Source organism: Notolepis coatsorum (genome assembly GCF_963971535.1).
Source record: "Notolepis coatsorum genome assembly, chromosome: 16".
NCBI lineage: Eukaryota > Metazoa > Chordata > Actinopteri > Aulopiformes > Paralepididae > Notolepis > Notolepis coatsorum.
In genome coordinates, this window is record NC_140180.1 from 24087684 (window position 1) to 24231862 (window position 144179).

Consider the following 144179-nt stretch of genomic DNA (forward strand, 5'->3'; position numbering starts at 1 on the left):
CAGTTTGCGGAGACGCTCTCTGATTGGCCACTGACGTTTCTGGTCATGTGACATGTGCGCCCAATCACGTGACGAGCTGTCCCCAACACTTCCGGTATTTTGAGCTTGTGGGAGGGAGGGAGGCGTGATTTTGGAGGGAGTGGTGTGGGGGGGGGGGGGGGGGGCGTGAATGAATGTTGATTAGAGCCTTGATGTAAGTGACGTTGTAGCCGTAGCTACAACCACTTACGTCAAGGCTCTAATCAACATTAATTGTATCCTCCCCGCGCTCCCCCCCCCTCACAAGCTCCATGTAACGCGGAAGTGCAGTGGTAATAGTCCACACATTTGTCGAAGGTATACACTTGACAAGATCGCACAGCCCGGACGCCTGAATACTTTTACTAACGGATTTCCAGTTCCGCGTTCGCGTTCTGCGCTCTGATTGGCCACTGACGTTTCTGGTCGCGCCAATCGTGTGACGGCAAGTTCTGCCACCGGTTAAGCTTAGGCACTCTTTCGAAGTTGGTTAAGGTTAGAGTTTGTCTTAGAGCAGGGCGATAGAAGCTCAAATGAAGATGTTCATGCTGCTGCGGTCAGGCAAACGCCTGCGAACACCAGCAACAGGACAGAGAGACTTCGGCTCAGCTTCTTCCCCCAGGCCATCAGAGCCTTGAACACTGAACTCTCCACACACAAGCACACATGAGCACACACACAACACACACACTGTACACGCTCACACACTAGCAGCCACTTTAACATGAGCACACACACACTCATGCTGCAGTGCACACGCTCACACTTATGGTCACTTTACAAAAGGAAAGGTCACCTTAAGAATAGTATAGTATAACTTGAGATTGTATAATATAGCATTGTATAACAGTGTACATAAAGACCCAGTGCCTCATCCGTAGCAAACAGTGTATTGCACTTCCACAGGGCCTAGCATGACCTACCATGCTCTGTAAATAACTCATGTACATATACCGATATGCCCTGAAATGAATGAATGAATGAATGAATGAATGAATGAATGAATGAATGAATGAATGAATGAATGAATGAATGAATGAAAACTTTATTTAACAGATTGCAGAATGGGTACAATACAGTACGGCTCAATACATACAATTGTTAAGGGGATGCAGACCTGAGAAAGACGTTTGTCTTGTTTCCATCAGGGTCCCCCATTTTCAATTCATATAGACATTTATGACATACACAACATACATGACATTTATGGCATAGGGACATATAGGTATTTAGTACTGATACATTTGTAGCAGTCTGGAAAATATGGTATATTATTCAGAACTGCTGACTGTGTTTATATCCCTTTTTGTACACAAAGACATTCTAACTAGTGTCATTGATTCACACGAACAATGACACAAACGTCCCCGTCCCAAGAGCATGTGAATACGGATCATAAATGACAGTATTGATTCATATTTTACAGTGCGTCTCCCCGTGTGACTGGCAGGCGGGACCAGCAGGGGGCAGTAGCAGGCAGAGAGTGGCGGAGAGAGCTGAGAGATGATAAAGGGAGAAGTGCCGCGGAAGTCGTTCTCTTCGGCTGTGAACTTGAACACGAGAGGACACAGCTAACGGGAGCTCTAGACAGCCCCGTTGCTGACGTTTATGCCGGAGTGCCCCGGGAAAGGACAACGGGTGATAGGAAGTACTGGCTAGTGGAGACGATCTCCTAGCAGTACCAGTGTTATGATATTATGAACATTAAGTGCAGAGTCGGGCACTAAGAGTCGAGTTATACCTAGTTACAGTGAGCGGTATAAGTAGCGTGCGGCTAAGGATCACAGTAGCATTGCTCGTGTTATACCTAGTTACAGTGACGGTATAGTCTGCGTGCCAGAGACGTACGGGACATCCAAGCAGTCTGCCCGGGCGTCAACAGCTGTCTGCACCGGAGAACAGCAGCACACCTGCTCCAGGCTGCCTGCAGGACACGGGGAGTTCTTTACCACCAGCAGAGTTCGCCCAGCACCAGCTCAGCCAGCACTGCCTCTCTGCTATAGCTCCGCCTGCTAGCACCTGCGGCGCGAGTGTTCGACGCCATCTTGCCACCAGGACGGTGGTGGAGCGGAGTAAACATTAGGGCTTCGGCGCCCAGGATCCTATCGTACATTACACAGTGTGTCGCAGCCTACGGGCGAAGCTGGTGTTTGCTAACCACAGTGCATAGGGGTACCCCATAAACATTACATGCCGGCATTAGCATAGGGCTTTTGTTTTGGTAATTGTGGGCCCACACTTTGGTTTTATTTCCTTTTCTTTGAGCGTGATACCATGTGTGTGTAATATTACTTTCCCATCTATTTAACCCTTCCCCTCTTGGGGGTAAACGTAACGCTGCCATATAAGTAAAGCCTAAGAAGAGGTATTATTATTGGTACTAGCCCAGACGTGGGTAAGGAGTCAAGTATATTGAAGTCTACAATATCTGGGTCTATTAACTTTGGGTCTGCAATACCTGAGTCTATGCTGTGTGGGTGTACAATATAAGTGTTTGCAAGGTATTGAATTACAACTTGAGTAATAGTAGAACTACCTTCCGTGGACCCATTGCTATTAAATATTTGTAGATGACCAGTCTTTAAATAACAGTAAAGGATGTAGATGGGAGTCTTGTGTGTGTGTCTTTCATTATTTCTAACCCTAACCCTAACCCTTTGCTACGGGTAATATATGTAATCGTAACCCCTTGCTATTCTACCTTTTCCATTTCCATTGTAAGGGTTCTGGTCGTCTCACATAAGGGAGGGTACTGCTTGCGGGGGGGAACCCAGTTATTTCTCTACCATCCGGTCAGTAGGTGTGGGAGGGAAAAGGGGCAACTGTGGAGGGTGAGGGTGTGTTGGGGAGTACTGCGGACTACTCCAGAGAGAGGGAGGAAGACCAGAGTACCGGACCAGGTTTGTAAACCCTGGGCCTCATTCAACCCCACTACCAGCCTCCAGTTGACGCTCCGGACCCCAAAGACGGAGGTGCAGCTGGCCAGGGTGCTACTGTGTCTCGCTACCTATTGACCGCACCCCACAGTTCCCACGAAGCAGGGATAATCCACCCTGCTACATTTGGCGTCACGAACAGGATCAACATCCTACTCCACTCCCTTGTAAGTGACGACCCAGAGACCTGAGATGTCGGACAACGACACCCCGAAGCCCGATGCCAAAGCCGGGCCGTCCCGGGTGACGCAAGGAGGTGACTCGCCGCCCCCGCTCAAAGAGGAAGAGGGGGGAGCCGAGACGGTGCAGACCTTGACCGCCGAAGTGGAGTTCCTAAAGGGTCAACTCCAAGACCAGGCGGAAGCCCTAGACCACCAACACGAACAACTGGAGCAGGCCAGGCACCGAGGGTCGCTTGCCTTGGCCCAGGCCATGATCCAACAGCTTCCCCCAGCGCCCCCCCCGGTGGTGTACGTCCAACGAGAGCGGAAGTGCAGCGAATTTGGAGGTGAACAGGAGAGGGGGGAACTGCCTGTAGAGGACTGGATCCAGGCAATGAGGGCCCATCTCCGTGCCAGTCGAGTGCCCGAGGAGGAACAAGCGGAGGTCGTACAGCTCCACCTCAAAGGCGAGGCGAAGCAGACGGTACGCTTCCTGACGGAGGGAACCGCCCCCGACACGGAAGCCTTGTTCAAGATACTCGAAGAAACCTATGGGGACAAGGTCCCGGTCAGCGTCCGCCTGGGGGAGTTCTTCGACCGAAAACAGGCCGCCGGAGAGACCGTACGCCAGTTCGCCTACGACCTGCAGGAGAGGATCCGTCGCCTACGACGTCGGGCGCCCGCGCTGGTCGCCGACGCCACCGCCCTGCTGCAGGAGCGGTTTGTGGTGGGCCTCAGGGACGATGCCCTGAGGAGAGAAATGCGGAAGTACATGAGGGAGGACGGGACGCGGCCATTTCCCCAGGTACTGCAGGCGGCGATCGATTGGACGGAGGACGAGCTGGTCCACCCCGCCGACAAGGGTCCCCCCCGGGGTTTAGTCCACGCCGCGGCTGGAGAGGGACGGGAGACCCCGCCGAGCGTTGACTCACTGCGGGAGACTATTCGGCAGATCCAGGCGGGAATGGAGCAACTAGGCGTGCGCCAGGAACAACTGGCTCAGACCTTCTCACGGGAGCGGGACGCGCCCCGGAGAGGCGCCACCGGACGGCGACGCCGAGACGACGCGACACGAGAACCCCGCCGAGACGAAGACGGCCGGCTGATCTGCTATGCCTGCAATCAGCCGGGCCACATCAGCAGAGAATGCCCCCGCTCGGCCGGCGAGCCACGCCCCGCCTCTACTCCCAACCCCGAAGCTCCGGGCTCGTCAGGGCACCGACCAGGAGCACGAAGGACAGTCGACGCCGTCATAACCGGAGTCGCCGGCGCGGCCACGGAGGGCACCGAGACGCAAGACGCGCAAGGGGAATGCCTCACTCTAGACGTCCAGATCGACGGGGTCGAGACCCGCTGCCTCTTCGACACCGGCGCCGAAGTCACCACCATGTACGAGAGCCACTTTCAAAGACACTTCCCGAAGTCGAAGTTGACCCCCGCCAACTGGATCACTCTCATCGCCGCCAACGGGTTGGAGATCCCAGTGGTGGGGTGTCTCTACGCCGAAGTGAAGTGCCTAGATATGACATTCACGGGGAAATGCATATTCATACTAAAAGACGACCCAGGCCGAGGGGACCTAGGAGACGCTGTCCAGGGACTGCTGGGCATGAACGTGCTCGGCGGAGTAGATGGCCTGTTCGCAGGGATCAAGGGGATGCGGCCGGTGACCCGAAGACGTGTCGAAGCTAGAAGCATCGCCATCCGCCGTGTGGTCGCCGTCCTGGCCCAAGAAGGCCGAGAGTGTACCGCCCCGGGAAAGATGGGGTACGTCAAGGTGGCCGGCAGAGAGTCTGTGGTCATTCCCCCGCACAGCGAAATGGTCGTCTCAGGCCGTTGCGCGACGACAGCAGGGATGCGGCGTCCCGTGATGCTGGAGAACACGCCGAGTGCCAACCTGCCTCCCGGACTATTGGTGGCGAACGTGGTGACCTACGCCCAACAGGGGACAGTGCCTGTGCGGGTGTTGAACCCGACCGACGTCGAGATTGTGCTCCGACCCCGGTCCAGACTGGCAGAGATTCACTGTCCCCGTCAGGTACGGCCCCAGGAGAGGGTGACCGTAGAGGAAGTAGACGGAGGCGTCCGAGTGACGGCGATTGAGACTCGAGCCAGCCCGCCAGAGGCAGAGCCGGACGGGAAGACCCACAGGCTCGCCGTGGACGTACAGGCGAACCTGCAGGATCTCACACCAGCCCAAGTGAGCCGGCTGAATCAAGTATTGGAGAAACACAAGGCGGTGTTCTCCGTTGACGACGGGGACTATGGTTACACAACCACGGTCACACACTACGTCCCCACTGGTGACGCACACCCGGTCAAGCAACGGCACCGCCGAATACCGCCCCACGTGTTCCAAGAAGTAAAGAGACACGTGCAAGATCTGGTGAACCTGGGTGTCCTGGTAGAGAGCTGCAGTCCGTGGGCGTCACCAGCCGTGATCGTCATAAAGAAAGACGGCTCCGTGCGGTTCTGCTGCGATTACCGCCGCCTAAATAACGTGACACACCGGGATGCCTACCCCCTACCTCGTATCGAGGAGTCCCTAGACGCCTTGGGGCAAGCCAAGATCTTCTCCTCGCTCGATCTCACCGCCGGCTACTTCCAGGTGGCGGTGAAAGAGGAAGACCAAGAGAAGACGGCTGTCACGACGCCCTTCGGCCTCTACCAGTGGACTCGTATGCCCTTCGGACTGTGTAACGCACCAGCGACGTTCCAGCGGTTGATGACCGCCGTGCTGGGGGACCTGGCCTTCGACGTCCTACTCGTCTACCTAGACGACGTCTTGGTGTTCGCCAACGACTTCGAGAGCCACTGTCAGAAGCTGGATCTGGTGTTTGGACGGCTTCGGGAGCATGGACTCAAGCTCAAGCCCCGGAAGTGCTTCCTTCTGAAGACCGAAGTCAAGTTCCTGGGACACGTGGTCTCCGCGGCCGGCATACAGGTCGACACCGACAAAGTGAAGGCGTTGGAGGACTGGCCGGCGCCGCGCTCGGCGAAGGAAGTGAGGCAGGTGATCGGGTTCCTGTCCTATTATCGGCGGTTCGTGCCCCACTTCGCCCAGGTGGCCCAGCCACTGCACGCCCTGATGGGGAAAGAAAAAAAGGGGTTCGCCAAGGGCCGGCCCGAGGCCTTCAAGTGGACGCCGCAGTGTCAGACGGCCTTCGACCATCTGCGGCAGTGCCTCTTGACACCCCCGGTGCTGGCCTACCCCGACCTCCAGCTCCCCTTCATAGTGACCACCGACGGGAGTTACTTGGGACTGGGAGCGGTACTCAGTCAGAAACAGGAGGGCGTAGAGCGAGTCATCGCCTTTGCGAGCCGAGGCCTGCGTGGGTCCGAAAGGAATGACCAAAATTATAGTGCGTTCAAGCTGGAACTCCTCGCCCTGAAGTGGGCGGTCACCGAGAAGTTCAGAGACCTCTTGATGTACGCCCAGTTCACCGTGATCACCGACCACAACCCGTTGAGACACCTCGGCACGGCCAACCTGGGAGCAGTGGAGCAGCGGTGGAACGCTCAGCTCGCGGAGTATGACTTCGTGGTGCACTACAAACCTGGTCGACTCAACCAGAACGCAGACGCTCTGTCTCGCATGCCGATGCGATCAGAACCTGAAGTGGAAGACACTGAGAAAGACTTCCTAATGATAGCCGCGGCTGGCACCCACACCCGTCAGGGTCTCCAGGAACGGGCCGCTCCATTGTCCGTCCCCGCCCTAGTCGCCCGCGAGGGCTACGTCGTGGTCCCAGCGGAGGAAGTGCGGGCCCTGCTGTGCCCTGGGAGACCGACAGAGACGCGGGAGGTCTCGAGTGTCGGCGCACGACGGATAGCGGCACAGAAGGGGAACAGCGGATATGACTGGGCGGAAATGCGGCAGCTCCAGGCGGACGATCCCGAGTTGGGTCCGGTGTGGCGGGCGGTGACACAGGGGGTCCCCCCCACTAAGGTACAGCTGAAGGAAGGAGACCCGAAACTCCGCAAGTTATACGGGCAGTGGGAACGACTCCGTCTGCATCAGCAAGTGCTGTTTCGGCGCGTAAGCGATCCCCGGGATGGAGAGGAGGTTCTCCAGCTGGTGGTGCCCACAGCCCTGCGAAGGAGGATCTACGAGACCCAGCACGAAGACGCGGGACACTACGGGGGACAGGGGACGGTGGTCCTGATGAGGCGAGGTTACTACTGGATCGGAATGGCAGAAGAGGTGAAGCAATGGGTGAAGCGATGCAAGCGATGTGCATTAGCCCGCGACGTGTTCCCTAAAGCCCAGGCCCAGATGACCTGCACTAACGTGACGGCCCCCATGGAGGTCCTGGCCATGGACTTCACCGTGTTGGAGAGGTCGGTGGGTGGCTACGAGAACGTACTGGTGCTGACCGATATGTTTACCAGATTCACTATTGCCGTACCGACCAAAGACCAGACTGCGAAGACCACCGCCGCTGCCATCATCAAGTACTGGTTCGTGTACTACGGTTGCCCTGCCCGACTCCATGCCGATCAAGGGCGAAATTTCGAGTCGAGCGTCATCAAGGAGCTCTGCCGACTGTATGGGATTTCAAAGAGCCGCACCACGCCCTACCATCCCCAGGGGAATGGGCAGTGCGAGAGATTCAATCGGACAATGCACGACATGCTGCGTAGTCTGCCCGCAGAGAAGAAGCGGGACTGGAAGGAGCACCTACCCGAGTTGGTACTTACATACAATTGCCACGAGCACTCCTCCACTGGATACTCTCCCTTCTACCTGCTCTTCGGGAGGGACGCTAGGATGCCCCGAGATGTCCTAGGGGGCAGAGACGTCATTGAGGAGGGGGCGGCAGACCTAGATGAGTGGGTGCAGAGTCACCACGAGCGACTAAAGGCCGCCGCGGAGGCCGCTGAGGCCACGGCGAAGCAGGCATCCCATCGACGCAAGAGAATTTACGACAGGAAGAGCAGAGGTGCACTCCTGCGGGCCGGAGACCGGGTCCTGATACGCGACCACCGAATCCGGGGCCGTAATAAGATACAAGACAAGTGGGAGCCTACGTCATATGTGGTGGTTAAGCAGAGCCACGAAGGGACGCCCGTGTTCACGGTCAGGCCCGAAGCAGGGGGTCCAGAAAGGACCGTGCATCGAGACCAGCTCAAGACCTGTCCCTTCCCGGCTTCTGACCCGGAAGTGCGGGGGAGGGCCCCTCGACAGATCCCGGTGGCACCGCGGAGCTCGTCCGAATCAGACATCGGAGGTGCTTTCGGGCACCGGCGGGAACCGCATCCTAGGGCGTGTAACCACCCCGGTCCCCTGCGGGACGCCCCTGAGGAGGCCGTAAGCGCCGAGTCAGAGGTGGAGTCGACCCCTTCAGGAGAGGAGGGGGAAGGCGGCGGAGACGGAGTCGAAGAGGAGGCCGCGGGCGGTCCATCGATGGCCCCGGAGGGTGAGGCCGTGGTCCAGGACCCGCCGACAGACACTGAGGAATCCGACACGGAATCGGAGGCGGGGGAGGTGGAACCCCCCAGAGTGGAGGCCGCTCGGCCCCAGAGGAGCACCAGAGGTCGGCTACCCGCTCGGTATCGCCAGGACTACGTGCTCAAGAGCGTGTTCGCGGAACAGTGTGTCCAACTCCTGAGGGAGTGTGTAAAACTGTTGGCATAATGTGTAATTGTCAACCGATGTGTGAAACTGTTGGTCTCAGGACCGTTTTCATGCATGCGTTTGTTTTTGTTGTTTTGTTGTTAACTTGCAGAGGACTTAGCAAGTTCAAAGTGGGGGGAAATGTAGCAGTCTGGAAAATATGGTATATTATTCAGAACTGCTGACTGTGTTTATATCCCTTTTTGTACACAAAGACATTCTAACTAGTGTCATTGATTCACACGAACAATGACACAAACGTCCCCGTCCCAAGAGCATGTGAATACGGATCATAAATGACAGTATTGATTCATATTTTACAGTGCGTCTCCCCGTGTGACTGGCAGGCGGGACCAGCAGGGGGCAGTAGCAGGCAGAGAGTGGCGGAGAGAGCTGAGAGATGATAAAGGGAGAAGTGCCGCGGAAGTCGTTCTCTTCGGCTGTGAACTTGAACACGAGAGGACACAGCTAACGGGAGCTCTAGACAGCCCCGTTGCTGACGTTTATGCCGGAGTGCCCCGGGAAAGGACAACGGGTGATAGGAAGTACTGGCTAGTGGAGACGATCTCCTAGCAGTACCAGTGTTATGATATTATGAACATTAAGTGCAGAGTCGGGCACTAAGAGTCGAGTTATACCTAGTTACAGTGAGCGGTATAAGTAGCGTGCGGCTAAGGATCACAGTAGCATTGCTCGTGTTATACCTAGTTACAGTGACGGTATAGTCTGCGTGCCAGAGACATACGGGACATCCAAGCAGTCTGCCCGGGCGTCAACAGCTGTCTGCACCGGAGAACAGCAGCACACCTGCTCCAGGCTGCCTGCAGGACACGGGGAGTTCTTTACCACCAGCAGAGTTCGCCCAGCACCAGCTCAGCCAGCACTGCCTCTCTGCTATAGCTCCGCCTGCTAGCACCTGCGGCGCGAGTGTTCGACGCCATCTTGCCACCAGGACGGTGGTGGAGCGGCGCGGCCGCCATTTTGGTAGAGTAAACATTAGGGCTTCGGCGCCCAGGATCCTATCGTACATTACACAGTGTGTCGCAGCCTACGGGCGAAGCTGGTGTTTGCTAACCACAGTGCATAGGGGTACCCCATAAACATTACATGCCGGCATTAGCATAGGGCTTTTGTTTTGGTAATTGTGGGCCCACACTTTGGTTTTATTTCCTTTTCTTTGAGCGTGATACCATGTGTGTGTAATATTACTTTCCCATCTATTTAACCCTTCCCCTCTTGGGGGTAAACGTAACGCTGCCATATAAGTAAAGCCTAAGAAGAGGTATTATTATTGGTACTAGCCCAGACGTGGGTAAGGAGTCAAGTATATTGAAGTCTACAATATCTGGGTCTATTAACTTTGGGTCTGCAATACCTGAGTCTATGCTGTGTGGGTGTACAATATAAGTGTTTGCAAGGTATTGAATTACAACTTGAGTAATAGTAGAACTACCTTCCGTGGACCCATTGCTATTAAATATTTGTAGATGACCAGTCTTTAAATAACAGTAAAGGATGTAGATGGGAGTCTTGTGTGTGTGTCTTTCATTATTTCTAACCCTAACCCTAACCCTTTGCTACGGGTAATATATGTAATCGTAACCCCTTGCTATTCTACCTTTTCCATTTCCATTGTAAGGGTTCTGGTCGTCTCACATAAGGGAGGGTACTGCTTGCGGGGGGGAACCCAGTTATTTCTCTACCATCCGGTCAGTAGGTGTGGGAGGGAAAAGGGGCAACTGTGGAGGGTGAGGGTGTGTTGGGGAGTACTGCGGACTACTCCAGAGAGAGGGAGGAAGACCAGAGTACCGGACCAGGTTTGTAAACCCTGGGCCTCATTCAACCCCACTACCAGCCTCCAGTTGACGCTCCGGACCCCAAAGACGGAGGTGCAGCTGGCCAGGGTGCTACTGTGTCTCGCTACCTATTGACCGCACCCCACAGTTCCCACGAAGCAGGGATAATCCACCCTGCTACACATTTGTGACATAAACGGTATTCAAATATACAGTACTGTTACCCCTAGATCCTGACAGAGTATATACATATGATGGGGATGGGACTGTACATTAGGAGGGGGTGGGTGGGTGGGAGAGAAATATACATACGGCGGGGAGGGAATATATACATGCGGTGGGGAGGAGACTGTCTATTAGGAGGTGGTGGGGGTTTTGGGCATTTACGGTGGCCAGTTTCGAATTGCAGCCTCCCGTAGGTGCTCTTTAAGAGCGGTTTTGAATGTGGGCAGGGATTCACATTCCTTTACAGCTTTGGGTAGGGCGTTCCACATTGTTGTGGCATAATTGCGAAACGTTTTTAGTCCCTTGTTTGAGCCGAATCTGGGTTTAACATGATTTGTTGAGCTTCCTCTGGTGTAGTGGTTGTGGTATTCACTGACCTTTGGGAAGTATTTTGACATGTACATGGGCACCCCGGTCGTATAGTGTATCTTGTAGACCAGGCCCATTGCATATATGACATACATGACATACAGATAGACAGTACCTTGTGTTGTTTCCTGTAAAACCCGGACGTAGTCAGTTTGTGCTGTTTATTTTGGGAGCATGTCTATGTTCCCCGGGTCCTATATGTTCCCCGGTAGCGATAGATAGTCAGACCACCAGCCCTGATTCCAAACTCTAACCTTAACCAACTTCGAAAGAGGGCCTAAGCTTAACCAGTTCGAAACAAGGCGGACATTAATAATTAATAAAATAATAAAAATTAATAAAATGTTCAATCAATCAATCAATCAATCAATCTGGGAACATAGGACCCGGGGAACATAGGACCCGGGGAACATAGGGATCCCGGATGACCCCTTTATTTTTAACCCTAACCCTAACTTTAACCCTAACCCTAACTTGATTTGATTTGTGTTATTATTCTAATTTGTGACCTGTCCTGTCTAAATGTTTAAATGTTGAGCGATTTGCAGTGTCAAATTTCCCACGGGATAATAAAAGTATTTCTATTCTATTCTATTCTAACCCAGTGATGCGTTCTTCATGGGACGGGGTTGCACGCAGTGCAGCCAAAGTTTTGTGAGCAGAAGCGCGTGCACGCACACGGATGTGCACAGCACGCGCGTGCACACAGGAATGCGCTGCACTCGCCAACTCGCTATAAGTACCCACCTGGGCTACTTTGCATATCAATCCTCAGGTCGTCAGGTTTGTTAAAGACGTTCTCAGATACATTCACACAGAACTTGTGAATGAAATGTGTTACATTCCTGCTTGTAAAAATAAACAGCACAAACTGACTACTGCACACTCAAACAGAGTACAAGCCCGAATGCACAGTCAAACAGAGTACAAGCCCCGAAGACCCGCCTCAAACAGAGTACAAGCCCCGAAGCCCCGCCCAGACGTTGGGCTTGCGGCTCTGCAGATATACCCTATTGAAGCAGCCCGCTTTGCAGCACGACTGCGCATGCTGACGATCCGGTCTGGTCTAGACGCGTCTCTACAAATCGTAGCCGCATTTCTGCAGACCCCTCTCTGATTGGTTGAACTCCATTTCTGCAGACCCCTCTCTGATTGGTTGAGCGAAGCCCCTTTATGATTGGTTGAGCGTCATGTGAGCGAAGCCCCTCTCTGATTGGTTTAGCTCGTCACGCGGTAAAAGGCGGATGTAATGTTATATCAAGATTAAGAAGATAAGCAGAAATGTAGGCCTACTACCAGATTCGCGTATAACGTTATTTATTTCCCATGACTTCGCGGTTTATTCATAACGTTATGCACATTTCACAACACAGCCAGCTGTTAGAAACTGTACATTGTAACATTATATAACATAGCGTTATGTTATTTCGCGGTTTATTCACATAACGTTATATTGTTTACACTGTCTTTCTTCTATTATAACCCTCCCAAATCATATTCAGAAAGTATCACAGAGACTTCTATTGACCAAGGAATTAGTTATTATTTCGCGGTTTATTCACATAACGTTAATATTGTTTACACTGTCTTTCTTCTATTATAACCCTCCCAAATCATATTCAGAAAGTATCACAGAGACTTCTATTGACCAAGGACCCACCTAGAACCCACCTCACCCCTGCCCACTTTGACAACCTAGGATGGCTTAGAGTAGACGACAGAGTACAGCAACTTGCAATGGGCCTGGTCTACAAGATACACTACACGACCAAGGTACCCATGTACATGTCAAAATACTTCCCAAAGGTCAGTGAATACCACGATCACAACACCAGAGGGAGCTCCACAAATCATGTTAAACCCAGATTCGGCTCAAACAAGGGACTAAACACGTTTCGCAATTATGCCACATCAATGTGGAACGCCCTACCCAAAGCTGTAAAGGAATGTGAATCACTACCCACTTTCAAAAACACTCTCAAAAAACACCTAAGGGAGACTGCAACTCGAAACTGGCCCCTGTAAATGTCCGAACACAACCCCCTCCAATGTACAGTAAATTACCAAGTATGGTCTTGTCAATATTCCAATGTACAGTTTTGTTTGTACAGTTGTACAGTGTCACCCACCCCTCCTACCCAACCTCCCCCCCACTCCTACCCAACCCCCCCCCCCCCCCCCCCCACCCACCCAACCACCTCCAATGTACAGTCCCCCCCCACCCCCACCCACCCAATCCAATGTACAGTTTCTACGTCAAATGTATATACTCTTTTTTCTGGACTCTTTTTGTATCACAAACAGTACTGTATTTGCAAATCTGGTATGTCATAAATGTATAGATGTAGCAGTACTCTCTATCTGTATGTCATGTATGTCATATATGTTACGATGAATTGAAAATGGGGGACCCTGATGTAAACAAGACGAAAGTCTTTCTCTGGTCTGCATCCCCTTAACAATTGTATGTATTGAGCTGTACTGTACTGTATACCCATTCTGCAATCTGTTAATAAAGTTTTCAATCAATCAATCAATCAAGGAATTAGTTATTATTTCGCGGTTTATTCACATAACGTTATATTGTTTACACTGTCTTTCTTCTATTATAACCCTCCCAAATCATATTCAGAAAGTATCACAGAGACTTCTATTGACCAAGGAATTAGTTATTATTTCGCAGTTTATTCACATAACGTTATATTGTTTACACTGTCCTTCTTCTATTATAACCCTCCCAAATCATATTCAGAAAGGCACACACAACATATTCCAGTTAACGGTATATTTTTTTTAATGATTCGTTATGGCGTAATCAATACTTCCATGCGTATAAATTGCGTTCGCGACCTCCATGTTTTGGGGGTAGTCATCAGAAACCTCGGATCCGGGATTCGCTCCCATCCGTCGGGCAAGAACTGTGGGTTTTCAGCCTCTCTCTCTGGAGCTTAACGGAGTTTCCTCCGGAGTTTCTGGAGGAGCTTGTCGCGGCTCATGCGCACGCTCAACCAATCAGAGAGGGGCTTCGCTCAACCAATCAGAGAGGGGTCTGCTGAAATGGAGTTCAACCAATCAGAGAGGGGTCTGCAGAAATGCGGCTACGAAATGTAGAGACGCGGTCTGGACGCGTTATTTTTTTTCGTAGCCGCAGTTTGCGGAGACGCTCTCTGATTGGCCACTGACGTTTCTGGTCATGTGACATGTGCGCCCAATCACGTGACGAGCTGTCCCCAACACTTCCGGTATTTTGAGCTTGTGGGAGGGAGGGAGGCGTGATTTTGGAGGGAGTGGTGTGGGGGGGGGGGGGGGGGGCGTGAATGAATGTTGATTAGAGCCTTGATGTAAGTGACGTTGTAGCCGTAGCTACAACCACTTACGTCAAGGCTCTAATCAACATTAATTGTATCCTCCCCGCGCTCCCCCCCCCTCACAAGCTCCATGTAACGCGGAAGTGCAGTGGTAATAGTCCACACATTTGTCGAAGGTATACACTTGACAAGATCGCACAGCCCGGACGCCTGAATACTTTTACTAACGGATTTCCACTTCCGCGTTCGCGTTCTGCGCTCTGATTGGCCACTGACGTTTCTGGTCGCGCCAATCGTGTGACGGCAAGTTCTGCCACCGGTTAAGCTTAGGCACTCTTTCGAAGTTGGTTAAGGTTAGAGTTTGTCTTAGAGCAGGGCGATAGAAGCTCAAATGAAGATGTTCATGCTGCTGCGGTCAGGCAAACGCCTGCGAACACCAGCAACAGGACAGAGAGACTTCGGCTCAGCTTCTTCCCCCAGGCCATCAGAGCCTTGAACACTGAACTCTCCACACACAAGCACACATGAGCACACACACAACACACACACTGTACACGCTCACACACTAGCAGCCACTTTAACATGAGCACACACACACTCATGCTGCAGTGCACACGCTCACACTTATGGTCACTTTACAAAAGGAAAGGTCACCTTAAGAATAGTATAGTATAACTTGAGATTGTATAATATAGCATTGTATAACAGTGTACATAAAGACCCAGTGCCTCATCCGTAGCAAACAGTGTATTGCACTTCCACAGGGCCTAGCATGACCTACCATGCTCTGTAAATAACTCATGTACATATACCGATATGCCCTGAAATGAATGAATGAATGAATGAATGAATGAATGAATGAATGAATGAATGAATGAATGAATGAAAACTTTATTTAACAGATTGCAGAATGGGTACAATACAGTACGGCTCAATACATACAATTGTTAAGGGGATGCAGACCTGAGAAAGACGTTTGTCTTGTTTCCATCAGGGTCCCCCATTTTCAATTCATATAGACATTTATGACATACACAACATACATGACATTTATGGCATAGGGACATATAGGTATTTAGTACTGATACATTTGTGACATAAACGGTATTCAAATATACAGTACTGTTACCCCTAGATCCTGACAGAGTATATACATATGATGGGGATGGGACTGTACATTAGGAGGGGGTGGGTGGGTGGGAGAGAAATATACATACGGCGGGGAGGGAATATATACATGCGGTGGGGAGGAGACTGTCTATTAGGAGGTGGTGGGGGTTTTGGGCATTTACGGTGGCCAGTTTCGAATTGCAGCCTCCCGTAGGTGCTCTTTAAGAGCGGTTTTGAATGTGGGCAGGGATTCACATTCCTTTACAGCTTTGGGTAGGGCGTTCCACATTGTTGTGGCATAATTGCGAAACGTTTTTAGTCCCTTGTTTGAGCCGAATCTGGGTTTAACATGATTTGTTGAGCTTCCTCTGGTGTAGTGGTTGTGGTATTCACTGACCTTTGGGAAGTATTTTGACATGTACATGGGCACCCCGGTCGTATAGTGTATCTTGTAGACCAGGCCCATTGCAAGTTGCTGTACTCTGTCGTCTACTCTAAGCCATCCTAGGTTGTCAAAGTGGGCAGGGGTGAGGTGGGTTCTGGGGTTCAGGTCAAATAGTAGTCTGACCAGTTTGTTTTGTGATGTTTGTAATTTTGTTTTAAGCGCCTTTGAGGTGCTTTGGTACCACGAGGTGCATGCATAGTCATAGTACCCTTGAATGAGTGCTCCTGCCAGAGTCTTCAGGGTATTCTTGTTTACCAGAGAGGAGATCCGGTACAACCCCTACTTTGTTTACTTGTTTATTGCACAATGTCGTTCTATTGGATTCTTATTATATATTACTATTGTATTATGCACATCGTTGCGGGCAAGACCCCCCGCATTTCATTGTATACTTGTATGCCATGACAAATAAAACTCTTGACCCTTGACTTGACTTGACTAGAACACCAGCCCTGATTCCAAACTCTAACCTTAACCAACTTCGAAAGAGTCGCCTAAGCTTAACCAGTGATAAACTAGGCGTTAGGTAGTATGCTGCTGTTTGAGGCGGAAATGGGCGCGTCATGCAATTGGGCACACATGTCACATGACCAGAAACGTCAGTGGCCAATCAGATCGCACCAGAAACGTCAGTGGCCAATCAGATCGCAGAACGCGGAACTGGAAATCCGTTGGTAAAAGAATAGACGCGGCCCGGACTATGTTTACATTTTAGGTAGTGGGGTGGTTACAATTAGGGATAGCTTTATAAACAACGTTTAAGGTTAATTTTATGACGACTTGCGACTTTGCAACTTGGCCAAAAACACAGATAGGTCCGATCTACCAATAACCATTGTGAAACTGTTTGGTCTAGTAGTGACCGTCTAGCCAAGAGCTGGACACAGTTCAGGGTTCCCACGGTACCTGGAAAACATGGAATGAATTTTTTCATTTTCCAGATATGGAAAAGTCATGGAAACTTAGCAAAAGTGAACACTTACATGGAAATAGAAACAGTTGTCCTGGAAAATTGTATTGGATGATGTGTAGAATAGTAATAAAATGAAACTATTGAGCACAAAATTAAGATGAGTTTATAAAAACCCTTTACATGTGAACAGATTTGACTGTAGAGCATGCTCTTGGCATCCTATATGGTATATTGGATGTTGGAATTTGATGCAGGCAACTTGGTGATATGGACTTTAAAAGCTTACACCATACATAACGCTTATATTGAAACACGTTGATATTAGGGCCGTTCTTTCAACCTAAAAGTGCACTTTCTTCAACCTCGAACCTAAATTCCTTAGCAACCCGTGTTACCAAGTAAACAAATCACAGAACGATAGCCAGTTAGCCAGCACCAGCCAGGTACCAACGTTAGCTCACGGAACGATAGCCAGTTAGCAAGCACCAGCCAGGTACCAACATTAGCTCACGGAACGATAGCCAGTTAGCCAGCACCAGCCAGGTACCAACGTTAGCTCACGGAACGATAGCCAGTTAGCCAGCACCAGCCAGGTACCAACGTTAGCTCACGGAACGATAGCCAGTTAGCCAGCACCAGCCTGCAGGTACCAACGTTAGCTCACGGAACGATAGCCAGTTAGCCAGCACCAGCCAGGTACCAACGTTAGCTCACGGAACGATAGCCAGTTAGCCAGCGCCAGCCAGGTACCAACGTTAGCTCACGGAACGATAGCCAGTTAGCCAGCACCAGCCAGGTACCAACGTTAGTTCACGGATCGATAGCCAGTTAGCCAGCACCAGCCAGGTACCAACGTTAGCTCACGGAACGATAGCCAGTTAGCCAGCACCAGCCAGGTAGGCCTACTAACGCTAACTCACAGAATGATAGCCAAGTAACCCTCTGCTGGTGCATGCTGTGCACTACAATCAACTCTGTGTCAGTGTAATAACAGTCTGTGACGTCACGGTATTGAGAATCATACCGGCGGGATTTCGAAATATCCTGGTATACCGTAATACCGTCATACCGCCCAAGCCTACTGTAGCTGTGTTTTAACTGTGTGGTAAACCTGGGTTTATCAACGTTAGTTATAAGCAGTGCAATCTTGCTAACTAGCTAGCAACTTGAGTTTGAGTTTGTTTTGAATTTGGATTTTGTTAGGGGAGAATGGGGTAAGTAGTGCCAAGGGGCAAGTAGTGCCACCCCTGTTATCTAGAAAACCATAGAAGAAGTTGGTCATGTGACAACATATTTTTGAAGAGGCATCCATTTCACTCAACCTGCAAAGAAGGGAGACACATTTAAGCACATTTAAGCACATTTAAGTACATTAAGTTAAAAAAAAACATGGTTTTGCCCTCCAAAGTAAAAATTGTATGATTAAGGTTTTTTTATTGCTGTGTTTGAACAGCACCAGCCAGGTACCAACGTTAGCTCACGGAACGATAGCCAGTTAGCCAGCACCAGCCAGGTACCAACGTTAGCTCACGGAACGGCATGATGCTAGCTCAAAACAGCTGGGGGATGCATTTTTTTCAAAATGGTAGGCTTGGGGTGATTTGTGCCAAAGGGCCTGGGTTAAGTTGTGCCAGATATTCTCTTTGTTAAGTTGCCCCAACTTATAATTATTAACTATATATATATATTACTTTATTGTTTTTTATTGTTATTGTACATTGCATTCTTACATTTGATCACAAAAACGATGTGATATTCTTAATTTTAGACCAAAATCCATCATGCCTCGCAGATACAAACAGAAGACAGACAGGGTTTCAACTCCTCTTGAGAAGTTGGAAAGAGCAGTGAAAGAGGTGCAGGGGAAGACTATACGTCAGGTTGGAAAGGAGATGAAGATCTGCAGGATGCTTTTACCGCTTTTGAGATTAAAATTATCTGTTTTACTTAAAATTATCAATGGCACAATTTATCCCAGTGTATTCTCTCTAATGGCACAACTTACCCCGCACCGGGCGCAAGTTGTGCCACAAAACCACTTTTTTTTCTAAAGCTATATTTCTGAAACAGTTTATTTAAGATCCAAAGTTATTGTCCCCAGGGATGCACAACATCCTAAACTATATGTACATATTTTAGTTGGGGGCATTACTGTAATCACCTTACTTTAAAGGCACTATAAGTAAAAATGGGCACTTCTCACCCCACTCTCCCCTAATGAAGCAAGCACATAAAGCAAGCACACAAACACTCAGCAAGACCGACGGCTTCTCAGTTACAGTGGGTGACAATATTGTCACAAGGAAAGACGAAATTACCTACCTGGGTTCCATCCTAGAGGCAAATCTTTCCTGTGACAAAATGGCATCCAATGTAATAAAAAAAAGTCAACCAACGAACTAGATTCTTGTACCGGATCTCCTCTCTGGTAAACAAGAATACCCTGAAGACTCTGGCAGGAGCACCCATTCAAGGGTACTACGACTATGCGTGCACCTCATGGTACCAAAGCACCTCAAAGGCGCTTAAAACAAAATTACAAACATCACAAAACAAACTGGTCAGACTACTACTTGACCTGAACCCCAGAACCCACCTCACCCCTGCCCACTTTGACAACCTAGGATGGCTTAGAGTAGACGACAGAGTACAGCAACTTGCAATGGGCCTGGTCTACAAGATACACTATACGACCAGGGTACCCATGTACATGTCAAAATACTTCCCAAAGGTCAGTGAATACCACGACCACTACACCAGAGGAAGCTCAACAAATCATGTAAAACCCAGATTCGGCTCAAACAAGGGACTAAACACGTTTCGCTCTGTTCCCTCTGCCCTGCCTCTGAAAGCCCACAACTAGGAGGGACAGCCTTTCAGGTCCAACACATGACTGCACCACACTGCTTACAATATGTAAGGTACATTTTATTTGTTTCCTTATTGTACTTTAACCCTCACCTCAATCTTTCTAGGGAAATAGGATGCGCTGCCCCTCTTCTTGCTTGCCTGTTCTGGTGTGAAGGAAACGCACACGAACAGATACTATAGAAATGTGACCATTAATTCGCTACTGTCTGTTTTAGTAAACTTTAGAGCATATTGCTTTTGACACTGGTGGTGTTCTGCTTATCACCTGTTGAAATGCACGTGTGGCTGCTGGCTGTAAGGATGATTTTCATGCTGCCATAGTGAAGCGTCTCTGTTACAAAGGGTCAGATTAAACCGAATATATGTATTTATTGATTGATATATATTGCATAATATTTGTATATCGTTTGATATCCCTTGTGTATTCTTTGTACATATACACGGAATATCCCTTTAACCTACTACAGACCATAATATTTCGTTCTCTTATTGGATGGCGTGCCACCAGCGCCAGTGTTTTACCCCCAGAGTCGAGTTCAAAGCTACCGTCAAGGCTTGTCTCAACATGCCCGGTTCTGCCCAGGACTACGAGACAGAGAGGAGGCTGGCACTAGATTATTCCCCGTACATATAAATATGGCGCAGGTGGATGCCCAGCGCAACGCCGCCAACGCACAGCGCGACGCCGCCCAGGCCAGCGCCAATGCGCAGCACGACGCCGCCAATGCCCAGCGCGAAGCAGCGCGCGACGCAGCCCATGCCCAGCGCGAGGCAGAGCGCGACCAACTGCAGGCGGAGCTGATAGACAAACTGGTTGCCATGGCGACACCCCCTCACTCCGCACGGAGCTCTCGGAGATCGTCAAGACAAGGGTCTAGGACACATTCCCCTACCCGACCAAGCGACCCGGGACCCCGCCAACAGGAGGATCCTGTCCACGTCTCCGAACCCCCTCCCCGGCCGGTCCATACGAGACCCAGCAACCGGGAAGAACCGGACCACACCGAGAGACTGAACAGAAGACTCCAGGTCCTAGCAGAGGAAGATGAAGAGGAAGAGGAGGAATGTCAAGCCGACCAGCAGCAACGTGCTCTGGACCAGGAGGCCCAGTACAGCCCCGACCAGCAGCAACGTACTCTGGACCAGGAGGTCCAGTACAGCCCAGAAGTCAGCCCCGAGGCACTGCGCTACAAACCCCCGACTCAACTCACGGGTGAGTTTGACGCACCGCCAGCCCAGAGGAACAGCACCTGGGTACCCGGCCCTTGGTACCCACCAAGTACCAGCCCAAGACGACACGTAAGAGGAGACTCGCCTAGGAGGCCTCTCCCCCAACGCTCACCGATGTGCCAGTCATCCATGGCATCGTACCTTGGCACACCGACGTTCCCGGACTTCACACACGAGAACAGAGCACAGTACACAGAGCTACGAATGTGCTTAGAGACAATGATGTCCGATGTAGTTGATGAACCGTACAAATATGCTATCCTACTGAAGCACCTCAAGGTGCCCCGAGCGCACAATATAGCGCTGGCCTATGCCACCTCTACTACCCCATACACCGCGGCTCTAGCAGCACTCTACCAAAGATATGGACGCATATGGGACTACGTAATACAAGAGATAAGGCATATTGACCGCCTACCCCCAGCCACAGACAATCGCTCACTAGATGACCTGTCTATCAAGGTACAATCCCTGGTAGGGATGCTGGGGGCGCAAAGAGAAAAGGGTATGCACGAACTGTACGCGAACTCTAATGTCGAGAGGATTTTAGAGAAGCTTCCGCCCGCCCGACAAGAGCGCTTCAGGCGGCAAAGAGACCACCGTGATCCTAACGGTCCCGAGCCATCCCTCCTAGACCTAGCCGACTTCCTGGCGAGAGAAGTCAACAGCCTACGGTTGGATACGTTCATGCGGAGCACACCAAGCTCCAGAGAGGGACCTAGGAGAGCAAACGATGGCCGCAGATTGGTGACCGTCATGCACCAATCAGAATCAGTACCGAGCAGCAAGAACCACAACACCCCCTCGACGAAAGAGGACCAGTGGAAGATTGAGTGCCAGTACTGTGAGGGAGAACATCGGCTGTACCAATGCGACACTTTCGGGAAGCTGACCACGGACGAGGTGAGTCAGTGGATCAAGGACCACCGCCGCTGCTTCCGCTGCGCGCGCAGCCACCTAGCAGCTGAGTGCCGCTTGAAGAAGAAGTGCAGCAGGTGCGGTGGCACCCACTTGGAGGTCCTGCATGACATCAACAGGCGTCAGCCAGGACAACAGAGTGGGCCCGTCGCGGTAATGTACCATGCCGAGGCGGTGGCACCAGTACCGAAGAGCCACCAGACCGCTCCCTGGTGTCCCGACTGCTACAGCAGACACTGGGAGTCACGGTGCGACTCGCACCATATAGATTCTGTGTCACCACAGACAGGTGACAACCCCCCGGCAAAGGAGGTATGGAAGATCGACTGTACGTACTGCCGAGGAGGACACTGGCTGGACCAGTGCAACGTGTTCCCGGAACTGACCATCACCGAAATGGAGCAGTGGATTGCGTCTGACCCCCCACAAGCCGGTCACCGCCGATTCTTGTGCGAGGATAACATGATAAGAATAGCCCGACGAGGCAACCGACCAACAGGAGTGCTCCACATAGACCCCAAGCAGAGCGGGACCCCCCGAGTGCTCCTCAAAGTGGTCAGAGTGCTCCTGAGCTACGAGGACAAGGTCCTGGACACTTACGCCGTCCTGGACGATGGGTCTGAAAAGACTCTCCTCCTCGCTTCCGCAGCAGCCCAGTTGGGCCTGCGGGGTGTCAAAGATACCATGACCATACGCACCATCAGAAGGGACCAGAAGACCATAAAAGGTGAAAAGGTCTCCTTCAAGATAGCAGCGGTGGACCAGCCCGAGAAGCAGTATAGTATAACCAACGTCTTCACCAGCCACGACATAGGCTTGTCTCAGTACACCTACCCCATCCCACAGCTGATGGCCAAGTATGTGCACCTACGTCAACTACCTATACCGCTTATCGACGGCGCCACACCGACCCTGCTCATCGGCTCCGACCACGCGGACCTCATTCTCCCAATTGAGGCGGCCCACATCGGACCCAAAGGATGCCCAGTCGCGGTTCAGACCCGACTGGGATGGACGCTCCAGGGCCCCCTCTACGGACTTGACAGTCAACCCACGTCTACACGCTGCCTACACACAAAGGCGAGCGACACCGGCCACTCCCTCGTACAGCAGAGGCTATTGACATTAAGCGAGAGGCCCGTGAGAGAACCGTGGGCACCAGAGGGAGTTCGGAACTCCACCCCCCTCAGCTGCGCTCCAGACGTAGCTGACCTCGAACCCAGCACCCCAAGCGACTCCTTGACGGGGCGGCCGGGACCGGCCCCTCCTCAGACGGGGTACAGAGCAAACAAGAGAAACAGACGGAGGAGGAGGAGGCACAGCCAAGCACAGATCAAAGCAGTCTCAGGCCCGCTTCCTCCTAAGCCCCCCTTCATCCCGTCCAGTCGTCATGACCATAGACCAGTCACTACCCCGAGCTGCGTGGCCGGCCGGCCGCGTAAGCAAAGTGACCACTGGTGCCGACGGAACGGTCAGAGTGGCAGAATTGCTCGTCCAAGGGCGGACCTACAACCGACCCGTGGCGAGGCTGATAGAGCCGCCAAGGCTCCCCGACTCGCTTAATGACGACCATGACCCCCTGACTTTGTGAACTGCCTACCCTCACAACAGACATTGAGTAGTGGACAGTGCGGTTAATCTGTCTCTGCTTAGCTAATTAGGTGGGACTAATTAGGGGGCGGCTGTTACAAAGGGTCAGATTAAACCGAATATATGTATTTATTGATTGATATATATTGCATAATATTTGTATATCGTTTGATATCCCTTGTGTATTCTTTGTACATATACACGGAATATCCCTTTAACCTACTACAGACCATAATATTTCGTTCTCTTATTGGATGGCGTGCCACCAGCGCCAGTGTTTTACCCCCAGAGTCGAGTTCAAAGCTACCGTCAAGGCTTGTCTCAACATGCCCGGTTCTGCCCAGGACTACGAGACAGAGAGGAGGCTGGCACTAGATTATTCCCCGTACATATAAATATGGCGCAGGTGGATACAGAAGTAGTTCAGTTCAGTCCGCAGTCCGTTCAGTTCGAGTTCGAGTTACCCAAGTGAAGCCTCACCCACTATGCAACGTGCGGTGAAGTGGGCCCGTATTGCCCCAAAATAGTCTTGTTTTACCCTAATACGTTTGTTCAACGTATCGTTCGCTCCTTACTAGTACGCCTTCATTACGAGTCAAAGACCAAGTGAAGTGAGCAATTGTGTGTCTAAATAGAGCACTTATAGCCGCGTGCGAATAGGATAGTGGAGTATCATAGCTTGGTTGAGTAACGTCAAGTTCAACATAGTTAATGTGAAGTACCGCGCACCGGAGGATCTACACCGGCGCCAGCAGAGCCCCTTTCCGGCTGGATTATTATTATTCTTATTGCTTTGGACCAGGCTGTTTGGAGCGGAGAATAATCGTCTACACCCACTGCTGTGGGACCTGCCCGTGAGGACCATCATTCGAGCCCGTCTCTATTGGAGAGGCTGACCGGCTTTCACCTGTGCGACGCGCATACTGGGATTACAGCGGCTGCCTTTCGTCCGCTGATACAGGGAGTAATACCGCCTCCAGGAGCCTATATTGAGTACCCGCTGACCAGACTTTGCATTCGAACATTTGCTCCCCCTGCTGGCTTACAACCGGTGGAACCCCCCTACCAGTACAATAGATATAATTCCTAATATTCAATGTATATTATGTATCTTTTGCTGTAATAAATACTTAAAGACAACTTTGTGTGGAAACCGTATCATTGTGGAGGTGTTCTCATCAGATATACTCGTGTACGGTATGGCCAGTATAATGTACATAAGACGGTAGTGGTTTAATGATACCATACTTGATTAATACAGTCAGGGAATTGTACCCCTCAGTTACAGTCTCTATATATTAGTTTATAAACCAAATATACATTGAAAAACTCTCTGATTCCCCCCCCTATGATTCTAATAACCCCAGAATCATAAATCATTATTTGGTTTCTCAATTAATTATACCCAAAAATAGGCCCCCTCCTGGTTGTCAAGCGACGCGCTGTCATGACAAACGCGTTTAACCTTTACACACATTTCACTGTCAAAACCTCCATCGCGCCCTGCCTCTGTTGTGTTTTCAATCGGAATTCAAAACAAACACCTTCGCCGGCAGTGTGCTATCCTATCGTCTTCTAAACCAAGCCATGCACATTACGCTCTCTCTGACCCGGCACCGTTTTAGCTGTGGTCATCTCCCCCCAATCTATACATCACATACAGTGAACTGTGGTGTTCCACAAGGAAGCATACTAGGACCACTACTGTTCCTAATTTATGCAAATGACATGTCGTCAGCTTGTGACTGCAACTTGTTCCTGTTTGCGGACGACTCAGCCCTGCTGGTCTCTGACAAGAACAAGTTACAGGTTGAAAAAACCCTCAGCTCGGAACTAGGCAAAATCTGCATATGGCTCGCCGACAACAAACTATCATTACACATGGGCAAAACAGAGTCCATTCTCTTCGGTTCAAATAACAAACTCAGCGAAACAGACGGCTTCTCAGTTACAGTGGGTGACAATATTGTCACAAGGAAAGATGAAATTACCTACCTGGGTTCCATCCTAGAGGCTAATCTTTCTTGTGACAAAATGGCATCCAATGTAATAAAAAAAAGTCAATCAACGAACTCGATTCTTGTACCGGATCTCCTCCCTGGTAAACAAGAATACCCTGAAGACTCTGGCAGGAGCACTCATTCAAGGGTACTACGACTATGCTTGCACCTCATGGTACCAAAGCACCTCAAAGGCACTAAAAACCAAATTACAAACATCTCAAAACAAACTAGTCAGACTACTGCTTGACCTGACTCCTAGAACCCACCTCACCCCTGCACACTTTGCCAACCTAGGATGGCTTAGAGTAGATGACAGAGTACAGCAACTTGCAATGGGCCTGGTCTACAAGATACACTACACGACCAAGGTACCCATGTACATGTCAAAATACTTCCCAAAGGTCAGTGAATACCACGATCACAACACCAGAGGGAGCTCCACAAATCATGTAAAACCCAGATTCGGCTCAAACAAGGGACTAAACACGTTTCGCAATTATGCCACAACAATGTGGAACGCCCTACCCAAAGCTGTAAAGGAATGTAAATCACTACCCACCTTCAAAAACACTCTCAAAGAACACCTACGGGAGACTGCAATTCAAAACTGGCCCCTACAAATGTCCTAACCCAGTTGTACAATAAAGACCAAGCATGGATTCTGGATTTTTTTAGTATCACAAACAGTACTGTATTTGAAAATCTGGTATGTCATAAATGTATAGATGTAGCAGTACCGTCTATCTGTATGTCATGTGTGTCATATGATGAATTGAAAATGGGGGACCCTGATGGAAACAAGACGAAAGTCTTTCTCAGGTCTGCATCCTCTTAACAATTGTATGTATTGAGCTATACTGTACTGTACCCATTCTGCAATCTGTTAATAAACTTTTCAATCAATCAATCAATCAATGAATTGAATAAACCCCGTTTTCTCTTGATGTGTTAATGTCTAATTTACAACAGTAATTAATACATACATCTTATTTCTCTATTTTATTTTATTTATGTTTCCCTGTAGTCCTACTATAACCACTGTGCATATGTCAGTGACAGAGGAGAGTAATAGAGCTTTTAAACAATAAACAACAACAATAAACAATATGACTTGCTGCAAAAATGAATCCTTGGCCCATGATTGAATGAGTTTGAGACCCCTGGTCTATCCCTTTAAAAAAAAATTACTTTTACTTTTCAGTACTTAAGTACTCTCAAAAGTAGGATTTTTTTACTCTTACTCATAAGTGTGTTTTTTTCCCCAGCTACATTGTTAATTTGATTGTTTACTATAAAACAAACTGAAACTGGACACAAGCCCTCTGTCTGGCTTTTTGTGTCATCCTTTTAACATGAACATGTATTATTAATGTACCTTGCGCCGCAGTACCAAGTACAAAATGTTAATAAAGTGTGAGGAAACAAACTGGAGACTTCAGCACAGGATAAACTAGGGATGGGCAAAAATAATCCAGATCGACCGATCACATGCTATGTACTCGAGTACTCGCGGAGGAAAACGCTGTGTTTTAGACTTTTATTTTGAAGCCCACCGCTCCGTCCGGTGTTCTAGACTTTTATTTTGAAGCCCACTGACCGGACCGGAAGTATTGTTGTGTGATTATCCTAGCAAAACCTATGCGCGGACCACTTGTCTCCTGTCTCGCCCGGTTCTGTGTTTTTGAGCTAATGATAAAACAAATGTTGAGATTGTTGGTGAACAACTAACTTTAGGTTAGTTTTAACGTTAGCTACTAACGTTAGATGCAGCTACTACAGGCAATCAACGATGAGGAGGAAGCGTCAAATCCGTATATCCTAGAATAGTAGCCCTGTGGTGTGTAGGCACGACCCGAAAACTACCCGTTATAATAAATTGATTCATGTTTAACTTGTCCCTGTGTCCAGTCCTTTGACCAGCCCCACCCGTTTATTGTAAACAATGATGCATGTAATTGTATTAAACAAACGTTACTCTGTGTTGTAGCTATGCTATACTTTGTATTTAGTTTGTCAGCTATTTAGCTAATGTTGTTAGCATCGAATGATCATAGATCTTTAATCTTTATTTAGCAGTCCAGTTTCTCCGGCAGTAGCGAGTAACTACTTGGGTCTAAAAAACAACAAACGTTACACTACCCATAACGCTACTCGGTTAAAAGGAACAACACTATTGAGAAATGTAGTTAAGCTATATGTGGCTGGCGTTGCTATAGGCGAGCTCAAAATCATTGCATTCATTTTAATCATCGCGGCAATTAATCGATTTATTTATTGTATGATAGCGCACATAATTCCAGTGGGTCCTTTTAGACCTAGTGTCGTCTCTCTACGTGATACGTGCTCGTATCTCTGACCATATGCCTGTTTTATTTTCTACTGCCCTCCTATTCACCATTGCATGCTAACATGTATTCCCCCTGTACTGTATCTGTGCTGTACACAAACAACACATTCGACCCTAATATCACAGACATGTAGGATAGTTCTATGTATTGATCACAGATAGGTCACAGATGTATTGATCACAGATAGGTCACAGACATGTAAATATTGATGAGTATTTTGGTGGCTGGTACAATGTGATGATGAGCAAAAACAGTCCAGATAAAATAGCGGCACCCCTCCTCCCCCTCTCCTGTATTGGGGAGAGGTGATAACAAAACCCTGCGCTTATAAAAATAATGCCACCTAGCCGGTCTCGACTAGGATCATGCATTGCAAACTACTTTCAGTTATCAGATCATTGATTAAGAAAGATTTGTTGCTCAATGATCTAACATTCAGAAGGGCCATTGTCAGTGATTTGTTTACATGGCCGGTCTTAGTAGATTTCTGTACCTGTATTTCTATCGATCAGCACTTTGCTGTGTGCAGACCTCAATGTACACTGTGCTCTTCTATGACACTACAGGCAGTGGATCAAGCCTGTTATAAATCTGATAGGGTTTTTCAGTGGAAATATCTAATGAAAAATTGCATTTCAACTAGAATTGTTTTCTTCCCTTTTCATAAATATCTAATGAAAAATTGCATTTCAACTAGAATTGTCTTCTTCCCTTTTCATAAATATCTAATGAAAAATTGCATTTCAACTAGAATTGTTTTCTTCCCTTTTCATAAATATCTAATGAAAAATTGCATTTCAACTAGAATTGTCTTCTTCCCTTTTCATAAATATCTAATGAAAAATTGCATTTCAACTAGAATTGTCTTCTTCCCTTTTCATAAATATCGAATGAAAAATTGCATTTCAACTAGAATTGTTTTCTTCCCTTTTCATAGCGTGCGTGCATGTAAGCATGTGTGTGCGCTATACTCTGCCTGCCACGCCATGTCCTCAGGTCGATGCCTTCCAGCCGTGCCCCCCAGCCAATGCGCTGCCGGCCTCCCTCCCGCCTCGCAACTCTGTTTTCTTCCGTCTCGGGATGCTCTGCCCCACGGAAGCTGTGAGAAAAGTCCTCACCAGGCGGGAGGGCCGGTAACGCACCCGGGAACCTGCAGACGGGAAAGCACCGCCGTGGGAGAAGAGAAAGAGAACAAAGTGTTAGCTTCTTCCCTCACACCCCCACAGGCTGCTCCCTGCTCCTCTAAATTGTCCACATCCTCCATTCTTTAACACGCTTCTTTTTTCTTAACAGACAAAAACAAAACAAAACAAAAACAAAATATGTGGCCCCCAAAAAATGTGTTTCCTCTAAGCACTCGGGGAATAAAAAGCTCTGTGAAACAGCGTATTTAACAACGCCCTATCCTATTTATTTTCAGAAAAACTGCAGCTTGACCAGATAGGTGATAGAAACTAATCATACAACATAGCACCTGTCTCTCCCTTGGTATTCCTCACGCACGGACTCACTTCCCGCCTCCTTGTGAAAAAAAACCCCCAAAAAAAACACAATCAGTGCCTAAAAGATAACCCACGCTGTAGCTTTAGTGATTTTAGATCACAGGGACTCGAACCCATACTTTAGTGATTTTAGATCACAGGGACTCGAACCCATACGCTAAATAGTGGGACCTATTGCATGAACTCCTGTAATTCCCAACATACTCACAGTACATTTTGCACACGCCTACCTTATCGGATACAAATGTAATTCTCGCTAATTACCAGAACGTACCCTTTAAATCCAAGTGATCAGAGGAAAACAAGAGGGTTACACACAAAAAGAAAAACTATGTTCTAATATTGGACACCCTCTAGACCCAGAACCCCAAAAATAACTTCAAACTCCCACTCGCATCCCCATAGGTTTACCTGTCAGAGTTGACAAGACAGTCGTAGACAGGCGTCCCCCTTCTCCTTGTTTTTTTTCCCCCCGGAGGTTTTGAGGCAAGAGATATTATTTCTCCCCTGGACTGCTCGTCGGCAATCACCACTCTGTGTCATTCGCTGTCTGGTCAACCTAGACGCCCTAATCTAATCGTAACCTAAACAAACCCGCTTAAACAGAATGCCAACAGCTCACCGAATGTTCCCCATGCGTTCCCAAGGTTCAAGCCGGAGGTGACAGCCAAACGGACGGTGCAGCTGGTTCTCTCCCCCCCCCAATGCGCGGAGGAGTTTGAGACAGGACAGCGCTTCCCTGGAAACCCAAGATTCACCCTGTCTGCAGAGCCCGTTCCGCGGCCACCTCGACTCCCATCGCTTTAAAATCTAATAAACTAGTTAAAAAAAATATCCCATAATTTCACTCGTCGCCATCTGTAATGGGAAATATTAAAGGACTAAACGATGAGCCGTTTACAAATCATTCTGAGTCATTATTAATAATAATAGGAAAGTTTATTAACAATAAGAAGAAAGTTTATTTCACCATGGCCACGTATGAAAGGACAGTCTACAGTCAGAGACAATATGTTAACCCACTAGCGTCTGGCCATAGACTGACCCAGAACGCTGTTTCAGACATATGTTAAATACACAGTTGTCAGACATAACATAATATATCAGATATGATGACGAAGGTAAACAAAAATGGTTCTCAGTCAGTGGGAACAACAACAAAGAAGTTATGGCTGGCGAGATGTCAGTCCCTTGGAGTATTTTTTTTTTTTTATATTATCAGTGATCAGGCGGCCTCTTATGAAGCCAGTTTGGTCCGGATGAACTAAAGACGTCATATGCTTTTGTAATCTGATGGCTAATACCTTAGAGTACAGTTTGATATCGGTTCCGAGGAGGCTTAAGGGTTTGTAACTACCGCACTCGGTGGGGTCTTTGTCTTTTTTGAGAAGGACTGTTATGAGTGCAATATTGTCGTTTTTATGGAAGTTCCCCTCCTTGACTGAGTATAAGATCATATTTAGTAATAAGGGTCCAATTATGTCCCAACAAGAAAGGTACATTTCTGGTGGGATACCGTCTCTTCCAGGAGCCCTACCACTTTTCATTTCGGATATGGCCTTCTTGAGTTCCTCTAGTGCAGGGCTATTCAACTAAATTGTTCAGGGGGCCACATTGTCAGAAACCCAAGGGGCCAGGGGCCGGACTGCCACGGCGCCTCCCCGTGCTATGAATATATGTACACTTGACACAACATGCAACCACATTTTCACAACTTTTATTTAACTACATTGCAAAAGTAGTATACTTTTCAAAAGAAAGTGCTTCATTTATGTGCCACATCTGCAACATCTCCTGCAGAAAGTGCTTAATTTATGACTGTGCAACAACTGCAACATCTCCTCTTCAACATTTCAATATAAAAATAAAATAAAAAACAAACAAGTGCATGATGTGCATCTGAACATTCTAACATCAACACTTGAACAAAAAACACATTTATAGTGCAGCTGAGCTTATGAAAAAGTGCTTCATGTCTGTGCAACAACAGATCAAATCACAGCATCTTATTAGCACTTATTGTCCACTCTTAACTCTCAAACATCAGGGGGGTGGGGGGCAGACAGGCCTAGCCTACATACACACATCTAATGAGAGCGATTGCACTTCTTTGACTGGGCAATGGCAGAGAAAGAGGGTTCATAGGAAGTGAGGGCTACCCACAAACAGTGATGCAAATGCTCATTTGTCAAGGAGGCACGGTTGCTTGTTTTAATGGCATTCATGTGAGAGAAACTGGATTCACAGGTGTATGTTGAGCCAAACATTGTTAGCACAGATATTGCGAGCGTTTTTATTTTGGGGAATGTCTTGACATGAATACACTTTATCCAAAATGTTGTGGTGGATTCATTCTCAAGTGCCTGCTTCAGAGCAGATGATGCTTGCATGTCAATTATTTCAAGTTGCAGGAGACCTTCATCAATGTGAAGTGATGCAAGGAACTCTTGTCCTTTTGTGGAAATAGCAGCTACATTGGCAAATGGGTTGCTCACAAAATGCATCAATTCTCTGGACATGTCAAATTCATCAAATCGACTTGCAAAGTTTTCCCTCAATTTATCAATGAAATCTGTCATTAATTGAGTGACTTTTGGCTCAATTGTGCGTGTTAACGTTGACATGAAAAGAAAAAAGTAAAAAAATAAATAAATATATATATTTTTTTTTAAGTAAAAAAAAAAATTATTATCATGTAATCTTTGGCGGGCCGGTCAGAATCATCCCACGGGCCGGATCTGGCCCGCGGGCCGCCAGTTGAATAGCCCTGCTCTAGTGTGATCGGTGTTTCTAACTGTTTAGAGTCATCCTCTGAAAGTTTAGGGAGAATAATTTGATTAAGATATGTGTCCATTTTGCATTGATCGAAGGTCGTTTCTGATTTATATAAGTCGGAGTAGAATTCTTTGAATGTATCGTTTATTTTTTCAGGGACTGTTTCAAGTACTTGTTGTGCTCTAATGGTAGTTATATCTGCAAATTTTGCATTAATTCTTAATCGCATGGCTAATAGGTGACTAGGTTTAGAACCTTGGGAGTACTTCTGTTGTCTTGTGCTGCGTATTTGTATTTCCGATTGTTGTCTGTATATGGCATTGATCTCTATTTTTAGTACGTTAACTTGATTTTCTAGTCGAGTTGAGTTGTTGTATTTTAGAGAATTAAATAACGTTGAGTAAAGCGTTTCCAGTTCAGACAGTTTTTTGCATTGATTCTTACGCATTTTGTAGGAAAAGCTATCAGTGAAATCCTTGATCATTCCCTTTACTGACATCCATATTATTCTGGGGTCTTGCACCGAGTTTGCATTCTCCCGTAGGAATACTATATGAGCTTCTTTGAGTTGTGTAATGAATTCCTTGTTATTAAGCAGCATCGATTTAAATCGCCATCTTGGGGCTCGGGAAGATAGTATGCCAAATGTTCCCTTTAGGAGTAAATAACAGTGATCTGATAGTGCATTGGGTATCATTTCCACTTCATATTTATCAAATAGTCTCGGGATGCAAAGACATAATCTATTCTGGATAATGTGTTATGTCTCGCAGATCGACAAGAGTACTTTCGGGTTGTGGGATTAAGTGATCGCCATAAGTCATTTACACCTGTAATCTTTGACCAATCCTTTAATGCTTTAGATGAATTCTTTTGTTCGCTGGAAAAGGCGAGGTAAGATTTGTCGATCCTTGGATTCCAAATGGCATTAAAATCTGCACCTATTATAAATGAGTAATCGGGAAGGTCTAACATTGCATTGGTTAGTGTAGAGAAGAAACCCTCTTCGTACAAATTTGGGGCATATACCGCTGTCAACGCTATTTTCCTGTTATTGTGTACAATCCTAGCTATAGTTATACGCCCTTCTGCATCCGACCATACTCCCTTTAATTCAATATTTAACTTACGTCTAACGACTATGGCTACACCTCGAGTTCTCGTACCAAAAGAAGAGTGACTAATATTATGATATGTGTAGTCCGCTAACGTATCTATGTCTTCCTCTAAAATGTGCGTTTCGCTTAGTAGAGCCACGTCCACATGTTCCTTTTTCATCAGTGTGAGCACGCTTTTGCGTTTGTGTTGTTTATTTATCCCACCAGTGTTCCATATCAATATATTCAAACTAGCCATAATCTATACATGTTGTAGTGTAGTTTTTGGTAATGCTTCTGGAGTGCGAAGCTACAATAGATGTACATCCAATTATTGAGGTCCCGTTGAGAGCCGAGCTTAAAAACATATATATATACAAATAAAAATCCCCTTTTTCCCCCTCTCCCAGAGAGTCGTACAGGCCTGTGTTCCATTGACACCGGATTGCCCAACCTGAGCTTTGTAATCCTACTCGTCCTATGCTAATTGCCATAGGATCTAACATTTTCATTCTAATTCAATAGAATGTCGCTTTTGGTCTTGCGCCTTCCCTTAATGTAGTAAAATATTATGAAAAATGAAAAAAAATAATACATTCATTGATATATTCATTTGAACCTTCTACTAACTTATGTAGGAAACATCAGAAAAAGATTGTAGACAAACACTAACACCTTAAAATGAAGAAAAATAGAAAAGAACAATGTAAGATAAAAAAAGGGAGTGAGAGCTAAAATAAAACTCAACGTGGAGAAACCACTGGAATAAAATTGAATACATAGATAAAAGAGAAAAACAGAGACTTTTAGAGCTACATTGTGCCAATCTCTAAATCAGTGGAGTGATTATTTAAATTATTAGAATAACCTTGTTGTGCTCATACATTTAGATGTGGCTGATTTTTTTTAAAGCCTTATCAAGGCCTGAATAAACTTCAGTCAATTGATCATGATCAATTGACTGAAGTTTATTCAGGCCTTGATAAGGCTTTAAAAAAAATTAGCCAAACAATTAGCCAAACAATATTATGCTTATACACACCGGATGTTAATGTTAAAGTTGCAGGCCTTCGCTGTAATGGTGCATTATATTCTAGAAGGTTGTAGAATACCCTAGTATATACAAACAGACTGCTGTTATGTTCCAGAATGATCTTCCTACCCAGGGTTCTTGACTACTTGTATTTTCGGGATATTCCTTAGTGTCCCAGAGCAGTCGAGCGATGAGCCCAGAATATTCCAGATTGTTCACAGTGTCATTGATATATTCTTGTCTCCACGGAGACCAGAAGTCTGTAAATATAATGCATTACAAACCATATTATAAGCCTTGTGCCTTGGTGTTGCCGGCATGCATATCATCTGCTACTTTTGTTGAGTCGTGGTAAAGTCATTCTAATACTGAAATACAAAGAGAAAGAGAGAGATGAGTGGGCTTATCTGGTGCGAGACAGTGTTGCGTTCTGCCCTGGGGGACCTGCTCCATGTCGATTCAAGTATTCCTCTGCGTCTTTAGGCGTGCGTAATCCTTCCCTCCGGCCGTCGTCTGTGCAATTGACTGATTCATCAAGTCCCACAATGCGGATATTATTTCGCCTGTAGTAACATTGGGTCTCGAGCAGCCTCTCCATCGCTTCATCTCTGACTTCTTGTATTTTTATCCGACATGCTTCTTCCACCTTTTTTATCTCCTTCGTTAACTCTGTCAATCCCTCGTTGACGTTCTTCTCGTTCTCTTTGACTACCAGTGTAATTTCTGTCACCGTATTCTCCACTGTCGTGATTCGCACGGACTGTACAGCGACCGCTTTCATAACTTCTTCTAATTTAGCATCGATGTGTTTGAATTTAGTATCGATGTGTGCGACGTGTAATTTGAAAGCGACCATCTGTTCTTTCATCAGGATAGTCAGAGAGTTGAAGTCGGGTTGAGTAATTGCACTGCCTGTGTCAGTTGTTATTGTAGGTGCAGTGATGGGAGCGATGGATTTGTTGGCTATTATCTTCTCAATATCCTCTGCTTTGTCCCTCACGGTACTTTTTCCTGTCGTTCCCGTTATGTTGTCCTCTATTGTCTCCCTCTCGGAGCCAGTCGTCGATGGTCCAGGTATATTCTCATCGGGGGTTGTCAACAACGGATCTGCCGCCGCGTCGCCTGTTGTTTTTCTTGAACGCGTCTCAATCGTCGCCGTTGGATTTGCTGCTTCGTGTTTCTTTCCAACCTTTTTCTTATCCTTACCATCCATGTTGAGTCTTTATGTCTTTTGATATAGTTAGTAGAAGTTCCTATTAATACATACGATGTGGTTTAATCTCATTGGTATTTGTTAAAATAATGTTTTTGAACGAAATTAACGTTGACGGGAGCGGAGCTGTTACCAAACGCGTGCGCTACATATTGTAGCTAAACCGGAGTCTTCTTAAAGAGACATACACACATTAACCAGTCAACCTGGTCATACTGAGAGTCAAGCTGTATAACATGATATCTCAACACAGATCTATAAGAACATGATAATATATTTCCACAACAATATAATTAACGTTAGCTCAGCATGTAGCTATTTGTCTAGGTTAACGTAGCTAACGTTAGCTGCCAGCCACTTTTTCCTCCGTGATGGTATAAAACTTGCGATTTGGATTTCTGTTTTTGTCATTAGTACAACGCGTAACACAGCAGCTCTTTGGCATTGTGAAGGACTGAAGAAAATTCAGCTTGATTGTCTTTAATTTGCCGCTTTAACGATCCGTTTCTCCACTAAATGAAGCGTACACAATGTACCAGGCGGGACAGTTTCCCCCCACGCTGCAGTTGCGTAGCAACAACAGACAGGAAGTTGACTTCGAGAATCTAATGAACACACTAGACTAGACAAATATCAAGATGTATCCATCAGTGGATCAATTGCATGCTTTTGCAGAGGACAAGAAGCCTTCAGTCGACTCCTTCAGACATTAAGCACCCCCACAGTAGTCCAAATGGAATGATAAAAAAAATATTATACTTTTTTTTTCTCCAAATTTTTTTATAAAATCTTAGTAGACTAATAGTCGACTATCGGCAAATGTCGGCCAATCATAGTCGACTATCCAAATCCTTAGTCGGGGACAGCCCTACACTCAGTTGAGCTTGTTCTTTGAGAAAATCGCCCTCTTCCTTGTAAGGGCAAGTTTTCTTTTCTCGGCCGGTTTCTCTTCCTAGTCCCCACCGGGAGGGAAACATGCAGGAGGGGACACGGACACCGCAACACCGCCACGACTACTGGGTCGCACGACCATAGATGGTACGCGTGACGCATGCGCAGTGGGGATTTCTCTCTGGTTGTAGGCGTGGATAAAACATGTCACTGCGCATGTGTAGTACACTCTCTATGACGATGGTCTCCTCCTGCATTTTTATTGTTGTGCGTTCCTTGACACAGTTGTAAACTCTCCTTTAAATTCGAGGCAGCCGCTGTGGAGTTTATATGGTGCAATCCTCCTCCGCTCAAAAAGCGACAAAGTGAAAGAGCAGAATAAGCAGGGTACCCTTTTTTTTTTAGAGAGAACGCGTAAACAAGAAGAAACACAGGAGGAGTCAGTTTTACAAAAGGTAAGATTGCATTGATCTCTCCATCGGATTTCTGTTCCATTTCTTTCGAGGATTCCCTAATGACAGCGTTGGCTATCGATCGTTAGCTGATCAGGTTTGTTTACCGTAGTGTATCACACAGAACAACACTTGTTTGGTCAAGTCCACGGCGTGATGGCAGACGTTTGGGAAATATAGTATGAGAACCAAATGCTATATCATGCCTGGAATGTCTCCATGCATTTGCTTGACGCCACATAATCATCTGGTTAGAGTTTTACAATAGCTAAACCAAAGATAGTCGACTTGAATCATATCTTATCGTTTCAGAAAAAACGTCGGGATCTGCCACGCCCACGCCGAGGGGTCTCCTGCTGTGTGGAGCGGCGCTTTGATCTGCCCCTGCTTCCAAAGGGTCCTTTTGAGCAGATCGGGGGGCAGGGGGGGGGGCAGCACCGTGCAGTGCGATGTCTCTGTTGACCCTGCACCGGGCTCCATCCATCTCCAACGCTCCAGTGAGTCTCGCATACACCCTGCCTATTTAGTACACAAAAGCCAGACAATTGACACTATCTGCAGACCATTTTGTCTGTGTGTCTGCACATAGCATAACTGCAGTGCACATCACATGACACGCTGAGTTACACCAAGACAAGTGATTTTTGATACACCGACTATGCCTGTATAATGGTCTATTCACACAACCCTCATTAGTTCTGGCTGAAGAACAATCCTTGCCCCAGGCTACTGTAACTGGGTGATCCTTTTGTTGATGCAATAATCACTGAATTGTGGCTCTATGATAATGAAGAGCTCCTTTGGTCAACCATCCATGAGGACCAAAGGAGCTCTTCATTACCATAGAGCCACAATCCAGTGATTGCACCAACAAAAGGATCACAATAGCAGACATCTTGGCGAATAGCAGTCAATTGACTATCGTGGCCAATGTGCTGTAGCATTGCACCTTATTGAATTGCAAAACGAGTGCCGGTAATGAAAACACTATGAATAGATGATGAGTTCTGGTGAAATAGGCCTGCTGATGACTAATGCATAGCCTAAAGTTACCTAAGTGATTCAATCTACTCCTGTCTTCACCCAGCCACAAGTGTGTATCTGTAGACTACACACACACGCATACATTTACATTGGATAAATGATTCAAAGTGACACACATAGTACACATGTAATCTAATCCACTTTTGTCTGTGACTTTTATCTCAGCTCCCATTCTGTCCCTCTTTGCCTTTCAACAAATATAGTTAGGATTACATTTATTTTAAGTGGTATGAAATACTTGCCAGTAATCTAGCCTAATTGATCCACAGCCATTCGCTGACATACGGAGTCAAGTGGTCAAATGTCTGTCTGTCTTCTGAGCGAGCCGGGCAGCTCCAGGCAGGCAGCACACATGATCCGGTAACAGTTTTAAGCCACACCGCACAACATGGAAACAAACATACAGCAGTCCTTTTTTATTTACAATGCTCGATTCTTCTCTCGGACCAACACAAACAATTTTGTTTCTTGGAAGAACGCCAGTGTATTGCAGTGTATTACTATGCACTGGGAATATTTAGCTAGCTATAGTTCCAAGATATTGTGTCAGTCAGCTAACATCAGTGCATCGTTAGCTCTACTGCCAAGTATTTTACACCACTTTATGTCAAATTAAAGGAAAAATCAGAACGAACCCCTTTGCCTATATTTATGTCTTTCTACTATTACCCTGCCCATACATGTATACCCCCCCTCCCCTCCCCTATGCTGCTATGACACTCAAATTTCCCCAAGGGGATCAATAAAGGAATATCTTATCTTTGATAATGATTTGCCTTTTTTTTCTTCTTTTTGGTTCCTTTTTACACCAGGGGACATTGTCCCAATTCTGTCCCCTACATAACTCGGTGGTTCTCAATATGGAATCTAAAAAAAAGACTTGGAATAATTGAATGATTTCACTATTATTTCCATTGACAAGATGTTGGTCCAATGAGAGACTGTATAAGACTGACTTCTGATCAGTGGTTGCTCTCTCTCCCCTGCTATTTCCCCACAGTACTAAAGACAGTTGTGGAATTCTGACAAATCACATGGAGAAACTAACTATTTGTCCAACGCGTCTACTGCCTAATGTGTATCAATTTGGGAGTCCTTGACATGAAAAAAGTCAAGAACCACAACCCAACGAACAGGGTCCAAATCCCCACCATTTGCATATTTTTGTTACTGAATCTTAATACTACTACTGTTAACTCACTATTTCTCTCCTTCTCTTATCTCCTCATCTCCAAACCTCTCCTGTCCTCCACCCATCTCTCCTGCCCCCCCCTCTCTCATTCCCCCATGTCTCTTGTTTGGACATGTCAGTTGCATAACAGGTAATGCTACTGTCTCCAGTTTCATTCTGTTAAACCCTACTGCAGCTCTCTCTCTCTCTGTCACTAGCCCCTTTTTAAAACAGAGATCCCGCAATATTTCCGCAAAGAAGACCCCTTATTTTTTCTTTTTGCCGGCTTTGTTTTTTAAAATGTTACACTGAAACAAACAAAGACGCCAAAATTCCGCCTCCGTGTGTGATTTTTAGACAGCATGCCGGTAACAAACTCCATTCCGGAATCACTCGTGTCGCGTGCAGGCCAGTTAAGATCAAGACTCGCAACTGGATGCAACTTGCAAAAGAATTCCTAGACGTCTGATTTGTAAACGTTCTAAGAGCGTTTTTCTTCTCAAACCCTAATTCGTCTGGTGGCAAAATAAACGCCGCTTTTCTCTCCACTCCTTGTTGTGGGATTATTTGAACTCCCCTTTTTGTGTTTTAAATAATTTGTTATAAATAAATAATGAAATGCAAAGTTTTATTTGGTGACCCGTATCTCCAAAATGACAGACGCACGCACGACGATGTGGGGGACGCGCCTAGAAAGGATGCACAGCTATTTCCATCAGGAAATTATAAGCTGTTGTTCTAATGACAGGAGGGAAAGGTTCATTATGAAGATTTGATTTGATTTTTATTTAGTACATACAATTTTATACAATAGTATTAAAAACAAGGGGTACAAGGATAACATGTGAAAGTCTGTCGACTTGTTTCCAACATGGTCCCAAGAAGAATACAATAAATCACAAAGAAAGAGTTATGAAGATAAAATAGATACAACAAGTAGATAAAATAGACAACACAATTTTCTGAAAGAGCCTCATTACAGCATGTCATGTTCCTGTTCTTCAAGAGTGGCACAACACCACTATGCCAATGCGCCAGCACCACCATGTATTAAAAATAAATTAATATATACGGTAATGTATATATATATTATTATCCATTTAAAAAAAATTGTAGTGAAAGCTTGGGACTAGCGTATACCTTTTTCTTATACATTTTTTAAATTTTCAACAACAATACAACATAAACACTAATAATAACAATAATAATAATGACAAGACAATAATAAATAATAAATACTTACAAATCAAAACTTAACTAATAAATACAAATTGACAAAATACCAAATATACTAAGTAAAAATACAAAAACACCACAAACAACACCACAGGCTAGCTTATACCTTATACACTGTACTTAAATAACTTATTTGGAACCATTTGTTAGCTATTGAAATAATGTTTTTTTAAGTGGCTGTAAATTACAAGCAAATGGATTTCTCTATTGCCAATTATTTTGCCTCCCGGGCGGGGGGCACAGACCCCCTCCAGTCCGGACCACCCCCTAGTTGAGCCCCTAGTTTGAAAATCCTGGGCAAAGCCCTGTCTCTGTAGGCTACTAATGGCATGTATAGGCTCCATCTTAACAGTTATTAAATGTTATGTCACATAGCCTACGTTTCCATGTCCAAAAAGATGGCTTCATCCTGAAGTAGATGACGCTGTTTTGTCTGGAGGCTGGTGTACGAGTCGGGTCAGTCACCGGTCTGTGCGTCCTGGGAAGCCGGTGGATTGTGTATACCGTGAGCTTTTTACCAAAACTCGCTAAGGTAAAACTTGCGTCTTCTCATGTTGCATATTCTTTTAATTAGATAGCCTATTGTGATTATTATATCGCATGGTCAGCCTTTGTTCTATACCACCTGTCATGCGACAAGTGATAACTGGAGCGGGGATAGTGCTGTGTGTAGGGCAGCTCTCCACTTATGAAGATAGTTGTTATGATATGACTTACAAGCTACAGAAAGGCCTATAACCACCACGGAACTAACCACATCATCAAAACGTCACACCCCTCTCCCAGCGCGCTGGGGCGACCACATCCTGACACCGCTGGTGGCTTAATGCCGGAACACCAATGCCCTCCCATTTCGTGTTTGGATGTTTTATACAGAGCAATGAGGCAGAATAACGGCGCGCCATTCCCAACTTGAACAGGCTGTGTAAAAGGGGTCTCTTTCTCTCTCTCTTTAAGTCTACCCCTCTCTCTCTCTGTCTAGGTCTATCTCTCTCTTTAGGTCTACCCCCCCTCTCTCTCTCTAGGTCTAGGTCTACCTCTCTCTATCTAGGTCTCTCTCTCTCTTTAGGTCTAGGTCTACCTCTCTCTGTCTAGGTCTCTCTCTCTCTAGGTCTATCTTTCTCTGTCTAGGTCTACCTCTCTCTTTCTCAATCTCCCTCTCGCTCCTTCATTGTTTTTTCTTTCTTCCATCGTTGTTCTCACACTCGCTTTTATTCTTCCTTGTTCCTGTTCTGTCTCCATTTCCTTTCTCCCTCTCTCTCCCTCCCCCCTCTCCTAGGCTGTCTTCCTCTGTGCCTTATCTTTGTCACACCACATTTCACCCCAGGGGTTATTGCAAATTTCTTTGCGTGCAAGCCATATGCTATGCGCCTGAGCTTGCATATTCACCTGTCACACACGCACATATAACACACATATTGCGTGTGACACAGGTTAATATGCAAGGCATAGGCTATGTGCCTGGGCTTACATATTCACCTGTGTCACACTCACACACACAAAGAGTCATTGGTTTTCTATAACATATCACAGTGTCTTATTTGATGTTTTGATTTCCTTGGCAGGATGAAAGCATCTCAAGAAGAGGGAGAATACAGAAGAGGTAAATGCTTACTGTGCTGTTTTGATATTTACAGTTTTTGTTTGTTTTGGGTCTGGAAGGATTTCCTTGTGGAAATGTAGCAAAGACGCTCCAATAAAGAAATGACTCGGCAGAAGCTGTGCCATTGAGATAAACGGAACACTTCGGGCGGCTAGGTGGCGCAGTGGAAAGGCGCTCGCCACCAACGCAGGAGATGCTGGGTTCGAGCCCAGCTCTCGGCGTTGCTACCAGCTTGGCTGGTCGTTCATACTAATACAATTGGCAGTATTAGGGGGTGGGAAGCTGGTGGGTGGGGATCGGACGTTGTGGACAGCGACTCCTACAGGTCGGTTGGTGCGCCTGCGCAGTAGAATCAGGAAGCGACGAGGGCGGCGTGTCCCTCCCACGCAGACCCTCGCCGCTGAGAGATCGCGCTGTGCAGGTGAAAAGATGCGACGGCTGCCTCCTCGAGTACCGGAGGGGACACGTGATGCAAGGCTTCGTCCACATTGCAGCCGGCTTGTGGGAGGCATGGCCTAACAACGTTCGAGACAGGGGAGGGTAGAATTGGACAATGCGAAATTGGGGACGGGAGAAAAAATAGAAAAACGGGGAGAAAAAGTAGATAAAAAAAAGAAAACGGAACACTTCCTGTCTCCTAAGACCTAAGTAGTGGTCGACCGATAATGGGGTTGCCAATGGCCGATGCCCATATTTGGAGAGCAGGGCATCCGATGGCAATATTGATATAATGATAAATGTTTGCATCTGATCAAATACAACAATTTAATATCTTTTTTTTATACTTAAATTAACATTTATCTAGCTTCTAGCACAATAAGATATTATTATTCACTCGAAACACAGAAATAATAGAAAAGAAAAAAATAACTAGCATTGTCTTTTCTTTAGTAGATCTGTACTCGATTAAATAAATTGATTTACATTTAGTCATTTAGCTGACGCTTTTATCCAAAGCGACTTACAAGTTCTGAACGACAAGTCATCAGGAAGAGCACAACTCTATCAGCTGAGTAACAATGTGTTGAGTGCTACAGTAGGTTAGTATACAGTACATAGATTTGAAAATAAAAGTCTATAATCATTTTTGTTAATTGGGTGTGGCCAATTATCTCAAAATGCCAGATATCCCATTAATCAGTCGTATCACTCAAGTGGGTGGGACTTTTACAGAAGTGCTATCGTTAAGACTGTTAACTGCATTAAAAAAAACTAGTCAACTAACGACATCGGGGAAAAAATTATATAATAATAAAGAAAAACAGCCCTCATGGAGATCCACTATTCTCAGTGATGGTAAAGCAGTTGCATTTACTGTATTTCATGTGAAATTAATATACTATATTTCATGTGAAATTAGGATGTACTGTATTTCATGTGAAATTAGGATATACTGTATTTCATGTGAAATGAATATACTGTATTTCATGTGAAATTAACATACCGTATTTCATGTGAAATTAGGATATACTGTATTTCATGTGAAATGAATATATACTGTATTTCATGTGAAATTAATATAGTGGCTGTTGTATGTTAGGGTTTCAACCTCTGTTTTGAAACGCTGTGACCTGGTTTCAATAAGCACAAAATAAATCTATGTGGCTCAGTCTTTTATGATATTGGAGAACTGTGGCTTTCTATGTTGCATGGTAAAATTATCCTGGTGGCAAATATACATTTTACCAGATGGTACAGCCATAGGGGAAATACTTGTGGGACCAGACTGACCCGTGTACAATCATGTGTAATAAACGCACTATTTAGTGGTTTAGTCTACATGGCCCTCATTCCAAATGATTGAAAATCTTAGTGCATCTTTTATAAAATGGCAATTGTATTTATTGTAATTGTTTGATGACCTGATTTTTCAACCACGGGTCATATATAAAAAAATATATAATATAAAATAAAAAAACAGACTGATCTCACTCTTTCTCGTTCTCCAATACAGGGAGAGTTTCGCTCTGGTCAAGGGGGCTGTCCTTCTGCTAGAAGATGGAGAGAGGGAGGAGCCTCAGGAAGATACCTCGCCCATTCACAGCCCGACCCTGAAGCTGGTGGGAGGAGCCTCGGACACCCAGCACAGACACCTGCATGCCATGGTATCCCTGCTCAGACCGGAGGACACCATCAAACTGGTGAGCTAACCGTCTCCATGCAGCCCATATCAAATGGTAAACGGTTCATTTATATAGTGGCTTTTATCCAAAGCGCTTTACAATTTTGTTCCTCACATTCACCCATTCACTCACACATTCACACACCGATGGCAGAGGCAACCATGCAAGGTGCACAACCTGCTCATCTGGAGCAATTGGGGGTTAAGTGTCTTGCTCGAGGACTGGGAACTGCCGCTCTACCTCCTGAGCCTCCGTCACCGCTCACAAGTTGAATCAATAGAACTGCACACAAACCATCTAAAAACACAAATCATCTAAAAACACGATTCATCTAAAAACTAATGCTGTCAATCGATTAAAATATTTAATCGCATGATTGTCCATAGTTAACTCGTGATTAATCGCAAATTAATCGCATTATTTAAAAAATATATATTTGTATCTACCTTAAACGGATATTTTTCAAGTTCCAAGTTTTAATACTCTTTATCAACATGAGAGTCAACAAATGCTTGCTTTATGCAGCCATTTAACACAAAAGGATGACCCTCATGCATTGCAAATTTGCAACAAATTCAAAACAGAGTGATGCACAAAATAACTTAAAAGAAAATAATAATTTGCGGCTACGTGGCGTAGTGGGCAAGGCGCTCGCCACAAATGCGGAGACGCTGGGCTCGACTGTCGAGCGCTCCACATTGCTTTCAGTTTAGCTGGTCGTTCATACTAATACACATTGGCCGTATTAGGGGGTGGGAAACTGATGGGTGGGGATCGGGCGTTGTGGACAGCGACTCCTACAGGTCGGTTGGTGCGCCTGCGCAGTAGAATCAGGAAGTGTCGGGGGCAGCGTGAGCCTCCCACGCGTTACTCCTCGCCACTGAGAGATCGAGCTGCGCAGGTGAAAAGATGCGACTGCTGTTACCTCAAGTACCGGAGGGGACTTGTGCTATGTATGACTTAGTCCACATTGCAGCCGGCTTGTGGGAGGCAAGAAACAGCGTTCGTGACAGGGGAGGGTTGAATTGGATGATACGAAATTGGGATGGGAGAAAATATAGAAAATGGGAGAAAAAAAGTGGATCAAAAAAGAAAATAATAATTTAAAACAATGAATAAAGTGTGCATGAAATAATAGGGGAAAGAAAACGTTAGGAACTTGTTACATTCACCCACACAAGGGCTGATTATTCACACCCCGCCCCCCCCTCTCTCACACACACACACTCTCCCAGGGCCCTATTCCCCGTACCTGGTTCAACTAAGTCGATCAAGAGTCCCATTATCCAGATTCAATTAACCCGATGTTTGAAGCCGGGATTTTCCTGTTCCTCGAAGGTGGATTCAGTCTCGTTAACTCGAACCAGACTTGAGACTGGATAATTGCGCGCGGCCGCTTCAGTTGAAAAGACAGCAGGTGTCGATCACAGAAATCCTGATCTTCTAACGGCATTGATTGATTGATTGTTTTAAAACTTTATTAACAGATTGCAGGCGGCTCAATAGCCTCGCCGACAAGTTAAATGCATAATCTATAGGCTAATTTTAAATCCCTCATTACCCCAATCAATCAGATTATATTTCTTTAAACGTTCCTGCTGGCAGTAGGTTTATGGACAACTGTTTTAGAATAAGGATACGGCTCTCTTATCCATTGATTGATGTATGGTGGATGTTTTACTTATCTGCACTGTGGTGTGACGGTTTGTCATTTAGCCTTTCACGCAGACGACCCGCGTTCGAATCCCCCTCCTTCTAGTCTTTTTCTTCTTTTTGCAATGTAAATACTTTGGTGCACGTTTAGAGCTATATAAAGAATGACATCCTCAATGCATGTAGATTTATAATATTTTAACTTAAAACTAGGCTACTTTTGCGTATAATCATTAATATTATATTCCAAAAAAATTATATTGGAAACGTGGGGTTTCGAACTCAGGTCGTCGGGTTGACAGGATTGAGCACTAGCCGTTGGACCACTGTGGCAGACGGGATATATTCATTGTGTATCCATCAATGGACAAGAAACCCGTGTTTCGAATATTTTTCTTTTGAATTAAGTTTTATCTCTTTATTCTCAAATGCATTAATGTGACGTCAACGGCTCATTCAATTTCTCAAATCCGTCAAACAGCGCATCTCATCAGACATTTTAATCCCAGTTACAATATCACACAAAAACCACAATCCACGCATATACACTTCAATTTTATGCTTGAATGAAACACAATCCGGGCGCTCTGTTAAGCAAATCTACAGCGGAGAATATATGAACGGCCGATAGGTTTCATTCATTAAAAATATCCCCGCGGGATTCACATTTGCAATGCGCCGTTATTAAAATAACCACATGCAGTGTGTATCGCGACTCCGAGCGCCGTATATGACGTGCATTATTTTATTTAGGACAAAGTAAATCTATAGGCTCAATATGATTTATTATCAGCATTTAGTTCTATTATTATACATTTCAAAAGCCCCCTCTAGGAAAACGAAGCACAAAAACATAATTCAGAATGGTATAATGGGATCTAGACTGTGAGAAATATTTCAGGAAGCGAGCTGGCATTTCTTTGCGGGGGCGTGGCCATGGTTCATCCAGCTAACTGAATTTAACCCTGCTCCCGACCAGGCTCAAACTTTTTGATCTGTTGTCATGGTGATTTAGACAATCGAGCGTCGGGGAATGGAAAGGTCTGGCTTAAGTCAGGCTATGCTGGAAATTATCCGGCTAACTCAGTTAGCCAGGTACGGGGAACGGGGCCCAGCTCTCTTTCTCTCTTGCCCCTTCCTCATCTCTCTCACCCCCCTCTCTCTCTATATATATCTCTCACACACACACACACACACACACACACTTCAGAAACAAACATAGTATCAATGAGAGCATCAATAATACACCTCAGTGAAGTCTAGTAAAAAAAAAAAAGTAAAAAAATAAATAAAAAAAAACATTTCTTAAAAGTTAATCGTGAGTTACAAAAAATTGTGGCGTTAATAGAATCGGGCGATAACGCGCTAATACCGCGTTAACTTTGACAGCCTTACTAAAAACACAAATCATCTAAACTCCTCACTTTTCCTTCCCTTGCAATTTTGAATGTCCCTCCGTCATGTTTATTTTTTGCCAGGAAAGCCAGAGAGAGTGTGGCTGGGTGGCGCAGTGGACTAAGCACTCGCCTACCACCGCAGAGACTCTGGGATCTAATTCAGCTGTACCTCCGGCTTGGTCAGTCGCCCCTACTAACACAATTGGCAGTGTTAGCGGGTGGGAAGCCGGTGGGGTGTGTGTCCTGGTCGTTGTAACAAACAAAAGGGGAACAGAGAGCAGCGTTTGACTAAACTTCACAGCATTCGGGTCAGGTGACGATTTGAACGTCTTGTGGTAATTCTCTGAAGTGGACAGCAGCTGCAGAGTTCATCTTGAAAGTTTGTTGGATGTGTTCTTATTTTGGCAACTGTAACTACGAAGGTGGGGACTTTGGGGACAACAGTCCAATGAAATGCAGTCTGGCTCACTAAATTAATCTGCTACTTAATCACTTAGACGCATGGTGATTAAGTTTGCCGACGGCACAACAGTGAGGACACCGACAACAACGAAACGGCCAACAGAAGTGAGGTTGACAACTTGGCACTCAACATTGACAAGACCATGGAGCTGGCCATGCACTACATCAACAGCTTCAAGTTCCTCAGTGTCCACATCATAAGGACCTCACCTGGGACGTGCAGCAGTGTTGTAGCACTCCAGTTCTGGACTGATTTTCAGGACTCGTGACTCAACTTGGACTTGAGCACTGATGACTCCGACTCGGACTTGGACTCGAGCATTGACTGCATTCGGACTCAGAAGGTGCAGACGAGGACTCGGACTTGATAATTGATAAATACAGTTATTTATTTTATATATATATATTTTTTGTAATGGGCCCTAATCATTTGGAGTACGATATTGATGGCTAGTGCATTTGTTTGGCTATTGTGTCACAAAGTAAATAAACTCCCTTTTGAAATGGTGACCGCTGTGTCATTCATGTTTAATGTAGACCTTTTTTTTTATTTGTACGTCAGCTCTTTGACTGCCAGAGTGATGTGGACTCAACCTTGATGACTTGGACTCGGACTAGGGTGATGGGGACTCGACTCAGACTTGACTCTGGCTCTTCTTTGGTGACACGGACTTGGACTTGAACACTGGGGACTCGAGACAAAACACTGCCGGCCAGATGGTGAAGAAGACACGACAACGGCTCTTTCACCTCAGGTGGCTGAAGGAATTCGGCACGGGTCGGGGGCCCCAGATCCTACGGGCCTCCTACAGCGGCACAACGAGAGCATCCTGACCGGATGAAACGGCGCCGGGTATGGAACCTGCTCTGCCCTCGAACCGCAAAGCGTTACAGAGGGTCGTGAGGAACAGCCCAGAACATCTGTGGTCTCTCCATCCAGGATGATATATACAACGGACGGTGTGTCGGCAAAGCCTGCATGTTTATTAAAGACCCCAGCCACCCCAAGCACAAACTGTTTCAGCTGTTGCCGTCTGGCAAACAGTACTGCAGCCTCAAGGCACGGACCAGCGAACTGCCCCCCCCCCCCTACCTGTCTGCCCACTACTCACACACTCTGGTCGGATGCCTACTGCAGGCAATGACACTGACGCTTGTTTCAACAATGGGGAGTCAGTCAGCCTGTCAGTCACTCAGTAAGGGTCATGGACTTGGTGGCCTCCCCGGGGCCGCAAACATTTTTTAATGGCATCTGCAATGCAATACAAAATGATAACGTATAGGCTAGCGCAAAATGAAATTATTGCTAAAAAAAATACCACTCAATTGAAAGTGAAAACTACTGTAAGTGCATAATGTAGGGCTACTTCTCACTTACACAATAACAAAGAAATGTGCAAAAATGTTAACTTGTAAAAAATAAAGATGTTAGCTTAAAAACTTATCTTGAACTGGCTTCTTTCTTAGACCATTTCCCAACGTTACCATTACAATGCTCTCCTGTCGGCTTCAGTTGTTGGAACGAATCTCTCTACAAGAGGGGAGGGTTGATTTTCAAAGACGTTTCACTCAAGAGAGGCGGTGGTAAATGAATAATCCTCTCCCATCCACCCTTCTCTATTAACCTCCCCTTTTCTCTTCTCCACGCGGCCATGCAGGCGGTGCAGCTGGAGTCCGTCAGTCTGGTCAGGGTCAGGTATTTGATCGTCATCTCCACCCTCGCAAGCAAACATGAGACCATCCTGCTAGGCATGGACTTCCCTGCCACAGACAGGTGAAAAGCATGTGTGTGTGTGTTAGGGATGGGTACCGAATTCTGTACTTTTGAGGTACCGAACCGAAACACGTCGGTACTAACGAGTATCGATTCAAGTGAGATACAGAAGAAAAAAAATCGTTTATTTTTTTATTATTACCTTTTTTCTTTTCATGTCAACGTTCACACGCACAATATATGCTTACCTAGGATTTGACTTGATTCAACAACAAAGCAGTCGGAGCAATGGCAAGCCGAAAACGGTCGAAATTGTAGTTATTTGAAGTTTGGATTTTTTTTCGCGACTGAGGTAGGTAAATTCAATTTTGAGACTAAAGTACTGAAAAAAGGTACCGTTGGGTACCGGTATCAATTCACAGGTACCGGTACCGTATCGGTTCAAATGTGAAAGGTACCCATCCCTAGTGTGTGTGTGTGTGTAATGCATGTGCTGTAGGCTGGCACGCCAGACCCATGGAACAAGAACCTCAAGCTAGCTCTCCGTTGGTCGTAAAAAGCGGCACATAGACACGTAAACAAATGGCCTCCTGGCTAAAATAGTGACCGACTGTAATGGCGAGTTGAGGTCTTGTCTCTCATCCCGCAATTAATTCCTGGTAACAGCATCTCGTTAAAGTATAGAGACGGAGCGCAACGAGTCGGTGTGAAAACCACGCCCTCTGGAGGGGAAACGGATCGGTGCAGTAATATGCAACCAAGAGGAGAAACCTAACGAAATGCCTACAGCGAGCTAAAAACATGAACTATTATCATGTCAAAGGATTATTGTAGCACCCTGTGTCCATCAGAGCGCAGGGTATATTGACCAATAATATACTGTCGATAGATCCAAGTTGGACACACCACAATTTATGGCAAAAATAGATTAGAACTAAAACGACGATGGGGCAAGTCAGCTGTTAGCAAGCTAAAGTTACCTATGTGTTAGCAAGCTAGTTAACTAAGAACCTTGTTAACTTAATACTGTAGGCTTTCAGATTGATCTTTTAATGGTTACCATGTGTCAGGGTACGACATTCCTGCTGCTGAAGACTCGCATCCTATTGCCTATCCACTTTTCTCTTCTTAACACTTTGAGTGCCAACAACGCTATATGTCGTTAGTTCATGCCGACCGTTGAATGCCAGCAACGACATATAGCATTTGTTTGTTAGCGATTTGAATTCATATTTCATCAATCTAGTCTCACATTAGTGCAGCAACCTCTCTCTGAGCTCCATTGGGAAAATACCGCCCCCTATCGTGTAACTGCACCCCATTGGATTAGACTGATGGGGGGGGGGATCCAGTTTCCTCATTTTACTTATCCGGCAAGCCATCCGGAGTGTATGGCGACTATCCAAACATTTATGGAGTCACCGAGAGACTAAACCGGGGAAACAATTCTACCTGCCAGACGCGCCGATTGTCATGAAATCACTGCTCCAGGATACTGCGTTTGGTTACTTTATTGCGATTAAAAGCAGTTGATACAGTAACGTCATTAAAAGCAAATCACAGCTTGATTGGATATTGTGTAACGTGCGGTTAGCAAAGTATGACTTCCCCGTTCACTCCCTCATCATTTCAATACCTGAAACCCGCCGGTGAACAGCTGACTTTTACTCATACTACTACACCACGTGACCCATTTGTGAATGACGTGACCATAACAACCCGTCTTGTCTATACCTGTCACCAACAAACCGGCCCCTAATTATTACATAATCTCATTTCACAGTAATAATTACTAACACTTCAATTAATATAAAACACCACAATACAAATTTCGTTCAATTTTTTTGTCTTTTTTCGATTTTTTTGTGCGCAAGGAGTTCATAGTTCATAAGGTCTTGATACTCTTCTTAAATCGAACCCCCCCCCCAAAGTCAAGTCAATTCAAACGTCAAAGTCACAAAAAAGTCAAAATAATCCAAAATCATGAAAAGAAACAAAGCCTTCATGACTGTTGACTCCTGAATAAGGCAAATCTTTGTCACAGGTCTATAGAGAAAACTGCAGGTCCGCGTCTTAATCCAGACCTGTCGCACAAGTCCGATCTCGTCTGGCATCGTCTCTGTAATCCTCCCAATGATCCACGAATTCCGTGGTACGGAATCGTCCATTATTGAGCACTATGTCACCGGGGATGAAGTTCTGCTTGATCTTTGTTCTGTCGTTCCTGTAATTGTGGCAGGTATGTGAGATGTCTACTGTTGAGAATTGATTCCACTTCGTCGAGTACTGTATGGAGTCCCTCCTCATCCTCTTCTCTCCATCCCATCCTCCTCTCCTCTCCCATTCTCTTCTCTCTGTCCTCTCTTCCTCCTCCTCTTGCCATCCTCTCCTCTCTTTCTCCATGTGCTGCTCTCTCAGCTTCTGCAAGTTGATTCTGAAACTTCTCCATGGATCCATATCTCTGAGACACCACGTCACTGAGGCTGCGTTGTTCTCTCTCCGCCTGCTCCTTCATCCTCTTCAAACTCTTCCTCAACCAACCAACACCTCCAATATTCTCTACTGAGGCTTTATGTGCTGCAGTACCAGTCTTATGCACTGGGGGAAGACCACTCCCTCCATCTTTCCAGTATGGGTTCAACTCCAGCTTATGCAGACCAGCCTGTTGGATGGCCTCTGCTTTGGCTTTCTCCTCCTCTTGTCTCTTCTTCTCCTTTTTGATCTTTTTTGACCTTTTCTTCTTCTTGGTCTTGAAGATGGTCTCCTGCTGTATCTGATGAAGACGTTGGTCGAGCTCTGGGAGACGCCATGTGTTCTCTCCTCTCTGTGTCTTCAACTCCTGCTTGGCCTCGTCGATCACCTTCTGATGAGCTTTACGTTTATACTCCATCTTATTGGTGCTGCTCGAGCTTTCAGAACTAGCTCCGAACGCTGCCATGACACTGTCGTCTCCTCCAACTGGTCCATTTACAGTCCATCCAAGCATCGTATTGACTGCATATGGCCCTCCATTCACACTTCGGATGACTTCCAGTGGTTCTAAAGCTCTGGGAACGTTCAGACCAATCAACATTTCCACGTCTGCATCTATCTGTGGCAGATAAACATGCTTCAGATGAGGCCACTTTTCCAGATCTTGCTGTTGTGGGATGTTACTTCGATTGACAGGCATTTGATGTTGTGCAAAGATTTTTGGTATTTTACAGTATCGGTCACTGTCCAATCCAGCGACTTCCAAGTCAGATGTAGTGCAACTGTCAACCACCTTTTCTTGGCCCATGGTATGTAGAAGGATCCTTGTTTTACTCCCAGATAGTCCCAGTTTATCCATCAGACCCATTGTGCAGAAGGACGCTGAGCTCCCTGGGTCTAGAAAGGCATAGGTTTCCACTGACCTTTGACCTGTGCTTGATTTAACCTTAACTGGTACGATGGCAAGCTTGCAATATTGATCACCGGCCCCAGTAAGGCCACCGGTATGGATCTCGACTAGAGTTCTGTCCACTGCTCTGTCTGAGTTGCTCCTGCCTTTCTCTGCATCTCCATTCTCCTTAGAGTGGATGTGAAGCAAGCTGGGGTGTCGTGAGCCACATGTCCTGCAAAACAGACGTTCCCTGCACTCTCTGCTAATGTGCCCAGTGCACAAGCATCCAAAGCAAACTCCATTCTCCTTCAGGAACTCCATCTTCTCACTGTGAGCTCTCCTCTCCAATAGAGTACATGACTCCAGTGTGTGTCCACCCTCTTTGCAGAAAAGGCAAGTTTCCTCATATCCATCCTCTCTGTTTTCCCAATGAGCATCCCTTTCAATTGTGGAGAACGTTGTGGCAAAACTACTCCCTCTAGCCTGAAGACGAGGCACAGGTCTAGCTCTGCCACTTTCCTTGAAAGCCCCCGTCATTGGAGCGTCTTGTATGTCTCCAAATACAGGGTCTGTAGCGATTCTCGCTTCCCGCTCAATAAAAATCACAATATCTGTGAACGTAGCACGTTTGCGATGTCCTTCCTGGATGTTACATGCCTCTGTTCGCCATTTGTCCCTCAGCTTGTAGGGCAACTTCTTGATGACAGCAAGCATGTTTGCAGATGTGTTTAGGTCACATAGATTATGTACGTCTTTCATGGCATTGCAGCATCCGCGCAAGAATAGGCTGTATGTTTGTAAGGCTTTCCCATCCTCCGACTTAATAGCTGGCCATGCAAAGATTTTGTCCATGTAAGCGGATGCTATGACATGCTCGTTCCCAAAGTGTTCCTGGAGTAAAGCCTTCGCCGTAGCATATCCAGTGCCATCAGTCATATGTTGACAACTTTTGACTAGTTGTTTAGGCTGCCCCCTGGTGTATTGATCCAAATAGTGCAGGCAATCAACAGCATTGTCAGTCCTCCTTTCTATAGTCTGTTCAAAGGACTGTATAAAGCCATGGTACTGCAGAGGGTCACCTTCAAATGGTTGGATGTCTCTTTTAGGCAGTGAAGCAATGCATTGCTGATGCACCAACATGGAAGTGAGGTTGTTTTGTTTTTGCATAATAGACATTATGTTGTTCTGCTCACTGCTGTTGTTCCTGGAAACAGGTTGTATGTCTCTATGCACAGACAATAGAGGCCATGTAGTCTTTGGGACCGTGCTCTGTCTCGGTGTGAGCGCTGGGTACTCTGTAGCGTTTGAGATCACAGTCTGGGTCTGTGTGAGTGCTGAGGGCTTCTGGAGGTATTTGGCTCCGTCAGATTGCCTTTGCTTTGGTCGTGTGCCTCCAACACATGCAGGTTGTCCTCTTCCATCCTTGTGTGATACAAATGTCTCTGCATTAATGTTGAGGCCCTTTTTAAAGTAGGATTCCATTCCATCCGATTTACGAGAAGCAGCACTCCACACACCTGACCCAGAGGTTCTCAGAATATTTAGCCTTGCTGCCGATGCAGCTATGTCCACTTTCAACTGAAGTTGTTCCTTTTGTTTCTTTATGTGAGCTTCCTCGTCCTGTAGAGCATGCCTTGCTATGTCTGCTTGTTTCTTTATTTGAGCTTCCTGGTCCTCAAGAGCATGCTTTTGTTCAAGCAACTCTTGCCGAGCCATTAAGGCGGCCATGTCGGCCTCGGCTCTGAGGCGTGTGGATGCATTAGAGGAAGCCTTTGATCTAGAAGATCTTGAACCATAATTCTTGCTACTATGGTTGGATATGCTGTCTCCTGGTTGAACATCCTCTTGAGCATAACGAGTACTGTGCAACTGAGGCCCCGTCACTTCCACATTTCCCACACTCCCATGCTCTCCATTTTCCTCCTCTGCAACCTCATGCTGCTGTATTTCAGTAGGCCTGTTATGAGCCTCTAACTGAGGTGTGTTTCCTTTGGTTACTGAAAACCAGGCATTAACATCGCTAATGAACCCATCTTTATGTTTATTGACCTTTGAGAACCAGTCATTTTGCCGTTCCTGTTCATCGAGTGGAATAAGAGGCACCAAACAGCCATGAAGTTCATCAGCACTGTCAGACAACTGCATCAAAATGTCAAGTTGTGCTTCAACCAGTGCAACATTTTGCTCATTTTCCATGAGCTCTCTGATAGAGGTTATCAGACGTTTTATTTCCTCCACTTTCCCCTTGCATTTCTTTTGGAGTGATTCGACTTTGTTTGCAAGAGCTTTTGCAGTGAGAGTTATTTTCCTCTTTTCTTTGTCCTGTTTCCCAACATTTGAATCACTCATTTTGAAAGCACAAGAATGAATGAATGAATGAATGAAAACTTTATTTAACAGATTGCAGTATGGGTACAACACAGTACGGCCCAACACACACAACCGCTAAGGGGATGCAGACCAGAGAAAGACGTCTGTCCTGTTTCCATCAGGGTCCCCCATTTTCAATTCATATAGAATTTATATAGAAGAAAGTTATCACAAGCCATGAGAATCCAATTCCAACGTTCAACGCGTTTGCAAAACCCGCCACATATATCAGCCTGAGCCACGGCAAGAGAGCAGTGCAGCGCACGTCAATTGTTTGTTGTCACACTCACACACACATGATAGAAGTTTTGCCCGGCGGGCTGCGCACACACATCCACAGCGTGTTTCAGCATAATAACAGTTAGTTAGGTAGAACCAGCTCAAAACTGTTCCAAACGAACCAACATGGGTCCACACTGCGCAACGGGTCGGGTTACGTTACCGCAAATCCGTTGACGAATGCTGGTCTGGATCGGTCCGGTCCTTTGTGCGTGCGTGCGATCATCCCATTGTTTACATGCGCGCGTTGCTCCTTTGCTCCGTCCAATAATGTCTGACTTATCGGGACCTTTCGTGGATCCAATCCTTCGTTCAGTGTCGCTTTTGCTAACAAATGTATGGCGACTATCCAAACATTTATGGAGTCACCGAGAGACTAAACCGGGGAAACAATTCTACCTGCCAGACGCGCCGATTGTCATGAAATCACTGCTCCAGGATACTGCGTTTGGTTACTTTATTGCGATTAAAAGCAGTTGATACAGTAACGTCATTAAAAGCAAATCACAGCTTGATTGGATATTGTGTAACGTGCGGTTAGCAAAGTATGACTTCCCCGTTCACTCCCTCATCATTTCAATACCTGAAACCCGCCGGTGAACAGCTGACTTTTACTCATACTACTACACCACGTGACCCATTTGTGAATGACGTGACCATAACAACCCGTCTTGTCTATACCTGTCACCAACACGGAGAGATCCAAGTCTTCGCCGACCCTCAGAACAGCGTGGAATCGGTATTTCCAGTACCCAGCGCTGAATCAATAAACGCGATCGATATTTGGAATGGCGATCAGGAATTGGAATAATCTTTTTGGAGAACATCTGATCTGAGGTAAGGAATCTATTTTACCAGTCTTAGGATAATCTGATCTGTTTTCACAGAGATATCAACGTGTGCCCTGTGTGTGTGTGTGCGCTGATCAGGAAATGAGAGAATAGATTTTTCAGCTCGCTTCTCTAGCGTGCATAAGTACACATATACTATCGATAATCTAGCGTTTATTTGAAAACGATTCATAAATAGGCCGAAAAATTACAGTTTTGTGTATTCCAGAATATTCCAGTAAATGCCGTTTATCACAGAATCTTTATATTTTCCTGAAACTTTCAAGAAAACTAGGGTTTTTCAAAATGGTATAAAACGGAAATGAACCGATAAAAAATAAAAATAAAATAAAATTCGTTTTGACAATGTTGACTGCAAACAAGTCATTGATAAGCGACGGCCAGATTAGACACATAGCCATAATTTAAGACATAGACTCAGATTATGCGTTCACAACGCTATCATTGAAGTGGGTGGTGGCATTCAATGGGGGTAAGGCACACCGCATTACTGGTAATCAAAGTGTTAAAGGCTCAGGGCTAGATCCACAAAGAATGGATTGCACGGTGCTAATTGCACCCTTACTTACAATTCATTATGAATTGAAAATGGGGGACCCTGATGTAAACAAGACGTGCGGCGATTGATTGAATGAACATTTTATTAACAGATTGCAGAATGGGTACAATACAGCACGGCTCAATACACACAATTGTTAAGGGGATGCAGACCAGAGAAAGACTTTCGTCTTGTTTACATCAGGGTAAGCACCGTGCAATCCATTCTTTGTGGATATAGCCCTCAGTCTTCCTGTTTGGAAGCTCTTGAACACTTAGCCCTGTGTTCTTGACCCTGTTGGCAGTGCATCCCATCCCACCACACAGTACATTTTAGGTATTATTCTGACATTTACTAGCAGACCAAAATGACAAGGAGGCACCGTCGCACAATACAAAGTCAACGGAGAGCGATGGAATGTTTTCCCCTCTGTCTGGGCGGGACCTATTTTGGCTCTGTCTCTCCAGGAAAAAGAGTATTTCTCCATTTCTTTCTGCGTTACCATCGCAACAGGGCTGTCTGCACGCGTACAGGGACTAGTATATTCCAGTTTGGCTCCATGCGCACAAGGCTTGTTTGCGGTGGAGACGGCCGCCTGCTAACGCAGAGAAGCGGAGGAATCCTCTTTTCCCTACACTTTATTGAGATGACATCACCAGGAGAGACGAGGCGCAGAGTCACCGCCACAGGAAGTCTTTATCGACGACCACATTGAGGCCATTTGTTTATTTCTCAACGTGCCGCTTTCAGTGTTTACCGAGATCATTTAACTGCATCCCTTCCACTTATATCCATTGCTTCCACCCCTCTCCTCTCTTCCAGTGACCAGTGCACCATCGGCTTGGTTCTGCCCGTATGGAGCGACACCCAGGTGTACCTGGACGGAGATGGGTAAGGAAGGGTGAGGGGGGGCGGGAAGGAAGGGTGAGGGGGGCGGGAAGGAAGGGTGAGGGGGGGCGGGAAGGAAGGGTGAGGGGGGGCGGGAAGGAAGGGTGAAGGGGGCGGGAAGGAAGTTTTTCTTTTATTTATTTTTTTTCTTTCCCCCAATTTAGCCGTTATGCCAATTCCCTTCCTGGTCGTCGCACTGCCCCTACGGTAGACTACCACATGCCTCCTTCTGATAAGTGTTCTTTTCACCTGGCGACTAGGAGTTTTGCTGGGAGAGGTTCACGCTATCTCCCCCAGATCCCCTTCCCGCTGAACAGGCGCCCCGCCCGACCGGTAGGAGTTGTGGTTGCAATGGCCACAGGACTCGTACCCCATCGGCTTCCCACCCGCAACCCCTAACCCTAACACAACCCAGACGCTCCAGACTCCTGGGAAGCTGTAGAGAACAGACACTGCTGGCCCAATGTCCTGGAGCCAGGCCAGTGATAACACGACGTGTGTGAAGTTTCTGTTGAATCATTCCCCATAAATTGCATCGGTTATTCGTATCACGGCCCAGGTACACATGCAGTACACGTGAATGTTGTCAGGAGTTGTGTCTAATCTCCCGTTTGTTGAGATTGAGGGCTGTTGGATGTGGTCAGGATTGTCTAGCTTAGTAACCCGAGAGTGTTTTCATCGTGGGATTTGGTTTTGGCTTCAGCTGCGGGTCAACCTGACCCCTTTTTGCTGATTAAATGTTCTTGTGATTTAATACCCCAAAATAGCGTAAGGTTTTACTTAAATTATGAGGGGTGGGGGAGGGGCCGTTTTTAGGATAATCGGATTGTAGGTTGTATGCCAGGCTTTTTATTTTATTTGTTTATGCCTACACAGTTATTGTTATTTTTTTTAATCTTTTCCCCCCTCCTTTTTCCTCCGATTTTCTCCCATCCCAATGTTAGTCGTTATGCCAATTCCCAATCCCCTTCCTGGTCGCTGCGCACTTACTCCCCACAGTCGGTCTGGGAGAGTGGAGGCTATCACGTGCTTCCTCCGACACACGTCTAGCCAATCAACCGCTTCTTTTCACCTGGCAGCGCGGACTCTCACTGAGAGCGTGTAACGTGTGGAAGGATCACACTACCGCCCTTAGATCCTATCCGCGCTTAGCAGGCGCCCCGACCGAACTGTAGGAGTCGCTGTTTACAACGACCCGGACCCACCCCGCCAGCTTTCCCACCCTCTAATACAGCCAATTGTATTAATGTGAACGGCCAGCCAAGCTGGTGACAACGCCGGAGCTGTGAGCTGGATTCGAACAGGCGAATCCAGCGTCTCCGGGGTTGGTGACGAATGCAATCTCCGTTACGCCACCTGACCGCCCGTGTTATTTCTTTTTAAATGGGGGGTTCAGTTCTGGAGCAGGAACTGAGTGAGCTGGTAGGCCTAAGGGCTCGTTCAGATCTAATCAGACAATGCAGCACCTCACCGTGGCGTGGTGCATTGGTGTGGATGCCCTCCCCCAATCTCTCGTCTTCCGCTGTGATTGGTTGGCCACCGCAGCCAATGGGGAAGGGTTACGTTACGGCAAAAGTTACTTTCTCACGGAGCGCCGCTCTATTTCTTTTGTGCAACCCCACGCAGTAACAACTGAGCCCAACGCAACTAAGAGTCTTTCAAAAGAAACAACTACCCCCATTCAAAAGAAGCAACTACCCCCATTCAAAAGAAGCAACTACCCCCATTCAAAAGAAACAACTACCCCATTCAAAAGAAACAACTACCCCATTCAAAAGAAACAACTACCCCCATTCAAAAGAAACAACTACCCCATTCAAAAGAAACAACTACCCCATTCAAAAGAAACAACTACCCCCATTCAAAAGAAACAACTACCCCATTCAAAAGAAACAACTACCCCATTCAAAAGAAACAACTACCCTGTTACGTACCCCAGTGGGGAGACGCAACACTAGGCCACAGACAGGATAGGTGAGGGTGCAGTGACACAAAACGCAAACAATTTGCAAAATAATAATATTTATTTCACAAACACAAAACTCAGCAACACAGAGAGCAAAGAGGACTTACCAGTGAGCACCAAATGAAATATCAAAAAGAAATAAAAGCCCACCCCCCCTTACAGGCGCGGACGCCCCAAAGTACAGGTGGTGGTGCTCACTTCCAAGGCTGGTGTCTTTAACAGTAGGTCACCTACGTGATGCAAAATGTAGACCCATGGTATCTTCCTGTCCTCAATGTCCCTGTGTGCAAAACAAAAGATTAATACAAAGCAAAGCAATCACCATAGGCTGGGTGACGAGGAATAAATATACACGTTAGAAACAAAACAGAAATGTACAAATACTAAACTAATGCCAAACAGGACACAGCTCTACAGAACACAAACGGCACAAAACTATACTAAAGACCTAAACTAACTGACAGCACAAAGTGCCAGAGCCTTCACCAGCTCTATACCGAAGACATACCAAAATGAGCTCCCACACAGACACAGACCAAGTATAATTACCACCACACACAGACCAAACGAACCAAGGAGCTCACTAACACTGAAACAAAAAGGGTATATGAAGGGAGAGTGGATGTTGATTGCAGAATCAGTTTCACCTGCCGTTGCACTGGGGTGAGTTGCTGATTGACCAGCTGCTGCTGCAACTGGGACTGGGAGACACCTGAGAATGGGATATGTAGACACAAGAGGGAGACAAGACAACAACAAACAAAACATGCCTATATATACAACAGATAACATGCATACATAAGGACACCGTCCGTAACATACCCCCATTCAAAAGAAGCAACTACCCCCATTCAAAAGAAGCAACTACCCCCATTCAAAAGAAACAACTACCCCTATTCAAAAGAAACGACAACCCCCATTCAAAAGAAGCAACTACCCCAATTCAATTTGTCTGATTTAGATGTGAATGATCTCTTAATCAGGGGGTATTGGGGCCCTCATGCTGAGTGCTCAGTTTGATACAAGAGGCTTTTGAACTGCAGCAATATCTCACCAACACCAACGCACACACAGTACCACACGCTCGCCTTCACACGCTGTCTGTCTAGCCCTCTCAAGCTGGCTCACACATTTATTGGTGTTACATTTTCTATGTCCCCCTCTGTTCTCTCTTTATCTCTTTCACTATCTTTTTCTCACTCTCACTCTATCTTTCTCTCTCTCTCACTATCTTTCTCTGTCTCTCTCTCGCTCTCCGTCCTTCTCTTTCTTTATCTCTCTCTCTCTCTCCATGTTCCTGTTCACATGATCTCACTCATTTTGATTAACTGTTTTGAGTATGTTGTTGTTGTTTCTTAATTTTTTCATCTGTTCATCTCTTCTCTTACTCCACACTGGCCCCTGTTAGCACTCACTTCTTCTCTTCTCTTACTCCACACTGGCCCCTGTTAGCACTCACTTCTTCTTTTCTCTTCCTGCTGTTTGACTTTTCTCTCTCTCTCTTGTTCGTCGCTAGTGGCTTCAGCGTGACCTCGGCAGAGGAGACCAGGATCTTCAAGCCTGTTTCCATACAGACGATGTGGTGAGTCAATACCCCGTATACCCCCTTATGTATTTACCCCCAGGTCTGTATACCCCCTTATGTATTTACCCCCAGGTCTGTATACCCCCTTTATGTATTTACCCCCAAGTCTGTATACCCCAAGTCTGTATACCCCCTTGCATGTATACATCCAAATATGTATACACAGCCAAGCACTTATACGCCCAAGCACTTATACGCCCAAGCACTTATAGGACCAAGCACTTATACGCCCAAGAACTTATACGCCCAAGCACTTATACGCCCAAGCACTTATACGACCAAGCACTTATACGCCCAAGCACTTATACGCCCAAGCACTTATACGACCAAGCACTTATACGCCAAAGCACTTATACGCCCAAGCACTTATACGTATACGCCCAAGCACTTATACGCCCAAGCACTTATACGCCCAAGCACTTATAAGCCCAAGCACTTATACGCCCAAGCACTTATACGACCAAGCACTTATACGCCCAAGCACTTATATGCCCAAGCACTTATACGCCCAAGCACTTATATGCCCAAGCACTTATACGCCCAAGCATTTATACGCCCAAGCACATATATACCCACACATTTATACACCCAAGCATTTATACGTCCTCACATTTATACACCCAAGCACTTATACCGCCCAAGCACTTATACACCCAAGTACATATATACCCACACATTTATTATACATCCTAGCATTTATACACCCAAGCACATCTACAGTACACCCAAGCACATACAGTATACACCAAAGCACGTATACACCCAAGCATTTATACCCAAGCATTTATACACCCAAGCGTGTATACGCCGCATAGTGGCTGCAGAGGTGGCATCACGCAGTCATGTGAAAACAAAGGTTTACAAGCGTCACCTCATCCTCTCTCCCTTCCTCCCAGGTCAGTGCTGCAGGCGATGCATGGCTGCTGCGAGCGGGCGGTGAAGGGAGCGGTGATCCCCGGCTGTGGCCTGGACTGGGCGCAGAACTACCACTGCCACGTGGAGTCAGACCGCTTCAGCCTCAACGAGTGGGGAGCCATGAACGACCTGGAGTCCGTCCGACGGGACAGCGGCGGGCAGAGGTAGGGGCATGGTGTGGTGTAGGGGCATGGTGTTGGGCTGGAGGTAGGGGCATGGTGTAGGGGCATGGTGTATGGCTGGAGGTAGGGGCATGGTGTAGGGCTGGAGGTAGGGGCAAGGTGCAGGGCTGGAGGTAGGGGCATGGTGTATGGCTGGAGGTAGGGGCATGGTGCAGGACTGGAGGTACGGGCATGGCATGGTGTAGGACTGTAGGGCTTAAGCGTCATGGAGGGGAGGGGGGTAGATATTGCGATAGTCTAATTTTTTTTAATTTTTAAACGCATATCCGGCCTGCAGTATATTAATGAATTCAGAAAATGTGTGGAGGAAAAAATTTATTCTGGTATTTACGACCCGATGCCACAAGGGCTTAATTGTATTTTTTGCCCCATCTGTTTAAGCTTAATGTATCTATATAAAAAGCAAAAACAACTAAATTATTGGGCGAGATACATCACTTAGCTGTTGTTTCAGAACCATGGACAGCGCTGTTTCCCGTGTGTAGGCCTGGGGTGTGTGCCTAGGATAGGTGAAGCTTAAACAATTGCTTTTCATGAATGGCCTCATGCAAGCATGGGGACAAACTCAGCTCTCATTCATTCTGCTGGCATCGGAATATCCAGCTTTCAAGGTGGTAATTTTTCTCCAATGGGCCTCTGATTGCTCAGGGTATGACTCTTTGAAAGCAGCATGCCTTGTGTGATGATGACGCCTAAGATAGTATTATTTTACTACAGCGATCATTTCATTGCAAATGAGGCATACAGGTTGAACATCACTGAAAGTTGGCATGACGAGTGTGTACTTATTCGTCCATTCTTCATTCTTAAAGCTGCGGTTTTCCAAGTCAACCTTCCGCTTTAGGATCTATGAGAGTGACATTTTGCTTGCCTGACAAACGATTCAAGGGGCTTTTCTTCCTGCAAGCGTTTTCCACCAATCAGGACACTGCATAATAGCGACAGGAAGGAGAGCTCTCCAAAAGTGAAGCCAAAATATGTATCGCCCCCTGGTGGCTGGCTGCTGTATAGGTGTTAGGAGTCTGTTCACACAGGCTCATAAGAATAACATTAATTTAGCAAGAAAGTGAAAATATGAAACAATACTGGGCTAATTAGGCCTAAATAAATGTATCATTATTTTTATTTTATAATGTATCTGCTTAGAAACATTCTGGCCCTTGGACAAATGTAATTGAAGACCCCTGACCTACACTGACGGCTCCAGGTACAGGCTCCAGGTACAGGCTCAGGGGGCCTACAAAGGGTGGTAGTACCAAAGCCGGGAGGCAAGAATAATAATAATAGATTTTATTTATATAGCACACTTTAAACTCGGTGAGCTCTCAAAGTGCTTCACAGCAGAAGGAAAATAAAATAAAAGGTTTAAAACATGAAAACATTCAAATGAATGAAATAAAAACATAAGAATAAGAAGGTTTAAAACATAAAAACATTTAAAATGAATAAAATAAAAAACATAAAACATAGGAGCAGATTAAAAAAACAGGCCCTAGTGGAAGGCAGAGTAAAATAAATGGATTTTAAGGCTGGCCTTGAAGGCAGCAAGGGAGACTGAGTTGGGGGGTGGGGGAGTCTCCTTGTGGGCCTTCTAGCTCTCTGCGCCCCTCCCTTCCTCCTCCGCCACTGGCTGATGTGACTTGACTGCTTGCATCTCATGTGTATCTGTTCTCCCCTCGTCATCCTCTCTCTCATCACCCGCTTGTCTCTACAGTTCCTTCGATAGGCTGTCCAAAGAGAACCTGATCAAAGAGCAACTGAGAGACATCATGAGGACGGAAGACCTGGAGAAGCTCACGTCCAAAGAGGTGAGGGAGCGAAAGAGAGAGATGGAGAGGGCCAGGGAGAGAGCCATAGAGAGGGTGAGCGGGCCAGGGAGAGAGCCAGAGAGAGGGTGAGCGGGCCAGGGAGAGAGCCAGAGAGAGGGTGAGAGGGCCAGGGAGAGAGCCAGAGAGAGGGTGAGAGGGCCAGGGAGAGAGCCAGAGAGAGGGTGAGCGGGCCAGGGAGAGAGCCAGAGAGAGGGTGAGAGGGCCAGGGAGAGAGCCAGAGAGAGGGTGAGCGGGCCAGGGAGAGAGCCAGAGAGAGGGTGAGAGGACCAGGGAGAGAGCCAGAGAGAGGGTGAGAGGGCCAGGGAGAGAGCCAGAGAGAGGGTGAGCGGGCCAGGGAGAGAGCCAGAGAGAGGGTGAGAGGGCCAGGGAGAGAGCCAGAGAGAGGGTGAGCGGGCCAGGGAGAGGGAGAGAGGGTGAGAGGGCCAGGGAGAGAGCCAGAGAGAGGGTGATAGAGCCAGAGAGAGAGGGTGAGAGGGCCAGAGAGAGGGTGAGAGGGCCAGGGAGAGAGCCAGAGAGAGGGTGATAGAGCCAGAGAGAGGGTGAGAGGGCCAGGGAGAGAGCCAGAGAGAGGGTGAGAGGGCCAGGGTAGGATCAGTTTGAGCAGGGAAAAGGAAATTGAGGAAGAAATTGGAGAAACCAAAAGCACAAGGAAGGAGGAGAGAGTTCAGACTGAATGGATGCGTGGTGTCAGGTGCACAGTGGGTCTGTGTTTAATCGTTCTCCTCTGTCAGGTGCACAGGGTTCTGTGTTTAATCGTTCTCCTGTGTCAGGTGCACAGTGGGTCTGTTTAGTCTTTCTCTGTCAGGTGAACAGGGGGTCTGTGCTAACAGTCTTTCTCCTCTGTGACAGGTGGACAGGGGGTCTGTGCTAACAGTCTTTCTCCTCTGTGACAGGTGAACAGGGGGTCTGTGCTAACAGTCTTTCTCCTCTGTGCTAACAGTCTTTCTCCCTTTCTCCTCTGTGACAGGTGCACAGTTCCCTGACGGCCAGTATAGGCTTCGATATGAAGCCCTACAGAGAGTACATCGACAACGAGATGATGGTGGTCATGGCCCAGATGGATAAACCCTCCAAGATCTTCGACTACCTTTACCTGGTGAGTAAAACTACAGTACGGTTGTCATGGTTATCACAATATTGCCATACCATAATATGCCACCAGACCCAAGTGTCACAATAACAAGTAATATTACGATAGCTAGAAGCACCATAGATGGAGAGGACAACGGTTGCTATGTGTCCCACATTTCTTTGCATTTATGATGAAATATCCATCCACAAGGTACCAGAATCGCAGCTGGACTCCAAATAACTGGGAGTCAGTCTATTAGCCTGACACAGAAAATCTTAACACCAAGATGTAAAATCTCAACATGGGTAATGGATATCAGTTAGTAGACAAACCAGTAGTGAAACTAGTTTGCTTTTGGCAGAGATCCTATGCATTTAATACAACTTAAACAAGACTAGGCAAGCCTAGTTGAACTGGATTATAATTGTACTCGACATAAAATCACATCACATTTGAATTATTTTCTCCAAACGTGTTTAATCTAGTAAATAACTTTCCTTGCACACAACGCGTTGTGGGTCATATTTGGGGCTGATGTGAACAGATTTGATCACTTGCTCCACAGCCTGCTGCCTCGAGGGCTGAGGGTGTACTGTAGTGAACTTGACCTGCATCGTTTATGGACAGACACTTTTTATGACGTGAGAAAAAACAACATCCTGTTTCTATGAGGATTCCCGGAGGGGACGAGGGCTTTAGGGTGAGGGGATGAGGGCTTTAGGGTGAGGGCAGAGGGGACGAGGGCTTTAGGGTGAGGGCAGAGGGGACGAGGGCTTTAGGGTGAGGGCAGAGGGGACAAGGGCTTTAGGGTGAGGGCAGAGGGGACGAGGGCTTTAGGGTGAGGGGACGAGGGCTTTAGGGTGAGGGCAGAGGGGACAAGGGCTTTAGGGTGAGGGCAGAGGGGACGAGGGCTTTAGGGTGAGGGCAGAGGGGACGAGGGCTTTAGGGTGAGGGCAGAGGGGACGAGGGCTTTAGGGTGAGGGCAGAGGGGAATGACAACCATGTGAATGGGATCCAGCCCCTAATGTTTGCTAAGCAGAGTCCATAAGTCTCGAGTCCATCACAACATCTCTTGTTGTTTTGTCTCTGTACTCCAGCACACTGGATTTGAAACGGAACAATGACTACGAGGTCAAAGAGGAGACTCCCTGCTTTCATTCGAGAGTGTTGAAGTCCAACTCGGGTGAACTGTGTAGGAATTGTAGCCCTTTTTTCTTTTCTTTTTTGGGGACCAAACTGAATTGTACAAATTAACATAAACTTAAATAAAGAAGCGTGCTGTTGTCAAGATGCTTCAGCTTTGACCAAAGAAGCGTGCTGTTGTCGAGATGCTTCAGCTTTGACCAAAGAAGCGTGCTGTTGTTAAGATGCTTCAGCTTTGACCAAAGAAGTGTGCTGTTGTCAAGATGCTTCAGTTTGGACCAACATGTGGCAGGAAGCGTGCTGTTGTCAAGATGTGGTCCCGTAACGGCCCCTCTGCTGGAGGTCTGTGTTTACAGTGATGCGGAAGGCCAGGCTCTGCTCCTTTCCTCTCCTCCTCCCATGCCATTGTCTGAATCACTCTCTCTCGCTCACTCTCTCTCTCTCTCTCTCTCTCTCTCTCTCTCTCTCTCTCTGGTTTCAGGGCTCTGAGTGGAATGCGGCCAACATTGAGGAGCTGCAGAAAAACAAGTTAGTCTTTTCACCCGTGTTTACCTTGTGTCTGGGTGTGTTCTTCTCTTTCTCTATGGTGCTGGGTAACAACACGGTCTCATCAGAATATTTTTATAAAGTACTAATCTTGACCACAGGAAAAAAGGTACATATATAAATATATTTAGGTTTCGTATCGGCGAAAAGTAAAGAGGTAAAGGGTGCAAAACAGCTCGGCCAGGAGTAAAACTAACAATGCTTTGGTGAAGCTTTAAGGTGTGGTTAGGGTTATGGTTAGTTTAAGGTAACCGTGTGGTTAAGGTTAGTTTAAGGTAACAGTGTGGTTAAGGTTATGGTTAGGTTAAGGTAACAGTGTGGTTATGGTTAGTTTAAGGTAACAGTGTGGTTAAGGTTAGGGATAAGTTTATGGTTAGTTTAAGGTAACAGTGTAGTTAAGGTTATGGTTAGTTTAAGGTAACAGTGTACTTAAGGTTATGGTTAGTTTAAGGTAACAGTGTGGTTAAGGTTTTTTTTTTATCCACTTTTTCTCCCATTTTTCCACATTTTTCTCCCATCCCAATTTCGTATCATCCAATTCAACCCTCCCCTGTCACGGACGCTGTTTCTTGCCTCCCACAAGCCGGCTGCAATGTGGACTAAGTCATAGCACAAGTCCCCTCCGGTACTTGAGGTAACAGCAGTCGCATCTTTTCACCTGCGCAGCTCGATCTCTCAGTGGCGAGGAGTAACGCGTGGGAGGCTCACGCTGCCCCCGACACTTCCTGATTCTACTGCGCAGGCGCACCAACCGACCTGTAGGAGTCGCTGTCCACAACGCCCGATCCCCACCCATCAGTTTCCCACCCCCTAATACGGCCAATGTGTATTAGTACGGACGACCAGCTAAACTGAAAGCAAATGTGGAGCGCTGGGCTCGAACTGACGAGCCCAGCGTCTCCAGCATTTCGTGGCGAGCGTCTTGCCCACTACGCCACGTAGCCGCCCTCTCTCTCTTAGTATTCTTAACAAACCATCATCATAGTATTGCCGTGTTTGTATCGGGGTGAGTGGCTTGGTCTAGTGGTGAGCGCTGTGTTTGTATCAGGGTGAGTGGCTTGGTCTATTGGTGAGCGATGTGTTTGTATCAGGGCGAGTGGCTTGGTCTAGTGGTGAGCGCTGTGTTTATATCGGGGTGAGTGGCTTGGTCTAGTGGTGAGTGCTGTGTTTATATCGGGGTGAGTGGCTTGGTCTAGTGGTGAGCGCTGTGTTTGTATCAGGGTGAGTGGCTTGGTCTAGTGGTGAGCGCTGTGTTTATATCGGGGTGAGTGGCTTGGTCTAGTGGTGAGCGCTGTGTTTATATCGGGGTGAGTGGCTTGGTCTAGTGGTGAGTGCTGTGTTTATATCGGGGTGAGTGGCTTGGTTAGTGGTGAGTGCTGTGTTTATATCGGGGTGAGTGGCTTGGTCTATTGGTGAGCGATGTGTTTGTATCGGGGTGAGTGGCTTGGTCTAGTGGTGAGCGCTGTGTTTGTATCAGGGTGAGTGGCTTGGTCTATTGGTGAGCGATGTGTTTGTATCAGGGCGAGTGGCTTGGTCTAGTGGTGAGCGCTGTGTTTATATCGGGGTGAGTGGCTTGGTCTAGTGGTGAGTGCTGTGTTTATATCGGGTGAGTGGCTTGGTCTAGTGGTGAGCGCTGTGTTTGTATCAGGGTGAGTGGCTTGGTCTAGTGGTGAGCGCTGTGTTTATATCGGGGTGAGTGGCTTGGTCTAGTGGTGAGCGCTGTGTTTATATCGGGGTGAGTGGCTTGGTCTAGTGGTGAGTGGCTTGGTTAGTGGTGAGTGCTGTGTTTATATCGGGGTGAGTGGCTTGGTCTAGTGGTGAGCGCTGTGTTTGTATCTGGGTGAGTGGCTTGGTCTAGTGGTGAGCGCTGTGTTTGTATCTGGGTGAGTGGCTTGGTCTAGTGGTGAGCGCTGTGTTTGTATCTGGGTGAGTGGCTTGGTCTAGTGGTGAGCGCTGATACGAACGTACATTATGTACCTTTTTCCTGTACTTTATTTGCGTATTTTAAGTAGGGATGCACCGATCCGATATTGGTATCGGTATCGGCCGCCGATATCAGTAAAATAGCTGGATCGGGTATCGTTAAAAAATATATATATATCGATTTAAATTTTTTTTATAATAAATTAAATAAGAAATTACCAGTACATTTATATCTGTGTTAATTTGTTACATTTAGTTTCACTAAGTTAGGAAAGTAATTTTTAAGTCAAGCCTGATGTTGCCTTGCACAAAAGAATGATCCCAGTCTTTGTTTACAACAAATCAAAAACACACTTGTGATCCTTTACAATTCTTAAAAACTAAATATATTTTAATATAAAAATAAAAGAAACGTGGATAATTATTTTAAATTTTTTTTTACTTTTTTGGAAAAAATATTTGGACAATGGGTATTGGCCGATACCCAATCCCAGGTATCGGTATCGGGACTGAAAAAGTCGGATCAGTGCATCCCTAATTTTAAGCGAGATCAGGGTGAATGCCAATAACCGACAACCACAAGTTGTGTGTGTGTGTATATACAAAGTCAGTCCATTTGTGTACTGCCAGAAATGTGTGTATTGCCAGTTATTAGAATCAAGAGGTTTATTTGTCACATACATACCAGGGCATACAGTGAAATGCGGGAAGGCTGTTCCCTCACCGGGAATCGAACCCGGGCCGCGGCGGTGAGAGCGCCGAATCCTAACCACTAGACCACCAGGGGGGCGGGGCTAGGGGGTGGCTACTTGGGCTCAAGCCCCGAATGTTTTCTGAAAAGCCCCGAATCTATTTAATTATTTTTTTATTACATTTTTTTTTTACAATTAATCATTGTTACATGAAAATATGTTTGCACCAGATTTAGCAGAAGCTAATTTCCATCTGTAGTCTATCCAGCTTCTAACTGTATTTGAGTGAGTTAAGTCTTGGTGTTATGGTAGACTAAGACCTAAGCTTTAAATCACAATCAACAAGTTGACAAAAACATAATTCTTCCACCTTAGAAACATAGCTAAAGTACGGCCATTTATAAATCAAAAGGACGCTGAAAACCAGATCCATGCCTTTATCTAAAGCCGACTCGACTACTGTAATGCACTCCTTACCGGCCTCCCGAAAAAATATGATGATAACTGTAACTGAGGGGTACAATTCCCTGACTGTATTACTAGATATGATACTTACTACCACTACCTTTGTACTTAATATTCGGCCACCCAGTACACGGCATAAATATATTATGATGGACACAGATAACATTAATGCCTACACGGAGACAGTGCTGGACTATGTCTGTACTAGGGTGAAAGAAACAATCCCCACTACCAAAATGAAAGTTTACCCAAATCAAAAACCCTGGGTAGACAAATCCGTCCGTGAAGCTCTGAGAGAGCGCACCAAAGCATACAATGACGGCCTAGTGGCAGGCAACATGAATGACCACAAGGTGGCGCGACACAACGTAAGGAGGACAGTGTCAGAGGCCAAACGGCGCTACAGGGATAAAATTGAACTCCAGTTTGAACAAGCTGACTCTAGAGCTATGTGGCAGGGGCTCAAAACGATGACAGACTACAAAGGCGCCTCCCTCAAACTGAACAGTGACATCTCCTTAGCAAACGACCTCAATACCTTCTATGCAAGGTTTGATGCTGGTAATAACAACACCAGCTCACAAGCCTCGGCAATGGGGGGGGGGGGGTCGGCTGCTGATGGAGGCGCAGTGTTCAGGGTAACAGAGCATGAGGTGAGGCGGACCTTTAAAAAAGTGAATATCAGGAAGGCAGCAGGTCCGGACGGCATCCCCGGCCGCGTCCTAAAAGTCTGTGCCGACCAACTGGCCCCAGTATTCACTGACATATTTAACCTGTCCTTAGAACAGGCTGTCATCCCCACCTGCCTGAAGAAGTCCACTATTATCCCTGTACCCAAAAAATCCAAGCCTGCTTGCCTCAACGACTACCGCCCTGTAGCTCTCACCTCCATAGCCATGAAGTGCTTTGAGAAGCTAGTAAAGGGCTACATCTGCTCCTCCCTCCCCATCAACATGGACCCCCTGCAATTTGCATACCGCCCCAACAGGTCCACGGAGGACGCCATATCCCATGTGCTGCACACAGCAGCATCACACCTGGACAAGAGGCAGGGGAACTATGTGAGAATGCTATTCATCGACTACAGCTCGGCATTCAATACCATAGTCCCCTCCATACTCATAGCCAAGCTCAGGGACCTGGGCTTGGGCTATGACCTCTGCCAGTGGGTCTTGGACTTCCTGACTGGCAGACCCCAGGTGGTGAGAGCAGGCAACTGCACCTCCTCATCCATCACCCTCAACATAGGGGCCCCCCAGGGCTGTGTTCTGAGTCCCCTCCTCTACTCCCTGTACACACACGACTGTGTGGCTCAGCGGAGTAGCAATACAATCGTCAAATTTGCTGACGACACAGTGGTGGTGGGCCTGATCTCTGCCAACGACGAGAGGGCCTACCTGGAAGAGGTCAAGGTCCTGGCGGGATGGTGCCAGGAAAACAGCCTCTCCCTGAACGTCAGCAAAACAAAGGAGATGATTGTGGACTTCAGGAGGTCGGGGGTCAAGGACTACAGCCCCCTCAGCATCGACGGGGCACCGGTTGAGAGAGTCAACAGCTTCAAGTACCTCGGAGCCTACATATCCGAGGACTTGACATGGACCACACACATTAACAGTGTGGTGAAGAAGGCACGACAACGCCTCTACTTCCTCAGGCGCCTAAGGAAGTTCCAAGTCAGCCAGAAGATCCTTAAGAACTTCTACTCATGTACAATAGAGAGCATCTTGACCGGCAACATCACCTCCTGGTTTGGGAATAGCACTGCAAAAGACCAAAGCAGACTACAAAGAGTGACACGTTCAGCCGAACGCACAATTGGAGGGGGGCTCCCCACCCTCCAGAACATTTACTACAAGCGTTGCAAGGGCAAGGCTAAGAGAATCATTAAAGACTCCAGTCACCCGAACAACTGCCTCTTCGAACTGCTGCGGTCAGGCAAGCGATACAGGAGTCTCAAGGCGAGCACAGAAAGACTCAGAAGTAGCTTCTATCCCCAGGCCATCAGGCTGCTAAACGAACAATGAATGAACACTACACAACAACAACCACCAAACGCACATAGCACACACATCCACACGCACACACCCACTTTAAACAAACACACTGTAGCACCCACTCCACACACTTTATAGCACACACCCACTTTAAACAAACACACTGTAGCACCCACTCCCCACACTTTATATTTATGGATGAAGGATTGCACTACAACTCGTACACCTTACTGTAAATTGTACCTAAAATTGTACCTCATCCCATTTCTGCTTTGCACTAGATAGTACTGTACATTAGTACACTGCATAGTATTGTGTATTGTATATTATATGGTAACTCAGAACATTGTACATATGTCTATACCGAACACTGTGACCTCATTTTCTTCTTCTAAATTCATGCTATATTATGTTATTATGTTATTTGATACTATCTTGTCTAGCACAGTCTCTGGAGCGTAACAGTAAGAAGCATTTTGTATGAAAGTATTCTGTACTTCTGTATGACAACTATTAAAGAACTAAAGAACTTGAACACTGTCACGTAGATGAAACGGATCCAACACAAATGTACGAATTAGAAATAGGTCTTTATTTCTACACAGCGATGGTGTGTAGAGCAAGCACTTAATCAAATCAATCACATTTATGAATGGAATTAGTATGCACTTTTATGGCAAGAGTATTCGTCGGTATATCAATAGAGAATGTCCAATCTCTGAAGGCGCAGGTGGTACATATACGACCTGGAATAGTTTAAGGAATAACAGCAATGATACTTTAATGATTATATACTGGACACACTAGGGGGGGTTAATCCGGTCGCTTGTAAGCCGACAGGAGTAGGAGGGGGGGGGGGGTAGAATCCGGCTGCCTCATCCGGCCAAGGGTATCCCAGGTGAACCCACTGTAGTGCCGTTCAATGCGCCGGCGATCCTTGGACCACAGATGAAAGCAGGTGGACTCTTTGTGGGCCGGCTCTCTCCGGTCCACGGGGGAGAGACGTGAAGCGACCTCGTCTTGCAGAGCGTCTCCTCACCTTGCGTCCTCTCCAGGGGGGGGGGTTCCAACACACGGCAGTGTCGGGGGTCTTTATCCATGGAATAATCAAAGTATACAAAGCATAATCCGTGCCTGGGAAGGCGGGCTGTCGTCGGTAGAATAATCCGGTATACAGGTCCACTCGCTCGTCGGCTCTGGGGCTCCTCGGGTGCAGCTTCACGTGGGGTCAACCACCCTGGATAAGCAGCCAGTTCTCTGCCCGAAACGATGGGGTACTGACTACGGTAGTATTCTCACCGCACGAAGCACTATATATTAACAGACTATTATTAGCTTAATAGACTACGTCCAACTCGACGATATAGTGCCAAATATGACTATTCAAATATTAATATACACGATGTCTCAATACCGATGGTAGGCGAACTTGGCCTTACTCCCACACGTGGCGTCGCGGGGAGGCTTTACGTCTGTGACTCTATTGGAGGGTAAGAAACTGGACTGAAAAGGAAGTCCTACTTTAGTAGCGCAGTATATATACGCACTATGAACAAATAGTCCCATTAGTGGTGCGGTAGCCAGATTCCTACGCGGAACTAGGACTTGTTCGTACATGTGGAGCGGTACGTTTGAACTGGGTCTGAGGGGTATGGCAGCCTGGCACCAAGGTCTCGACCAATAGTAGAATGGAGACTATTATGGGATGTTCAGTAGGCTAGAATGGATATTCAATGCATATTGTACAAGGAATATACAAGGGATATCAGGGAATATTAGAGAATATACAAATACAATTAAATATATATATATAAATAAATATATATATTCGGTTTAATCTGGCCCTTCACAACAATAACTATTTTATTGCAATGCACTATTGCATTATTTTATTCTATTTTACTAACTATTTTATTGCACTGCACTATTTTACTTTGTATCAGTGATAATCAAACCGTAAACAAAGACGCATATTAACACTTTCAGCGCCAGATGGCGCTGTTTACTGTTACTGTTGAAAGGCCAGCGCCTTTTAACATGGGGATACGTGGCTGTGTTTGCAGGCCTAAAGCTATATTATATATTATAGCTATGGATCTAATAATATAGTCGATTGTCATTGAGTTTCTTCCGGTCAAGATGCAAAAAACAGATCATTTTTCCATCCATACATTTCCGTTTTATACCGTTGTGAATATGAGTGTAGTTTCAGGGTGGTCTGGTGTCATTTCCAAAATGACAGACACCAAGCCACATAGTTTCAAATGGAATGCAATAGTGGCGGTATTGGACTTTTGAGATCTCAGACCCATCCCCAGTGATAACACAGGCTGCCGGCATGTCTTTATGAATGGAAATATCGAATAAAAGAAACAACGATGAAAACCCGACTATACTCTGGAGTCCTGGCGCTCAACGTTCGGCGAGTTACCGGTAACCCTAGATCTTAGATCCTAATATGAAAAACGATGTGATTTAATGTTCTATGTCTTACCTCGACTTTGTCTATTTTACTGCTATCTATTTTATGCTTTATGTCTGCACTTTATGCATTGCTCTTGATCTGCCAATGTTGTGCTCATTTTATGCCTGTCTTTTTGTACTGCTGTGAAGCACTTTGAGCTGCAATTCTTGTATGAAAGGTGCTATACAAACAGTGTATTATTATTATTTTTTATCCACTTTTTCTCCCATTTTTCTCCCATCCCAATTTTCATATCGTCCAATTCAACCCTCCCCTGTCTTCGAACGTTGTTTCTTGCCTCCCACAAGCCGGCTGCAATGTGGACTAAGTCATACATAGCACGAGTCCCCTCCGATACTCGAGGTAACAGCCGTTGCATCTTTTCACCTGCGCGGCTCGATCTTTCAGCGTCTGGGCTTTGGAGGGGCCCCGCCCCCGTCGCTTCTTGATTCTACTGCGCAGGCGCACCAACGACCTGTAGGAGTCGCTGTCCACAACGCCCGATCCCCACCCTTCAGTTTCCCTCCCCGTAATACGGCCAATGTGTATTACTGTGGACGACCAGCTAAACTGAAAGCAATGTGGAGAGCGGGGCTCGAACAGGAGGCATCCTGTTCAAGCCTAGTCTCCAGCATTCGTTGCGAGCGCCTTGCCCACTGCGCCACGTAGCCGCCCTCACACAGTGTATTATTATTATTATAAATTATTATAGTTTGCTTCATTAATTAAAGGGTGTGCATTTAAGTGTTCTCTAGTGCCTTTTGTCCGCTTTTCTATATTTTCTCTCATCCCAATTTCGTATCATCCAATTTAACCCTCCCCTGTCACGAACGCTGTTTCTTGCCTCCCACAAGCCGGCTGCAATGTGGACTAAGTCATACATAGCACAAGTCCCCTCCGGTACTTGAGGTAACAGCAGTCGCATCTTTTCACCTGCGCAGCTCGATCTCTCAGTGGCGAGGAGTAACGCGTGGGAGGCTCACGCTGCCCCCGACACTTCCTGATTCTACTGCGCAGGCGCACCAACCGACCTGTAGGAGTCGCTGTCCACAACGCCCGATCCCCACCCATCAGTTTCCCACCCCCTAATACGGCCAATGTGTATTAGTATGAACGACCAGCTAAACTGAAAGCAATGTGGAGCGCTGGGCTCGAACAGGCGAGCCCAGCGTCTCCGCATTCGTGGCGAGCGCCTGGCCCACTACGCCACATAGCCGCCCTAAGGTGGTGGTATAAGTTAAAGGTTGTTGTGTCTAAGTAAAAAAAATCCGTGCCCCAATCTGGGCTAAGCCCCGGATCTCCTACAATCCTAAATCCGCCCCTGCCAGGGACCACTTGTGACCAGTGGTGCAGTGCTGGTATAACTCGGTATAACGGCGTTATACCTCGGTCACTGAGGCTGAAGTACGCGCAATCGCTTTTTACATGGCATTATACAACGGCATGCAAATTTCTCGATTCTGATTGGCTGAAACAGTCATTTTACACGTCTTTATTGGCAACAATCCACGCTGCTGGCCCAGGACCCGCCCACAACCGACCCACATCACATCACTCCGCCGGATCACAAGAAGGTGGCCAATAATATTTACAAATGGATATGTTAATGGCGACTAAACGACTAAATATGAAGCGATTCTGTCAAGGGGAATGTGTTAGCCCTTTAAACAATGTTGGATGATGTAATTGATGGGTCTTGAGGCAATCTAGAACAAAAGAAAAATCGCGGTTTGATTGATAGATTAATTGATTGATTTAAATTTCTACTTCCTTCTTGCTACTGACTGCAGCGTTCTCTCTCACTGTCCGACGCTGGCGTACCCACAAACACACACACACACATACACACACACACACACACACACACACACACACACACATACACACACACACGCACACACACACTGTGACACACACACACACACACACACACGCACACACACACACACACACTCCTGTCTGCAACAGCGGGGGAGTCAGACTGAGAGAGAAGCAGCGCTGTTTTAAGTGAGCATGGTCTATTGAATTGATTGATTGGTTGATTGCTAATTTTATTACTGTACCCCTGGTTTCCAACTGGTTAAGTTTAGGCTAAAAGAAATAAATAAAAAAATAGGGCGAAGAAAACGTTTTTTTCCTATGCATTCCCTTAACAATTGTGTGTATTGAGCCGTACTGTATTGTACCCATTCTGCATCTGGTAATAAAATTTTCAATCAATCATTCCAATAATACACAGTTGGATGTGTTAGTTGGTTGGATGCACTTCAAGCTGCTTCCACATGAGGCAACTTCTCTCAATCATTCCAATAATACACAGTTGGATGTGTTAGTTTGGTTGGATGCACTTCAAGCTGCTTCCACATGGAGTTGTGGGAACTACTTTTTCTGGCGGATGGTTTTTTCAATAAATCTTCGATTAATGTGTGTTTATTGTATAGAAATAAGGTTGGATGAATCTGGCAGTTGTATAAAAGCTTTACACCACGTGCAGTCGTGATTTGTGACCAATAAACCATGCCTAGGGGGGTCTAACGACCCTCGGCTGCGCCTCGGGCCTAACAACCACCCCTAGGCATGGTTTATTGGTCACAAACCACTCCTGCGTGTGATGTAATGCTTAATTATCCAACCGGACTCCCGGAGAAGCATGCAGCTGCAGAGCCGCAGAGCCAGCGGCGCTCTCTGGGCCGCGCGCTGACGGCCGCGCTGTGAGGCAATAGTATCCAGCTGCAGGACGAGAGCAGCCAAAAAAAACTGTGCATGCGCGCGCACGCGCGTGGAGTGTTTGACCTACTGTCAATTTGCCACTGCACCACTGCTTGTGACTAATGTTTTTAGATCCGCAGCGCATCTATATGACCTGCGATGTCACTCACCGACTCACCCGCTCATTCACTCACAGTTAGTCGCTCTGCCCCCTGGTGGTCAAAAGGAAATTCGCTTCGCACCGCTGACACGCCGTGTCCCTGTTTTCCAGCGTGGGCTACATCTTGAATGTGACCAGGGAGATCGACAACTTCTTCCCAGAGTCCTTCACCTACACCAACATCAGAGTGTACGATGTGGAGGCCACAGACCTGCTCCCTCACTGGACGGATACATACAATTTCATCAACACCGCCAGGTATGTCACCCCCCCCCATGATCCACCCATATAGCCTGAATCACAATCCTCCCCGTTCTACCTGATTAAAGTAATGTGTCGCGCCCTCTGGTGGTAATAAGCCAATGTTGCAATTTGCACTGTCAACTTTGGTGTTTACCATGCCATTGAAATCTTACCAGCTTGAACCTCAACAGACCCTGTGTGTGTGTACCGGTATACCTTTCTTCCAAAGTCTCCAAGGTATCCTTTTTACATATCTGCAGATACTATATCTATATCTGTACATATCCATTACCAACTCTTACTAGTTATGCTGCCAGCCAGTATGACTTACTACCATAGTGTCTTTATACCTGTATCACGGTACATATTAATACTACAACTCTACACATACATTTGATTAGCAGTGCACTACTCAGTAGTACTCATTTATATATTTTATACCACGTTTAATCACCTGTACATTGTATATTACTATTGCACTTTACTGTTACATTTGCACTCTGGTTGGGTGCTCTTTTTGTTGTACTGTACTTGTGCTGTATAATGACAATACATTCTAATCTAATCTAGGTGTGTGCATACATCCAGATTATTGGAACAATTATTCTAAAGTAGCTGTGACCAAAGTTATTTGTTTGCCAATATGTGGGTTATCATTTCTGTTCTTATTGAATATAGTGTCATCAGTCACCAGCTTGCATTTGTAATCTTTGGAACAAGGGAATGGTTATTTTCTTTCTTCCCAGCAAAAAAAACAAATTTTTAACAGTCCAGCTAAAACTTCCAAGTCTGAAAATGTGACAAAGTGATGGACAGTTAGAAGTTTATTATTATTAATTATCTAATCAATTATTTTGACACATCCCTAAAACCTACTAATAATCCCCCCCCTCCCCTTGGGTTCTCAGGAAGGCTGGCCAATCGGTGCTGGTGCACTGTAAGATGGGCGTGTCCCGCTCCTCCTCCACGGTGATCGCCTACGCCATGAAGCAGCAGCACTGGTCCCTGGAGGTGGCCATGGCGTACGTCAGGGACCGCCGGCCCATCATCAAGCCCAACCCGGGCTTCATGAAGCAGCTTCAGACCTACAGCGGCATCCTGAACGCCAGGTCAGAGACACATGTTTGTATGTATATGTATGCTTATTGGCATGCAGGGTTCCTAGTCTGGATTTTACAAGATACGTGTGCCCTAATGATGAGGATAAGCGCTCAATGAAGAAACCTACTCCCATTGCCAAAAGAGAGTCTAATACTTACTATGGTAGCTCATAATGGCCCCCAAACAGTATTTCCACCTTCAGCAGACATTTTGATGTTGACAATGCCGATGCCACATGCCCCCTAATGGCCACCACAACTCAACATGTAGATAGATGGACAGTGATATCACCAGGGTTATCAAGTGGGCACCTCCCTTCACTAGTGTTTGGTCAAGTTAGGCTCAGGACACCTCGGGAAGGCTCAACTGTTAGTTCCAGCGTCCCAGAACGACCCCCCTCCATGCTAGCTCTCATGTTAGAACTTCCTTGTGTTATCCTATGTCAAAAATAGAAAAGTTCCTGATAGCAATATCACACATGAAACAGAAACAACAGAGAAGGAAATTAAAACCTCCCTTTCAATGCTGCTTCTGACATCTCATTTACTGCCTTTCGTAAACTCCACCCACGAATCCCCAACTCTCCCAATAACGATAAAGTAGATTGTGCTATAAATCCTCTGCATCCTACTTCCACCGGACAAACCCTAGCTTTCCATCCTCGCTGTTCAGATTCTGCTGCCAAGTCTGCATATCTAAGCTTTTTCCTTTCGTACGCCTCCTCCACTGAATCCTCCCAAGGCAGTCAATCCTATAAAATAAACAAACCGCTGACTAGCAGACCATAATAGGTATAGAAAAGATCAAGAATGATTATAGACTCACTTTATTTATAGACATATTTGTTATGAAGAATACTTTTCAGCTGTAGAGTGCTTAGGGCCCTAGTCATCATATTGCTCAGCCAATACATCATACTGAACACTCATCAAAATCTTTAGATATTTAAGATTTTAAATAAGTGTGGGATTTTTATATGGAAAATGCGTAGCAGGAATTCTTGTGGGTTTTTCTTGTTTGTAGCTTGTTTGTATCAAAGCTTGTTCAGTGTGTGAGAATTCTCCTGTCCGCTTACTCCCCATCCCAGTCAGCAGCGACACAGCACCCTCTGGAGGCGCATGTCGAGAGAACAGAGGATGTCACTCCGGATCAATAAGGAGAAAGGGGAGGAGAGCGAAGGAGAGGAGGAGGATGATGATGATGATGATGATGATGATGATGATGATGAGGAGCTCGATGACGAGGAAGACGACGTGGAGAGCCCATATGACACTATTGATAATGGAGGTGGCGATGAAGAGGAGCCACCGGTAAGCATAATTTCTATTTAATAAGCATAATACTAATAATAATGATGATAATAAGCATATTATTTCATAAAGAGATAGAAGAACATCATGATACTGGTTTTTATTTACCAAGAAGTGATTGGAATTCTAGAGAATGCTTTTTTTAAATTCCTTTTTGTTATCGAACCCCTCCCTCTCACTGACACACATACATACACACACATGCACATACACATTACACACACAAAGGTCTTTGAAGACTCCACCCCCAAGTCTGGAGTCAACGAGGAGGCTCCACCCACAGCCACCTTGCCTGTCAATCCCCTCATCACTGTGGATGGCGAGAAGGTGAGCATTTAGCTATAATACCCATTAGAGTGTATTGTTGTTGGCCTATATTTTGCACTTTTTTTTTTAATAGCTATTTTCCCCCTATTCCTCCCTGTTTTCACACAGTCTCTCCTGTTTTGTCTTTTTTTCTTTTTCTTTTTAGTTGTCTCCGAGTCTCAATCGCAGTGGAAGGATGAACCTCTTCTCTCTCATGCAGTCCATCAGCGAACTAGACGATGAGGACAAACCCGGACAGGTAGAGGAGGGCGGGGAGGAGGGTGGGGAGGGGGGGGGGGGAGGAGGAGGAGGAGGGGGGAAGGGGGTGATGAACTGGAAGGAAACATACTAAGTAGACACTTTCAGGATCTTCTCTTGGTGTAGTTTCATATTTAACTGTACAAATGCTTTCCACTCTCCTCAGTATTACAGTACAGTATTATCTGTTTACAGTCAAACGGAGGTGTAGTGGAGGAGACACAGGAGTAAAGCAGAGGGAGGTGTAGTGGAGGAGACACAGGAGTAAAGCAGAGGGAGGTGTAGTGGAGGAGACACAGGAGTAAAGCAGAGGGAGGTGTAGTGGAGGAGACACAGGACAGAAGGTCCTTTGATGTGGTTTGATCTTGGGTTGGTGTTTACATAGAGGTTCCAGGTCCCAGAGCTGCGTGGGTCTTAAAGGATAACACCAGTCTCTTTTACCACAGGCTCATTACCGGCATCAGAAACACACTTGTGTCTAAAGCACACTTGTCTCTCTGCCACAGAGAGAGCACCAGTCCCCCACTTTAAAAAGACAAATGGAGGGCGGCTACGTGGCGTAGTGGGCAAGGCGCTCGCCACGAATGCGGAGACGCTGGGCTCGACTGTTCGAGCCCAGCGCTCCACATTGCTTTCAGTTTAGCTGGTCGTTCATACTAATACATATTGGCCGTATTAGGGGGTGGGAAACTGATGGGTGGGGATCGGGCGTTGTGGACAGCGACTCCTACAGGTCGGTTGGTGCGCCTGCGCAGTAGAATCAGGAAGTGTCGGGGGCAGCGTGAGCCTCCCACGCGTTACTCCTCGCCACTGAGAGATCGAGCTGCGCAGGTGAAAAGATGCGACTGCTGTTACCTCAAGTACCGGAGGGGACTTGTGCTATGTATGACTTAGTCCACATTGCAGCCGGCTTGTGGGAGGCAAGAAACAGCGTTCGTGACTGGGGAGGGTTGAATTGGATGATACGAAATTCGGATGGGAGAAAATATAGAAAATGGGAGAAAAAGTGGATAAAAAAAAAAAAAAGACAAATGGACCCTTTTACTGCCTGTAAACAATGATTTCATTTTGGCGACAAGAGCCGCGTGATGTCCGCCGACCTGTCCGCACGTTCTGCTACCTTCGCCCAGTCCTGTGCGTGGCACACGTACAATAATACAGTAGTCTAACCGTGTACGCAAAGGCATCGAACACCAGAGATTCCCAACCCAGCTCTGAATCAGCTCTGCAGCAGAGAATGAGAGCCGCAGAGACGACACTTAAATCACACGCTTATTTCACATTCCAAGAGCTAATTCTAATGACTTCAACTCAAAAGACGCGCTTGCAATTTGGACGCGGGACGCGGACTAATATAAGAGTCTATATGTTCTAACGTTTAGTATATTCATCCTGATTGATTGATTGAAAACTTTATTAACAGATTGCAGACTGGGTACAATACAGTACGGCTCAATACACACAATTGTTAAGAGGATGCAGACCAGAGAAAGACTTTCGTCTTGTTTACATCAGGGTCCCCCATTTTCAATTCATCAGGACATTTATGACATACAGATATACAGTACTGTTTCATCAAGACATTTATGACATACAAGACATACAAATATACAGTACTGTTTAAGAGATCATAAAAAATATATATACATTCGAAGGGGAAGAAACTGTACATTGGAGGGGGTTGGGTGGGGGGGTTTGGACATTTACCGGGCCAGTTTCTAATTGCAGCCACCCGTAGGTGCTCTTTGAGAGCGGTTTTGAAGGAGGGTAGGGATTCATGATTCGTCATGTGCAATAACAGTTTTAGTCGACTAGATATGTCGAATGACAAATTGAAAGGAATGGACATTCATGAGCATTGAGCATCCTATTTCCTTGTTTTTGTTGCAATGATGGATTATGCCCCTGAGGCAAGAAGAAGTATGTCCGTGCACATTGTTTTTGAGTTATGAATATAATGGATATACTGAGTTCTGGAAAATGCAGCAGAGAAATGGCGAATGTAGTCATGTAAAGGTCAGCACGACGGTTAAATGACACCACTGTTTTTAACCAATTGTTTTTAAATCTCAAGACACGGGGCGGCTACGTGGCGTAGTGGGCAAGGCGCTCGCCACGAATGCAGAGACGCTGGGCTCGCCTGTTCGAGCCCAGTACTCCACATTGCTTTCAGTTTAGCTGGTCGTTCATACTAATACACATTGGCCGTATTAGGGGGTGGGAAACTGATGGGTGGGGATCGGGCGTTGTGGACAGCGACTCCTACAGGTCGGTTGGTGCGCCTGCGCAGTAGAATCAGGAAGTGTCGGGGGCAGGGTGAGCCTCCCACGCGTTACTCCTCGCCACTGAGAGATCGAGCTGCGCAGGTGAAAAGATGCGACTGCTGTTACCTCAAGTACCAGAGGGGACTTGTGCTATGTATGACTTAGTCCACATTGCAGCCGGCTTGTGGGAGGCAAGAAACAGCGTTCGTGACAGGGGAGGGTTGAATTGGATGATATGAAATTGGGATGGGAGAAAATATAGAAAATGGGAGAAAAAGTGGATAAAAAAAAAACTCAAGACACGGCCTCCAAATGTACTTTCAATGTTGTTGTTCTTCTCGTCGTAGCTGCCTGGCAGTCCGAGGCGATCCCCTGGGCAACGGAGGCGGAGCCACGGACGGAGGGGTCTGGTTCGTCAGAGAGGCTGTCTGGACGCTTCACCCGAACCGCGCAGCCAACCGGGGCCCAGAACACAAGAGGAGGTGGGACTAGGTCACCCACCAGGATGCAGTAAAGGAGACGGGAAGACGATGGAGTGATAATATTAAAGAGTGACGAGAGGAGAGGAGGGGGGGGGGGGGGGTTGGGGAACATGAGGGGAGACAGTGGATGGTCAGGAGGACATAAACGGATTACCAGAGGAGACCCTAATAGCAGTGTTGTAGCTCTGAAGACCAGTTTCCTTTGATATCCGTCTCGTTTCAGTGTCGGACCCTGTTTATCTTGGTCTCGGTCCCCCCCACAGCCGCCCACTTAATTTGATCATAACACATTAACATTTAGATGAAAATGTAGACTGCAAATTTAGATGAGAACGTAGACTTCTTCCTTCTTTCCGCCAAAGACTGCGTCATTCAAAATTGAATTGATCTTTGAAAAACATTTGGAGATGTTCCCTCTCAGCAGATGGGGAAAGATGAAGTTTGACCTGGGGTCTCCTCCGCCAACTGGGTCTTGATCTTTACTCTGGTCCGGTCCGGGGACGGTTCTTGGCCTGGGACTTGTCTTGGTCTCACCTGAGATGGGTCTTTTTCCCAATGTGGGAATAAAATCATGTGGGTTTTACCTCAGTTGGCACGCGCCTCCCTGTCGGCCCGTTAGTCGTTATATGTAAGATGATCAAAAACAATTTTTCTTTTCGTTGCCTCTGCCGTTCTGACAGAATCGAACACAAATATTATATATTAAGTCTTGGCGTGAGACACAATGGTATGACTTGTAACCCTACACTATCAACAGCCAAATTAAATCAACTGACTGACTGGCTGGTCAATCAGACACGACACTGGGTATACAAACGCTAAAAGTGAATCAAAAAATTGTCTAGTATCTCGTATAGAGCCTCTTTGGTGAAACCAGCGTTTATGTTTCAAAAACTTGTGACAAATTGTTGAGTGTTTTTAGTCCTGGTTGGGGTGGTCTCATCTACAACACTGACTAATAGGAGTGGATTGTGTCTAAAGATATCTTTCTTTCTTTTTTAATATACTGGCATGCCACAGAATTATGTTGTAGGTCATTGAAGCATAATTTTAATTTTAAGTCCTATTTTGCACAGCTTTTATTACATTTCACAAATCTGCTTAGACGCATTAGGATTATATGCTCACTCTTCATTGGCACACAGTAAATTATTGAAAAATATTATATTGCTGCAGTATTGCGATACCAGAGCATGACCAAAGGCAAACATTTCTAGAGGCTTAAGTGGAGATGTACTGTATTTACATTTGTGTATTTACTATTTATATTTTATTTTGTATATTCAGTACATATCCTGCCACATAGATAGATGTACAGTATCTTTTAGTGCCTTCCCTCTCTCCCTCCTCCGTGGATAAGATCTATGCAATCATTTTCCTATGTTCTTTTTGCTTTGGACAATTTTAAGCTATATGCTGCCAGTCTGGGTAGTATGTATGTATCCATGTATTTTATTAAGCATACTTTTTAAATGTTCTCCAAGTGCACATACAGACACACGTAAAGACGCACACACAGACTACCACATAAAGACTCACAACTAAAGACTTACCGAATTTCCCCAAGGGGATCAATAAAGGAATATCTTATATTATCTTAAAGACTTACACCTAAAGACTCACAACGATAGGTTATGACTATAACCAAGTTCTGGCGGCTAGGTGGTGTAGTGGTCTAAGGCACTCGCCACCAGTGTGGAGACGCTAGGATTCGCGTGTTCGAATCCAGCTCTCCACATTGTTTTTCAGTTTGGCTGGTCGTCCGCAGTAATACACATTGGCCGTATTACGGGGAGGGAAAACTGAAGGGTGGGGATCGAACGTTGTGAACAAGCGACTCCTACAAGTCGGTTGGTGCGCCTGCGCAGTAGAATCAGGAAGTGTCGGGGGCAGCGTGAGCCTCCCACGCGTTACTCCTCGACACTAAGAGATCGAGCTGCGCAGGTGAAAAGATGCGACTGCTGTTACCTCAAGTACCGGAGGGGACTTGTGCTATGTATGACTTAGTCCACATTGCAGCCGGCTTGTGGGAGGCAAGAAACAGCGTTCGTGACAGGGGAGGGTTGAATTGGATGATACGAAATTGGGATGGGAGAAAATATAGAAAAATGGGAGAAAAAGTGGATCAAAAAAAATGACTATAACCAAGTTCTGTTAGTTAGGGGCGATGCTTGGCATCACACTGCACTATCTCGCGTACGTGCACGCGTACTGAATAAACCACAAATGTACCTCTAATACCAGTATTAGTCTGACCACACCCCTCATCAGCTTACCTTCATAAGCAGGTGTGTGGTCACCTGCTCTCCTCCTTCCCAAGCTTTCACCACAAGGTGAGGACAAGGGCTGCAGCGGCCGTCTGATGCCAAGCATCGCCCCTAACTAACAGAACTTGGTTATAGTCATAACCTATCGTTCTGTATCGTTAGTGGCTTAGCTTGGCATCACACTGCACAAGGGAGGCCAAGCGGAGCCACTGGCTGACAAATACACCCCGCTGACAGCCCCCCCACAACCATCAGAACAGGGAGGGCCGAGCCCCCCCGACCCCCCCTAATGGCGGGTAGCCCCCCTATTAGGGACGTCACGGGAGGGCGACGGACCCGACCGTGCGAAGAGGCACTCAAGCAACTCAACGCACAGGGTGAGCAGACCGTGGCTTGACCCCACGACTACACACACGCACAACCCGCATGCCACCCGGGAACGAACGGAGGAACAACCTCGTTACTGCCCCCAGAATCACGGGGTCAAGGGCAAACCCAACCCCGTGGCAAGGCCGTAGCAGCGGAGCACGAAGGAAGACCCAGACCCACCAAAAGGACTGGACTCCCTAGAATGGGGGCCCGGAGAAGTCCATGATGCCAGCATCAAGACCCCACCAGGTGGGCACGTAGTGCCCCGCCCCCCACATCGCCAGCGTATTCGGACAAAGGCCCCTCAGTTACTGCACCTGGTATTCCCAGGCGGAATCCCATCCAAGTACTAACCAGGCCAGAACCTGCTTAGCTTCCGAGATCGGACGAGATCGGGCGTGTTCAGGTCGGTATGGCCGTAAGCCGAGCGGGCCCCGTCCCCCCAATAGTACACCGCCTGGCACACTGACCCTGCAGAACAGGCAGTCAGCATGGCCGTAAGCACACAAAAAAGGTTAACCAACGGAAGCAGGCAGCGCACCGGGGAAAAAAACCAGGCAACAGGCTGTTAACCCTAGCCTGGAGACTGCGGACGAGACAGGCGCCAGAGGGGACAGCTGAACACAGCCGCCCCGGCGGAAGGAGCGTAAGCTGGCGGTGTTGCATGACCAAGCCTCCATTTAACAACCCCCACCCAGAGGGGTCGAGCAGAGAAGGCTGACACGATTGGCAGACGTCATGAACGTGCAGGGGCACCCTCAAACGGTGAACCCGGGAGTTGACACTGCTCCAACACACCAGGGAATCAACCACCTCGGTGTTACCCAATGCGGTGGTTGTTCCTATAACCCCTCAAGAAAAAACTCCAAAACACACCTGCGGGTATACACCGGCTATACCGCAGTACAAGTGTTTCAGTTTCCAAAAAGGGTTAACCCAGGCCTACGGGTCGCAAACATCACTTCGGACCGGGCCTGGCGGTACGGGAAGCACAGGGTCACCAGAGGAGGTCAAAAAACCACCCCCACAGGCCCCTCTTCGCCATGCGTGAGAGAGGAGCGAAAAATAATGGAGAACCAGCCCCTAAGCACACCGTACCTGGTATTCCCCGGCGGTCTCCCAACCAAGTACTAACCAGGACCAACCTGTGTAGCGGCCGAGATCCGACGAGATCGAGCACGTACAGAATGGCATGGCTGTAAGCCATGACGACAGTGCTGAGTAAAAACATACCCAACCAGGGTCTCCATAGCGCTTAACCCTGTGACACCCAGACCGACCTGGCATTTTTCCCCCTGAAAAAAGCCCAAGTCCCTCAGGGTACCAGAACAGCAGATCTGCATCCCCGGCGGACAACGGGTTCAACTGATCTGGACCAGCGTGACCAGAACCAGTCCCGTGCCCTAACCACGCCGACATGCCTACTCCAGGAGAAGGGCAGATATGCGTGTTGATCTTAACATGAAAAGAAGGCGCCACCCAGACGTTCGGACGAACCGCGCCTGAGACCCCACTACATATGTTCAGATCCATCCCGTCATCATCCCCCAGACATTAACGAGAATCCGTCGACAACCCACCCAGGTCATGGGATGTGGTCGTCGGAAGAGGAAAAACCCCCATCTCAGTTGCTTTATAAAAACGCTGTTTCAACCACAAGCAACCAAGGCGTGCCAGCCAATCGCCTGTTTACAGCGAGCTAGCACTATACGTGCGTCGGGACACACCCCCATCAATGAACAGGCTATTTAGACCTGTCATTGAATCCCCAAGGCGCCCAGGGGAACGACAAGAGGGGTGTGACACTCCCTAACTCCAACACTTCTGGAATAGAAAGAAGGAAGCATCAACAGTATGTATCCCAGTCTACACAGCCGGGGTAAAAAATGTTCACATTTTTACATCCCACCACCCTCCCATAGGAAAGAGACGGGGATCCCCAGAGAGACTTCCCACGCGAGCTGTACAGATTGAAAAGAATATATTGCACCTTGAGCCATGTAAAAAACTGGTTTTAGGGCCTCCGGGGAAGAGGCACTGAACCCATACACACTCAATAAACGAATTGAATCGAATATACATACAATAGAAAAGGACCCTTCTAGAGGGTCCACTCACTTTGACAATCTGAGGAGGAAGGCTCTGTACTCTGATGGAGGCTTCCTCACATGGAAGAAGGAGTCCGAACTCACAGAAGGCCTGAATAGGCGCTTGGTGAGGAGGAGCCCTGACCACCCCCCCTGAAAACAGATCCATCACATGGACCTGAACAGCACACGGAAGTCCTACCAACAGAGACGCGCACGGTGACGTACTCTATGGCGGGGGAATTCCTGCGGTGCACACGCCCAATATACCAGGCCGTGGGACCAGGAACTCCCCCCCCCCCCCCCCCCCCCCCCCCCCCGTAACGTGCCGAACCGCCACGTGACGGGAACCTTGAAGGACAGGGGGTGTACACCTGACCGACAGAACAATGGGGAGAGGAAAGGTTACCAGTTCACCCCTTTACGACCCCACACCCATGATACGACGTAACGACAAAAAGAGAATATGACACAGTCATAGTCAGCTCTATGAAGCGTTTCACAGCTCCACACAGCGCATGAGCTAACCTGCCATCTGATTTTTACTAAGGAAAAACACAGAATAGAGAGGGCTCTAAGAACCCCGGTCCAACATACACATGTGCTTCTGTGGCCAGTACAACCCAGTTGTAGGTCACATGACACACACAACCCATCATCACCTACAAAAAATGGCAAAAACACTCAACAGAGGAACGCCGTTTTTTTCACAATGAGAGAATACATCATTCTTGATTAGTATCGACCACAGGCCTTGCTAAGCACACATGACAGCAACCAAACCAATTTCCCTTTAGGAAATAAGTTTCTCCAGCAGATTTAGCACAACCTCAGCAATCAAGCTAAGAGTTACATCGTATCCCTACCACACAAAAGACACAATTAATGCACAACATGTCTGATAGGAGGTGATAAAGTCCCCAGGGAACCGGGGGGGAAAACACAATCCTCCTATTTTACCCTCAATACGGCCAGTTAAAACAGGAAAACCTGTTAATGTGTGAACACACTGTTCATTGTCATTACAGTCTGAGAAAGAACATTCTTTTACTCACTTGTCACCAAGCATAGCTTCATAGGTTAGTTGCCTTAGTAGTGAGTACACGGTACACATAAACACCATGATGTTTCTCACACAACAACCAGATCAATACATCACGATCTGCACGGAGAAGCTAACTGCCAGTGACAAAAACAGCTCACACATAACCCGCAACGTATCCTAAATGCATTGCAACAACACACGCTTTGGGAAAAAACACCGTTATTCACAATACATTTAGCAAAGTAAAACCAGAAGACGTGTTATGAGGTCTGGTCAACCCCGTTCCTACCCGGAACGCAGATCAGCGAAGTGCAGTCACAAGACACCGTAGAACACAGCCGTCCTGTGTTGTTCGATCCGGGCAGCGTCGCCGCTCCAACCAGTCGCTACAGTCCTCTTTGTTGACGCAATCCCCGTCCAGGCTCAGGGCAGGGTCGACGAAACATCCCCTGTCAAGGATGACGTCGCGGTCAAGAGTGTAAAACATGTTAAAATCAAAGCACGTTCAACAGAATAGCATCAAGCTAACGGCGATCAGAAGCGAGCTCCCGGCGGCGCGCGAGAAGCTAAGCTACCCCGCGCCAGCCATGGCCATAGCAGCAAGCTAACGTTACCTAGCGACCACGACATGCTAGCCCCGCAGCTAACAGCTGACTGGCTAATAGTAGGCCTTAAGCAGGCCATGCAGCGATCCAGCAGGCTAACGCAGCAGTTAACAGCTGACTGGCTAACCGTAAGCTATGAACATGTAAACAATGACATAACACTCACCCAGACAGGCCGCCGTTCTGAACCTCTCCTCACTTTTTAAGAGAAAAGAGAAAACAAGATGTCAACACCGCTTCACAACGGTGACTTTACCACATCCGGCGGAATCAGCACAGTACCAACTGGCCTGTGTAGCTGACTTCGAACATGAATCTGCCGCTATCGCACATTACATGCACATATCCCCTCGTGAAGGAATACTCTCATTTGGATATGAAAGATGGGGCCTTAACACGGTGACAGAGAGAATCCACTCGTCCAGAACACACAGGGATCACCAGTGTCAATGGTCGCGGCCCACTAGTTAAAACTATAATGGTCTCCAGACCAAGGCCTTCTGTCGCCTAGGCGGCTAAACAAAGGACCCTAGCCTGGGGCCGGTTTCCATAAACTTTGTCAAGTAGCCCCCATAGCACTAACAGACAAGTGGAGCCCGCCAGCAAACACTACTCACCCAACCTGGAACGCACCGCTTCTCACAACAGCGGCATGTCCGACAGTTCAGCTGTGGCCTGACAGGTTTCACCCCAACAAACACAGCAAGGAACTGCAGTTGAGAAGCATGCAGCGGCATGCTCCCAATACGAAAACCGGTGGAGGGTTTTTAGAATGATCATCATCTTCTAGACACTCCAGTACGAAGACAATATCGCCGTATTTTCTCGAAAAATAGTGAGAGAGAAAATAAAGATATGATGTCAACGTATCCTTGTTTCCCAAGCTGTTCCTAATCCAATTTCTTCCATCATGGTGTCAAGTGTGGGGATCTACCGAGGCACTTCTTCCTTGTGGTGAAAGCGAGAAGGAGGAGAGCAGGTGACCACACACCTGCTTATGAAGGTAAGCTGATGAGGGGTGTGGTCAGACTAATACTGGTATTAGAGGTACATTTGTGGTTTATTCAGTACGCGTGCACGTACGCGAGATAGTGCAGTGTGATGCCAAGCTAAGCCACTAACGATACAGAACTAAAGATGCACACAGACTTGCACATAAAGAATCACAGACTTGCATAGACTCACAACTAAAGACGCACTCATAGACTTACAGAACAGACTCACACATACCTATACATAAAGACTCACACCTAAAGACTTGCACATAAAGACCCTTTACACTTGTTTTCAGTAAAGCTTAAGTATTTTAAAACGAGAGATTTTACTTTCAGGATACTGTATTTAAGCTGTGTATATTATGGACAAACTTATTATGACCAACTCTATCTGCCAATCAACGTATTTCAATGTGCCAATGAATATTTTTTATTTGAAAACGACAAATACAAGGAATATATATTGACAAAACACTTTGTCCTTTAGTTTTCAAGTCAGTATGTCAACCAGCGATGTTGTTTATTTAATTTTAATCCTGTCATTTTATTCCATATTATGCAGCCTACGAGTGCCTTGAACCAGGGTCTGAGATGACTACGGTCTTTCTGAAATGCACAACTGTTGTATTTAGAATAGAATAGAATAGAAATACTTTATTCATCCCGAGGGAAATTTGGCACTACAAATCGCTCACATTTAGGTAGACAAAACAAAAGTCACAAATAAGAATAATAAGCCTAAGAATAAAATACGGTCCGGGATATACATTTCCTATGTTACATTCTAATATAAAATATACAGTAAGTGTACATTTGTACTATGTCGGTTTTAAAGGTAAAGTAAAAGTCCAGGAAGATAGTACTGTCACCCTGTGCTCAGTGATGCACAGTGATGCATTATAAAGTCTGATGGCTGTCGGAATGAAGGACTTCCTGTGCCGTTCAGTGCTACATCTTGGGAGTCTGATAGTCTAGCACTGAACGTGCTCCTTCTGTCAGCCAAGTCTGTGTATAGTGGGTGGAAGGGGTTGTCCCTGATGGCATGGAGCTTAGCAAGGCTCCTCCTCTCCGCCATCACCGCTAGAGAGTCCAGCTCCACCCCTACCACGTTACTGGCCTTCCTGACCAGCTTATCCAGCCTGTTTGCGTCCCCCGCTCTGTCCGCAGCAGGTCACAGCGTACCAGAAGGTGCCCGCCACCACCGACTTGTAGAACATCAACATCCTTGTACAGACGTTGAAAGATCTCAGCCTTCTAAGGAAGTAGAGTCGGCTCTGGCCCTTCTTGTAGAGTGCCTCTGCATGTTTTGACCCGTTCAGTTTATTGTCATGTGTACACAGAGGTATTTGTAATCCTCAACCGTGTCCACACATCGACTCCCCTGATGGAAACGGGTGTCACAGATGCACTCCTCCCCAGATCCACAACCAGTTCCCTGGTCTTTGTCACATTTAGCTGCAGGTGGTTTTTTATCGCACCATATGACTAAGTCAACCACCTTTTTTTAATGTGTATTGCTATTGACCTCTCAAACCCTGCCCTCTTTTCTTGATCCTCTAATCACAACTGTCAATTTCACTGAGGTGGTGGCATTTCATACTGGTGCAATATGTGTCTCTTCCACCCCCCAATATCTTTCTTTTTTTTCTTACTTAGCTGGGATGTGATATGCTATGAACTTAGCTGGGATGTGATATGAACTTAGCTGGGATGTGATGCTTGTATACTATGAACCTGCTTTCCAAGTACTGCATGCCTGTTTTATGCCTTCTGCTGTAGCCGACTATCTGAATGCATGTTCACATCTTGTTTTTTTTGAGAGAATGACTATCTGTACGTTTGTGGTATTGCAACTGATCAAGGTAAATGAACCATTTTTAAATTTATTTTGTTACCAAAATATGATTGTTTGATTTTATATTGACATCCATTTTTATTCATGCTGGCGATCACCTTGTTCATCCCGGTCAGTCTACATACTTGACTGGGTTCCACATGCTGCAGTGCAGACTCAACATGTTAGAAACCGCCACGCACCTCAGTTCACCCCACCGCCTGAGCCAACTGTACTGTGATCAAATTGATCAGTAGTGATTTTTTTTTTTAATAATTGACATTTCTATGTATTCTGGGCACGTTTTGAACTCTTGTTTCCAACCACACCTTCTGTTTACAGCTATCACTGTATGTACAAATACAATGACTATATTGAGACCAAATGTTTATTTTTTTTTTACTCTGTCTTTTATTCAGTTAAGTAGAAATAACAATGTTGGTAAACACTACATCATGAAGGAAGGAACACAACGGGCGCTATCCCCAAAGCAAAGAGTACAGTTCTGTTAATTTTGCCATATAATGGCTCACATTTTGGAACATTTGTAAAAGAAAAGACATGGGGGTCATCCGTAAAACGATCTTTTACGGAACGAATGTTTTAACTCAAACATCAGACCCCGATGTACTTCCTCCTGGGTTCGCTCAGGATGACCCCGCCCTCTTTCACCGCCCTCCTGAAGGTCTGGACCTGTGGGAAGAGAAGGACTGAGTGAGTCGAGCACAGTTAATCCTTTTACTACCACACTACAGGTTAACCTTTCGCTACCACACTGCAGAAGGTTAACCCTTACACTACCACACTGCACTATTAACCCTTTCACTACCACACTAGACGGTTAACCCTTTCACTACCACACTAGACGGTTAACCCTTTCACTACCACACTAGACAGTTAACCGGACCACTCTGACATTTCTAAACATGACGCACATCTCACTGGAGGAAAACATTTATACACGTCTTTGTTTCCCCCAGGCGTTGGCTTTCCTCATTGAAACCAAGGGGTAACACTAGCATAACACCTGCAGCTAGCTGTGCCACTGTGTCAATGATGAATGCTAGTAAAGCTAACATGCCATTTTTGGGAGACTAAAGGAAGTGTCAGGTGAAGGAAAATAAACTGAAATTCTAAATTCTAAAGTGCTCCTTTATGACACCAGGACAGCAGATGGGTTTTATTAGTGCCCAATTGCCCATACTGAATTACCAGGGACAAACGATCACCAAATGATTCACCAAGCATCATAATTTGTGTTCACATACTGTACATTGCGGTTCTTATTATTTGAAACCAGTTCAATGTATATGGTTTAAAATCAGTTACTTATTCATGTAAACCCTCTTAACAGCAACATAACACTCAAAACCCAGAACATTTATTATTGAATGTTCTTAATTATTATGTATATTGTTATTGAAAAGCACAATCAGAAAAATGTAATTGCGATTATTAAATATATTATTTCTCCCACCCCTAGAAAGCAAGGATAATTTAAATATAGTCAAGTCAAGAGTTATTTGTCACGGCATACAAGTATACAGTGAAATGCGGGGGGTCTTGCCCGCAACGATTGTGTGCCATAGTACAGTAATACAATAAGAATCCAAGGGATGAGAATGCAATATTTGTGCAATAATACAATATACCACCGCTACGTAGCCTAAACGGAACACCTAAGCTGCTAATGTAAAGATATGATGGAAGCAAGTCAAAATGAATGGGGATATTGCAATATATTAGCTACACAAATCAAAAGATGAGGCTTAGAATGATTTCCCAATCACTGGCATTTAACCCTCTTCCCATGACAGTAACATGTGTTCTGTTAACGTAATGTAAAAATGAAATGGGCCAATGAAATTCAGTACAGTTTGAGAGCACCACAAACAAACTATTCCCGTCTGTATGTAGATATCCCATCACTTTAATCTCAAACCAATCTGTGTGTACTGTACTCACGCCATCTGCACGGTACTGCCAGGGGATCTCTCTGTAGACCATCCTAGTGATGCCAGCCTGGTGGCACCGCTGCGCCAGCACCTCACCCACGGCCTGGCATGCCGCGACGCAGCGAGTGGAAGCCAGCTCCCGCTTTATGGCCCACTCCCTGGTGGAACAGGACAGCACCGGGACAGCAGAGCCACTGGAGAACACCTCAGCGGTCACATGGAGCCGCGTACGAGAGAATATCAGCCTGAGAGAGGGGACACAAGAAAAGGGGGGACGGAGAGACTAAAGACACACTTCAATCAATACCTGACATGAAAAGAAAACATGTAATGAAAAAACACTAACCTTCTTACTGTCCTATCATGCAATCTTCCTAATATACTAATGCCATTCTTTACTACTATGCACTCAACACTGCAGCACTCAAGTTTCAACACTGATGAACATTGTTACTCAACTGAAAGAGTTGTACCGATTTGTCGTACATAACTTGTAAGTCGCTTTGGATAAAAGTGTTAAGGCTAGGGGAGCTCCAGTAGCTCACCACGTACCGCGAGTGCTATTTCAGCGCCGTGGACAACCGTGCTCGCGCGGATCTGGGGCTGAGCGCGTTCGAATCTCGGACGGCAGCCGTGCCTTTCCCAGAGTGTCTCTCCCCCCCATCTGAACCCTTTCAGCCTGCTTCTGTCGGTCGAACTTGACCAAGTATGAATGCGAAGAAAAAGCGATAAACGCTAAAAAGAACCAGGTGACTGGTCAAAGTTAAAAAAAAAAAAAAAAGTGTTAAGGCTAAAGCTAAATGACTAAATGTAATGTAAATAAATGAGAGAGAGATGAACAGGGTGTTATCACGGTGTGAAGGACAAAATGCTGGTGGGATATCTTGTAAATGTCATACACAAGCGTGTACACGTAAACACGTCCACACACTGGGAATGAACACCAGCCACCCAGCCGAACGCTGCTTTATTTTGTCTGTGGCTGGTAAGTTTCAAGTTCTGTTTTATTTGTCACATGTATGTACAGTGAAACTATTCAAAAGAATAAAGTCCAAACTATACAAAATATTAGACAAGCCGCCCTCACACCTGTGGTAGAACTCTCGTTGGGGCCAGGACGTGTCCCACCCCCTGTCTTTTACTGCTAGGGCCATCTGCTCAAGATTACGTGGGTTTCTGTTGACAAAGGTGGGGTTCACAGCTTCATTGTCTTCGACACTGGGCTCGGGCTGCGGGGCTGCCTGGCTGAAGCAGCGGGCTGGGGGAGAGAAGAGTGGAGAGATGAATGAATGAAAACTTTATTTAACAGATTGCAGAATGGGTACAATACAGTACGGCTCAATACACACAATTGTTAAGGGGATGCTGACCAGAGAAAGACGTTTGTCTTGTTTACACCAGGGTCCCCCATTTTCAATTCATAGTGACATTTATGACGTACAACATATTAATTTATGGCATAGGGACATACATGACATACAGGTATATAGTACTGTGATCTGTGTCTGTAGGTCGGCCATGAAGTCAATAGCATATTTCTGATAGTAGTCAGTCACAGCCAATACAATATATTATTATACACGTTCCATTCACTTGCAATTTGGATACATAGCTAGCTGACAAATAAAATCGTATACCTGATTTAAATGAGTGGCTCGCAGTACCCATTTCTCGGAGTCGTTGAATTTGACCTATCAACAGCCGTACATTTCGTCTTATTTCGCCCACGACTGCCATCTCCTTGGCCTTTATTTGCTCATATATATGACAAAAAAATTGTTAACTTTATATGCTACGACGACGGCCCAGACCGGTAGCATTTATTGTAGGAAAAGGCTCAATACATAGTTCGCGTTAGCAGCCCCGACATATGCAACGCCATCTTTGACATTCAGACAACATCCGGTTCTAGTTGTGCAAACTCAAAGATCACCGACAGGAACGGAAATGGCTGCTTCAAGGTTCCTGGCCTCGAGATGATTATTTTTTAATAAAAAATTGCTTCAGGGCTTGGAGCAAAAGGGACGTAAGTGACACCGCGGGCGAAAATTAGTTTTATATATAATTTTAAAGCTCTTATCTATTTTAATCTACCATGACTCCGAAAAACGAATTGTATAAAAAATGTATACGATAAATACATATTAATCTATTTATCTAATATATTAACCAAATTCATTAACCGTACTGACCTGAATCATGATGCAATTGAAATGGTATGGGTTGAAAATTATGTTAGCGACCTGGGCGATCATTATATGATATTCTGTACCCGCAAAAAGCTAAAACAAAAGGCCGGCTGTCACAAAACAGTCACATCTAGGGACCTCAAAACCTAGTCTAGTGAGGCCTTTAACCAAGAACTGGAGAGCCTAGACTGGTCAGATAAGCTCAGTGGTACACTAGTTGAAGAAACATGGCTTGGATTCAAAACCAAATTCTCAACAATGCTAAACAAGGGATCATCCCTATGTTCCCCGGGTCCTATGTTCCCCGCTTTGATTGATTAATAGATTGAAAATTTTATAAATTTTTATTATTTTATTAATTATTAATGTCCGCCTTGTTTCGAACGGTTAAGCTTAGGCCCTCTTTCGAACTGGTTAAGGTTAGAGTTTGGAATCAGGGCTGGTGGTCTAAAATTTTCAATCAATCAATCAAAGCGGGGAACATAGAACCCGGGGAACATAGGACCCGGGAAACATAGACATGCTCCCCTAAACAACATGGCCCCCCTAAGAACCACCAGGGTTAAGAATCACACTGAGCCATGGATGCACTCAGACATACTGACCGCTATGAAAACCAGAGACAGAAAATGCTCTGAACTTCATAAAAGTCAGTCAAAGCTTGCCAAAAGCTCCAACAGTGATCTCCAAGCCCACGTGGTTAAACTCAAACAACAAAGAAACAGGCTAAGAAACGATGTAAACACCATGATCAAATCTGCACACACAAAATTCATCAATGGCGGCTGAGTGGCGCAGTGGGCAAGGCGCGCGCCACTAACGCAGGAGATGCTGGTATCGAGCACAGCTCTCGGCGTTGCTACCGGCTTGGCCGGCCATCATACTAACACAATTGGCAGTGTTAGAGGGTGGGAAAGCTGGTGGGTGGGGATTGGACGTTGTGGACAGCGACTCCTACAGGTCGGTTGGTGCGTCTGTACAGCAGAATCAGGAAGTATCGGGGGCAGCGTCCCTCCACGCGTTACTCCTCGCCACTGAGAGATTGAGCGGTCTGGTGAAAAGATGCGACAGCTGCCTCCTCGTGTACCGGAGGGGACACGTGATGCAAGGCTTGGTCCTCACTGCAGCCGACCAGTGGGAGGCGTAGTCTAGCAGCGTTCGAGACAGGGGAGGGGAGAATTTATACGAAATTGGGATGGGAGAAAAAATTGAAAAATGGGAAGAAAAAGTGGATCAAAAAACCCTGTGAATTTTGGAAATTACTCAACAACCAACTAGGCTGCAGGAAAAAACTAAAAACATAAAGACAGAACACTCATCACAGACAAGCTGATGTGGCCAATTACTTAAACATTTTCTTTACAAACATAGCCACAACACTGGTCAATAAACTACCCTCCCACTCTGGGCATTTTGGGGTAGAACACATTCTAGCCTTCTACAAAAACCATAGGGGTCCGCAAAGACAGGGCGGCTACGTGGCGTAGTGGGCAAGGCGCTCGCCACAAATGCGGAGACGAGCCCAGCGCTCCACATTGCTTTCAGTTTAGCTGGTCGTTCATACTAATACACATTGGCCGTATTAGGGGGTGGGAAACTGATGGGTGGGGATCGGGCGTTGTGGACAGCGACTCCTACAGGTCGGTTGGTGCGCCTGCGCAGTAGAATCAGGAAGTGTCGGGGGCAGCGTGAGCCTCCCACGCGTTACTCCTCGCCACTGAGAGATCGAGCTGCGCAGGTGAAAAGATGCGACTGCTGTTACCTCAAGTACCGGAGGGGACTTGTGCTATGTATGACTTAGTCCACATTGCAGCCGGCTTGTGGGAGGCAAGAAACAGCGTTCGTGACAGGGGAGGGTTGAATTGGATGATACGAAATTGGGATGGGAGAAAATATAGAAAAATTGGAGAAAAAGTGGATAAAAAAAGGGGGGGGGGGTCCGCAAAGATGACTTCAAAACCCGAAATGGTAACAGATGAGATGCTCAAAAAACTGAGCGCCCTCCAACCTAACAAGGCCACTGGCCGTGACAATATCCCTCCAAATTCCTCAGAGACTCAGCAGCCACCATCACCCCAGTCATCACCCACATAATAAACCTCTCCATAAAACAGGGACACGTCCCCAAAGATTTCAAAATTGCGAGAGTGGCCCCCCTACACAAAAAGGCAGCAAATTAAACCCAGGCAACTTCCACCCTGTTTCGATTCCTACCTCCATCTCGAAAGTTATGGAAATGTATTTCTACGAACAGGTCGAAAAGTACCTTGCGGAAAAAAAGGTAATCTACGAATTCCAATCTGGCTTCAGAACATCCCAGTCCACTCATTGACACATGCCTGATATATTTGAACAACCACATCAAACACGAGGTGGATGCGGGCAAATAGAAGAGAACAGATGGTGGAGGTGAACGGTACACTGCCCCCCCCCTCCCAGTGAGCTGTGGTGTTCCACAAGGAAGCATACTAGGACCGTTACTGTTCCCAATTTATCCAAATGAAATGTCATCAGCTTGTGACTGCAACTTGTTCCTGTTCGCGGACGACTCAGCCCTGCTGGTCTCTGACAGGGACAAGTTGCAGGTTGAAAAAGCCCTCAGCTCTGAACTCGGCAGAATCTGCACCTGGCTCGCTGATAACAAACGATCATTACACCTGGGTAAAACAGAAACCATTTTCTTTGGATCAAATAACAAACTCAGCAAGGCCAGCGGCTTCTCTGTTAGTCTTAGTGGGTGACAATATTGTCGCAAGGAAAGATGAAATTACCTACCTGGGTTCCATCCTAGAGGCAAATCTTTCCTGTGACAAAATGGCAACCAATGTAATAAAAAGTCAACCAAAGAACTAGATTCTTGTGCCGGATCTCCTCTCTGGTAAACAAGAATACCTTGAAGTCTCTAACAGGAGCACTCATTCAAGGGTACTACGACTATGCTTGCACCTCATGGTACCAAAGCACCTCAAAGGCCCTAAAAACAAGACTACAAACATCACAAAACAAACTGGTCAGACTACTGCTTGACCTTACTCCTAAAACCCACCTCACCCCTGCCCATTTTGACAACCTAGGATGGCTTAGAGTAGACGACAGAGTACAGCAACTTGCAATGGGCCAGGTCTACAAGATACACTACACCACTAAGATACCCATGTACATGTCAAAATACCTCCCAAAGGTCAGTGAATTCCACGACCACAACACCAGAGGGAGTTCCACAAATCATGTTCAACCCAGATTAGTCTCAAACAAGGGACTAAACACGTGTAGCAATTATGCCACAACAGCCGTAAAATAATGTGAATCCCTACCCTCCTTCAAAACCGCTCTCAAAGAGCACCTACGGGTGGCTGCAATTAGAAACTGGTCCCGGTAAATGTCCACCCCCCCCCCACCACGTAGTTTCTTCCCCTTCGAATGTATATATTTATTTTATGATCTCTCTTAAACAGTACTGTATATCTGTATGTCATAAATGTCTTGATGAATTGAAAATGGGGGACCCTGATGTAAACAAGACAAAAGTCTTTTTCTGGTCTGCAGTTGTCTGTATTGAGCCGTACTGTATTGTACCCATTCTGCAATCTGTTAACTCATTGGACACCACGGATTAGCCTCATCCTGTAGTAGCTACCGCCATCGCTGTAAACGGTGAGAGTTGCTCACCTTGTTTGCAGGGCTATAACTATTTAAATATTATAGCTATATATGCAATACTATGGCCCATTTGACATCGAGTATCTATCGTTCAAGATGTGAAAAAGGAATATTTTTTCCATCCATACATTCTCGTTTTATACCGTGGTGAATATAAGTATGGTTTTAGAGTGGTCTGGGGTCATTCCTGGGAGGCTAGTAATAGCCTGCGACGCATATTATTCTTAATCCATTGGCATTTCGTCCCTATACATGCTACAATTAAAAATTCAAATGCATATGATCGGTATATTATGTTCCATCATTTCTGATTAATTGATCGTCAATAAGGGCATTAGTTAGTACAACAGCATACGCTGATCAGGGCAATGGCTATGAAAACAATGCACAACCGAGCTGAAATTGACATTAAATTGCTCTTACCTGTGGCCGATGAGATTCCAAAAAGAATATTCCAATTATTTGATTGCCATCCGGTAGATCATATGTCCATTTGGCCCATGCCATAACCCCCCACAGCATAATGAATCCGGCGTCCCGAAAGCGATTCAATGCGATCGGGTATACCCCTCGGTCCAGCCTGCTCGAAAACTCCGCCCGGAGGAATTTCAATGATACACAAGAGTCATACAGAGTCAGAAAGGAAGTGCGACATCGGCCGCATACCACCAGGTGGCGTATTGGACCTTTGCGATCTCAGACACATTGCCACACAGTACCACAGCCTTCCAGGATGATTTATGAATGGAAATAGCGAATAAAAGAAATAACGATCATAATAACGAGTATACTCGTTGTTGGTGTCCAACAATTGGCGGGCTATAACAAGTATACTCATCGATGGCGGGGAATGAGTTAATAAAGTTTTCAATCAATCTAAGAAATTATACCGTTATGTGAATTATCTACAAGAAGCTCAATAAATACGATTTCATGCAGAGATTAAGCAACCAACATGATTTTTAATTTAATCTCAGTCCAGAATTGATCAGTGTGCAAACAGACAATGAGAAGAAGTAAACGTACAAAGTAAATATTTGTTCTAAACTTGGCAATGCACAGATCTGGCCGAAAATGTATTGATCACACAACTCGCTCGAAATATCAGCTCATGAAAACAAGGCACCTGGAAAATGTAATGACAAATAATGTGCTTGGATAAAATTACATTGAGAACCAACAATCACCATAAACATCTTTGGCTCATGAGAATCATTCAGAGAATTCCCTGCAGTCATTCGGAAGATCCTGTGTTGGACTTTATACTTAAAACGCGACCCCAGACCCATTACTGTACATTCCCTTGAAGTGAAGAGATTCATAAATTGATGCATTTCCCTTTTCATATCTGGCGTCTCATACAGTGAAAAGTGAATATGAATAATAGCAATTTCCTTCATTATAGAAGCAAACACGTAGAACAAGAGAAAGCTGAGAGAGAGGTGTTGGATATAAAAAATGAAATTATATTTCAAAATGTTTGCTATGATGCACTACATTGGTTAGGGACATTGTGATCATACTGGCTCAAATAAACAGTCTATGCCACAGTCATAGTGCAAGTGGATCAAACCATTCCTCCATGTTGAACAAATTACAGAAAAACAAACAAAAGCTAAATTATTTTTGAAATGTGTGGGGGGTACCACAAGTGCTCAGTACAATGCATTGATTAACATAAACCGTTTGGCAATCTTGACTATTACTCAAAGAATCACATGACGGACGAGGTGTTGATCAGAGAGGCGAAGGAGAACGGGCTCAACTTGTAGCCGGTTCCACTGTAGAACTTATTCTGGAACTCCACCCTGGAACACAGAAGAACACTCAATCAAACACCCAATCAAAAGGTACTGGAACTCCACCCTGGAACACAGAAGAACACTCAATCAAACACCCAACAAGCACAACAGACCTTTATTCAAACTTTATTCAGTACTGCACCATTTCACATGTAAATGGTGCATTTATATAGTGCTTTTATCCAAAGCGCTCTACAATTTTGTTCCTCACATCCAGGACCTCCTCTCCCTTCAACCTGCATCCAGGTCACTCAGGTCTGGCAGCCAAAACCTCCTCGCCATCCCACACACTAGGCTGTCAACAATCTCCATTGCTGCCTTCAAGGCCAGCCTTAAAACCCATCTATTTTCCTCTGCCTAGGACCTGTTATTTTAATCTGCTCCAAAGTTTTAATTTTTTTTTATTCATTTTAAATGTTTTTAACCTTTTTATTTTTTATATATTCTTATCTTTTTATTTTATTCATTTGAATGTTTTCTTGTTTTAAACCTTTTATTTTATTTAAAATTTTATTTTCCTTCTGCTGTGAAGCACCTTGATAGCTCACATAGTTTAAAGTGTGCTATATAAATGAAATCTATTATTATTATTATTCCTCACATGAACCTTCACTCACACAGACAGCGGAGGAAACCATGCAAGATGCCAACCTGCTCATCGGGAGCAATTAGGGGTTAAGTGTCTTGCTCAAGGACACTTCGACATGCTGCCCAGGAGGAGTGGGAATCGAACAAGGAACCTTCCGATTACCACTGATATTTAGCAGCGGATCTGCCAGCTACGATATGCTACGGACCCAGTATGTTGCTAGATAGTGTGTAAATGGTGCATTTATATAGCGCTTTTATCCAAATCGCTTTACAATTTCTTCCTCACATTTGACCCATTCACTCACACCGATGGAGGCAGGTGCTAACTTGCTCATCGGGAGCAGTTAGGGATTAAGTGTCTTGCTCAAGGACACTTCGCCTCGCTGCCCAGGAATTGAACCGGGAACCTCCGGCTTACCAGACGACTGCTCTACCTCCTGAGCCACTGTCTGGAGGTGTGTAAGAGACTTGTCCAGCGATCTCACCCGTTAACGATATCATCCCCCCCCCCCCCCCCTTCCCTCCCCCATCTCTCTGAGTGCCCGTCTCCTGGCGCTGACTAAGGTGATGGATGCCTCGGGGTCTTGGCCAAGATTGTAGTGACTGCTCTACATGCACCTCCGAGGCCTTGGATCAGTTATTTACCGCCGTCTGTCCGTGGTCCTGTCAACTGATTAACAGTATTAACAGACTGTTAACAGATTAACAGTCAACGCGGTTTCATTACTGGGTTAAGTACTTCTATTCTATTCACATAATATGCTTACTTCATATATCTACTCCATTCACATATATGCCATTGCTTACCACTTGTATCTATTGCTATGTCCGCCCACTACAATCACATGAGCTGTCTAACGCCTGTCCCGTCTCCCTGTCCCCCTATGACTTGCTGTCCTGGAGTGCTGACCGGAGTGTCGGACGTCCCGTGATGAAGGCCGGGAGGTTGCGACCCCCTCTGCGTGCCCCCCTGTCTCCGGAGGTCTCGTAGTGGTGACCGGAGTGCCGGACGTCCCGCGATGATGTCGGGGAGTTTGCGACCCTCTCTGCGCCGCCCCCTATCTCCCTGTCTCCGGCTGTCCCTGAGCAATGACCGGAGTGTTGAATGTCCCGTGACTAAGACGGGGAGGACGTGACCCTCTTTGCGCCGCCCCTGTGCCTCAAATAGATCCGCTATCAGCTCCATCTTTAATCTTTCAAAATGTTCAGTTGCTATCGCTATTAGCTCTATCTTTAATCTTTCAAAATGTTCAGTTGCTATTGCATGCACTCATCTGTGTTTCACTACACACATGAGTGCATGCTTACCAACTGTCCGTCTGCAACACTACTATCACCAACATCTAAGAAGGGAGATCCCCCCTTGAATGGCCCTTCTAAGGTTTCTCTCCTCCACACTGCCTGTGGAGCTTTTTTCCCTATTGTTAGGTTTTAGTGAGTTTTTCCTTACCTTCGCGTGGGGTATGTCTGGGAGTGCTTGCATTCTTTCATTTATTTGCATTCATCTAAAAATGTTTGGACCTTATGGTGTTCTTGTTCTGTTCTTGACTTACTGTTATGTTTTCTTCTTGACTTGTTTAAAGAAGACCTGTACGGCCCATGGGGACATTAACGTGTGTTGTCGGGCCTTATAAATAAATTTGATTTGATTTAATTTGATCTGTCCCGCCCACTTAGGAGACAATAACTGTTCCATTTTCACGCCTTTGGCTTTGAATGCCGTATATTTCCTTATTGTGTTCCTTTGGTAAGGCCTCTTCAGTACGGAGGTCTGATATTCTGATGGTTGAGTAGGCATTCTTTGGCATCATTAAAATAGCTGGCTGTCTACGTTCTTCTGGGTTTTATCGAGTATGCTTAGCAGTGGAAGTGGATTTCACAGACAGTCTACAACAAAAACAATCATGGAAGCGGACACTTTTAAACCCACATGCCTTTCAAGTAAGCGCATTAACCATTTACTTTTGTGTGTGCATCACACGCGACTCTTTCCATGACACGGACGAGACAAAAACAGAACTTCTCTAGTTAGTAGCTTATTCTTGACCCACTGGGTGAACCTACTGAACTGTCTGATTGTGTCGGTACCAGCCACAGTCTCTCACTCTACCCCTCTTCTTTATTTATTCCTATCCTCCAATGTCTTCCGTTCTCTCGTCCCCCCCCCCCCCCCCCTCACCAGTGCAAACGGAGGGCGTGCAGGAAGGCTGACAGACCCTCCATGACCAGCAGGATGGCGACCGTCAGCACGGCAAAGAAGAAGAAGACGGCGAAGAGGATCACAGACCCCACGTAGCCTTGTTGCGACCTCAGGGCAAAGCGCATCACCATCACCCATAAAACCTCCGACAGCTCTGTAGAGAGAGAGGAGCATATCGAGTATTAGGCGGGGGGTATGTGTGTATACATATATATATCTCAGTATGTGATGATGAGTAAGTGACTGGATTGTATGGAATGCTGTATGGAGTGTTGTGGCTACGATAGGGGAAGTTTGTCTGGCTAGGTCAGGACTAGCAGGTTAGTGTGGGGTTAGGCATGTATTTGGTAAGGTTATGGTCAGGATTAGCAGGTTAGTCTAGGGTTAGGCATGTATTGGGTAAGGTTAGGGTCAGGGTTAGTCTAGGGTTAGGCGTGTATTGGGTAAGGTTAAGGTCAGGATTAGAGCCAAGGGAGTAGGTCAATGCCAGGTCCCGAATTTTGGCCTGAGTAACAGCATGTGTAACACCAGTTCCCAGCAGGACGCGAGCAAACATCATCAAGACCATATCGCTTTGGAGAGCGTCTTGGCGGCAGCGTACAGGTTAATTTACCTCATATTCAAACATAGAAGTCTGCTAAATGCAACTGAAACAGAACCAGCGAGTTGATTTTTTTGGCCATAGCGACAACTGCACTCCGTCTGCTGTTGGAATTCATGGAAACCACAGGCAGCCATTTACTGTATTACTTTTTGCAACGCTGTAAGCGCCTTGATTATATGGTGTGTACGAGTTTTCTGGTATGATGGTGGAAGTTTGTCTGTCCGTCATAGTTGGGAGTGTGTGTGTGTGTGTGTGTGTGCGTGTCTCACTGACGTGCGTGTGTGTGTGTGTGTCTCACTGACGTGCATGTGCCAGACTGAGGGCCCATAGTCGCAGGTAGGAGGCTGTGTTGGAGATGCAGCCCAGACAATACTCTATGGTGTGGATGGCCTGGTGCATGAACACATCTGCAGCGTCAAACACCTACAGAGGAGGACAGGGTTCAAATGACAACAAATGACAAGGGTACAACAGAGTTGTCTATATCTGTATATACTATATATCCCTTACCTACTCTTACTAGTTATACCACTGGCCAGTATGACTTGCTACCAGTTTCTACTAGTGTTTTTATACCTGTATCACTGTACATAATAATACTCTGTACATACATTTGATTAGCATTATTTACCTCATAATATATATTCCAGTTTAATCACTTGTACATTGTATAATGCTGTTAACACTTTGACTGCCAGGGGGCGTCTTTAGACGTCTTTGCTGGCCATGCTAAAGTTGCCGGGGGACGCTGTACGTCGTCTTTATATCAATATTTAAAAAATCTGCGATCGGATTCATAATGTCCCTCCGCTGGCCTGAGATTCACCAGCAGGACCCACTGAGCTCTCTGGCGGTTCAGGAGCGCCATCTGGTGGCCGATCGGCACAAGCGCTTAACAGGAAGCGCAGTAGAGGTTGTGCTAGATGTCCGTAGTACTTCCGGCCACTCGGGATAGGTTCCGGCACTCTAGCTCGTCACTCTACATAGCGATCGATTGCCAATAACTCGATAAACAACATGATTTGGACGTATATACCATTATACAAGCTGGAGATGGACCGGGTAATAATATATCCCATAATGATAAAATTTCTACTCGACGATGATCGCCCAACGGCGCGCGGAGACTGGGGTGAGTTTCAGCGTGTAACGTTACCGTCTTCGATAATAACTGATATTATCAACATTTGACCCACATTAGATGATTGGTATAACGCTGCCCACGGAATTATAAACGCCCCCTCGCCCATCCGGTCAACATCAGATGACGTGTAGTAACTTCTAGAAGTACGTCTAGTTGGAATTTTTTATATCGCGCTGATTGCCATCAAACTGTATTTCATCATCAATATAATGCATTTGGGGCTATATATCACGTTCTGGAGAAAGCTGCAGAAAGAGATGAAAACATACTTATACATTAGACCATACTTTACTATGAATATGTGAATGAAAAAGTTTAACGTTGCTACACAATGAACAATACATATAGGACTTTGAATGGGCCCTAATAATGGCAATGTAGCAATAGAATTTAAAAAGTTATAGCCCTGCAAAGAAGGGGACTTTCTCCATAGACAAATAGCGCTGGCAATCTATGGTATATCATTAATTTAACCTTAGGCAACCAAAGTGTTAATTATTACTCTGGTTAGATGCCATTGCCAACTTCTTTGCTGTACTGCTGTATAATGACAATACATTTGAATCTAATCTAATGTTCACTCACTCGTTAGCCACTCTGCCCCTAGTGGTGACTCACAGTTACTGTACTTTGCATCCTTCTAAACCTATGGACCCCAGGATACCACTGCTGCTTCTCTGTACCGTAACTGAGTATTTGCGCTATCGAAAAAAGCTCAGCGCCGTCTGAAAGCCAAGGAGCTGAGCTTTATTCACATATATAGCCTTTTACAGTAAATCAAAAACTGTGGGAGTTATTGAGGAAGTAAACACAAGTAGAATTCTACCTGCTTCAAAGTCAACCACTAAGGTCAAAATTCCACCTAAGAAAAGTGAGTAAAAATGAGCCTAGAAGGCCAGGGTTCAAAAAATGTATTGCAGTTGCATAATAGTTCCATGTTCAACATTTACATGTGATAAGCTAAATTGATGGGCAATTGCAGTGTCTACTTCACTAAAAACCTGTAAAAATCCCATTCCGATTTTTGTTTTCCTTGTCTAATAACAGTTTGATACACACTCAAAACATACAGTTCAAACAATAACAGACATTGAAAGCTGAAGAAGTTCTGAAAAAAGGGTGAAAAGCACTTACTCACAGCACATTCTGTGACAATTACACAGCAATAACAACTACATATACCCAAATTGACTGTTTCAGGCTTAGGCTCAAAAGGGTTAAGACGAGTGGGCTTCGCATCTATAACACCGCGTGTCCTCGTTATTCAATGTCAAGTGACTCAAGTGTCTTCTTTACCTCCTCTTCCTCTTCGCTAGTCCCGCCCTCCACCTCTCCTTGATGGACGTTGATGGAGCTGTTCTCGGCCAACAGGGGGCGTCTGTCTCCTCCCTAATAAAAAGGCACGAGAATCCCGTGTGAAGAAGAAAGGTCCCATGCCTTATTATTAAACCATATTCAACAACATTTCACCCAGGAAGGGCTTCCTCAGGGCCAACCGTTGTTGCAGGGTTCCTGCAGGTCTTCAATTTAAGACCTTTTAAAAGACCACTTTGAATATAATTCAATACTCATTTACATGTAGCTGCCGCTTTTATCCAAAGCGACTTACAAATTGTGAACAACAAGTGAGCAGGAGGGGTACATCTCTGGCAGCTAAGGGTCAGTGGTATTGTTCGTCAAACAGTGTCGAACTTGATTGTTACACTCTTCCGAGTGCATAGTAGTATAGACATATTAGCATGCTAGGTAGTAGTATAAGTATAGTAGCATAGTAGTAAGGTGCATAATAGTAAAAGACAATAAGAAGGTTCTTTTCTCAGATATTGTTTGAAGAGGTGTGTTCTTAGTCGACGGCACCTCTTCTCATCAAGAGAATCACATAAACACACGGAAGACCATAGCAGTAGGTGGAACAGATAATAATAATAATGAAGGACCCTCATCACCCCCAAAACAGTCTGTTTAAACTGCTGTGGTCAGGCAAGCACCTCCGCATTCATGCAGCAAAAACTGAGAGACTCAGACTCAGGCCATGGTTACACTTACAACGTTTCATTTTCGAATTATTTCGTTTGCATGTCCTAGTTAAAGGGCAACGCCGTTTTGGCAGGAAAACGCGGTTTCCTAGCGGCAATGCTCAAAGGGTGTTTTCGTTTTGGAAACTCCCTGACAACAGTGCCATGTAATTTGCACGAGCCAGATACGGAGCCGTTCATGCCAAACGCCCATGCACAGTAGAAACCGACGCCAAATTCTCCCCTGGCTGGACCTCGACTCCGTCCATTAGTCCAAACATCAGAACTATTTCTGGGAGTTACTTGCAATATCGCGCTATAATTAATATAATTTGCTGTCTCCCGACACCAACCGGCCATATGGGGAGGCTATACTGGATATCAGCTGCGTCCTCCTCAGATTGCTTATTCATGTGCTTCATAACGGAGCAGATGGATAACCATTTGACTCCATCCTCCCAGACACCGTCAGAGATTGATTTTGTACTTGCTTTTAATTTCACCATAATTAAATTAGATCATTACAACTGTTTTCCATTGATCTTCCCCGTTTAAACCCAAAACCAAGAGGTGAATTATATCCACAGTGGTAGGGCTAACTCTAATGTAAGGGTGTGATGCTGTCCACACGCAGTTATTTCATGTGTTGTCAAGTTATTGTTATTGTTAGGAACCCAGTCCAAACTACAACAGTCTGCATCCCCTTAACAATTGTTTGTATTGAGCCGTATTGTACCCATTCTGCAATCTGTTAAATAACGTTTTCATCCATTTATACTACTAGCGTTAACGTTACTAGGTTAATGTACGATAGCATCAATGCTAACTATATACATGGAGAATGCCAATCACATTAGCATGTAGCTAACAACATCAGAGATCTTTTTGTGAGACTAAACTCTCCGCTCTTGGTGGTCAATTGTGTTGATGTTGGTTTCGTTTCATCAACAAATGCGGCAGAACGCACAGTGAATGTATGCTCTTTTGTTTATTGCACTTTGTTTCTTGCTGAAAAATAAATGCTATGTTGCTAAATGGCTCACGCGAGGTATTTAAAGATGGTGGTTTTCTTGTTTTTGAGCAGGACGTGGAGTGACACGTTCAACCTTTCTGATTGGTTGAAAATGGCCTTCATGTTTGAACTACATCGCCACCTACTGCTTTGGCATTGTACTACATGTATATACATCACTCGGTGCTCACGAGACAAAACGATGTCTAACTTGCCTGCCAATACGCAGCGTTCTGAAAAGTGAAATGAAACGAATCGTTTTGGCTATAATGTAACCGCAGCCTCAGCTTCTTCCCCCAAGCACACATGAACACACATACACACACACACACACGACAATAGTCAGAACTGTATTAATGTATATATCACTTATTAATTACCTTTATTTCTCACGCTTAGCCTTGTATTTTATTCATATGACTTCATCATGTCTATTCTATATTATTTGTATTTTTGCACAATCTAGGCGGGCATGGCCACCTACATTCCCCTGCATGTCTCGTGTATGTATGTGACAAATAAAAAAAACTCTTGAATCTTGAGATACAAGTACAATAAGATGTCAGAACCCAGGCTTACTGCATAGCGTGCTTTCCTCCTGTGGGAGATGTATTCATAGGTGGGTTTCCCCAACAGGAGCACAGGCACGGCGCACACAGCCAGCACCACCAGGACCTTTTGGACCACCACCTAGAGAGAGAGAGGCTGTTAGTCCCACCTCACTGACCAGAGAGATGAAGGAGATGGAACACATTTCTCACTTCACTTCCTGTTGGCACATTGGGCAACATGATAGGGGGTAGAGGTCTAAGCACTGGAGCGGCTGGGTAGTGTAGAGGTCTAAGTACTGGAGAGTCTGGGTAATGTAGACGACTAAGTACTGGAGTGACTGGGTAATGTAGAGGTCTAAACACTGGAGTGACTGGGTAGTGTAGAGGTCTAAGCACAGGAGAGGCTGGGTAGTGTAGAGGTCTAAGCACAGGAGAGGCTGGGTAGTGTAGAGGTCTAAACACTGGAGAGGCTGGGTAGTGTAGAGGTCTAAACACTGGAGAGGCTGGGTAGTGTAGAGGTCTAAGTACTGGAGAGGCTGGGTAGTGTAGAGGTCTAAGTACTGGAGTGACTGGGTAGTGTAGAGGTCTAAGCACAGGAGAGGCTGGGTAGTGTAGAGGTCTAAACACTGGAGTGACTGGGTAGTGTAGAGGTCTAAGCAGAGGAGTGACTGGGTAGTGTAGAGGTCTAAACACTGGAGTGACTGGGTAGTGTAGAGGTCTAAACACTGGAGTGACTGGGTAGTGTAGAGGTCTAAGCAGAGGAGTGACTGGGTAGTGTAGAGGTCTAAGCACTGGAGTGACTGGGTAGTGTAGAGGGCTAAACACTGGAGTGACTGGGTAGTGTAGAGGTCTAAGCACTGGAGTGACTGGGTAGTGTAGAGGGCTAAACACTGGAGTGACTGGGTAGTGTAGAGGTCTAAGCACTGGAGTGACTGGGTAGTGTAGAGGTCTAAACACTGGAATGGCTGGGTAGTGTAGAGGTCTAAGCACTGGAGTGGCAGAGTAGAATAGCGGTCTAAGCAGAGGAGTGGCCGAGTAGTATAGCGGTCTAAGCACCTCCCACCACTAGAGACCCGGGTTCAATTTCCGGTAGCGGTACCTCCGGCTTGAACATAATTGGCAGTGTCTGCGGCTGGGAAGCAAGTAGGCTTTTTTTTCTCCATTTAATTTCTTGAGATCAATGATTTGTTTTGAGTTTATATTGTTTGTATTTATTTACAGATTTCAAGATTTCAAATCAAATCAAATCAACTCTTACTCCCGGCAGGGATCTGGGGGAGATAACGTGAACCTCCGCTCGAGTGACGCTCTCCCAGTGAAACTCCAGGGGAAAAGAAGCGGCTGGTGACTGGTGCCGCAGGAGGCTGGATGGCCTAGAGGTAAAGAGGCCGGCCAGTAACCGAAAGGTTGCTGGTTCGATCTCTGGCCCCCCGACAGGAGGGTGTATTCCAGCTGTGGGCTAGTGACTGAAGGGTGGCCGGTATTACATCTACGGTGCCCTTGAGCAAGGCACTGAACCCACACACAGACACAGACACACACACACCTGCCCAGTGTAGAGGGGTGGGTTGTCTGGGTTATCTGTGAAGAGGAACATGTCTATGAAGTGGATGAGGATACTGGGGGCTTTTTTGGACTGGGCCGGGGTGAAGGCGATCCACTTGTACACCACCATGAAGACCAGGTAGCCAAACAGGAACAGCATGAAGCACAGCTCTGGGATCAGCACCAGGAAGACACGGCTCATCTGACCAAAGTGCCTGTAGCGGGGAGGAGGAGAGCCATGGAGACGGTCAGGGAGAGACAGGAGATGGTAAGGGAGAGACAGGAGATGGTAAGGGAGAGACAGGTGACGGTCAGGGAGAGACAGGTGACGGTAAGGGAGAGACAGGAGACGGTCAGGGAGAGACAGGAGACGGTCAGGGAGAGACAGGTGACGGTAAGGGAGAGACAGGTGACGGTCAGGGAGAGACAGGTGACGGTCAGGGAGAGACAGGAGACGGTAAGGGAGAGACAGGTGACGGTAAGGGAGAGACAGGAGACGGTCAGGGAGAGACAGGTGACGGTAAGGGAGAGACAGGTGACGGTAAGGGAGAGACAGGAGATGGTAAGGGAGAGACAGGTGACGGTAAGGGAGAGACAGGAGACGGTCAGGGAGAGACAGGTGACGGTAAGGGAGAGACAGGAGACGGTAAGGGAGAGACAGGAGACGGTAAGGGAGAGACAGGTGACGGTAAGGGAGAGACAGGAGACGGTAAGGGAGAGACAGGAGACGGTAAGGGAGAGACAGGTGACGGTAAGGGAGAGACAGGTGATGGTAAGGGAGAGACAGGAGACGACAATCGCTTGGCCCCCCACACCAGAGGCGACCGTTCACAGGTATAATACGCTATATGTTTCGCTCTGTCTAAGTTAGCTGGGGGTGTTCCCCCCCGGGAGATATAGGAGGACGGACCGCCGGGACCGAACGTTAGGTTGTCGTGAAGCGAGCGTATTAGCAGGTAGCTGTGTTGTGCATTACGAGGGAAGTATTAACCTGTAAAACCCATATTGAGCTGGAATTAAACCACCATATACGAATACAACCTCTCCTCATTCTTCCTGACATTACTGCATGACTGATCGCTACAATACGTTCACTAGGCACCAATTGGACAAGTATTGTTATGTACCTGTTGAGAGAGGATGTTTTTTCACGGAAGACGCTGTTTTGTTCTCAACCATAATTTCTTTGGACAATAAACCTTATAAACTACATCAGCTGCAGCCTGGACATTAAACTCGGTCAACATCCACAACTTCTTTTGTTACCCGAGTATAAAAACACTAGTAGGTGCATCGTGGTGCATTGTTCATTTATTAGTTAATGACAAGCGGCCACTATAGCTTCTCCAACTAACGTTATTTATTTAAATTGTTCCTGTTAATAATAATGAACATAAGTAGCATGGTAATAATACGTAGGTTATTGATCAATGAATGTATTGATAAATTAATGGTGTACAAATGATACACCAGTAGAACTTCTGTACTACTTCTACTGTAGAAGTCATGTTATTTCCTCATTGTCCTTGCTGTGTCGCCTGCCGTCGCCTCAAAAAATAGGATCGAGGCGTTTTTTTGCCAGGCAACAGAAATAGCTGCACGACTGTCGATTCAAAATCTCCTGCCGTGGGGGTGGTCTCATTCATAACAATGGAGGCGATAGAATGATCAGATATATTTTTGTTTTTATACTTGTTCGAAAATTAAAATATCTCATTCATTCATTCAAAGCTTTTTGTAGAGTGGAAATCGCCTCCTTCACCACCACTGTGTAGCACCCAGCCTTGGGCTACGCAGGCTCAATGGCTGCCATACACAGATACACTACACAATGGCTGAAAGGCTCAGGAGACAGGGATGATTAGGTGGCCTTGATGTCAGAGACCTGATTGGGAATATGGCCAGGAACGTCGGGGAACCCCGTACTCTTTGCGATAGGCGCCCTGGGTTCTTTAACGACCAAATTCAGTCAGGACCTCGGTTTAACGTCTCATCCGAAGGACGGCACTCACAGCTGTACAGTGTCCCAATCACCGTAACGGGGGCATTGTTACCGACAAGTCCAGAGGACAGAGTGCTCCCTGCTGAACACCACTACTTTCCGACAAGATTCCTTGTGGAATCAATCTATACAACATCGATATTGGCTATTTGCTCTCTTGTAAATTAATCTGTTAATTCTAATAGCTACATGTTTTGTCATTCATGCGTTTCTGTACATACAATTTAGCATTCTATACATTCTCTCTCAAGATTCATTGCCGTACGATGCCGTCAACAGTGACGCATTTACCCTCTTTTACGGAAATCTCTAGTATGAAGATATGTGGCGGTCTGAAAATATGAATCTAAACCTATGTCTGAACCTAAAATATGTTTATTTTTTTTTATCTACTTTTTCTCCCATCCCAATTTCGTATTGTCCAATTCTACCCTCCCCTGTCTCAAACGCTGTTAGGCCATGACTCCCACTGTCCGGCTGCAATGTGGACGAAGCCTTGCATCACATGTCCCCTCCGGTACACGAGGAGGCAGCCGTTGCATCTTTTCACCTGCACAGCGCGATCTCTCAGCGGCGAGGGTCTGCGTGGGAGGGACACGCCGCCCCCATTGCTTCCTGATTCTGCTGCGCAGGCGCACCAACCGACCTGTAGGAGTCGCTGTCCACAACGTCCGATCCCCACCCACCAACTTTCCACCCCTAACACTGCCAATTGTGTTAGTATGAACGACCAGCCAAGCTGGTAGCAATGCCGAGAGCTGGGCTCGAACCCAGCATCTCCTGCATTAGTGGCGAGCGCCTTGCCCACTGCGCCACTTAGCCGCCCCCTAAAATATGTTTCTGACAACAAGTATAAACTAGTTTGACAGTTTGATCTTAACCTAGTATGATGGTACAGCATGCAATAATTATGTTACCCTATGTAGTATGTACGCACACACACACAGCCACACAATGCATTCCAGCCACTAACTTGTAGTTGAAGAAGGACAGACAGACTCCAAAGGTCATGTGGATGACGCCGATGATGACGGACATCTTCATCTTGTAGGAGTTGAGGAAGGTCAGCTTGTTGTTGGACATACCCCAGATCTGACAGCGACACAGGAGGGAGTACAGTTACATAAATATTATTGTTTTTTTTTCCCGATACCGATATTTTCCGATATCACATTTTACTGCCGATATCGGCCGATAATATCGGTCGGCCGATAATATCGGACATCCCTAATTTGCATTACTCATGTTGAGTCTATTCGCCCAGTATATTCGCGCTGACCCTTTGTACACAAGACAAGAGCTACTGGACATTAGATTAGACATTAGATTACTGGATATTTTCATATTTTTCGATGGACCGAACAGGCACACCAGGTCAGTTTACATCGTCTCCCCGGACAAAGAGGCCTCGTACGCAGCGCGGGATCGAAAGCGGAAGCGGGGTCGTGGAGCTGGCGAGCGACTGAGGCTAGCTCTGGCTCCTCATAGTGCTGCTCTTCCCAGCCTGCTTCTTGCAAATTCGCTGGTGCACAACATGGACGAGGTACGTTTATGGATTACAAATACATGGGGGGGGTCTTGTCCAACTCCAAATCTCACCGCCGGGCCAAGCCAGGCGCATGATTCACAAAAGACACCATATCTCGCTTCCTAGAAAATTAGCATGTATTTTTGGGAAATGGCCACTATTTAGACTGGGGTTGCGCAGGAACGGATGTTTGTAGAAACAAACGGTTTGTTCCCTGTTGAGAGTATAAATATAAGCATTTCAAATTAGCCATAGTATGTCTCCATAGCTATAATATAGAATATACGATGGGTCTACAAACATCGTTAAAACGGTCTGAAAAGCTGGCGCCAGATATTAAAGATGGGAAAACAGCATGGCGGTCAATGAGTTAAGATAAGGAGAGGTGGGAGGATGGACAGACGAAAAAGAAAATAAATCAGAAGCTACGTTTAAACGCATCATTTCAATGGCAGGACACACAAGCGGCCAGGTGTGAACATTCCCCCAAGTCAACATGCTGCTCACGTTGTCATCCGGTGAACCAAACCGCATCCCCAAGTAGGCAACGTCCCACATTGTGATACATTTTTTTTTAATCTACCTTTTCTCCTCCTTTTTTCTGTGATTTTTCTCCCCATCCCAATTTACCTCTCGTGCCAATTCTCCCTCCCCTGTCCTGATCGTTGCTTGCATATGCCCCCCACTGGCCGGTTGTAGGGAGGATAGAAGCCTTGCATCACATGTCCCCTCCGATACATGTGGAGGCAGCCTGTCACATCTTTTCACCTGCCAGCGCGGACTCTCATTTGGCGAGGAGTAACGTGTAGGAGGCTCACACTGCCCCCGCCATTTTCCTGACTTTGCTGTACAGGCGCCCCAACCGACCTGTAGGAGTCGCTGTTCACAACGACCAAACTGAAACACATTCTGGATGCAATCTGGCCACAGTGACAATGTGCACACAAGCATGATATGATCTCATAACACAACAACCTTTTATGATCAGGTCTGAAAGATCCCACTGAAAGGATGAGCGGAACCGTAGTCAGAGAGAGAGAGAGGGAGAGCAGACATCATGGGATGGAATGATGTGGATTGAGTTCAAGAGGGGAAGACATTTGCATTCAGTGACTGATTTTGGAAGGCATTTCCCCAGCAATTGAGGGCCAAATCCGAGGCAAAAATCATCCAAAACGCTAGTTCAACAAGAGACATAGTCTCTCTCTGGGGCGCCAGGGTGGCGCACCACGTACAGCACTGCGGTGCAACACGGCCGTCCCGGGTTCGACTCCCGGACCCGGCGACCTTTGCCGAATGTCTTCCCCCATCTATCCTCCCATACTTCCTCTCTCTCTCTCTGCCGGACTGCCCGGAAAAACCAATACAAATATCTACCAAAAACATAATAATAAAAAAAAGAAGACAGTCTCACGTCAACTATGACACTCTGTTACTTTACAACAAGCTTCTTTCCCCATGTCCTCTTTTCAGTTTCACTTTAATGACTTTTAACTCATTGACCGTCCGCCACGGTTTTCCCATCTCTACTCAATGGCGCCAGCGATATTGACAAATTTTGCGATGTTTGCGGACCCATCAAATATTTCCAAATCAAAAAGGTATATACCATATTATGTTTCTTCACAAAATCATCAAGGGGGGGGGGGGGGGGGTTTACCTCGAAGCTGCGATCGTTACCAAAAGCATGTTTTAGGTTCGGTCAAATATACCTAAAATAGACCTTACCTTAGTCAGACGGTACTCCAAAATGAATAATCCCAGTCGTCCCATCGTGATCGCAATTACCCAAATTTTCTGACTATAAGCCGCGCCTTTCCCCCCCATTTTTCGACCCTGCGGCTTATATAACGGTGCGGCTTATATGTGACTCGACGTGACCAAACCCGAAATTGTAGAAATCGAAATATTGCTTTTTTGACTGCATTGAAATGTTATTTATCTGTTCCCTTATTTGCTAAACTTAATACAACTTGTAAATGAGTTAATTCTTGTTGTTTGTCCGACAGTATTGTGTCCCAATGCTAATTACATATGGTAATTAAACATTAAAACACCTGCGGCTTATAGTCCAGTGCGGCTTATATATGTACACATCATTCAATTTAGCTGCTGCGGCTTATATTCAAGTGCGGCTTATAGTGCGAAAATTACGGTACTCGTGTATATTGGGCATAGCTATCATACGGGAAACAATAGGTTTGAGGCAATCAAATCTCCGACCGATTGCTGTGTCCTGATTCCCTCTGAGGGGCAAGAGTTCCTGCAGCCAGATGCACAGAGAGAAAGACCCAGAGACCAGATACCCAGTTCAAAAGGTAGGTGATACTGCCACCTGGCGGGATTCGATCGTCATTGCAATTTTAACGTAGGCAGCAGGGAGGTCCGCCAAGTGTTTAGAATGGGGATCAAAGGAAAAAAGGATCTAAAAACGAGAAAACTAGTTTTTGGCACTGAACGGTTGGATTTGAAACACGAGAATACTAGTTTTTGGCGCAGAAAGAGTTAATGGTAATTTCAGTCCTCAAGCCCCTCATCTTCCTTCCTATCCTGGGTGGAATGAGAAGTGAGAGAGCAGAGAAGAGGCAGAAGGATGGAGGGATAGAAGAGAGAAACGAGAAGGAGGAGGAGGGGGGGGTCGTACCGGGTCGATGCCAAAAGGGTAGGGGCTGGTGAAAACACCACCGACGACCGGGTCCAGGGACAGGTACTGGCTGTCTGCTAGCACTGAGGCACTGGGGGGGCGACACGACACAAAGACATGCATGATGGGATTGCAAAAACGTGCGCGTGTCCGTGTGTGACAAACATTGAATCCTTGTCTTTTTTTTTTATTACATGAAAAAAATATGATTTGAGAGACATTTGTAAATGTACCGTTAAGAAAGGGAAGTCCCCTTTTGACACTGAAACACTCAGTCTTGTGGTACATATACATACATTTCTTTTTTTCACAAAATAAGCTGCTCTCATACGTTACTGCTGCCGTTTCTTTGCTCTAGCCTCTCACATGGGTGTGGTTGACAACAGCATAGTCAATCACAAGCTACACTGTAATGTACAAGTTAGCCTAGCTTAGCACAATGAATGGAAGCGGAAAGTGCTTGTTAGCCTAGGCCTTGTCCAACTAACACCTCTCTCGAAGGCTAACTGGTCATGTCCGCTTCCATTCATTGTGCTAAGCTAGGCTAACGTGCAGCCAGATAGCTTTCTACTGAACGCACAGAGAGGAAACTGGTATCCATCTTCTTGTCTCTCTCTGGAGAGAGCTAATAAGCTAATTTCCCATGTTGGCGTGTTCTTTTAAATGAAACATTTTAATAAGTGTCCACGTCCTTACTTCCATTTGTTCACTTTGAACATGCCCCCGACGTGCCACGCTGAGCCGAAGGGACTGAGCCCCCTGCTGAAGCACTCGTTGTAGATGGCCCCCGTGTAGATGGAGAACAGACCCATCAGCAGGATCAGATAGCGACCCCCAAACATCATCCTCCAGATCTGAGAGAGAGAGAGATAATAATAATAATAATAATAAACTGGGCGGCTACGTGGCGTAGTGGGCAAGGCGCTCGCCACGAATGACGGAGACGCTGGGCTTGCCTGTTCGAGCCCAGCGCTCCACATTGCTTTCAGTTTAGCTGGTCGTTCATACTAATACACATTGGCCGTATTAGGGGGTGGGAAACTGATGGGTGGGGATCGGGCGTTGTGGACAGCGACTCCTACAGGTCGGTTGGTGCGCCTGCGCAGTAGAATCAGGAAGTGTCGGGGCAGCGTGAGCCTCCCACGCGTTACTCCTCGCCACTGAGAGATCGAGCTGCGCAGGTGAAAAGATGCGACTGCTGTTACCTCAAGTACCGGAGGGGACTTGTGCCATGTATGACTTAGTCCACATTGCAGCCGGCTTGTGGGAGGCAAGAAACAGCGTTTGTGACAGGGGAGGGTTGAATTGGATGATACGAAATTGGGATGGGAGAAAATATAGAAAATGGGAGAAAAAGTGGATACAAAAAAAATAATAATAATAAACTTAAATTTTAAATCGCTCTTAGATGGGGAGAGGCTCGCTTGACTAGGAGAGATGAAGGCACTTTAACGCATTTAGAGACGCACTCACACAAAGACACAGATGCTCGTGTGTGTGCACGCTAACACGCACAACACAAACATCATCCACCAGATCGGAGAGTGAGAGAGATGGGGAGAGGCTCCATCATTCACGCTCACTTGACTAGGAGAGATGAAGGCACCATAACGCATTTAGAGACGCACTTGCACAAAGACACAGATGCTCGTGTGTGCACGCTAACAATTGACCAGTGACGTGTGAAAAAGGTCTCACGGAAGGACAATTTCCTCTCATTGGGCCTCATTCACGAAGCGATATAAGAACAGATTTACTCTTATTTTGTTCTTAACTAGCATTTTTTCTTATTTTGTTCTTAACTGGGATTCAGCAATGTTTTCTTATTTTTGCTTTTCTCTTAGGCAAGACCACACACCAGATAAGAAACGCTTACCCAGATGAGAAAAAGAAAAAAAGCCTACCATTGGCCAATTGCCCCCAAATACGACTTTCAAAACACAGAACTTAGCGTTTTGCTTCTGAAATGGATTACTATATATTGCTGTTAGATCATCCATTCAACACGAAGCAATTTGCGACTGATCTCAAAATGAGATTAGATTCAAATGTATTGTTATTATACAGCACAAGCACAAGTGGAAATATGTAATGGTATCTTGGCACGTTAGCTACAGGGCCAAGGCTAATGGCTGGCAGTCAATGAGTTAAGAACGGGTTGATGAATGCGCGGTGGTCTTAACAGACAGTTAAGAAAAAATATAAGAAAAATATATAAGAGTATTGGTGAATGAGGCCCATTGACCAGGAACGTGCAACAGACCACTCAATGCACTGGCAACTCACAGAGTCCAGATGACATTTCCAAACGAGGCTCGCCCAAATTACCTACTGATCTTTAAATACTTGAGCTGCAAACATCTCATCTGCTTAGTTTATACAATCTAAATTGTAACTAAGAGATTTGCTGAAATAATAACTTTTGTGCATAGATCACTAGCTCGGAGTCTGCTCGGAATGCCGACCCTGAGCTCTGTGCCTGGCTCTGTCTTATCTATTGTTATGGTTTTGATATCTCTCACAGGCCCTGCTTCTACAGAGACTGGAGGGAAATGTCTCAGTGTGTCATGTCATCACTCTAATAGTGATGTAGCCAGAGGCTAAACCCCACTTTGCCTTAATTAAAAGGGGTTTTACCTATGTACTTCTGGTATAACCATAATGAAAACCACTCAAATCCTTTATACTTAAGTAGGGCTGCACGATTTTGGGAAATAATCGAATTGCGATTTTTTTCTGAATTGAGATCGCGATTGAGATCAAATTTGCACAAAAAAATTAAAATAGCCTAACGGAGGTTTATTGTAAAATGCGGCTTGCATCTGGCCTACGCGGTGGGTCTGCTCGGGACACCAAGCCTGGAAATGTTTTTTTTTTCTTTTTTTTTTTTTACTTAAATTTGTATTACAATTATCCACTTACAACATTTAGACAGTACCTTAAACAACATCAAACATACAACAATACAGTGACATGGGTGCCTTGAATTCTTAGGCTAGTTCAGTAGCTCAGACCCTCATAACATAAGAGGGACCCCCCCCCCCCCCCCTCCCGCCATCCACCCCGAGAGATAGGGCTCCCCCATATCCCAGGACCTCTATACACGGAGCCGGGCCCCAGCGACACGAGTCCCTTGAATTGATTGGGCCTGGCCCAGTAGAGGTGAGTGCAGGGGGCTCCCCCCCCACCGAGCCAAGCCTGTTACCTCCCATGTAAGAACCCCACCCCGCACATCGACCCCACAACACACAAGACCCCACTCTCCGGGTCAAAACGATGGTCTCCCGCCATTTTATTAGAATTTGTATCTTTCATAGTACAGTTCCAGAGCTCCCGGTCAGGTCTCCGAATGCGTTTCCCCATGTTCCCCGTCGTCTTAGTTGTGCGTCATGTGTGTTAGTGTCTACAGTTTAGTCTAGTACGTGTTATTTATATTATATGTCCCGAATCAAGACCCAATTTTCCCAACTAATGTGTTTACCTTGTCTGTATTCCCAGTGGTCTGTGTGTTATCTGCAGTGTGTCTCGAGTCATAACATCCATTCTCTATCAAATAATATGCATATGTGGTATTGAATCTTGGTCGGTGTGTTTGACCTCAGTGCTCGAGTCCTGTTTGGTGTGTGAGATCTCGTTATTTGAATCCTGGCTGGTCTGGTTGATCTCGGTGCTCGAATCCCGGTTGGCGTGTGTGGCCTCAATGCTCGCATCTTGGCCGGTCTGGGCGATCTCCGTGCTTGCATCTCGGATGGTCCGGTTGACCTCGGTGCCCGGGCCCTGGCTGGTCCAGGTGTATCCAGCGTCTCTTTGTCCTTCTTTTGTGGGTCATTTGTTTTATTTCTTTTGAATTAGCCTCCATGCTCCTCTGAATATTCTGTATTGCATCGAGTCCAGTCTGCGTGTTGGTTTGCGTGTTAGCATCGTTAGCGTTCTGTATTGCTTCTAGCCTGATCCGAATGCTAGCTTGCATATTCATCATGTTAGCTTCTGTGTTAGCTTGTAGCTTCGTCTCCAGCCTTGCTGTTGTCTAGCGCTTTTATTTCTTTTGAATTAGCCTCCATGCTCCTCTGAATATTCTGTATTGCATCGAGTCCAGTCTGCGTGTTGGTTTGCATGTTAGCATCGTTAGCGTTCTGCATTGCTTCTAGCCTGATCCGAATGCTTTCTTGCATATTCATCGTGTTAGCTTCCATGTTAGCTTGTAGATCCGTCTCCAGCCAGGCCTCGCTGTGGTCTAACGTTATGTTAGCTTGTTTTACTTGCTGCGTCATCCCCTCGTGTTGTACCTTTCCCTTCAATGTATTTTCTTTGTCAGGGGTCATTCTTCTCTGACTTCTCCTCGAGTTTTGTGCACTGGGTCTTGTCATCGTTCTTTTATCTTCGAGTTGTTACTTTTTATCATGTTTTATAACTTTTTATTACCTTTCTTGAATTTTGGACCGGGAGCTCTGTTCTGCAGCTGCTCACCTGCTCCTCGCCAAACCGTAAATGTTTGTTTTTACCTGGGAATTGATACCGGTACACAACGGTACCTTTTTTCTGTACTTTACACTCACAACACACAATCTAAAACCCCTTACCTCCCTCTCCCAAACCGTTCCTACAACAATTTTTTTATATTGCATGATCATGTATATTTATTTTCTATCATAATTTTTTTAATGTTTAAATATCAACATTATCTGGCAATCCTCAGTAAATACTATCAAACTCCTCTGATGTCAGACCAGATATGGGACACGTGTGCGAGCACACACAGAAAGGGAGAATGGCTTAAATGATTTTAGAATACTTCAGCCAATTGAAGTTAAATGTTTATCATCTACTATCCAGTTTGTTTATAGTGCAACGTTTTGCTACTTAAACGTTTGCACCAGTAGAGAGGGAGGGAGAGAGAGAAACAGGCTCCCCCCACCCCCCCCCCCCCTTACTCAGCTCAGCTGTTTTCTCTGTCTTCTCTCTTGCGTCATTAGTGTACATATGACATGGTGTATGTTTGTTCATTGATGTGACAGTGCCTGGCAACAGACTATTTTATTTATTTATTTTTGTGTTTGTGATTTGTCTTGATGTGTATTTGTGAAACTATAAAAACTGAAAATAAAATATATCAAAGCTGTTTTCTCTGTCTTGAGCAGGGTTAGCTAGCATTAGTGGCTAACGTTAGTTTACCCCGACTTTGGCACCAGGAATGACAAGGATGCAAAGCTTGTTAGAAGCATTGGCGTTTTCACTGCACATAGAAACAGCGCAAAAAAAAGCTGGGACTTATTTCGGGTCGCAAAATGCGACCAAAGCACTCTGGGGCTATGCTGCAACGTCTTCACACACGGACGTTTCATGAGCTGTTGGGCGTATACGCAGCTACCTTGGGCTACTTCAGATTGGTGAGCAATGAGAGCACAGCACTTCTGATTGGTAAGCATGACTGGCACGCAAGAAAAAAAAAAACTTGAATCAGACACGCTGTATAACGTATCCCAAATCGCAGGCTTTGCGATTTGCCAATCGCATCAAATCAAATCACGATTGATTTAAAATCGATTAATCGCTCAGCCGTATACTTAAGCTACAAATTTAAGAATGTTCTGACAGCACAATATTGATGTAACTAAAAGATCTCGCTGGGAGGAATGTTTTTAATGCATAGCTCAATTAACAAAAAAGATTGTGCCGCGGATCTTTGGAAATGTGGTTGAAATTAAATGCTGCGAGTACTCCCATCATTCAGAACGTTAAGCACCGCAAGCACCACCCCCAAAGTGCCTGGGCTCGAAAAAAGAAAGGTCCTGTGGTGCAAACACAACGATAGGCTCAGTTGGTCAATAAGCTGATTTAGGATCTGGAGGCTGGGAGGGTAAACTATGCACAGAATAATTTTCGCACATAATTAATGTGCCCCTAAGGTCAGGGTGAAAGAGGCTTTAGTTAATAGCTATAACAGTAAGACACCTTCGAAAAACATTACATCATCCATTGCCCAGCAGAGCCAACAGCCACAGGGGCGGGGGGGGGGGGTTGTCTGTTATTCAACCAGATGATTTCCAGTCTCCCGTCAATTTGTCAACCAACGTGCCTATAATGCAAATGTGAAGTCACCTCGTTGTCGTTGTTCCTCAGTTTGGGATCCTTCTCCTCCAGCACCATCCAGAGAGCAGCCAGCGTCATCAGCAGCCCATGACCCACATCCCCAAACATCACCGCAAACAAGAAGGGGAAGGTAATGATGGTGTACACCGCTACACACACAAGAGGAAGAAGAAAGGACGATGGCCGATTCAAAAGACACAGATACATGCATGCTTAAAGATTCCCTGGGTTAATGTACACTGGGGCAACAGTGGCTCAGGAGGTAGAGTGGTCGTCTGGTGATCAAAAGGTTGGCGGTTTGATTGCGGCTCCTCCCGGCAGCGTGTCAAAGTGTCCTTGACATTTAACCCCCAACTGGTCCTGATGGGCAGGTTAGCATCTTGCATGGTCGCCTCCGCCGTCGGTGTGTGTGAATGTGTGAGGCACAAGTTGTAAAGCACTTTGCATAAAAGCTCTATATGAATGCTATATGAATGCAGTCCATGTACCATTTATGTACAAAACAAGTATATCGTGGTGTAGTGGTTAAGACCCCTGCCTCTGGAACCACAAGTATCCCCTGCTGGCCTGGGATCAGATCCTGCAGGAACCATCTCCCTTGTGTCTCCTACTCCCCTTCTCCTGCTCAGCCAACTGAGGAGTGGAACGTCCATGCTCCTGAGTAAATATACAGTATACTGTACGATCTTCTCCTGCTCAGCCAACTGAGGAGTGGAACATCCATGCTCCTGAGTAAATATACAGTATACTGTACGATCTTCTCCTGCTCAGCCAACTGAGGAGTGGAACGTCCATGCTCCTAAGTAAATATACAGTATACTGTAGGATCTTCTATTATAGTATTGTTATTTTTTAAGGGTAATGTACATTTAAACTGTCCTGACTCAGTTACAAACTGTTTTTCAGCAGGTTCCTGTTCTGCAGCACATGAAACAATCATTTAAATACAAAACAAATAGGCAGTTGCACAACATACAATCATATAATCCTGACAAAGACATTACATTATAGTCCTTGTGGACAGCAAGGACAAACATGCAGTCATAGCAGTCAATACAAATCGACAGTATCAACAAGATTAAGACCTAGGAAAGAGTCGGATCGGTGATTACAGATGTTTTCTAGAATCAGATGTTGTTTGTAGGCCTTTTTCAAGTGTGAGATGGAGGTTATGGCTCCGATGTGGAATGGGATCTCGTTCCAAATTTGATACACCGAACTCGCAAGAATTTATATCAGCTTAAAGGAAGGTGTGGGTAAACTCATCCTCTACGTCCCTGATTAGTTGTTGCTGATGGCGTGTACCTGGGTTGACCTCGCGGTAGCTGCCCACCCCGTAGGCGTCTACGATGTTCTGGAAGCCGGCGGTGAAGGAGTTGATGGGGAAGAGGGTGGGCGGGGAGGTGGAGCAGGGCAGGCGGTTGTAGAAAGAGTCCACTGCGCTGCCACTCTTCCTCTGAGGAGGAGGAAGAGGATTGGAGAAACGTGTTTAGATTTAGGTTAGGATTAGGGGGTAGATCAGAGTGTGGGAGAATTCACTTAGCAAACAACAAGCTAGGGCTGGGCGATATATAGAGTATACTCGATGTATCGCGGCTTGTTCTACATGAGATGTAGTAAATTAGTATATCGTGAACATCAAGTATATGTTGTCACGTCTGATGAGACTTTAGCTTTAGCGCAGAGCTGTCCTCTCATTTCATTATAGACACATGACCAGCGCGGACCTTAAATGACATGCAATTGTAATTTCATTAGACAGACCAGCGCGGACCTTTAATGACATGAAATTTAATTGACGCAAGCAATGGGCTAACGTTAGCTGCTAACCAAGTTATCCATGATGACTAGGCTAAGCTACCTAGCGTTAGCTGCTAACCCTGGAAAATGCTCAAAGCGGACTCCACAACACTAGTTCCATTCGTGAGGAAAGGGGGTGGGTTATATTGACGACGCTTGACAACAGAAGTTTAAACATAACTTCATATTTATTGGTTATTCGTTTCTTTATATCATCCAGTTTCCATCTCCGTGTGTTAAACTCTTCCTGTTTACATTCGAGTGTGACGATCAAAACGCGAACCTAGAACAAAACCCGAGGGGGGGGGGGGGGGGGGGGGGCGCTCTCTCTTGCGCGCGTGCGTGCGTGTTCTCTCTCTCTCTCTCTCTCTCTCTCTCTCGCTCTCCATTCAAACCAAACGTTACAGTATAAATACTAACTGGATAGTTGATGATATAAACTAGAGCTGGGCCGTTAACGTGCTGCGTTATCGCGAGACTAGTGTCGCGCGATAATATAATTAACGCCGTTAACATTTTTTTCAGCGTTGGGTCTCGTCTGGGACATTCGCGGATGTATACCATACCAACCTGGTCGAACTACTCTGTGTGTGTGTGTGTGTGTGTGTGTGGGGGGAGGGGGAGGGGCGTGAAGTTCGTGAACACGTGAGCGGGGCATGCGTGAAGCTCATTACCATCAGCTGAGCTGCATGACAATGGCGGACGCTGTGAGCAGAAGAGATATCTATGGTAACATTAAGCACAGTTTGCTTCAGGGGTATTTTATTTTCAAAAAGCTTCCAGATGGAAACCTCGACAAGACGAAGGTGATTTGCACTTTGTGCAAAGCGCAAATGACCTACTGTAGGAGTTCCTCGAGTCTTAAATACCACCTGAGCAAGAAGCATCAAATTGATGTTATGAAGGAAGGTGCCGCCGCGGCCGGACCAAGCACAGCTGCACCGGGGAAAAGTGCTCGTCAAACTACACTGTTTGAGTGCAACCAAGGCAAGCCCGTCAGCACAGCTTTATCAGCCAAGCTGACTAACCTCCTAGCCCAGTGGATTGCCATCAATTGCCGGCCTATCAGCGTGGTTGAAGATGATGGACTCGAGCTTCTTCTCCGGGCGGCGACAGGCGACCCGTGTTACAAGCTACCTGCGAGGCGAACTATCATGAGGAGAATTCATGACCAACACGCCACAGAGAAAGTTGTGAAGGAAAAGAAGTTGGCCGCGGCGTCGTGTGTAGCACTGACTGGGGACCATTGGACATCGGTCAGCAACGATAATTACCTAGGCGTTACTGCACACTTCATCGATGCCAGCTGGGAACTTCACTCGTTCGCCTTGGGTACGTTTGTTATTTAATTTATTTAATTGACCACGGTTAAGTTGGTTTCAGGGGGGACCCTGATGTAAACAAGACAAACGTCTTTCTCTGGTCTGCATCCCCTTAACAATTGTGTGTATTGAGCTGTACTGTATTGTACCCATTCTGCAATCTGTTAATAACATTTTCATTAATTCATTCATTCATTCATTCATTCATTCATTCAGGCTGGATACCCAGCCATCCAACCATATAACCATCCAACTGGCTGAATATTCATTCCAACCTGAAACCAACCCACCGTGGCATGTAGTATTAAATAAAATGTATAAACTTAAACAGATGTGTCCTTCAGTTATTGGTGTAAAGGTTTGGAATTCTCTCCATAGCGAGCTTAAGGGATGTAATATACATTTTAAAAATTGTCAGTATGAAAGTCAAATGTGATCTGAATAGTGAGATATTTTATTTTATTTTTATTCTTTATTATTATTATCATTTAATTAGTTCTTGTTTAAACTGTGGATTGTTTTTCTTGTATATGGTATAAATTTTTTACTAGCAAACTTATTCTGATCTACTTTGTCTGTACTAGGTGTGATTAAAACAGAGGAGCGCCACTTTGCAGAGGCGTGTGCCAGGCAGTTTCTGGACGTCGCTAATCAGTGGGAGATAGCCGACAAAATCACCACCATTGGGACAGACAGCGCTCCCAACATGATAGCAGCAGGGAGGATACTGCCATTCGAGCACATGCCCTGCATTGCGCACCTCATACAGAGGGCCATTGTAATGTCCCTTCGGGATAGTGGTTTTGATGGTGTCCTGGCCAAGTGTCGAAAAGTGGTCGGACATTTCAAACACAGTCCGGCCAACACAGATGAGCTGAATGTCCAGCAAGCATCCTGTGAACAAGAGCCAGAGTCACTCGTGCAAGATGTTCCAACACGTTGGAATTCCACCCTTGCAATGATCAATCGTTTGAGGCGCAACAGAGTCCCAGTGCACGCAACGCTGGCCCAGCATAAGCACAAGCTGGTCCTCCCAACAGATGCTGAATACGAGAAGCTGGCAAAGCTGGAGAAACTGCTGGAGCCATGCAGGTACTGTATGGTCTACAAAGATAGCGTGTTCTTAAATTGGCATACAACTTCTTTTAAAAGTCACTTTGTATTTAATTAAGAAATGCATGCCCTTAAATACTATAAATGATTCAGAATCAGAACTTATAAAAGTGTAATCTTAGTTAAAGTGTGTGTGTGTGTGTGTGTGTGTGTGTGTGTGTGTTTCAGAACTTTAAAAAAAGAGTGTAATCTGAGTTAAATTAATTGGCCATATTTTGTGTGTGTAGGTACATCACTGAGCTCCTTGGTGGGGACAAGTATGTATCCTGCTCTGTGGTTCTACCTGCCCTGCGCCACCTTGAGCACGCAATGAAGATCTCGGATGAGGATCCTGCCTACATTGTGCGATTCAAGAATGCCTTCACCCAGGACCTCAACCAGCGGAGGGAGAAAAGTAACCTGGAATGGCTGAAGGTATGTGAGACTGACTAGAAAATAACTGTATTGTCTGACCATTATAGACTGTTAAGCCAGTAGATTGATCAATGGATAGATGAATGAGTCATGAAGAAATATGGTGGTTGGATTTGCAAAGTTACTTTAATTTTTATTTTTTTCATCATCAATTAATTATTATTTATTTTTGTTCATCAAAGGTAGCTACTGCTGTGGATCCACGCTTTAAGGACCTCAAATGCCTGCCCAAAGCAGAGAGGGGGCCAGTGTGGGCAACACTGAGTGAGTTGGTGAAGGCAGAAGAACCTGCTCTGCAGCCCCCGAGGGAGGAGAACCCTGAGCCACCTAAAAAGAAAACACTAGTGATGGGATCAGACTCGGAGTCTGATGACGACTCACCAGTGCCCAATCTTGTGGAGAGGTACAAGGTAGAGCCAAGTGCCAGCTTGGATCAGTGTCCACTGAAGTGGTGGTCAGACCACACTGCCGCCTACGGTAAGCTGGCCCACATTGCCCTGAAGTACTTGGGGAGCCCTGCCTCAACTGTCCCATGCGAGAGACTGTTCTCTTTATCGGGCCATATTGTGCAGAAGAGGAGAGCTAGTTTGTCACCAGACAATGTCAACAAGCTGGTCTGCCTTAGTGACTGGTGGAAGAAGGAGAAATAGAGACTGATTGAGTCAAGCCATTTGTTTTGTTTTTGTTTAACCTTTATTTACCCAGGGTAGGTTCGCTGAGCACAGATGCTCTTTTTCAGCTACGCCCTGCTTCAGTCACACAGTTCCAATCACACCTGGGAGCTGCCCAGTACAACCACAGTCTGACACTGAGTAACTCCACTGGAGCAGTTGGGGGTTAAGTGCTCAACATTTTGTCATTTAGCTGACGCTTTTGTCCAAAGCGACTTACAAGTTCTGTACGACAGGTCAGCAGGAAGGACCAGCAGCAGTACTTTCATGCACTTTTAATTCCCAAGATAAATATATGGCATTGCTTTTGTTGTTCATTTAATTGAGGGATTTGTTTAAGCTGTCTTTATGTCCGCTGATGCATAACAAAGTGCTCTTCAGTGCTGACTATTAGTTGATAAACAACACACTGCTATTCAATGCAGACTATTAGTTGATAAACAACACACTGCTATTCAATGCAGACTATTAGTTGATAAACAACACAGTGCTATTCAGTTAGCTCTTGAAACGGGCCTCCAGATGCTTAAGGCCACCCCTGGTTGGCATGTTCCTTTAACACACATTCTGTCAGATTATATTAACTGATTTCCAGTTTGGTAGTTTGTCACATCACTGGACCTGTCTGTATAGGCCCCTACATGCTCTACTCCACTGTAGTCTACAGACTGATTTAGCCTGCAGACCTGTCTATAATGTGCTCTCTACTCCACTGTAGTCACAACTGAGTAACAATGTTCATCAAAGAGTGCTGAAACTCTCTCTCTCTTTGAAAGTTTGAAATGCGGTACTGTTCTGTACTGATAATATTATTTATTTGTGTGAATAAAACAACACTGAGTAACTCCACTGGAGCAGTTGGGGGTTAAGTGCCTTGCTCAACATTTTGTCATTTAGCTGACGCTTTTGTCCAAAGCGACTTACAAGTTCTGTACGACAGGTCAGCAGGAAGGACCAGCAGCAGTACTTTCATGCACTTTTAATTCCCAAGATAAATATATGGCATTGCTTTTGTTGTTAATTTAATTGAGGGATTTGTTTAAGCTGTCTTTATGTCCGCTGATGCATAACAAAGTGCTCTTCAGTGCTGACTAGTAGTTTATAAACAACACACTGCTATTCAATGCAGACTATTAGTTGATAAACAACACACTGCTATTCAATGCAGACTATTAGTTGATAAACAACACAGTGCTATTCAGTTAGCTCTTGAAACGGGCCTCCAGATGCTTAAGGCCACCCCTGATTGGCATGTTCCTTTAACACACATTCTGTCAGATTATATTAACTGATTTCCAGTTTGGTAGTTTGTCACATCACTGGACCTGTCTGTATAGGCCCCTACATGCTCTACTCCACTGTAGTCTACAGACTGATATGTGCTCTCTACTCCACTGTAGTCTACAGACTGATTTAGCCTGCAGACCTGTCTATAATGTGCTCTCTACTCCACTGTAGTCACAACTGAGTAACAATGTTCATCAAAGAGTGCTGAAACTCTCTCTCTTTGAAAGTTTGAAATGCGGTACTGTTCTGTACTGATAATATTATTTATTTGTGTGAATAAAACAACACTGAGTAACTCCACTGGAGCAGTTGGGGGTTAAGTGCCTTGCTCAAGAGCACTTCAGCGGCATATTTTTTTTTCATTCAGTTAACCTCAAGTTGAACCGTTCAGTCTGCTGCTGTTCCCTTCTGTCACCACTTGGTGTCTCTGTTGCTGCTGTCTGAGAGATGGGAGAACTGCAGAAACTCAGAGGCTCCCTCTCCCTCTCTCTCTCTCCTCTCTCTCTCTCTCTCTCTTTGAAAGTTTGAAATGCGGTACTGATATTATTTATTTGTGTGAATAAAACGATTTATTAAACACAAGTACATCTTATTGAACATTATTTTGATATTTCATTACCAATTATCATAGCAAAACAGCTTTTTCAAACAGTCTGTAATGCATTTTGGAAACGGGAGATGGGCTCATGGTGTAATGGGCCACCTGGCCTGAGAAACGTAAGGAGGAAAGTAAAAGTAAGGACTTACTTCTGGTCATTATTTGGGTAGAACACACATATTTTGAATGCCTTAGGCAGACCTTTTTTTTTTTTTGAGCCATTTTAATCTAGATTAATCTAGATTAATTCCAGGATTGCATATAGATTAATCTAGATTAAAAAAATTAATCTATGCCCAGCTCTAATATAAACATTTAATTTCATTATCTGAAATATTCTAAAATCATTAAGTCTGCTATAAGACATTATCCCTTTGTGTGTGATTATTATTTTCTCACAGTAGTGTGTGTATATCAGCGTTTCCGTTAGCCGGTAATTACCGGTATTTGACCGGCAAAATATGTTGAAGTCCGAATATTTAAATATCTCCGGTCTTAATGTCCGGTGAAAATAATTCCTCTAAGCACAATTTTATTATTTGAATTGTATTAAAATCGGCTAAAATTAAATAGCCTATGCGAATGAACGAAACAATAATTCCATTTTCAGTTTCATTGTTGCTTCACTCTGATAGGATGGCGCCGCTCAGATGTGAAACTTATTTTTCTTTTTTTTTGAGCCTGCGCGCTCTGGCCACCATAACGACAAACAGGTATACGAGGAAGAGAGAGAGATGGCGAAACAAGCTAAGCTTAGTAAATATTTCATGAAACCAAGCACAAGCAGGTCTAATAATGACAACGAAGATGAGTCTTCTGAACTTGAAGTCACAGAGACCGCTGACGCTGATGCCGTGGTGGCTCCCGCGGGAAAGAAACAAAAATGTCGAGCTTACTTTTACTATTAATTTATTGATTGAACCACAAAGTCTGCTGCTACCGTTGCGAGCCTCGCATGTTCCAATGGGGATCTATTAAAGTCGAACCAGCAACTAAAGTCGCTGTTCTCGCAGCCGTCGCAGGTACAAAACGGATAGGCACAACGAGAGACGGGGTGAGTGACTAGTGTTGACTGCAACTGTTGGTTGACTGCCGTGTCACATAGTAATGCATATTATAATATTGATTATAACTAAATGTAGGCTATAACCTATAATGAAATTAACAAATGCGTTACACCCACGCATGTGGCTCGTCCTCTCTGCATGTGGCGACGAGCTAGCAAACGAGGCAATGTGATGATCAACTACAGTTTGCTGTGTGTGAAGTTGAACATTATGATATGTGTGACGTGTCTGATACAACGAGGTGAAGCGATGTCTACTCGAGATTCATTTGGGGGTGCGTGTGACAGCTGCTGCAGCCGCGAGCCTGCGGGGCGGGAGCTTGATGCTGGTAGCGTATCGCACTAACTTGAGAGGCGAGAGATAGTAATTTGATTCTGCAAATCAATTTCTCATTCTTCGCTTGATGTAATTAATACACATGTCCAATTATAACGGAATTCGTTAGCTCATAAACATGTGATTATAATAGACTGCTGTTTAAAACTCTGACCGGAATATCTCGAATATGTCCGGTGATAGAAATCTTGCAGGACACCCAGACCGGCACGAATATGTTCTAACGGAAACGCTGGTATATATATATATATATGTGTGTATGTGTGTTTGGCTAAAGTGGATAGAAAACACAGTACTGTGCAAAAGTCTTAGGCACCCAATAAATTGTCTTATAGAAATACTTTTATTATCCCGTGGGAAATTAGATGTAAATACATTTTTTTATTAGTGTGTCAGTAGACTACTCTTAGTACATTTTCATTTAATAATTTTTTAAAGCATCTTCATGGTTTAATAATGCAAACATATGTTGCAGGGACTTATTATAATCATCATATTGGCGTGACTGTATGCATCAAAGGGTTAAATCAAGCATTTGTAAGTGCTTTAGAGGAAATGTAAAAATATTGCAATATATATCGTGTATCGTGATATGGCCAAAAAATATCGCGATATCATTTAGAGGCCGGCGTATCGCCCAGCCCTACAACAAGTTGGTGCTCACTCACCCCTCCCTCTCTCAGCGCGCTCTGCAGCGCGGGCAGCTCGGTGACGGCACACCAGGCCTCGGCGATCAGGCACTTGTCGGTGACGGAGGGACTGCAGAGGTTCAGCACCGTCTGGACGGCCTTGCACTTCTGGACACGCACCTTCCACTGGGGCAGCACGGCCACCGCCCGCATCAGCAGCTGCTGCAGGAAGGCCTCCGTCTGGGTGAGCACCTGGAGGAGGGGGTGACAGGGAGCACAGGGCGAGAAAGGGAGGAGTGACGGAGAAAAGAAAAAGTCATCAGGCTTGGTAAATGGTGCATTTATACAATAGCTTTTATCCAAAGTGTTTTACAACTTGTGCCTCACATTCACCCATTCACTCACTCACACACCGACGGCAAAGGCAACCATGCAAGGTGCCAACCCGCATGTCGGGGGCAATTAGGGTTAAGTGTCTTGCTCAAGGACACCTTGACGCGCTGCCCGGGAATCTAACTGGGTAACTACCGATTACGACTGCTCTACCTCCTGAGACACATGAGAGTTTCTGAGGCGAGCCGGAAAAGGCTTGTGTGTGTGTTGTTATGTGTGTTGTTGTTGTTACTTGTTATGTGAAAGGATGTCACTGAAGATCTTATCGTCACCACGGGAGAAACCTCTATCCTTCTTTTTCTCCCTTTTTTTTGTACATTGTGTGCGTTTTTTTTTATCCACTTTTTCTCCTCCTATTCTTTCTGTATTTTTCCTCCCATCCCAATTTAGTCATTATGCCAATTCCCCCCTCCCCTTCCTGGTTGTTGCGCACATGTGCCCCCCACTGGTCGGTCTAGGGAGCCCTGAAGTCTATCACATGCTTCCTCCGATACATAGGAGACAGCCAGCAGCCTCTTTTCACCTGGCAGCGAGGACTCTCATTGGTGAAGTGCAACGCGTGGGAGGTCACACTACCTTCACCCAGATCCATTCCTCGCTGTGCAGGCGCCCTGACCGACCTGTAGAGTCGCTGTTTACAACGACCAGATTACCACCCACCGGCTTCCCTCCCGCTGACACTGCCAATTGTGCCAGTATGACGGCCGGCCAAGCCGGAGGCACCGCTGACAGCCGGATTTGATACCAGTGTCTCTGCGGTGGTAGACAGATGCTTAGTCCGCTGTGCTACCCGGCCGCCCACTACATTGTGTGCGTTTGAACTATAATAAGACGCAAGTGATCCTTCCAAAGATGGCGCCCGGCGCCGTAGCAACCGCCTAACCTCCAGAGCCTGATTGTGGCCTTGTAGTAATCACATCAATCAATGACGAATTTACCCATCTCAAACCCGCCCCCTTTTCATTATCCTCCAATCACAGCTGTTGCTTTCATCAGGATACAACAGTTGCGATTGGAGGATCAAGAGAAGAGGGCAGGGGGTTTGAGATGGGTCAACTTGCTATTATGCTTTAATAGAGAGGAGTTCTACTCACTGATTTGATGTCTTCAATTCTGCTTTGGAGTCCCTGGAGGATCTCCTCTCTCTCTCTGGTGCTCTCAGGGTATGCGAATGACTGTGTGCGGAAGCTGTGTGTGTGAGAGAGAGGGATTAAGAGAGACCAAATCAAAGGACATTTCCAAAGACTCAGATAAGTAATATGGAAAACTATCATGTCTATAAAACTGATGTACAGGTTTACCCACCAATCACAGATCTTCTTGACTTTCTGTCCAATCTGATCTCCCCAGTAGGAAATAAGGAACACCGTCCACTGTACCATTTCCCCCTGCCAATGAACAACAAGCGGGTCACAACAGACGATCATAACCAACTATGACAATAATCAACGGGCTACGTCTCTCCGTCTCCTCACCGTGCCAGGGTGCTCTAGTCGTTCCTCCATCTCTCTGAAGTCCACTATGATGTAACCGCGACACGCTCGCCATAGCAACCGTTCGAAAGCAGGAGCCTTCCAAGGATGGACAACTCCTGCCACAAAACTGTAAAGAAATTGTTTTAAAATAAAAAAAAAATATGGATGAGAGATGGGTTTAAGAAGAAGGAAAAAAAGGAGATTGAACTGTGAAGCTACATTTGGAAGACTAGCTCTATTGATGAGCTTTGTGTGCACTACATATTAGGAGCTGTAGTCGATTATTATATATATATTTTTTTATCATTCCATTTGGACTGTGGGGGGTGCTTAACACTTTGGTTGCCTAAGGTTAAATTCATGATATACCATAGATTGCCAGCGCTATTTGTCTATGGAGAAAGTCCCCTTCTTTGCAGGGCTATAACTTTTAAAATTCTATTGCTACATTGCCATTATTAGGGCCCATTCAAAGTCCTATATGTATTGTTCATTGTGTAGCAACGTTAAACTTTTTCATTCACATATTCATAGTAAAGTATGGTCTAATGTATAAGTATGTTTTCATCTCTTTCTGCAGCTTTCTCCAGAACGTGATCTATAGCCCCAAATGCATTATATTGATGATGAAATACAGTTTGATGGCAATCAGCGCGATATAAAAAATTCCAACTAGACGTACTTCTAGAAGTTACTACACGTCATCTGATGTTGACCGGATGGGCGAGGGGGCGTTTATAATTCCGTGGGCAGCGTTATACCAATCATCTAATGTGGGTCAAATGTTGATAATAGCAGTTAGTATCGAACACGGTAACGTTACACGCTGAAACTCACCCCAGTCTCCGCGCGCCGTTGGGCGATCATCGTCGAGTAGAAATCTTATCATTATGGGATATATTTTTACCCGGTCCATCTCCAGCTTGTATAATGGTATATACGTCCAAATCATGTTGTTTATCGAGTTATTGCCAATCGATCACCGTGTAGCGTGACGAGCCAGAGTCCCATGAACTATAGCGAGCGCCCGGAAGTACTACGGTCGTCATGACAACCTCTATTCAACATCCTGTTTGGCGATTGCGCCGATCGGCCACCAGATGGCGCTCCTGAACCGCCAGAGAGCTCAGTGGGTCCTGCTGGTGGATCTCAGGCCAGCGGAGGGGACATATTAATCCGATCGCAGATTTTTGAAATATTGATATAAGGACGCTGTACAGCGTCCCCCGGCAACTTGAGCATGGCCAGCAATGACGTGAAAAGACGTTTCATGGCAGTCAAAGTGTTAATGTCTGATTTAACAGAAATAAAAAATATATATATATTTGGCCAATCAAAGTAGACTATACAAATCCTTAGTCTGGGACAGGCCTAGTACATATATACAGAGCTATATAACCAACTGCCACGGATTCTGAGGGTTATGTCAAAACTCGTAAATAATTATTGCAAGTTCGCATTGTGTTTTCGAAGGGATCAACAGGAAGCTCAAAGAGTCTCGACAAAGGCTGGTGGAGTGAAATATAGCCGCTGCTGAAAACACAGAATAAAATGACCCTTTTCTCTCTGAAGTCTCCTTTCAAATCCTCAAGTCGACGAAGGCTCTGTGCTGCCACCACTGGTCAGTGGTCACCAATACGATCAGTCCCTTGACCTGACAGGTTAACGGTGTTAGTAATGTGTTTTATTGGCATCCAGTGGTGGCAGAGCATTCATCTAGCTTTCCCAGAAAACCCACAGAAGAAGGCGCCATTACCGATTTGAGACTTTGAGAAAAGGGGTCATTTTATATTATACTGTATGTCTTTCAGTGGCGGCTTGTGTTTTCACTCCACCAGCCTTTGTCAAGACTGAGCTTCCTGTTGATCCCTTCTAAAACACAACACGAACTTGCAATAATTTGTTAGGACGAGTTTGGACTTAACCCTCAGAATCTGCAACGGTTCGTTATAGAGCTTTGCATCTACATACAAAGCTTGTCAATAGAGCTATTGGAAGACCTGAGCTGTACCTGAGGTGGACATCCTGTCGGTCATCAAACAGACCTTGGCTCTCGATCACAGGAGGCGGTGCCTGTGAGGAGGAGGAGGAAACTAAAGTAACCAATCAAAGATAAATGGTGCATTCGGGTGGTTTCTCATGAACGTGTTTAACTGGTAAATTGATCACATGACCAACTCGTATGTTACGGTAGAGTAGACCCAGTATTTTCCAGTAGGTTGGTCGTTCGTTCGTGTGCAATTTGCTAAGTGTTAAAACTCGTAATTTACCAGATTGCCAGAATGAATATCGTGTACACCCAAACACGCCATTACTGAATGACGAGGTGGTGGTGTTGGGAAATGTAGTTCTTCCTACCTGGAAGGCTGTGAGGGTGTGGGTCTGGGTCAGGACTCCTTGGTACTGGCAGAGCTGAGTGAGCTGGGCCTGCAGGCTGTCTCTGTTCCTGGACACCTGGAAGGATGCAGGACACACACACACAAACCAACTGAATGAATAGTCATAATCTGTGCAAAGGCTCATCTTTCTTTGATGGTACTAAACAAATGCTTAAAATATATCTTATAGTATAGCTATGGGTCTAATACACCCGTCGATTGTCAGTGAGTTGCTTCCAGTCAACATGCACGAAACAGATTGACGGTACATTTCCATTTATACCGCTTTGAATACGAGTAGTTTGTGATTCTTAGTAATCCCAGGAAAAGACGCGATAATAGCCCTTTAGTGGAATACACTAAACACGTTGTAATTTTTCGCCTGATTATCGAATCTTCCTGAAATCAACGCTAGATTATCATTATTATCTTTCCTCGTGCTATCGCGCATACAGTGTCTCAGGCCTCCTGTAATGATGACATGTGTCAACAAATGTACATGTCTGTTGAATTTATGTTGTGCCGTTGTTACTGTAAAAATGTAATGATTGTGATATGATGTTGTTAATGAGACGATGAGCTGTATGTGTATGTCACTGGAATTTCCCCAAGGGGATCAATAAAGTATCTATCTATCTATCTATCTATACATGAAATGGCCCTCGTAGCGCGGCGCTCCCCCCGCCACCTCCTGCACTCAACGGTAAACAGAAAGAAATATCAGATCAACGCAAGATTTTATATATAGAGTCCTTACCTGGTATCTGATGTAATGCAAAAGAAATAATCCAATTATCTGATCGCCATTCCAAATACTGCTCGTGGAGGTCCGTCCCACATTGCCCGGCATTGCATATGAAGGGGGGGGGGGCAGCATCGTAGATGTAACGTTGTAAACGCTAACGGAACGTAGGCCAAATGCGTCCACATTTTTATATGATTCTATCACATTTTCATAACAATAGCACCCTGTGCCGTTTTCATTGAGGTTTCTTACAAATTAACGATGCTTTATCTTGTCCTTTATATGCCGATTAATCATTAGAATCTTAAATTGTACCATATGTCCCCCTTTAGACAACATATGTAACGCTACCAGCGCACTTTTGTTAAGATAATTAGTTGGCCATTCTCGGTCGCTATACCGAGGTCGCAGTAATAGTTTAGCGCTGTTCAGATCACGTCGGAGAATATAGACCCATCCCAGTGACCTGCGACCTGTGCTAACGCTCTTGGGAAATGCAGTGTTGTAGTTCTCAACATTTTCAGCCTTTAATTTTAAACCAATGCTGCCATCTACTGACAACAAAAAAGTGTTGTCTAATCGTCACCTTGAGAGCTACTTCCGTATACAGCGCCGCCCCAAACCCATTCTAGAGATTCCCACTTTTTGCTGGGAGTGGGGCGTGGCCGTATTTGGTCCCAGACAATAAGAGTGGCTGCAATTGGTCACTGTGACGTTAGTCCTGCCGGAGTATTTAAACCCCGCCCGCACGGCTCAGATCGTCCCAGAAAAGAGACTACACCATTTCTAATGGAGTGCAATACCAGCTGGAAGGCGTAGGCGGCGGTATTTGCCCTTTTGCGCGAGCTCAGACCCATTCCCAATGATAACATCAGACTGGATGGATGAAAATGTATGGATATAGCTAATAAAAGAAATAACGAACAAAACCTGACTATACTCGTTGGCTAGTTGGCTAGTTAACCCGACTATACTCGTGATTGGCGCTGAATGTTAATGTTTTTATAATTTGACCATCAATGATCAACATAAATAACAAATTCACTTGGTTTTAGGATGTAGCCAACATTAGGTTTTGCAAAAATGGAGGGGACAGAACAACATTCGGCAGAACAAATAAACAGTCAGGAGCTTGGCATCTCGTTACCATAGAGATAACTGAAACCTTCGCCAAAGCATAAATGCAAAACGTGGTGCACTGAGCGCCGTTAATTTCCGCTGAGCGACAGCTGTGTAAAGTGTCGGGTGACAAAGCATAAACAAGATTTGATAGTTATTGTTGATATGTTAATCTTCCACTGGAACCGGGACAGATTCCTGTACATTCACTGGATTTGGCGAATAATCAGACCCTGAATCAGATTCCCTTGATGGGAAGACAGTGGCTCAGGGGGTAGAGCAGTCGTCTGGTCATCTGAAGGTTCCCGGTTCGATTCCGGCTCCTCCCAGCAGCGTGTCGAAGTGTCCATGAGCGAGACACTTACTACTTCCGATGAGCAGGTCAGAACTGTGCGTGGTCGCCGGCGGTGTGTGAACGTGAGGCATGCGCTGTAAAGTGCGTTTGGATAAAAGCCGCTACATAAATACAGTCCATTTACCATTTGATGGAACGACAGAAGCGAAAGGCGTTTAGTGTCTTACTTCTCTGAGCTCTCTGGCAAGCCTCTCGCTCTCCTCCTCGATGGTGATGAGCTCGCGGGGCTGGGGGGCCGACGGCATCGGGACCGGGGGGGGGAGGGGACACTGCATGGGGGGCGACAGAGAACGATTGATCTCCTGCTCCAGGAAGGCTGTGGAGAGGACGGGAGGAAAAGAAAGAAAAGCACAGTTGAGATTAGATTCAAATGTATTGTCATCATACAGCACAACGAAAAGAAGTTTGGCATCCAACCAGAGTGCAAATGTAACAGTAAAGTGCAATAGTAATATAGTAAATAGTAATATACATAGCCCTATGAAAGACTCTGCACACCTCTTAAAAAACCTCACCAAAAAACACACACACACTGCACCTGAACATGCACATACACTATACGCAAGAAATGTTCTGTACATAATTGACTATTTTATCTTACCTCATTTTATTTTATCCTACTACTTATTGTACCATTCTTGTATTCATTGTCGTTTCTTAATTGTGCACTGTTGATTCCGAGCTCGAAACACAAAAACGTTTACCTGCAATGCCCATGTATTGTTGTGTATTTGACAAATAAAGAACTTGAACTACAATGTACAGGTGGTTAAACTGGGTATAAAATATATAAATTAGTATTATACAATGGCATGCAAATATCTTGATTGGCTGAAACAGTCAAGTTAGCTGTTGTTATTTCGTATAACACACTCCACGTGACCCCAGATCCCTCCCACAACCGAATTACTTTTTCTGAATGAGTCCGCCATAGATAGACAAATGGAAGTATGAATAGCCTTTGAACGAATCCTCCAAAAAAGATACAGTCAACTGGACTATGTTAGTTCGTTACACATATGTTGGATTATGTAATTGGTTTGTCATGGCCCATTGTGAAACAAAATAAAAATCGTGGACTTAAAAAAAAAAAAGTAAATGGCCGTCGATATAATTTTTTTTGTCAGACTTGGATCTACTATTCAGCGTTTCCCAAACTTAGGGTTGCGACCCAAAATGGGTTGTGGACCCGTTCTTATTGGGTCGCCAATTGGCAGAGTAAAATGCATAACAATCAGGCACGTTGGAAGGGGGAGTGTGGCAGCTTCAGTTACTGCACAAAAGTAAAACGGTATTTTTATATACGGTCTGTAACATAATATAAGTTATAAGTTTATCCTGCTCAAAGCACTTGACTTCACCATTGTGTTAAATTGTATCTGAATCGGGAGATGATCTTCTCTCGTCACTAGGCCTGCCACGATAACACATTTTGCTGGGCGATTAATTGCCCCCGAAAATATCGCGATAAGCGATATTATTGCGACCGGTTAGAGAATTTTTTTTTGAGAAATTTATTTCCCAAAACTTTTATTTTGAAGCCCACCGCTCCGTCTTTTCCGGTGTTTTAGACTTTTATTTTGAAGCCCACCGACCGGACCGGAAGTATTGTTGTGATTATCAGGTACTTTTTGGGTACTTTGGGTACCAGAAAAGTCACGTGAAACACTGCAGACCACTGATTGGTCAGAATAGAGACGCGTCTCTAGGATTTCATAATCATTATGTTTGCAGCAGGCACAAGTGCAATAAACAAAGGATACAGTCACTGTGTATTCTGCCTCATTTATTGATTAAACAAAACCGACATCAACACAATTTGCCACCGAGCGGAGAGTTTAGTCTCGCAAAAAGATCGCTGACTTGTTAAGGCTTGTTGTTAGGTTAGGTGCTAATGTTGTGCTAGCGTTTTAGCATGGCTATCGTACATAGCGTGATCAATATAACTCGCTATTGATTGTTTGTATGAGTAACGTTAATGCTAGTAGAATAGACACAACGTGAGGTAATCACCATCCATTTTAAACCGGTTATTACCTAATGCTAACGTTAGCAAATAGACGCGACTGGTAACGTTACAGCTTGTTAGCCTAATAGCATAGACAGCCTAGCTAACGTTAACGCTTGTAGAATAGACACAATGAGAGGTAACGTTAGCGTTAGCAGAATAGACACAACGAGGGTCTCGTTAATGTTGTTATTGATTGATTGATTGAAAACTGTGTTTACTCTGTTTGTATGAGTAACGTTAATGCTAGTAGAATAGACACAATGAGGGGTAACGTTAGCCCCACGGAGCTCCTGTGCTGTGCTCTGTAGTAAAGCCAGCGGCCCGCCTCCCAACACGGACAGTGACTGACAAGGGGCACTGGGTCCGCATCATTAAAACAAACGCGCAAATAGCAATTAATCGCGCCCGTCAAAATCATTGCATTCATTTTAATTATCGCGGCAATTAATCGATTTATTGCTTATCGCGGCAGGCCTACTCGTCACAATTGAAATTGTATTTCTCCGTTGCGCAAAAGCTGGCTGGCAGTCTATATGAAGTTTGTTGTTAGATGGCATGCTTTGTAGCACCCCCCTCTGCACCTCCCACTGCTTCAAAAAGGACACTGTCACACGAACCGATTTCACTGGATGTCCCGGACACAATGGAAGTATGGATATATTCGTAATGACATATGTTGGATTATGTAATTGGTTTGTCATGACCCATTGTCAAAACAATAATAAATCGCAGGATTTATATGAAGTTTGTTGTTAGATGGCATGCTTTGTAGCACCACACCTCCCTCTGCTTCTTGACACGGAGGCAACTTTTTTCTTTTTTTTACCTACTTTTTCTGTGGATGGTTGTGAATAAATCTCCATTATGCTTCAATTACTGTGTGTTTATTGTATAGCAATAAGGTTGGGTGAATTCGGCCATTGTATAAACGCATTACATCACTTGAAGTCGTGTGTTATACGAATTAGATCACACCTAGGGGGGTCTAACGACCCTCGGCCGCGCCTCGGGACTAACAACCACCCCTAGGCGTGATCTAATTTGTATAACACACTCTGTCGTGTGATGTAATGCTTAACTACAGAGTGTGATGCTAATCAGATTACAAGAGAAACACGTCTCAGGAGAGAGGCGAAGAACAACGTGGCTTGCCGATGTCAAACGGGGGAGATACTCACTGAAGGTCTTCTCCAGCTCCTCGCAGCGTCTCACCTCCCCCACAAACTTCCTCTGAAAGGAGTTCACGTTGGGATTCAACTGATTCACCAAAAAGAGGAGGACAGAACAGGGGCGGGAGGACAGAACAGGTCACTCACAGTCATATGACTAACTGATGTGCATATAGAAGAACCACGGTCAAGTGCAAATAGAGTAGATTCTAATTTATTATGTTTGGCATACAACCAGAGTGCAAATGTAACAGTAATATACAGGTGATTAAACTGGGTAAAAGTTCAAATGAGTACTACTGGGTGTAGTACTAATCAGATGTATGTACAGAGTTGTAATATTAATATGTAGCGAATCGATACAGGTATAAAGACACTATGGTAGTAGTCATACTGGCCGGCAGTGTAACTAGTAAGAGTAGGTAAGGGATATGTACAGATATAGATAGGATCTACAGATATGTAAAAGGATTATGTGCAGGTATGTACAGACAGATATATACGGTACGAATAAATATATATATGGGTGGTTGACGTGAAGTGGCCTTTTTGGAGTCCTTAGTGTCAAAGATAAGTAAATAATGAAAAAATATGAGAAAATGTTGTTATGTTGCACAGAACATTTAGTTTTATATGAATGCACAGATAATTTATGCTAATATTGTTCCAGTTCTTCAAAAATGTCAGCCAAATTAGTAAAAGCTCATTTGGTGTGACTTTCACAATTATGACATTATGAAGGCTTTTTGGTAAGAAATGTTAAAATCATAAATGGGACAGATGAATAACAATGTCACCAAATGTTTCTAGCATTTTGGTGTTTTTATAATAAGGTTTGCCAAAATGAATTATAGAAGTACATACAATTTTGTGCAATCGTCTTACCATGAGTTTTGATTACGAAAGATAATGCAAAATGTAACTAATTTGCACAAGGACGAGCTAGAAATGTGTATAGTGATGAGGAATGCTGATAAATAGACATACATAATTAAAATACACCACTTTTACATTTTGTACAGTGGTATCAAACAAACAAATGTGTTTGTAATTGTGAAGTTCTCGGAGGAAGTTGGGCTATCATCACTTCCCGTTCGCTGTAGTCACGTGACTCAGTCCACCGGCGATTGGTATATGACAATTTTACTCACTAGCACCACATTATACTATCAAAAGAAATGTATTACTCGAAAAAATCTACAATATCACAAATATTATCACAAGTATTTCCATTGCTCATATCTGATAAAAAAAAAAAAAACATCAACCACCCATATATATATATACGGAATATACAGCATTATTGTACATCCTATCATACAGAGTGATATGGGTTATATGCAGGTGTACAAGTGCGCATATAGAAAGATTATATGCAGGTATATTCAGACAGATATGGACATATATATTCGGTAAATATAAATATATGCTGTATATACA

General features: G+C 45.7%; 3 protein-coding genes across 3 annotated transcripts in view; 1 reads left to right on the forward strand and 2 right to left on the reverse strand.

Annotated features, from left to right (window-relative positions):
• The first annotated feature begins 36681 nt into the window (after positions 1-36681).
• On the forward strand, positions 36682-84900 carry LOC311242541 (protein phosphatase Slingshot homolog 3). The gene is made up of 17 exons (XM_084331509.1): positions 36682-36824; positions 37134-37318; positions 41838-41875; positions 43830-44016; positions 49169-49284; positions 57449-57517; positions 60997-61062; positions 61962-62144; positions 63877-63970; positions 64959-65087; positions 66688-66734; positions 77271-77417; positions 78311-78511; positions 79591-79813; positions 80042-80140; positions 80286-80378; positions 82989-84900. Exons 2-17 carry the CDS (start codon positions 37271-37273, stop codon positions 83178-83180), a joined length of 1932 nt encoding a protein of 643 aa, XP_084187635.1. The 5' UTR covers positions 36682-36824; positions 37134-37270; the 3' UTR covers positions 83181-84900.
• A 3817-nt stretch (positions 84901-88717) lies between these two features.
• On the reverse strand, positions 88718-96163 carry mrpl18 (mitochondrial ribosomal protein L18). The gene is made up of 4 exons (XM_084332557.1): positions 95918-96163; positions 95370-95538; positions 94291-94525; positions 88718-93018 (listed from the first exon to the last, which is right to left on the reverse strand). The coding sequence occupies exons 1-4, from the start codon at positions 96015-96017 to the stop codon at positions 92941-92943; spliced, it is 582 nt and encodes a 193-aa protein (XP_084188683.1). The 5' UTR covers positions 96018-96163; the 3' UTR covers positions 88718-92940.
• Positions 96164-101071: 4908 nt separating this feature from the next.
• Positions 101072-144179, reverse strand: part of tcirg1b (T cell immune regulator 1, ATPase H+ transporting V0 subunit a3b) — a 45195-nt gene continuing 2087 nt past the window's right edge. The window contains exons 3-21 of the mRNA XM_084331913.1: positions 142749-142827; positions 139727-139875; positions 137321-137416; positions 136974-137035; positions 134963-135089; positions 134793-134875; positions 134582-134675; positions 133134-133346; positions 125163-125313; positions 123867-124006; positions 118464-118621; positions 117768-117858; positions 114569-114687; positions 111595-111808; positions 110077-110187; positions 107767-107859; positions 105629-105749; positions 104702-104876; positions 101072-101937 (exon numbers count right to left, since the gene is read on the reverse strand). Of these exons, the coding sequence (XP_084188039.1) occupies positions 101844-101937; positions 104702-104876; positions 105629-105749; positions 107767-107859; positions 110077-110187; positions 111595-111808; positions 114569-114687; positions 117768-117858; positions 118464-118621; positions 123867-124006; positions 125163-125313; positions 133134-133346; positions 134582-134675; positions 134793-134875; positions 134963-135089; positions 136974-137035; positions 137321-137416; positions 139727-139875; positions 142749-142827 (2370 nt within the window). The 3' untranslated portion in view covers positions 101072-101843. The remainder of the gene's footprint in view (positions 101938-104701; positions 104877-105628; positions 105750-107766; positions 107860-110076; positions 110188-111594; positions 111809-114568; positions 114688-117767; positions 117859-118463; positions 118622-123866; positions 124007-125162; positions 125314-133133; positions 133347-134581; positions 134676-134792; positions 134876-134962; positions 135090-136973; positions 137036-137320; positions 137417-139726; positions 139876-142748; positions 142828-144179) is intronic.

What these genes read in the sequence shown, in the direction of transcription:
- LOC311242541 (XM_084331509.1), top strand. Translation starts at nt 37,271, where the DNA reads ATGTCTCTGTTGACCCTGCACCGGGCTCCATCCATCTCCAACGCTCCA. An exon ending in CATCCATCTCCAACGCTCCA is followed by an intron (nt 37,319 to 41,837) that starts GTGAGTCTCGCA and finishes TTTCCTTGGCAG; the next exon opens with GATGAAAGCATCTCAAGAAG. An exon ending in TCACTGTGGATGGCGAGAAG is followed by an intron (nt 80,141 to 80,285) that starts GTGAGCATTTAG and finishes TTTTCTTTTTAG; the next exon opens with TTGTCTCCGAGTCTCAATCG.
- mrpl18 (XM_084332557.1), bottom strand. Translation starts at nt 96,017, where the DNA reads ATGGCAGTCGTGGGCGAAATAAGACGAAATGTACGGCTGTTGATAGGT. An exon ending in GAGCCACTCATTTAAATCAG is followed by an intron (nt 95,539 to 95,917) that starts GTATACGATTTT and finishes TCTCTCCCCCAG; the next exon opens with CCCGCTGCTTCAGCCAGGCA. An exon ending in GGCAGTACCGTGCAGATGGC is followed by an intron (nt 93,019 to 94,290) that starts GTGAGTACAGTA and finishes CTCTTCCCACAG; the next exon opens with GTCCAGACCTTCAGGAGGGC.